Raw genomic sequence first — 121,896 nt, 5'->3', positions numbered from 1 at the left:
CCGGCGGAACCCACGTACATGGCCAGGCGCTTCCTCTCCCGGCCTGGGCGAACGTGCAGCTCAGTACTCGGGCACTCTCCCTGAGCTGCTGACTTCGCACAGAAACCCTTCACAAGGTACGTCAGGCAAAAGTGAGGGATGAAGTGTAAAACCAGCTCCTAAATAGCCTAAAATCTCAAGTGTCAAGCACAGGCAGCTCCCGGTGAGAAAGTTTAACTTTTATGACAAGCCTTAACCAAAAATCCTGACAGTTAATTTTGCAGTAATACAAGGGGCAGGGGTTTTTTTCCCCATTGCTGAAACGAAGGAGCTGTCATTTGGAGAGACTTGGATATACAGGGTTGAGAGAGAGCAGCCGGCGGCTGTCAGAGCCCAGCGCAGAGTCTCTGCACACTGGTTTAGCCAGACTCCAAGATGCAGCTGTAGGTAGATGTCATCTTCTCCCCTCGCTTTCACGTGCATGAGTACTGCAGATGCTACTCCTGCCGTGACTCATTTCACCAGTAAATTCAAAATGCAAGTTAGTCCAAGAGAATAATTTTCACAATGACCCAAACACAAATACAACAATAGAGTGATTTCCATTTCAGTATTTCCATAAGTTATAGTACAACAATGTGATACTGCATGCCTAACCCATTTGTCTGCAATGATAATGCATCTATGCATTCCCTCAGTTTATAGTCAACATTGAAGGCACACACGCCAAGAAGACAACCAAGACCAAATTCTTCCTGGTCTTAAGAGGTATCACAGAAGACACCCAACAGTACCTTCAACTGACAAGGTAGTCAGACTGTTCATAACACACTAACCTCCCCGTAAAAGTAAAGGTCGAAATACCAAAGCTTACTCCAATCCTGGTTTTTGACTGAGGAAAAATTTCTTTTTTTCAGTGACATCTACACCAACAGATGTCTTTTCTACACAGGGGAATTCATATAATTTATTCTCAAGCTGCAGGTGTTTTTATAGCTTACATGTCCAAATATTAACTTTATCTTAACCTAACTTTATAACTGAAGTTGAACAAGACATTTGATGTACTACACTATTTCCGTAACAGAATACCATGTGTGCATCTGTTTGAAAGGTTTATTTCTATCTTCATAAATACATAATTTTCTAAACACTGTGCAAGGCACCAAAAAATTAAGTAAAATCTTTTCTTTTAGAGTATTTTAATCTCTTTTGACTCAATGAAGTAAATAAGAATCTGAAACCACCTATTTGCCAATTACAAGCCAGCAGTTAAGGCAGGTACCATTGATACAGTGCATGAATTTTCTATTGCAGTTATTTAAACAAGCAGCGTTTTACTATAGAAGTGCATATACAAACTGAATTTCAAACACCAGCAACCCAAGATAGGCACCTAGTTATGAAATTTCCTTGTATGTGTAGCAGAATGCCAAAAGTTCTTCCATAAAGTGCAAAGACTATGGACAATAACACTTTCTTTTGAGCATTTTGATACCAGTAACATAATACAACAGCTAAACATTTATAAATGTGGTTTCCATTACAAAAACATGTTCCACATAAAAGCTTCATAATACAATCCAGAAACAGAACTTGTGCGTGTACATATTTAAAAAGTTGAAGCTGTACTGGCATACTTAGGTACCGGGTATATATTTGCTGACCTCTACAGACACGCACTAAGTTTATAACCAATTTACATGTACAGTCAAAATCATTCCGCTTTGAGCACCGTGATATCTACTGAGTTTTTCCATTTGAGTGACGATGTGCAACATCCGCCCTGGTGATCTGCAACTGAGCATTGCCTGTAAGATGATCTGGTTCACAGCTCTCACCCAGCCCTCCCCAATAAACAGAACCTAAAATTAGTGTCTTCCCAACACAAGCGCATGTCAGATGTGGACAAATACATTCATGGTCCCAAACTTAAAACAACTGGTAAGAATTTCACAGTGATCTGGTTAAGGAAGCACAAAGACAAATGATTACATTTAGGATGAAAATTGCCTTAAAACTCAAATGAAGCTAAACTGTTATATGATGAGAAGCTAAAGGAACAAAGTAATAACCAATTAGAAAAGTGGCTCTTTCCCAACTAATAACAAAAGACCTACAGCAATAAACTTAGGGTCCTACTGCTGCAGCAGCCTTTGAGGTAGGTGGCGATGGCTTAAACCGAGGTAGGTAAAGTCCAAACTTGTTTTCAATCCCTGCAAAAGTGGCAACTGCCAATTTATAACCACCTACATGGTCAGGGTTAGGAGCAGGGAGTGTGATCCTAGATTTAGGAACTGGCTCTGATCCAGCTGGTTTTCTGCAAAATAATAAAAATAATAAATTAATTTCCATAGAGTAAAACCAATATTCACAAAAATCCCCTCCATAAAGTAAGCTGAATGAGACACCTGAGTGTACCTCCCAGCGACTAACTAAATTAAATGCTACAATGTAATGAGAAATACCCTGTTTTAAAACCTTCCAGAACAGTCAGGAGCCTTCATGCTGATTGAGTATGGTCAAATCCAGATAAAATTTGTAGTGTATGAATCAAAACTGAAGCATCGGGGAGCCCGGGTTTGTAAGTCTCTGCTACAGTGCATAACCAATCCAGGAACCTAGCAGAGTTTAAGTAATTTTTGTGGTGGCTTTCAAACTACTGTCCCCAAAGCTTCGTAAATGGTCTGCAGCTGCTCCTGGGATCACATTAAACAGCAACATACACACGCAACTGTATCATCAACAAAGACAGAAGGCAGAGCTGAAGCTCCAACAAATAGGTTTTGGACTTGGTGACACCTATAGACTCTTTTGGATGTCAAATGCCCTGCCTGATCAGGGGCACAGCTCCTCCACCAAACTAATGAGGACTAATGCAGAGTGTATCCTGACCTGGCAGGCATCACGTTTCCCCTGCAGTTATATCCCCAGCCCATTATTTAGCCTCTCACTGTCTCTGTTTACATAACACAGGTCCCCAGCTTGAAACAGTGATATAAAATGTGGTAATGTCTTGCTGCGAAACAGGTACTGGAATATCATCCTAACCTCCACCAGTGTGGTGTGGCTTAAGTAATATTTACAAAGCCTTTGCAACGTGTCCTCCATAATAGCAAGACCCTGACTCTGACATATCGAGGAGCACGAAGACCCACACAGAACCAAGTGCAGCTTCAGGGTCCCAGGCAGATTCAGATACCACATACTTACACTCCCCCGAAGTCCACGTAAAACCATCTCTGCAGTAGCTCGTAAGTTACGAGAGTTACACCAAACTGAGGAGAAGATCGAAATACGCGAGCTTGAAAGAAAAGAAAAGAAAAGAGTTCCTAAGTGACAAAAACCACAATTAGAAATCACTCAGTAATCAAAGCTCTTTTACACACCTCCTGCTCCTTTCCACAGAGCCTTCGGACCTTCCTCTCGAAGGATCTTTGCAAAACAGTCTACAACGCCGCTGTAGGTGGTCTGTCCTGCCCGGGCTGCCACCTGTAGCCTTGTTTTGATGACATCCGCAGGGGTCACCAGAGAGGCTGCAGGCATACCTACACAACACAAAATGCATCTGGTGGGTATCACCGACTTGTCACATATGCTACATACCTCATCTTCCCAGGGGTAACTGTGCCTTTTGTCCTTTTAACACGAGAATTCAGACATGTTTAAGTAGAAGCTGGAAAGGAGAACAAGCAACAAGAGGCAGCCGTCGTGGATGTGGCTTCACCCAGAGAGAGCTTCTCCTAGAGGAAGAACCGTACCACGTGCTTCCTGCCAAGCTGGGAGGCACGGGCTGGATTTTTCAGCACTAACCAGAAACTTGCATAGTTAACAAGCACAAAGTTTTTGGAGCTGAGGTCGATCTTTCCCTTTCCTTTTCATGCCTCTCTCTGGTTCCTGGCATTCTGGTTGCATACTGCACTAGAATAATCTGTACACGGCACTCCCCCCCGCAGCAGTGGTACAGAGAACCAGATAATGCCATGCACACTCAGCAAGGCATGAGAGCTAACGTTTAAAAAAAGGGTCATTCTTCTCATTAGGAATGGCAGACTTCTCAGCTGCAAAGCCACAGCTGACATTCTCAGCAGAACACTTGGAGGAAGATTTAAATTTACCCTAGCAGATAATCAGCTGAAAGCAAAAAATACCAAATTACCAATAGGTGGTATTTCTAAAATCATTTCTATCCAAACTGGGGCTGCCCACGTTTAGAATTTTTTTTTTTAAAAAAAAAAAAAAGCCAAAAAAAAAAAAAGCACCGAGACTGTACCCAGAAGACACTGTCTCTTATGGTTTTATTACTTTTCCATTCTGCATCTGTTCCAAACCAACTTGGTCAGATGTAGATGCATAAATCTCCTTTGCTTTTTTTTTTTAGGCTTAATAGTTCTGTAACAACTTTTGTCCAAACCAGCATGGTCTGGCTTCAAGCACCAGAGCACCCTTCCTGCAGACTGCTCTGAGAGATATAAGCGTGTGCGTATCACCAAAATACGAACTCCTCCTCCTCTCTCGGACCCCCCAAAAAAACACACATGCTGAACTTGCACAGTGGTCAGTCTGGCAGGCAAGTACTAAAACCCGGTAAAGATTTCTGAACTCCAGAAATGTTGAAATTCCTCTTTGCTTAGCCTTACCCACACCAGGATATTGGTTGAGTCTTCAATTTAAAGCCGGACATTTGTCCTTCAAAAGCCAACCAGTGTTTTCAAGGAAAACCAAAGGACATACTTAGAAACAATTCGCTTACTACCCATTGACTTCCATCTCCTTATTCCTCATTCCATCTTACTGAGGATATTTTGCAGTTAAAGATGTTTTAGTCCTGTTTTTAGGAGCTATGTGTACAGGACAAAAGACTTCACAGGCAAAAATTTACAGGTCTCTGCTGTGAGGAGCTTACAATCAAAATGAGACAAATGACACAGCAGGAGCTGACAATAAAAAAAGAGGAGTGAGGGGAGGAGAAGGAAGTCAGTGGAGGCAAATAAGCAGATGGAGCAAATTAAGGAGAGATCCTGTAGCTGATATTGGAATCATCTCCTCAGAAAATGCTGTGGCACAACAGGTTGAGGCATCTGGTGAACAGTGAAAACCAGAAGCAGATCAAGCTAGATGACATGCATGTTGCACGTGACCCTAACAACAACGAAATGGAAGAAAATATACCCAGCACAAGCAATGCTCACTGGCAAAGGACGCAGGTGTGCAGCTGAGCACGGCCAGCTTGAACATCCCAGCACCATGGGCTATGGAAAGGCGGAGTCTCCCACATCCAGCTGGAGCTCATGCACATGTCTGAAGTCTGATGCCCAGGCGAGATCCCCAGCCAGAGCAGAGACGCGAGCCCAGAGACCAAGCCGGCGTTTCAGAGGTGGCGGGGGTTTTGTTTTGTCTTCTCCTTGACTTTCTCATGGCAAACCAGAGCAGACACATATGCCCCCACCATGCTTTACTTATACCCAATAAAAGAAATGCCTTGTTTTTGTAAACAGTACGATGAGAGTTGTATCTTTAACACCGTGATTTGCTCATGAGAGTTAACCTAGGATGGGATTCACAGGAAGCACTGGATAAAATTCACATTATAGCTCGTTTGGTAAGCCATATCAGCAACAATAAAGACTGCTTCTGTGCCTGAACTTCAAAGGGACGGTTATCTCAGTCTGCAATCACCTGACAATGGCTAGAAAGAGAAAAATAGGAAAATCTAAGAAATTACTTGGCTTAAAAATGCCAGCTTATGTTTCAAGTCTGTAAATACGATCTAAAGTTCAAAAATTGTTTTGTTCCATTAAAATGGGTGAGAAATAAGCTGGCTGTAAGCTCCTGTTGGGGGGCTTGGAGGCTGGCTCTGGTTTGGGATGGGGGAGGGGAGAGGACAAGGGTGTTTTAAGCACCAGTCATTCGAACACAGCTGGTTTTCCTAGTGCCAGGTCAATGCCTTTGGACTAGAAGCTACTGAATACAGAGCTATGTGCTTCAACAAGACAAACTGCTTGATCTTAGCTATATCCTATACCGAGACACTGGCTATAAAAGATCCTTGCTCCTCAAGAGACACAGCCCCATGTATAATCCTGACCAAGAACAGTTTCCCCAAGGAGAAGGAAGCTTAAAATGAGAAAACATAGCTAAACCACCTATCTGTAATGGATTCATGCCACTCCATCATTTTTCTCACCTAACAGGTCATAGCAGCCTGTCAGGGGCCACACTGGAGGAAGAACTTGGCTGCAGCTCAGAGAAACCAAGCAGCCTCCAACAAACACGATGGAAGTACCTGCTGATGTGAGCCCTCCTGCTTGCTACACACTCCTCCAAAGGTCCTGTTGCACAAATTTCCAAGCCCATTTGTTTCCTGAAGGGAAGTGGATGTAGCAGGACTCTCAAGCTGCCCTCTCCAGGAGGCAGCTACCATAAGGTGGTCCCCTTCAGGCAGAGAAGCTGGGTGCTGTGCCAGGGACCAGCTACGCAGCAGACGCAAGGGCAAGCTGAGGCTACAAAATGTGTCTCTGTCTTTTCCCTTAGGCTCTGGCGCACTCAAGTTAAACACATCTGTGACAAGTTAAGCCTGATTTGGCTCTCCTTTCTGCCATGTTACACACTGAAACAAGCAAGTGCTCAAGATCACAGTCAGCACCTCTGTCGTATCTGGGTACGCTAGGAATCAGCAACCTGTGACACAGCAGAAATGTTTTCAAATTTTTCTGTTTTGTTTAATATAAGAAAACCGATAAGGGTAAAATCCTCATGAAACCAAGTAACTGCAGGGGATACTGTGGGGAGCAAGTAACTCATCATTTTGTCACATTTTATGTCAATGTGTTTGGACAGCTGTACTGCTAGCACGGCTTTTGGACTCCATACCAAAACTCAAGATTCCTTTGATCATAAAGAATTTCATGAATGCCATGATTTTATTGATAAATCATTTCAACAAAACTTTACCAGTCAGACACAGCCAAAACCAGCACAGTAGCTTCACAAGGAATGATGATATATGTTAACAAAACATCAGCACTTAAATCTTCCCCTTTCTTTTGCCTCCTGAAATTATGATTATACCAGGAACTTAAAGTATCTTTATTTTTAACATCAACTCACTCTACAGCATGGTAGCTTTCCGTTATTTGGGCGTAAGATTGTAAAATACACTATAGTTGCATATAGTTCTTCTGAGCTTTTCAAAGTTCTCACTGCTGTAACTACTGTGCTGCAGGTGCAATATAGTACCATGGAAAAAGAAATTTGGGCACTTACCAGCTATTGATCCAGCCAAGAGCAGATTTCCAGGGCTGACCCTCCCATCTTCATTTGCAAATGAAGCTTTCAAGTGAGCATAACAGGGGAAGTAAATGGCAGAGAAGGGGATGTCACGCAAAAAACATGCCTTAGCGCCCTGTGTTGAAAAAGAGAACAAGTTCTGAGAATGAGCAAATTTAACATGATGAACTATGAACATCAGAGAGCAGAGCACCATTTTATTTTTTCATTTTGTTGCAAAGGGCTTATAGAAAAAGCCATTTCTCCTCTCAAAAATTCGAGATACACATGTATTTCACCCTGCTGAGGAGTCTCTGTGTATTGTTTCTTGGTTCAGTAATTTCTGTCATTGTATTTATCTTGTCTACTTGTTGTTCCTCACTCCCTAGTATTGTAGTTATTTGCTGGTAATAGAGAAAATGTGATGTGTTGGAGTAAACTCTGGTAACACCTTTGCAGAATTTTAAAGAGCTGACATTGTAGCCATGCACCTGCAGTGGGAATTTAGGATGTGTCTGCAGAAGATTGAGCCACAGGACAGGTCTGTCCCCTCTCATTCCCACTTACAATAAATACTTCAGGGACAATAGTGCCCAGTCCATACATCTATGCAGACATTGCAACTGATAATCCAACATAAATCAAGGGAAAGCGGGAAAGAAAGAGAGTAGGGCCATAACAGTAGCAGGATGATTTAGTTGTGATTTTTGAAGTAAAGGTGATCTGGGACACAGTTTGTTTCAAGTAAGTTTCAGTTCTTACTGTTAAATTTGCCTTGCTATCAATTTTGTAAGTGGTACAAACAGCCAACGAAGTTATCAGCAATATAGCCAGCTTCAAACCCAAGAGGATGGCAAACAGGCAAGGAAAGTTTTAGGGTAGCAGCAGGCAATCAACTGTTTTTCAAGCAGGGGGAGGAAGCAAAAAAGCCACTAGGGGAGGCAACCAAAATAAAATATCAAATAATAGCCATGTTCCAAAAGCAAAAGGGACTCGCAATCTGCCTTTCCTCAATATGGAGATCCAGAGGACAGCAGAGCCTGAATGCTCCAGGGCTGAGACCAGCAGAAAGGTACAAACCGGAGGTGGCTTTGGAAAATGGGCAAAACCTTCCAAGCTTGAGAAAGAAATGGTTTGCAGATGAGCGTAAGCCTCTTCTTTGAAGCAAGGGTGGAGTTGTGGTGAAACTGCTTGAGGTTCACCCACGAGCCCTCACGGGGTGCCCTTGTTACTGTACTTCTCTTGTGTATAGGGCTACCAGGGCATGGCTCAGTGCCAGACATTTCACAGGGGACATGCTATATCCACAGAATTTAATTAAATCTAATTATACGCCTGGACATATCTGTAAGCTTAGCCTGTACTATAATAGCAGTTAAAATACAGTGCTTATCCAAGTTGGATGCTGGTTATCAAGTGAAGACACAAGAGCTGCAAGGTGTCAGAAAAACTGAAGTCACCTTTCAGCAAGGCAAGGCAAGGCAGGGGTGGGTGAGCAGGATGTGTGACAGAAAAACCACGTCCTGGGAGCCAGTTCACAGATGCTAATAAGTGCAGTCTGCAGTCAGAGAACGCCTCTGAGAAAATGACGATTTATCTAAAAACAGACATCAGATCTTCTAGTCAGACTTTCTGTGTGTCATAGACTCAGTTACCGAGCATGGTGAGCACAGTCACGCTCTGCTCCAACCCCAGCTGCTTTCCACCACACTTTCCCAACTTATTTCTTGACATTTTCAGACTGAGAACTGACTGCTTCCCCTGACCGTCCGTTTGGAGGTTAATGACTCCTGCTGTTAAGACCCTTTGCCTTGCTGCTCAGCTGGATTTGTCTGATTTATGCTGCCAGTTGCTGGTTCTCGTTATGTCTTTCTAGATACACTAAGGAAAATGCCATAAAGGAACTTGAAGCGCTGCTGTTGCAGCCGCTTTGCTGTTCACCCATGCTGAATGGGGTTATCAGCCACAGAACAAAGCGATGCTGGGCTGGATTCTCCTCTCAAAATTACCTGCAAAGCCAACACACTTCACTTTGAGGGCACAGAGAAGGTGAATCTTCTGTATTCACCAGAGACACAAGAATTCTGGTCTGTCATGCACATCAGAAGCCCGTTTTACAGTTCACCTTTAATCTTCACATAAAAAGAAAAGACTTTGGTTTTACCAAATTCTGTATGGAAAATCAACTTTTTAATGATCAAATGTCTGCACTGTATTTACCTCACAGAAAAATTATGAAACTCACTAACAGAACATTCACAGACAGACACGGTTTCTTCAAAGATTTATTTTTAGAGCATGCTTTTCCTCAGAGCAAATCTCCTTGCTGCCTTTGCCCTCAGGGCACATTACTTTTATTTTCTTTGCAATGCTGTCATTAAACACTGTGCACATTTTTTCCTCCACATTTTTTTCATACTCTGAAATATCTTGACATAGTTAAAATAACTTATGGAAATCAATAAACTCTAAATGTGAGCAACTCTTAACTCAACCTGAACTGCTAATATTCCTCTCCCTTCATTAAAAGGCTCTTTTTCATGGGGCAGAAATGGCATATTGTTAATATCATTAATAATACACATTCAGGTACACAGAGAGCGAGGGATGTCCGTCAACTTAGTTGGCTCAGTGTAAACAAAACCTGGATCAAAACTTGGATCCACTTTAATAATAACCCAGCTTGGCTCCAGTCCAGCATCGCTACAGTCTAAAGTTTCCCCCCATCGTTCCGTTTAAAGTCTGGGAAAGTATGTTTAAAAGCAGGCCTCATTTAACTTCAAGTTAATCATCCGCAACCAGCCTAGGCCAATTAGGAAGGCTTAGGGAGATTGGCCACAGTATCTTGAAAAGCAAAAGAAACATTTATTTTACTTCTCGCACCTTTTTGATGTGGACAACGTGCTGAAAGCCAAAGGGAGTTTTAATCAATCCCCAGAAAGCTGTAAGGATCATCCGCCGGAGTTTATTCTGGCAGCCAAGGTGCAGATCTGCCAGGCATGAAATTGTTGGGAGATCCTACACACCATGACATGCGCCTGCCTCACACAACAGCCAGCTGGCTCCCATCTTCAATCTCTTTAATAACCTTAAAGCTCTTAATCTGGGATAGCATCTCACTGAATAAACCAATGGAGGGAAAAAAACCCCTGATTGTCAAAGATTCGGATAAATAAGCCCAAGTCAGCACTGGGGCAGGTTCTTTAGCATGCTAATTCCTGCTTATACCAGCTCTACCTGCAAATAAGGCTCTAAACAAACTATTTCTACTACAAGGGGAGGGTAATTATACTGACAAAGGCACCTCTGTGTCGGGTTGGGCAGAAGGAGCCGGCAGGTCTGGGAGACGCAGGCTTAACCTAGTCTCCTGCAGTGAATGCACATTGTCTAGTGCAGGGGGAAAAATGCCAGACTGGGGGGACCTAGCAGCATTCAAGACAACAGTGGTGCACCTTGTCTGAGAGGGTTATTTAATGCTTCTGGCACCTGTACTTACAGCCACCCCCTCTTTTTCTCCTTACAGGTTTAGAATTTATTTGGCATGTATAATTGTTATTTTGATCCTATAGCTACAAACAATAGGCAGCATGTCATTTCTTGATCATTTTGCATTCTTCTTGGGTTTTACTACAGACTTAACCCTTTGGAATCAGAGCCCTAACACCACCTAGCAGGTTTCCTAACAGTCAGTCAAATATTACTGGCATTTGCTTTCAAGGGCTATAATTTTTTCTACTGTAAAATGACATTGCCTTAAAAGCTGCTATACGTTTTTACTCACATCTATCTATACCAACCAAAATATAAAACTGATTTAGCACATCGGGTTAGAGAAATAAAGCGCTGATTTCAAATGCTGTGCCAGCCATTCAGATTCAGTTTGCAGACAAAAATTATAGCACTTCTTAGTTGGAAGGGCTATTTTTATTTTTTTTGGTTATTTTCAAAGAAAATTTCTGAAGAGCAGGTTCTCACGTATGAGAACACAGTCACAAATAGGCACGGTGGATGCAAATTAAGGTAACTCAAAACTTTTACTACTCTGTTTCCTATGTTTATCATCCTGCTGTAAACTCACAACTTCAAGCAGTGAAATACCTCAGCTGTTATCAAAGCAACCAGGTGGGAGCTTGGTACACATCCTGTCACCTGAGATTACACTTTCCAGGTCAACACACCAGAAGTCCATTTATGAAGTTGTCAAAAAAAAGTGAAGAGACTTTTGAAAGCTTTTCTGACTAGTTTTGGAAATGTAAACTGTGTTGGCGGTATCAGCCAAAGCACAAATCTGAGCAAAATCCCTTCGAGTAATTGTAATCATAAACATTACCACAACCAAAGTACCCTTTCCTTGAAGAATCATTTATTACCATATTATTTGCCATCTTCTTGGGATAACAGAATAACTCTGTTGTGCAAAATTATGGAGTGGCATTGTCTGTTATGCTATAAAACACTATTCAGAATGATTATTTATAAAAAGGGTAATATTTTATTAAACATTTTATGGCAGATATTACATCGATGTAAGTTTCTATGATGTACAAAATAAGTAGGTGTACTTACAATGTGTATTTACATGAACACTTGAAGTCTTTTGAAACCAAGAGAATATAAATTCAACTGACTTTAATGGGACTTTATGCTTATTACTGTATAAGACAGGCAGAAGATGGAAAATGTATTGGCTAATCTTGTATGATTACTTCAATATTCAACTGTGACCAGAAATTAAATAAAATCTATTAAAAATATTGAAAACCAGAAATGTATCCTTTCCCATTTCTGCCAACACAAATGACATATTATGTTAGGTTAAATGGTATTTTTTCTGACTGGGATATGTTGTCTCTGTATTTTTAAGAATAGCTGTCATCTACAGAACATCTGTAGATAAAGAAGAATTTACTAGTCGTAAGCTTCCATGCCCTGGTGCTTTCACAGCAACAATTACTGGCAGAAAGAAGACAAACAGAGGAAACAAATTCATAGAATGACAGAATTGTTCAGGTTGGAAAAGACCTTTAAGATCATCCAACCACTAACCTAGCACTGCCAAGCCCACCACTAAACCATGGCCCCAAGCATCACATCTACAAGACTTTTAAATACCTCCAAGGATGGTGACTCAACCACTTCTCTGGGCAGCCTGTTCCAATGCTTTACAACCCTTTCGGTGAAGAAATTTTTCCTAATATCCAACCTAAACCTCCCCTGGCACAACTTGAGGCCCTTTCTCCTCATCCTATCACTACTTACTTGATAGGAGAGACCAGCACCCACCTCACTACAGCCTCCTTTCAGGTAGTTGTGGAGAGCGATAAGGTCTCCCCTCAGCCTCCTCTTCTCCAGACTAAACAGCCCCAGTTCCCTCAGCCGCTCCTCAGAGGACTTGTGCTCCAGGCCCCTCACCAACCTGGTTCCCCTTCTCTGGACACGCTCCAGCACCTCAATGTCTTTCCTGTAGTGAGGGGCCCAAAACTGAACACAGCACTTGAGGTGCGGCCTCACCAGTGCCGAGTACAGGGGGACAGTCACCTCCCTGCTCCTGTTGGCCACACTATGTCTGATACAAGCCAGGATGCTATTGCAAAAATCCTCCTGCAAAAGTAGTTATGTGCCTCCCCAAAGGAGCAGCTGGGTTTTGAGAAATACAATGTTTTAAAATACTTATTTACACAAGTAGTTCAGAATTTTAGACAAAGGCAGAAAAAAAAAATTTGCTTTCTAGCTTTAAAGAACTACCGGGGTTCAAGCCACCAGTTAGCCTAACAAACCGTATGTATCAAGTCTTTTTATTGCTGGAATTAACATGCATTTTATTTCTAAGCTGCATATCATTACAGATTTGCTAGTATCTGAACACCCAGTGAAGGCGCAGTGAGTCTGGGAGGAATATCTGACTTTAAATTGTTGTACTTACTATGATAGACAATTAGCTGAAGCGAAAAACCCCGTCTGTTTTTCCAGATCTACTGGTCTTTAGTTCTTTGGTGGGGAACAAAGAGGAGAGGAGACCTGAATTATCTGACCTGGACCTCTATGCACTGTGATAGCAATTTTCCCCCAAATAAAAACTTAGAGGTACAAAGGTACACCAGGATAATATTGATCTTCAAGGACAGTCTCCTCAAAGCACTAGGATGGTCCATTCTGCTGTGCAGAAGGTTGAGAAACCATGTCAGAAGGCCAGCATGGATGAACAGGGAACTCCTGACTGAGGTCAAATGCAGAAAGTAAAAAGGAAACAGAGGTGGTTATGGGCTATCCAGGAGAAATACAGAACCACTGCTTGGGCATGCAGCAATTGAGTCAGGAAACCCAAGGGTCAGTTGGAGTTGGATCTAGTAAGGGATGTGAAGGGGGAGTAAAAAGGGCTTCTGTAAGCATAGCAACAGCAAAAGGACAACTAAATAAATTGTGAGTCTGTTGCTCAATGTGGGCTGGAAGTCTAGTGACAAAGTACATGGAACAGGCAGAGAAATTACTTTAGCTTTGCTTTTTACTAATGAAATCTGCCCTCAGGCCTCTCAGCTCCATGAGCTTACCAGAAAAGTCTGCAGGAGGACAGCATTACCTACAGACAGAGCACTTAAGCCATCTGCACATATACAATCAGTGAGACCCAAAGACATACCTCTAACAGTGCCAAGATAGCTGGCTGATGTTGTTGTGAGGCTGTTACTACCTTCAAAAGGTCAAGTCAGTACAGCGGATGCTGATGACTGGAAAAAGACAAACATCACACCCATCTTGAAGAAGAGCAAGAAGGAAGATCTGGGAAACTACAAGCTGTTTGGGCACACTTCTGTCCCTGGGAGGTTTATGGAATAAATGCTCCTGGAAGCCGTTTCCAAGCACATGAAGGGCAAGAGAAAGATTGGGAACAACCAATATGGATTTAACACATCACAGCTGACCAACCTTCTTGCCAGACCTGTGGGTGAGGGGACAGCAATGGATGTTGTACACCTTGACAATGAGCAAGGCTTTTGAGATGGTCTGCCATAGTATGTTCATAGCTAAATCAATGGAACATGAGCTGCACTCTCAGCAGATTAGTGGATGATACTGAATTGGGGGAGTAGCTAGTATGCTACAGGGCAAGGCTGCTATTAAGAGAGACCTTCACAGGATGGTGAAATAGGCTGACAAGAATATCATTAAGTTCAAATCAGCAAATGCAAAGTCCTGCACCTGGACTGGAATAGCCCTATGCAGCAGTACAGGCTGAGGCCAACTGGCCAGAAAGCAGCTTTGGAGAAAAAATCTGGAGGGTACTGGTCACCAAGTTGAGTATGGGTCAGCAATGTCTCTGCAGTGAAGACAGCCAGCCACACTTTGGGCTGTAGTAGCAAGGGTGCAAGGGACGTGATTATTCCCCTCCATTCACTACTGGTGAGAGCACATCTGGAGACCTGTGTCCAGTTCTGGTCTCTCCAGTACAAGACAGACATTGCCACACTGGAGTGAGTCCAGTGCAGGGCCATAAAGCCAGCTGAGTAGCACATGGTAGATGGAGGAGAGGCTGAGGGAACTCAGTGTGCTCAACTCGGAGAAGAGCAGGCTGAGCTCTAAGGGGAAACACTTCCTGCTCTCTTCAACTACCTGGAGGGTGCAGGGAAGACAACTCTTCTCGGAGATGCACAGTAGAAGGATTAGAGGCAATGGACAAGCTGGAACATGGCCAATTCCAATCAGGCATTAGAAAAAGGGTGAGGGTTTTCTGGTTTTGTTTGTTTAAGTAGAGCACCACGTTAACAGGCCAATGAATGACCCAAAAGAATATTAATCTCACTAATATAGATGGGCATCAAAACTACATAACCCAGCTTCTCGGTAATCCTCAAATGGCTATTTATTTGGACTAGAATGCTGGGATAATTATGATCATAATCAATACAAGATTCACTCAGCTGGATGCAAAACGGGTTTACATAGCATTTCCTTTGTTGGTTTTTTGACACGAGACAGAAGATTTATTTGTCTGTGCCTCCGTTTTCTCTGTTAATGCAAGACAGAAACACCGAAATTACCTGTATCAGGGGTGTGGAGGCATTTTATTTTAAAATCCACACAAAGTGCTTCATAGGTAGAAATTAATACAAAATACAAGAATTCAAACAACAAGCAGTAGATCTTGTTAAGACATGCAGGAATTTGCCTCATGAAGCTAAGACTGACATATGTAATTCTTTGCATCTTCTGGCTACAGTTATAATTAATTAAAGTACATTCCTCCTTGCTGACTACTGTATGGGACTCTTACAGATTTTTCGCCCGAATTCAGCATAAAAGATTCACAGGAACTAAGCAGAGCATGCTGGACTGATCTATGGTGGTAAGAACAGCTTTCAAGATGATTTATTTCTGAACTCGGAAAAGAGAATTTTCACTGCAGTCCTTGCAACTCGGTAAATGAAACAGCACCAAAGCAGAGCGAGAGAAACAGAAAAGCCAGTGTGCAGCAGACTGGATGACCAGTCCTGATTTAAGAGGTTTGCAACTTACCAACATAGAAGTAAACTCACATTGATGAGCAATGGAAACACTTCAGCTCTACTATGAGCTTGCAGACTGACTGGTAATGTTCTCATTCATCGCAAAAAAACCCCGCTTAAAAATATCCATACTCCTATTTTGAAAAATTATCATTATGGTAATATTAATTTCAAGTTAACATCACATCTTCTGGGCTCCATCTTCCTATTAAATATGTGATACTGCTCCATTTATTCTATGTCTACAAGACGACTATTTTCTCCGCTGCTGGCAGTACAGACAAAGCATTAATCTTTGCTCTCCATGGATTTTACCAGCCAACTGTTAGGTTGAAGGAATCCCTTTTCTTCCCACCTCAAAGCAAGACCGTTAAGGAAATTCTGTAAGCAACAGAGGACCCTGTCCCTCTGTACAGCTTCTCATACTATCCCACCCTACCTGGCCTCATCTAGACAATGGCCATCTTCACCTTTTCCAGGGACACAGCACTACAAGCACTTGACATCCATTAATCCAGACATCAGAACTTAATTGAGTGGTCAGTGGTGGAAACTGCTGTAGAAGACTGCAGTCAACCCTTCTTAGAGCAGTTTTACAAGAATTTCTAACAAGTCAAGTGGAAAAGGAGGAACATTATAGTCTTGAACCAAAATTGATGGAGTAGTTAATTTTTGTTCATTTTGTTTTCTTTTGGCCACAGAAGAAAAATAAAAAAACCCAGCAGAACATAAATTCAGGCTATATCAAACAGAAAAAAAATAAAACCAAAACATTTTGTTATCAACTATGAAATGAAAAATTACATTTGAAGTTTGGATTGTTATACAATTTTTTTAAAGAAAACTTAGGAATAAAAAAAAGACATCCATTTATTTCAAATGAAAATTCCTGAAATGAAAAGTCTAGAATTTTACTTTCAACACTTGCAAAAGAAATGACTAACTGATTAACTAAATCATGGCTAAGACAGACCAGTGTTTAAACAGCTGGAATACTTACATGAAGGCCCATTAAGCCTACAAACAAAGTCCAAGATTCACAAATAAAACTGTTTTCTAAAACAAGTATCTATTCTTGTTCTTCTGGAGTAGTATGTATGGAGTCTTACTTAGATCTACTAAAATAAGTACATTCAGGGCTTGAGATACAAGCCTTGTGACTTGAGACACAAAAGACAAAACAAAGCTAAAACAAAGAATTAAGATGCAAATGAAAGAGTTGTTCATGTTAGACTGAACAGCATGGAAAGTACTGAGATAGACATAAAATCCTCATTACTGTTTTATAGTTTTAAAGCTAATTTGACTCGTTAAGAGTACAAGTATTCCAAATGTACCAAGACATTTCAATTCTGATTAGTAGAACATTTATTATTATTTGACGTTCGCTTGGTCATTACACTCACCAAATTAATTTACTAGAAGCACGACCAGAGATGGTAGCACCTACCAAATCTAGTCTCATCTGAAATTCATTTTAGACCATTGGTGTCTCTGGGTAGCATTTACTGAGGCTGCTGACTCTGATGAAATGAATTGTTAATCCCTGCCTGGCCTCACCAGCACTGCCAGCTTCAGCTCAAGCATTCAGAAGAGGACTACTTTTGCCCCTAACACTGTTCTACAAGCACCTCAGGGCAGTATAAAACTCCTGATACAGACTGATGGGTTCGCCGTGCCATGAAGCCATTCCTCCCTTCGCCTGGGTACAACCATCCTGAGGAGCTACAAAGTGAGCTGGTCTGGGTTCACAATAAACTAAGCCATAAGGAGGAGGAAGCTTCAGTTTTAATGAGTTTCCTGTTCCAGATCATTATGTGGCTGCACTAACACTCTTGCTGGCATATGGGAGAGGGGGCAGATAGGATTGCCTTTTGTTTCTTGGCTACAGCGCCAAAGTGTTTGGTGGACAACAGCACAAACCTGCCCAATGACAGAGCTAGCTGTGACTAAGGGTGCACTTGGACACAAGCCTTCTGACATGGCCTGCATTCCGCTGGGTCAATGACTGTGATTGCCAGGTTAAATTCTCTAGTTTTGTCAAATCAGTCAAGTTTTTGTAGGCAATGAATCTAAATTGGACATACAAAAGGATATGAACACAAGGAATGTGGTGGAGGGGTGAAGAGCAACAGAAACAGAGACAACAGAAGAGTTAAAACAAAACCCTTCTGTGGAGGTAAATGGACTTAATGAATGAATTAATGAAACTGTGTAGCTTGTGATTAAATAACTGCCTGTTTCAACGCAACATAGTGCTGTAACCAGCTCCTGTTCAGGTGTATTCCTTACAAATATTCACCAAGTATCTACTCTAAAACCCAGAAATACTTCATAACACGACCCAAGACATTAATGCCATTTAATAATGGGAAAAATGCAGCAAATTCTGCTCAGCCACCAAGAGCAGGTATTCAGGGGGAAAAAAAAAAATATCTAAAAAAGCTAACTTCCGTAAACTAGTTCATCACTCTTTCATTTTATTTTTACTAGTTCAAGTAAAAGTCAATAGCTGCTCTCCATTCCTGCACAGCCTCAGGGATGCAGACTGTTTACCATATCCGTGTTTTCAGTTGTAAATGTTGACCTGATCAACACCATAATGACATTTACTAGGAGTTTACACAATAGCATCAGCTTCAGTAAAACACCTAAAAAATTAGCAAGTCAATTTAAAGGGAAAAACAACTCCCCATTAAATCCTATTCAGGTCTGCAACTTCTCTCCAGGCCAAAACATACATACATCTACTCCCGGGCAGGCTTCCTCTTTGTAATGTTAACAGAACAATTTAAAAGTATTGGATGCTTAAAAGTGGAGATGGAATTCAAGTATTGTGGAGGAGGGGGATGGGGCTCATTTGCTGTTTTTTGAAGCATCTTCAATTTACAGTTATGCTGCTGTAAATAAGAAACCGAGGAGTACTGCCTGCTGCACTGGAAATACTGGGACAAATGGGTAGTGTGAAAGTTTTCTTCCAAGAAGTAAGCTGCAGAATCTGAAGAAACACTGCACGGTGCTCTTAAGTATATGGCACTCATTACAGCTTTTGTTTCAATACTGTGTGCAATGACTATCTCAAAGTACTCTGAGACCTTTCATACTCCTCCATATCTAGTCTCCTTCATCTAAAAGTAGGAGGCAGTATATTAATCCTTTTAAATTATTTGCAGTGTACATCCTCTTAGATCTGACACAAGATGTTTCTAATCCTGTGACAGTCTCACATTAAACCTAACTTTATTTCTACATATTTACGTATCCATGTGAAGACAGTAATGTAGAAAGCAGAACTGTAGAGTTTGTAGTATACACTCATAAAAGCAGCTTTTCCTGGTATTATTTGTGGCAATGTTCTTCTAAAGTAGCAAGGGGAAGCTTGCTTTAGGAGTTTATTTTTATGCTGGGTTCCCACTGTCTGTATTTCTTCACTATTATTGTGCTGCAATTAATTACCATCACGAAATTAACAATGACATCTGGGAAAGTTGCTGAATCAAACACAGAAGACCAAAAGCAAAACTCCAAAACTGTAAGCTCTAGATCACGAAGCAGATGATAATGTTTACTTTTACACCAGGCAGAACATCAGGAATCACAAACTAATTCTTGATGAACAATACTTACACCTGCTGAAGCTAGAAAAGAAATCTTAGTAAGATCTACATGATCTACAGGAAGGATTTTTCAAAAAGTACAATTATGTCCACCTATGAAAGTTTGTGAGAACAATGAAATGATCTTTTGATTTGAAATATTAATAATTGGATTTTAATTCATGTATATATATATATATATATAAAAAAAAACCCCATACCTTGTAGAGACCAAAGAAGCCTAAGTCCCGTAATACAGTGAGGGCACTAACTCGTGGACCAGTAGTAATTTCTCCAGCCACCTGTAATCGAATCTTAACAATTTCCAGTGGATTGGTAAAGATCACTTGAGAACCTCCAGCCTGAAATTAAAAGTGGAAGACAATACATTAACCTGCTACATTATTTGCAGCATATGTCCTGTTACATTCAAGAGAAGACATTTTTAATCCTGCTGCAGTTGGTTAATCTATTAGCAGACAAGAGTTTTAGTGTTAGTTAATAAACTGCAGCTCACAAGGTAGGAAATCTGCACCACCACCACCATCCCCCCCAGATGAGTGGTCAGGAAAAACAAGAGGAAACAGGTCAGCCACTGCTGGACACTGCATTACATCAGGCTCAATTCTTGCTGCAAGAATACATTCACCAACACCAAGTTATGCAATACTGACAAGCCAAGAACACTGTAAAGCAAGTAATAAAGTGAAAGAAAGAATTAGTAACTAAGTAAAGAAGCCGAGATGTGCATGCCACTACATAGAAAGTGAAAACATACTGTTGAAGAGTAAAAGTCTGGCAGAAGCTTTTTCAATTTTGGCATGAGTTCATAAAACAAAGAACACATGGATTCCAAAGACCAGAACTACAGATATATTGTGCTCTTTTTAAAACCCCACGAACTACTGCTATTAAATGCTGTTTGATTCAAGAGTCTGAGCTCTACATCGTTATTTGTGCACCAGGTAATAAAGAAGGTCTACAGACTGAAGGATTCTATTAATAAAGAACCGCTAAATGTTTTTAACATGTCAGTCTCCATTTGTTGGGAAGACACCACTCAACTGATTTTGAAAGTTAGATTTAAAGCATAACAGTGGTAAGCATTTCAGATTCCCTGCTAGTTCTTGTAAAGTTCATCTCATTCACAATATGTAACGTAGGGAGGGCATAACCTTTCTGCTACACTGACAGATAATCGAGTTAAAAATTTGAAACAAAAAAAAAGTAACATGAAGGTTACCTAAGTGTATTAAAAAAATACTCACTCAAACTCCATCTGGCCCAAATTCAACAGTGTCATTCTAACTTACGTTAATTTCTTAATTACGTGGCCCAACAGCTATGCCATTCTCTAGGTTCTGAAATCACACAAACTATGCAAAGGGCAACCCTCACCCACCCCACAAAAAAACAACTGGTTTTTTTTCTGGAAGGTTATGACTAAAATGAAATAAGCTGCATTTAAATGTGCTTGCATCTAGCCATGTCTAGTATGTAAACACTATGTGCACATCTTTTTTAAATTATCTAAATGTTAAAAGAATTAATCATAGCTCAGATTAACTATTATTCAAAATAAAAAATATGCACAGTAATATGGTTTAAATAATGTGCTGAAGAAATGGCAAATCGCACGAACAACTATTCTTGTCTACCACTTAGACTGAGCATACACAGTGTGGTTACAAATTAAAGTCTTTACATAACCCCCAAAATATCCCAAATGTTTCCTATTTTGACCAGAAAAAGCACGCTCTTGTGTAACTCAACTGGTTTTGACTTTCAAATTGGCATAATTTAATTTAACTGCTTTTACCAAACCAGAATCCTGGTACATATAAAACTGCTATTCTTGTTGCCATCAGAAATTAGACTGATAAATTATTTGGCACATATGCTGACTTCAGTTTTGCAGTTAAACTGAAACATATTAAGTAAGCAAGCATTCATAACAAAAAACCTGTTTCTTTTACTTGTCTACTCATCTTGCAAAGTCTCAAAATAAAAAAAAAATCCTGGAAAGGTCCTTATGGTAAATTACAGATTCCTACATAATAAACATTTGGGTCTATGTATTACAAATACTAAGCGTTCCCACATGCCATCACACATATTTTCTTCTTAAAATGATAAAATCCCAATTGCAGGTGATAATGTTTATTTGCAAGTGATACTGTTCATTTGTAAGTTTTCTATACCACAGCCCTCCTCTAAAACACACTACTTAAACTCATACCAACTGATCCGTTAGCACAAATAAGCTACTTTCCCTCAGTATGATATTCTTGCAGTTCATTGTGCCATGACTCCATGGGAAGTGTTCCTTTAATTTTCACTACAGGAAAACCATATTAAAATTTAAAAGATGACAACAAAATTAAGTTTATTATTATTAATGCACCAAAACACTGAGCAATTTAGTAAAATGTATAAAAGTGTTTATAAGTGAATGCTGTATTTAAAGAAAGGAAAGAGAAACAGGTATCTGATTTTGAAGGATAATAAAGGCAAATAATTTCTGAATTCAAATAAAAGTGAAATACTTTAGATTCTAGCACATATAAATATTTATGTTTGCATGTCCAACCTGGCTGCGTTGACACTCGCAACATTAGATGTTTGTGGCTGTGAGTAAATCACACAACATTTCCTCTGCTTCGGCTTGCTATTTGAAAAATGGGGATCCTATTATTTACCCACCTCATACAATCAAGCTCACTGCATTCAAATTTCTAAAGCACTGAGATCTGCATGCACCAGGTGCTACTAAAAAGACTACCAGTTCTGCTGCCCACAAAGCAGGTCTGAAGAAAGACATTGGAAATTTCCAGTGAAGTCTTTCCACAAAACTGTCCAGGTACTAGCCCAGAACTCCTTAAACCTTTGTCATCCTCTGAATTTGATCAAAGATACACTCCAAAAATCAAATGGTGAATAACTGAAAGTGATGAGCCAGACAATACCTGACAGAGGGTGTCGGTAGGAGGGTTTCTACCACCTGCCTGCTTTGTGATGGAGAGGAAGGCTAGTTTATCAGCCGGTGCAGAGGCAGTTCTAGCAGTAACAAGTACAGTTGCCTGGTGGGGAGCTTTTATCACTGTTATTTAACCATCTGTGCTGGTAACTGCAGCTCCTTACTCTCCAAATGGGGGGGGGGGGGGGCGCAAACTGGAGATGGCTACTATACTCTCTAATGAAATGATTTCTTGCTTGTCTAGTACTGGTAACTCCTATTGTGTTATTCATCATCATAGTACGCAAGTGTCTCATAAATATTAATGGTATTTCCTCCCAGTGCTCCTGTGAGGAAAGTACAATGACTCCAGTTTTACAAGAAGGGGATTTGAGGTAAAGAGGTTAATTGCATGCCCAGTGTGTGCATCCCCCTAGCTCAAACACGTAAGAGTCTCCAGATATCCTGATCTCCAAATCAGTAGCTTGAATCACAATAGCATGACTCCAGTCTTCTGAGTTTTTGCATAGTGAATGCAATGAAAGAAATCTCATCAACCTATTTTTTTCTAGTCTCTTCAAGGTGCTGGTATAAACTGTTATGGAAAAAACAGACAAAACATCATCAGCACATTGTATCACCCTGCTCATTCATTCTGTTTGGCCAAAAGTTGAAGAACATTGCCTTCTTGTCTGCTAACTTTTGCAGTTGAAAGTGTATCTCATTTTAAAATTTTGAAATACGCTCCCAAAGGTCAGAATTTGAAAACTACTTTTTTGGCCAGAATAAACATAGTTTAAGCTCAGGTCACTCAAGCTTAATGGTTTCTTCACCAAGTGTCACAAAAATCAACTTCTTCAACCATTTAATACAGATACTTCCCAGTAACACCAATTTTTCCATACTGAAGTTACAAACTTGAATACCCTCAACTCTGAATTCCTTATCACCTCTTCCAATCATTTTTTAAAGAAACAAATGATCTGACTGTAAAAGCAAATCTATTACTTTTTAGTTATTATCATGTGATTAAAATAAAAACTGCAATTTTGAGTTATTTATAGGAGTAGATACCTAGAGGTACTGCATGGATAATTATCTGTAAGGGCCCACAAAGGGCCATATTATTCTGAAAGAATTTAACATTTGACCTAATCACAAGCATTTATGGTCTTGTTCGATGTAAAGCAAGAAAATAAAAAGGAAATACCTCTGTCATCCAAGAACTCCTCATACACACATAGCTAGAAATCTGCACCCCTGTAAAACATTCAATGTGCTTTAACACACGGAGAGATAGCTAAGCATCCACACACATGTGAATTTTTAAAAACAAGCTGGGGTTTTTTTCATTTTTGCAGTTCTTCAACTCTGCACTGGTATGATATCACCCAGCACCTCTCGATGGCAGTATAGCCTTGTACAGTAATACAGTACTGTCTATCACATGTGTCCTTCTACTTTCCTACTTTACTGAATGGAAGGGAGAAGTAGAAATAGTTGAGGTATATTTTTTTGTCCATGAGGCAATAAAACCCACTCTGTAGTGAAAAAAAAAATTAGTTTAATAACAATCACTTAACAACACTCCAGTTTAAGAAGTCAGAATGTTTTCTACTTCTTCACATGTTCAAATCTCTTTGTATTAAAATTTACTGGAAAATAAACAGATCCCCACCCCCCCACCCCCCCCAGGCAAGAATTCCTGCTCTTTTTAATGTAACTGCATTTTGTGCCCTTATGAGATTAGATAAGAAATGAGCACACCAGACCCAAATCTCCTAGGGCTTTCACATCTCAATTTGAAAAGCTTCAGTGTAGGTTCTGAAGAGATACAGGTTGCAATTCAGGAAGAAAATTCTGTGTTTTCCATCTCAGAAGAAAGTACTAGATTCTTTTCCTTTCATCTCTACTGTCCATGAACTGTTCTTGTGCCTCTAATTAACCTTATTACCTACTTCAAATCATAGCCTTTTTCCTGTTCTCAGCTAAGAGCAGTCAGGGTCAGCCTAGATCTTTATTCTGCATCCCATGCAACTTGGAACCTATCACCTTTCAAGGTTTCACAGATGAAGAAAGGACTACTACTGCTATTAGAGTGTTAATATTTCCCAACAATATCTACCCAGGGATAGCAATTATGGCAAGTAATGGCAACCATTAAAATATATAAGCAACATATTATATACTTATCCAAAATCAACCTCTGTAAAAGAAATCATCTTCAATGTCTTGGTTACTCGTTCAGTTTACAAAAAGACAAGCAGGTGCAAGTTCCAAAATTTTTAGTCAACTGTCAGTCATACTGAATATTGTACACTGTCCCAGACTTTCTCCTTGCCAGGTGCCAGATGCACCTTGTTATCTTGTGCATTTGCTAACATCCATTAATCCTAATGAAAGCCAAGGTTCCTAAAGTGCTGAGCATTGTACAGACACAAAATAAATATTGTTCCCCATCATAAAAAAAAAAATATATCTAAATTAAAAATGCACTCAAGGGATGCAAGAATGGAAGAACTACCATCATTGTATAATAAAGGGCAACTAAGGCATAGAACTATTCAATGATTTACCACAAAAATCACATACTAACTCTATGACAGAACAAGGCTTAGAAGCCAGATTTATGGAGTGCCACTGCAGTGCTTCAAACTACCTCTAAAAGCCTTGGTGTTTGTATGGCAAAAGATCCCAAGAGCATCTGATGAATTACGTTGGGCTGCTGCAACAGTGATTTCACTATGGACTTGCCTGTTACCAGAAGAGCTACCGAGTAACAGACATCTGTCCAAAGTGACTGTTTTTCTTATAGATTTCAAAGGTGACAACCTTAATTACGTGGCACTGTATGTCAAGGGCAAAGCATACTGGGTTCTCAAAAGCTTGGTTCTATGTTACCTTTTTTTCTGATAAAGCCAGGCTTCAAAAATCCAGACAAGCCATTTCATGCTATTTTGTGTCCTCTCATCTGTGGTCCTATCTATACAGGATTCTGATAATGCTCTTTAGCAACGGGAGTTCATATAGTAAATACCTTTTCTTCAGATCGTGAGGAGATTTCCTGAGCCCTCAATCATCTGCTTTTCACTACCCTGACCAGGCTAGCACAGAAACAGCTTTCATGCTGCTCAGGCAGAACTGTGTTTTTCTCCAGTTAATCCTTCTTGTCTTCAGAGTACAGCTTTCTTTTGGTCTGGCTAAGGTTTTACTTTGGGCAGCTCAAACAGTGAACGCTGCTAGAATCACAGTCTTGTTAACGTCCAAGTGTATATAAAACGTAAAGCAAGCTCCTTCAAACGCTCATGTAAAAGTGCTCATAAATAGAATTGCAATTAGTCTGAACAGAAGTACATTCCTGCTACTGCTTCAGACAGATTTCCAAGACTTGGATACAAGTTGTGACGATTCTCCTACAATTGTATATTAATGACCTGGCTAAACAGAAACAAACAGGAGTATGGTTTGTTTATAAGCACTGACCAAGTCTGCAGTGGGAAAAAAATTAAAATTGTGGATTTGATATTTTCCACGTTATAGGTAATTCAGTTCTCAGAAGCCTAGCCAAAAAAAAAAATATCAAAGTGGAGCCTACTTGATTGGCATTATAAAAGCAATTAAGTTACAGACCTGTCAAATATGTTAACATTTGGCTCTGTCTGCTCTAGTTGTCTATTTTGACTAGTTGTAGAATCATTTAATGATTTACAGACCTTTCAAGTCTTAAAGCATGGTAGCTGTATTAAAACTGTGACCCATTATTTCTTGGTCACATCATAAATTACTGTGACATCATAAATATCTTCCTTTTTCTCATAGAAAGCTAGATTTTAATTCCTGATTTAAGTTTGAGGCTTTGTTTTGGGGGTTTTTTTGGAACCTGCACTCATAAACACTAAAATATTTTACTGCCAGTAGAAAAAGGAGTAATAGGAGAAAGGGATGTGTAATAAAATATAATTGTCAAAACAAATACATGTTTTAAACTGTAATGTATGTTCATATAAAATTTTGCAGTCATTATTTTTAATATAATAGGAAAAAAAAAGAATACATTTCAAATGGAAAGAATATTAAGTATGCTTGTTGGAAAAAAATAGGCTTTTTAAGAGTTCAGAACTGTTCGGTTCTACAATCAGAAACATATCAACCTAAACCTATGCATCCCTTCTTGTTCTACAGTTTGAAAAATTCCCTCTCTCTCGCTCTCTTTCTTTTTTTTAGGGGAGAAGGGAAATGAAAAGGAAGAGGAGAGGGGAAGCAAAATGGAAAAACACCTCTAATTTGTTATGAGAAAATACCTCTGGAAAAAAATTAAAATTACCTTAGCCAATCCAAAAAGAAAATTCAAAACAGAGTGAAATCATGTTCTGCATAACTCCTTACTGCTTTCAGGAAAGGCCAGTTTAAACAGGTATGACTGTGTGAAAATTTGAGCAAACTACTTTTAAAACATCCAAACCTGCAAGGAAATGTGGGGTGAGGTCAAAGATAAGCAGGAACTGGACACCAGGCACTTCCCCACCCTTTGGTACAATCTCTTGGAAGGGCTATCATGTTACTGTATGTTACCTTCCCAAACTTCATTACAAGGCTTAAATCTAAGATTAGATGAAAATTAATCGGAGACAATTAAAACAAAGCAGTGTTCAAATACAACAGGTTTGCAAATGTGAAGTTAAATTGAAGTCCAGATCTAGCTGCATTTTTTTGTACCAGAAGTTTACAATTAGTTTAAATTATTTTCAGTATGCTGAAAATAACTCCAATTACAGTGGTTCAGAGGAGAAAACTACACTTTAAAAATACCTAATTAATTATAGTATATTCTTTTACATTATATTAATTATATTAAATAGACTTTAATTAATTTATTTAAAAACATAAATTTTATGTAAAAAGAAAAGAGCTTTTAATTTAATCAAGGAAAAAAAAATTATCAGGAGCTTCTGAACTTTTCCTTAAACAAGAAATGTGAATGTTGGGCTTTTACACATGCAGGTAGAACTCCCCTTGAAAGTAATGCCTGACTACAAGGAGAACAGACCTTCGAGAACAAATCTATTAAGAGTTCAAGAGATGTATGCCATTTGCTTTCAAAGCTAATATAAGCAATCATCAAGAAGACCATGATTGCTTAACTATCTCAATAAACTATACCAAAACTTTTCTATGTGATAGCAGTTGTTCTTTTTTCAGATATACATGCAGAGATATTTTTTTTTTCCCCCTGGAATACATAATGCTCAGTTTCATTCTACCCATAGCTCAGTCTTCTTTGCCAAACAGAATAGAATTTTATGAGATTTATGTTTCTGAATAATGAAAGCAATAATGACACCTTCAGTCTCCTTTAGCCTACAACTTGCAAAAATTTAGACATTTCTAAGTAAGAGATCTAAGAAGTGTGGGAATTGCAGTCCGTACACCCTCTACCTGCACTGCATTGCCACAGAGAAAATGCAACTCAGATGTGGACTTATCTTTATTACTCTCTGAAACATAAAATAGATGTTGTAAGTAGCTTTATAAAACTATTTGTACTGGATCACTTATTCAGCACAACTCAATTGGAATTTCACATCATATTCCTTTATAAGAATTAATTCTGGACAGGATTTTGCACTTTCTAGATGAACTCCATCTTAACCGTATCTAATTTTTATGTTCCATAGCAGAGCTGAGGTTGTCCAAGCAGGTCCAATATGTTTTAACTTTATTACGATTACTATAAAGTCTCTAGAAATATGCCTAAAATTGTACTGACAACTTAAATAAAAGCAGATCTGTACGGGGTCTGTAATTGTACTGTGCTACATGATTTAAACTGGCTAATAGTGAGCACACACTGAGCAGCTGTGAAGGAAAAGACTGTGTGTGGAAAAGGAAAGAGGAGGGAGAGCAGAAGCAAAGGTTAATAAAGCAAAATGCTTTTTTTCTTGCTGAAAATTAAGCCTCCGATTTACCTATATAATTGTATTACTATATGCAGACAAGGCAACATATATTATACAACTATTTCTTTTTAGTCATGCTATACTTCTGTTTTTCTTAATATTTTTGTGTGTGTTTTATGATTACTCTTTATTTTGCATCTTTGCATCTCCTTCCTGGTTACTTCCAGACACACAACGTAAATTTTTCAATTAAACATGGAACTGCTTTATTTAAGGAACTAAACGAAATAACTGTCTCACCTAAAAGCTTAGTGTTAAAGAAACAACTCAAAACCACCAAAATAATATTTATGCCACTTTTACAAACAACATTTTCAACTGGTTAATATAACTAAAAAAATAAGAATAATAACAGTGCTGTATCAAAAAAAATCAGGTTACTTTTAACAGAAGCTTTTAAGTGAATTAAGTTTAAAAGAAGCAAGCAGCTAAACTCGGTATGACTAGTGATTATTTTTTATTTAAAATATAAAATAAATTGAAAGACCATGAAAAAAACCTTACAGAAACTTCAAGATTATTGCCACTGTAAAAAAAAGATTTCAAGTTGTACTTACAGCTTACCCAAGATCATCCCTTTATTAAAGAATCCCTGAAGGTAAGTTACAGCATTAGCAGAAATCAAACCTAGTATATTTGTGCACTTTTTCCTTCAAGGAGGTTACATCAGATTTGTGGTTTAGATGCTCAGCAGATCCTAGCTCTACAGTATCATTACAATATGTCTTGGAACCAAAGCTTTTTACTAGTCTAATAATGATAAAGGCTATATAGGATTCATATGAGAAATGAGAGTCCTAAATGAACAGCAGAGACCAGAGTTCATGGTGGGTGTCAGGCATTGTGCAAATCTGGAAGTTACATATATGTAATTTTTATGGATAACAAACACCATAGTCAGTAGGAAAATTTCTTACAAACAAAGGAGATGGAAATTTTGAGTTAGTAATTTACATAACAACCTTCCTTAAGATTCTGTATAAAAATATAGAGGTTATACTTTTAATTATGTTCTTGGGGGTCTCAACAAAAAAAAATAATCTCAACCAACCTATCACTTTCATCTTCACATAATAAAAATCTATGAAACAGGCTGTTAACTGAACTAAGTGCCAGGAGGTCATGAAGTAAAAGATCTTTCTATTTTCTTCTTCTCTTCTTTTTTTTTTTTTTTCCAGGAGAGAAAACAGTTTACAAAACAGAAAAAGACTTGTTCAATGAAACAATCAGCTTTAGTTACAAGTGCAAAAGTCAGCCATGTGTACTAATTCTCAGTAATTATGATGCAAAGTGAACTCCTTGGGGACTTAAAAGTCAACGCCTGGCAATGGTTGGGCAAACAGCGGAGTGGAGCTACTCAGGTGATACTGACCCCTTCAAAGCCCTTTGTGTTACTGAACAACCCAAACCATCCAAGTTATCTGCTCAGTCCTCCAGTTCTAAGGTATTAATGCTATACTGTACTCACAGGGCTGGTATTTAAAACATTAAAATGTATTATGCATCCCAGCACACAGCCCTTCCATAAGCAATGGATACACTCCAAGGAAACAGAACCACTGAAGAAGGAAAATTTAACATCTGTGTTTGTAACACAATCACAGCTGAGAATTAGATACTCAGAGCAGAAAGGTGATAGGGCAGGTGTCTTTTATGAAATTCATCTTAGTTGGCTGCCCCTTTTTAGACTCTTAACACATCATGCGCTCCTGTCTTCTTGCCTCCCACATAAGCGATTGCTACATTGTGAAATGAGGTAAAAATCCAAGACTGAAAATTTTCAAAAGCATTCAACAGTATCCTTCCTTTTTCCACAGTGAAATCGCAGCTTTCACATTGGCTTAAACAGGGACAGAAAGTTAGGCCAATACAACACTGAAATCTATAGGAAAAAGCCTGTCTTTGGCATATTGTATTTTATGCATGTGTTTATACCATGACAGAAAAATTCACCCCTAAAAACTAGGCACCACTTGTAACGATAGTCTCTGTTGCTAGTCTGAATTGGGTTTAAAATTACAAAAAAACCCCCCAAAGACCACCTGCAGAAAAGACAAGTTGCAACCCATCTACCTGGCACCAGACTATGCCCTTAAGTGGAGCACTCCAGTTAAAAGAAAACTCAAAGCATTCTGCCACCACATGTCTACTGCTACAACTTTATGCAGCATCTCATTGTTAATATATATTTCAAATACCAAATAGGACAAGCCAACATTTACAGCACGTTTAAAATACATCTCAAACCACCTATCTCTTAAAGCAGATCCTTAGTTTACAATGAACTACTGGCAAAAAGCTTGCTGCAGCATTCTCATGAATGACAGCTCTCTGTAAAGAGTGCTTTTTGTACTGCATTAAAAAATTCACAGCAGTCTGTAAAAATAAAAACCCTAGATCAAATGACATTTTAAATGAAAATTTTGCTGAATTCTCTATGGGTGCTATGTTCATAAGACGTTTTATTAGTGTAAGGGGCAAATACTTTTTACTCTGCAAGCACTTTATTGCATTTTTCCTTCATTTACAGCATGCTTTTTATTTAGAGCTTTAGAGACCCACATTCTTCTCTCCCTCCCCTTCTTTTTTTCTCCCCCGAATGCTCCTAAAGTTACAGAACAAGGGGATCCTACCTGGCAGTCTACAACAGGTCAGTGATCAAACAGAAGGAGCAGTCAGACACCAGCCAAATCCTGCCCCATCTCCTGAGAATTATAGAAAGCCAGGGCTTCTCAGTCTGCAATACAACCTAGCCATTGCACCCTGAGGCTCAGATAATCATAGTACGCTCTCTACAAGCACATACAGCACAAATCTCTGCACCTACTGAGGTTAAGACACAAGCATTTGTTTTTAAGTTGCTGCTCACTGTAGTTTTTGACACAGGTAGAAGCAGCTTGAAAATGTGACCTCATCTGTCTTATGACAGCAGAAACAAAGATAGATTGAAAATATACCAACATTGCTCTGCCCCAGTGATCAAAGCCGGTTTAAATAAACAGTGTTCTTTATCTGTAAAGTGCGCTGGTCTTTGAACAACTATTCATTTTACCTAAAGTATTTACATTTGCTTGAACAAAATCAATACACCAGATAAAGTAAGCTGTGATATGAACAGACAGAACTAGATCAAACCATGAAGTATTATCATTTACCCAGTAATATGCCAGTTGTTCATTAAGATACTACTTTGTGCAAGCAAAACACTCTTAAAAATTTAGTGGGTTTTAAATACAGCCTACATTCAGGAATGCATTATGTACTGAGTTAACATTACACAGCCTACGTCTGCTATGAACTCAAAGAAGCATGAGTAGTTTTTGCCATTTCAAAAAGCCAGTATCACTGTAAAAAGTGAAAATTAGTGGGTGCAATAACACATCGGAAAGAAGTGACGTGGCAGAGTGGGTGCCACAAAGTAGTAACTCATTATTACGTTCTGGAAAGGTTAGCATGAATCCTCTTTAGGCTATAAGCTACAGCCAACATGAATAAAGACAGATTCTTTATTAAGGAAACAAACTCTAAGCTGTGAGAATTATACAGCGCAGTTAAAAGACACGATGCACAGAAACATTTACCCTTTCATCAAGAACGGCTGGCCTATCTAGGAAAGAATTGAGATGCTCTAGTAGAGTCTGCTCTTGAACTGGATCTGTGGTTAAACAGAAGTCTTAGTCCACATAGTTAATCTTACACACCGCACTTTCATGAATCTCATATGAAGGAAATTAAAGATACTTACACAGCCACCAGCAAGAATTTCTGCAGCCAGTGGGACAGAGCCATCTTTAGTCATAAACTTATCTCTCACAAAATCATTAACCTTAAAAAACAAACATTTATGAAAGCTGATAAATTAAAAAAGGTTGGAGAAAACATCAGCTGCAAATTCTGTGCAACTGAAAATGCAAATATATCTGTGAAGCTACCAAACTAACAGATATCAAACAAATCTTAGATTTTATATGAAATATTGTAAAGCTATGTTCTTCTTTCTAAGATTTGCAGCACAATTCAAATATTTATTACTGAAAAAGATAACAATCACTAATGAAGTCATTCCCTCAAAATTAATGATAAAATCACTTAAGATTTTAGAAATGCTCACTACATTTAAAAATTTAAATATAATTTCAAATTAATATCAGAATATTCAATAATAAGTTTTAACACAATAGTAACGCAATTAATAGCATTAAGTACTTTTTATAAAATGCATACTACAAGCTTTGGTGAATACTAGCTTACCATTGAATAACCAATACATTACGATTGGGTTATAGTAAGAAATTCTTCAGTGCCTTAAAATCATTCAAGAAATAACAAAATTACAGAATCAAAACACTTAGGAAAAAAACTTCATGCAAACAAGTTCCTTTCTTACCAACACTACACTGCATGCTCATATTATCTCCTGTTGCACTGGAATTAAACATATAGGAACCACAAAAACAAAAGCCCTCCAAATCCAATAAACAATTAACCATTTTTGCTAAGAAGTGAAACCAAAAGCCTGTGCTACTTACAAACAAGCAGATGAGCTGAACAAGTTGAATAAGCTTGTTACATTTTGGAGCGAGTCCAAAAACAAGTTTTCAGTAAGATTCTTAAATGTACATATATGTACCTGCAGGTGACTTGCATGCCATTTGTAATGTTCACAAGTCAGATATAAACAGCTGCTTTGTGCTTTTTGTAATTAAGTTTGTGTCAAGCAAAAATCATAGAATGATAGAATTGTTCAGGTTGGAAAAGACCTTTAAGATCATCCAGTCCAACCACTAACCTAGCACTGCCAAGCCCACCACTAAACCATGGCCCCAAGCATCACATCTACAAGACTTTTAAATACCTCCAAGGATGGTGACTCAACCACTTCTCTGGGCAGCCTGTTCCAATGCTTTACAACCCTTTCGGTGAAGAAATTTTTCCTAATATCCAACCTAAACCTCCCCTGGCACAACTTGAGGCCCTTTCTCCTCATCCTATCACTACTTACTTGATAGGAGAGACCAGCACCCACCTCACTACAGCCTCCTTTCAGGTAGTTGTGGAGAGCGATAAGGTCTCCCCTCAGCCTCCTCTTCTCCAGACTAAACAGCCCCAGTTCCCTCAGCCGCTCCTCAGAGGACTTGTGCTCCAGGCCCCTCACCAACCTGGTTCCCCTTCTCTGGACACGCTCCAGCACCTCAATGTCTTTCCTGTAGTGAGGGGCCCAAAACTGAACACAGCACTTGAGGTGCGGCCTCACCAGTGCCGAGTACAGGGGGACAATCACCTCCCTGCTCCTGCTGGCCACACTATTTCTGATACAGGCCAGGATGCCACTGGCCTTCTTGGCCACCTGGGCACACTGCTGGCTCGTATTCAGCCGGCTGTCGACCAGCACCCCCAGGTCTTTCTCTGCCAGGCAGCTTTCCAGCCACTCTTCCCCAAGCCTGTAGCGCTGCATGGGGTTGTTGTGACCCAGGTGCAGGACCCGGCACTTGGCCTTGTTGAACCTCATACAATTGGCCTTGTCCCATCGATCCAGCCTGTCCAGATCCCTCTGTAGAAACTTCCTACCCTTGAGCAGATCCACCCTCCCTCCCAACTTGGTGTCATCCGCAAACTTACTGAGGGTGCACTTGATTCCCTCGTCCAGATCATTGATAAAGATATTAAACAGAACTGGGCCCAATACTGAGCCCTGGGGAACACTCTGCATTGCTGCTGACACATTAAGGATAAAAATCCTTACTGCCCTAATTGTAATTAGATGGACTTTACAACGTGGAGAAATGTGAAAACAATCCATTTGCAAACTTACAGTAAGTTTTATGGCCTTCTCTGGTGCTACTCCTAATAGCTGTGGTAACAGACCTGTAACATGGAAATAGAGAATTCATTGCATCAAGTAACTTGGTATTAACTAAACAAATCAACCAATAGATATAGAGATCACGATCTAGAAATGGGCAATTTTTACAGCAATTTTGTGTTCTTGTATTTAATGAGAATACTTAAACATTTCATTTTGAGAACAAACTGTGCTACCACTTCAAGTGCTATGACTGTCTATACCTATTTGTTTCTTTAGCTTTTTTAAATGTGATATTAGCTCACTTTTAACACTAATCTAGATTTGCCAACTACGTTTCAGTACTCCTAAACTAACATTTTCTGCATCTTCACACAAAAATTAAGACTATCTAATTAATTTTGTGAGATACACGATGCATCCACTTCAAAAATCATGAGAGCAGTACCTTTTTCTGGCAAAACCAATGGCATTAGATAGCAGGACCCAAGAGGATAGGAATCAAAATAATGCAAAATATTCAAACATGCATGATTACATTCTTGAGCTCTTTGTGCAGCCAACTCACCAGTTCTTAAAGCAAAGGAAGTTATGCTGCTTTCTTCCCAGGTATGGAATTTCCTAATTTATTTTGCTAGATGTGATACACTAGAGAACTGGAAGTGGGAATCTCTGACTGCTGGCTTCACTTGCCTGAAGTGAATGGTCGATATTTTGTGAACTTCTGGATGACACAACCTAAAAATATGCCAAGCTTACCAACTAAGCCTGGGGCTAGAATGGTGTTGCCAGCATTCATCAGCATAACAAAATTAGGACACCATTCAGAAATGTGAGAAAAATCACCCTGGCTACAGTTTCTGGTGCATACCCCCTTTGTTTCAGTAGCTCAGGCAGAAACTTTGGATACTTTCTACAAAGCCTGACATTTTCACCTCTCCATGATTTTCTGGGGAAAAAGACAACAATTAAGGTTCCACATCTAAGAGCTAACTTGCCAAAAAGCATTTCCTAAAGAGCTGAACATCAGAATAACAAATAGAAAGATGTATGTGCACTGGATTAGTGTATTCTTCCATCCTGCTGCTATCCATCAGCTTTACTGGTTACTACTGATGCTCTTATAAGGAAATGACATTGGAGAATAGCGCCACTTGGGTTGTGGTAGCAGGAGGGCCAGCCATATTTATATATTAATGCCTTTAAAATTTTGCACCTGTATTAGCATTTTTGTTTTTCAAGTGTCAAAAAAAATAATTGCATATATAGTTGACGTACATACACACCTAACATTTACACAGAACAATTATGTTGAATTATGATCATATGGCTGAATATTCAAACAAAGAATACGATAACGCTAAGTTCATATGCAGTTGCTCAAAAGAAGAGATTCTGCAGAGTAAGTTAAATTTCAAAATTTGAATTTCTTAAACAGTTTTAGTTGCACAGGTGACTTGAATCCAGACTTCAATGAAAAACCATTAAGATAGTCAGAATTGTGTAATTAAATACTACAAATTCTACAGCACTATGAAGAAAACACAAGGATATACAATGAATAGGATTTTTTTCAGTTTTAGCCTTATACAGACAAAATTATCTTTATAACTGCTATGATATTCACATCTTGCTATAGGACGTGTGTGGCCTTGTATAGACATTATGGCTAATGAACTTTCTATCTTCGGAGATTAAAAAACATTCCATTTACTTTACAAGCACAGTACCTGATCCTAAATCTAATCCAGTAGAATTAGAGCAGGTCTGTAAGCAGATATGTAATTCCAAAAGAACCTGGAGATCATTAATTTTAAAATCACATATACATATATTACTGCACCTAAGCTAAATATAACATGACTTTGAAGTTATAGCATATCAAATGAATTACAGAAAAAGACATTCTAAAATATCAAGTTATAAAATTATAATATTAGTCCAGTTGGGAGATGTGTATGAACCTCCAGTTTTAGAAGCAACATGAGCAGGACAAATCAAATTGATTTTCACTAGACTGATCTGAAGACCGCCTTTCTACCATTTTTCAGCTCCTAAGACTTTGCACTTGTAAAGGTACTTGTGAAAATGGAGAAAAACATGTTTATTTTGGCACAAGTGGTTTTTTTCCCCATCTGGTCCATTCCTTTTGCACTCAAATCTGAATGGGACTGTTACAACTCAAAACTTTCCATAAAACGTCAATATAGAAGAGAAAGATTAAAAAGAACAGGTAGAAGTTACCAAAAAAAAAAAAAAAATCCCAGCAACAAAAAAAACCCCAAAACCTACCTGAACCGCCAAAAACCCAGGGCATTATTTTCTTTTTGTCTCTCTACTTCACACACAATTTTAGAGTATGAAAGTGCTTTTTAAGTTTAATTACAGATAATGCCATGCATGTTTACTGCAAGATAGCATACAGTATTCTAAAAAAGGCAGCATTAATTTTAATACTATATTTTATAGCCTTGCCAGATACCACCTCGGCCTTAGGAAGGTAGAGGGACTCTTCATTTGCTCTCATACCTATGTAATAAAGCTATCTGTAAGTAGTACCTATGCATTCTATATGTTATGACCATCAAAACTAAATTCTCTTTTCTTTACTGTTTTGATGAGAGCCCTGAAACACGGTTGAAAGATTTCTGAACATGATAAAGATGGTAAGTTTTAGAAGAAAGCAAGCACATCAAGGGACACATATGAAGATGTCATTTTTCTGTTGGGGTTATCCTGACACGCTGGGAATTTTTCAGTGTTACTATGCATTAGCAGATCAGCAGTATGACACATACACAGATGTAGGACAGTCTTAGAAATGTCTGACAATGTCTTAAAAATGTATGCCTCTTATAACATCAGAGAATAACTTTTTGCACATAGGCAGCCTACTAGTATAGTATGTAGCAAATGTTACTCAACACATTTTTATATATCCAAGGCTTTTTAGTAGCAATTACCATGTACCACTTCATATTTGACACACTGTCGTAGTAGGACTCTATGGGCAGGCGAGGGTATATGCAAGAGAAAGCACCAAGAGCTACAGTCAGTTTGCAACATCATACAAGTTACTTTCTGAAAGCTGTCTAAATACATCGTGAATATACATGCAATAGCTCGTCCAGCCCAGCTGCAGTGACGGCATCCAGTAAAAGAAAAAAAAAAAAAAAAAAAAATCTTACTTGGCCGAAGTATTTTTTCAGACATCTAAAAGTGAAACTTCAGTTTCACACTATGTAATGGATGTGACTTTCCCTTCATAGTAGAAAAAAACACTGGCTGAAGGAGTTGTTGCTTGGCCTAGGTAAAATATTTGAAACCATTTGGACATCTGACAGAAAGGCAGTACAGAATACTGCCAATTTTTTCTATTACAGGATTCACACAATAAATTGGACAATTAATCACCAGTTGCCATTCAAGCACAGCTCCCTCAGACTAGAAGTGGGGTGTTTCTTGAAGATTTTGTGCTTCGACAGAACTTTGGGTAAGAATAGGTTTGTACTTCCATTCTAAAAAAATTGTGCTTCATTGCATACTTCTGGAGGAAAGCTTCTGCCATGGTCTTGTATCATTAGCATGGGAGTCCAACAGTAATAAGGAAGCTGGATCATGAATGAATGATTAAAATCTAAGATTAGAGGGCATCTGGAGTCACTGCAGTGCTAGAAGCACCATCAGAAGAAATAAAACTAACAAGTTCCTTAACAGTTAATGATCACTGATGACAGTCTTCTGCAGCATTTCCTGTCTTTTTCATCCTCTAGGAGAAGTAGCATTAACAGCATGGCTACTGAACATTTTCATGAGCTACATATTATCTCTGGTACTTAAATTTCCCATAAAACTTCCATCAAGTATAGTAGAAATAACCTCTACTAAATGCACTGCTTAAGACTGTGAAACATTCTGTGACTCATCAGGTGGACTTCTGATTAAAATAATATTAAGAAATATATGTGACCTTATCTGTTGGAAGAGATGTTGACAAATTGCAGCTTCCAAAATTTTCTTATATTTGCAAATACATAAATACCTGTGAGTTTCTAAATATGTATTTCAGGGATAAATGTAGTCACAACAGTAAATTATAGGTACATGAGATGAGTATTCTTTTCAGCCATGCTGAGAAAGCGACAGATGAAAAATGTATCTCAGACGTACAGTCTTAAAAAGCCCGAATCTAACAACACAGCATTCAAATAATGCATATTATTAAGATTCTACAGAGGTTTGTATCATGTTTGGAGGGTTTTTTTGAATCAAAGTATCTTCTCAGCGAAAATACTGATTATCCTTAGAATCTAATTGACATTAAACAAAATTTAGTGCTCTCTTTATATCCACAAGATGGTGTAATTTATCCTTATCTGAGATGGTGGTTTAGAATACGGTGGTTTTGCCCTTTTCAAATTTGGAATAAAATAATGACAAAAAAAAGAAAAATCAGTTCACTTTATTGGATGGAAATATGTGCCTTGTATTAAAAATACCATCTGAAATGGCTGAGTTCGGAGTAGGGTTTATAATTCCTGTTTGCTTTCTTGCAGTGCGTCATGACAAAGAGACCACTGCTCCAAATGCTTCTATTATAATTTTTTTAAAAGGTTTTGCATCACTATTCAGCTAAGCAGGAGAAGTCTACCAATGACTACTCCCTCCTCCTCTGGGGAAAACCCCCTGCATTTACTGAACTCTGAATGCACCACAGTGTAAGAAAGAATTCCACTTACTGATGAACAGCAAAAAGTAATGTACTCTAGTTTGTCTTACCCAGTGTAGTATTTAAGACCAGAACAAGATGATTCTTGTTATAAGTTTACTGCATTAAATTGGGTCAATATACTAAACTATAAAATGTTAATTTCAAATTTTCTTGTCCTCTCAAGCTTACCCGGAAACCTTCATTCTGCACTCAGTTGCTCAACTTTCTCCATCATCATCTCCTTAGACAGCAAGCAACAGTCCAAATTTACAGAACTGCACAGAGGAAGCTCCACATTTGCAAGGAGTATTCTCTATTTGACTCTTTAAAAAGAGAAGTTAAATCAGGGTGCCCTTTAAGTAGAGGATCTGTAGAAATGCAGGTCTCAATTTGCCTCTGAAATGATGGTGTTCTTTGCCATCACACGATTTCTACTATATAATCCAGAATCAAGATTATTGCCCTGGGTTTAGAAGTTCAGCTCCACCAAACTGTCTGAGATTTCACTATTCAGTACTCCTTGGAGGACTGAAAACTAGTGAAGGGGATGGAGAACAGAAGGACAAACTATACTGATGAAGGTTCCTGAAGTTCCCCAATTTGGCAATGAAAAAATCACTCCAAAACCACGACAAGCAAATAGAGTTAATATGCATTTATGACATTACTGAGGGGTTTTTTTCCCCAGATGAAAAAATCACTGTGCTTCAGAGTTTCATTAAGACAGAAGCAGATAATACTGGAATTCCGCATATTTATTCTTTCAGGATCCTGGAAGGAACAGACATACATTTGCAGGGAATACATTTTGTTCTTTAGCCAATAACTGGGACTTCTTACGATTCTGATTACTATACTTATGAAATAGAAACCATGTCAATACTCTTTATTAAATTATTAGGCCTACTCAAAAAATTGCCTCAAACAGTCAATAATAACAGTCTCTTCCCATCTCCAATTGTGCTGAAATAATTACAAAGTCTGTATATTGCAGAGCAGCTACTTAGCCAACATCCAGTAACTCAGGTCATATGTTAAAGAGTGCACATTATCACACCACTTAGTTTTAATGTAGTTTCACACATCGTCTTATAAACGGTTACTTTTTTTTTCAGGTGCATATAGCTTTCCCGGATCATAACAGTAATTTACTGAAATCCTCCATTCTTCATTCCTGATTCTTATTTTCAAAAGTTAAAAAAAGTTTTTAAGCAACTCAGCTAAAGATGAAATAAGTAATGCAAGTTTCAAATCCTCCCCAATGACTACGGCAGAGGGGGATAACAGATCTCAATAATTGGGATACCAGAAATATAATTTGCTTTATCTCTATGACAGAGAAGAACTGCAGTCTCATGCAGTAGTTTATGATTCTTTGACTACTTCTGTGTTACCTGAACTTACACCATTGATGCCAGAACTGGGACAAGGACAAAATAAAAAAGCGCCACCATCTAACTGCAGGCACTTACCTAAAATACCCAAAGTGAGGATGATTTACATCCTGAACAGAGCAAATGAGCTTTTGGAGCTTTCTCCATTGACTACAAAGGGAGCTTGGAACAGCTAACTTCATAACTTGTGTGTGTTGATTACATATATAAAGCTAAGTGGCTTGAAGCCCAGCTAACCTCTCTGGCTGACTCAACAATCACAAACTAAGGAGAGGCATACATAAAACCTGATAAAGATGACTATTCCCAATGATTAGTGAAGCACATGCAACTGGTTCAGAGAGACCTTTTTGTCATGAAAGACATCACTAAAAGAGACCTGGTTAATAACAAGGTACCACATTTCTCTATGTTTTTATATTTTTAAACAGAAAGAAAACAGATAAGAAGGAACACAAACAAAAAAAACAAAACCAGATGATCTAACTTCTTATCAAACAGGACAAAGCATTCTTGGTATTAAGGACTGCTAAGGAAATAAAAACTTGACTAACAGTATACTTTTGCTGTAGGAAATTGCTATTGTTGCCCTATTGCAGGTGAGGAAGGAAGGGACAGAGAGTTCCTAGAATGTTCTCATTACAGTGAAGTTTTAATTATCAAGAAGTTTGCAAACACTTCATCTGTAACAGAGTAGAAGCAAAAGCACAAACCAGGCAAAAATTGAAGTCTCAACAAAAAAAGCTTAAAAATCCAGAGGCCCACTGAACTTTTATTAGTATCTTATCATTAGTATATACCACCTTTTAAACTTACCTCTATAAAGCCCAAAGAAACCTTCATAACGTAGCACTTTCTTGAAGCAATCAAAGCTGTTTTTATACATAAGTTCTCCCACAAAAGAGCCTGTAGAGCGCTGGTTTTGCATTCGAGTTTTTACCAAATCAATTGGGTAGACTGCAGTGGCTCCAACAGCTGCAAATAAAAATCAAGCTATAAGAAAACATGATTTTGCATTTGCCGTGTTTGACTGCCACAGTCATCTTCCACATTTACATCTCAAGTATCACTTGTATCTTTTTTCCTCCACTATATATTCTGGATACATTAAACTACCTCCTAGTTTTAACCAAAAGCACTTCCTGGCCCTACATCACTATTAATCTGATTCTTCTGAAACTGGTTTGGTCACAAATGAAATAGCAACACCATCTGCAAACTCCAATAGCTCGTAAATTCCAAAACTCTTGTAGACCAGATGACCCCTTCCCCTTCAATCTTATAGTCAACCCATCCCTTAGACACAGCTCCAAGGGAAAAAATGAGAAGCCTTCCACACTTAAATGAAAGGCAGAAAGGGAAGAAGGGCAGGAGAAGAAAAAACCGAAACAGTGAAGATGAATATTCTTTTGCTCAGCCATGACTAACCTCCAGCAACCGAACCAAGGGCAAATCTGTATGCCGATTCTGCAATCTGGATGAGAATAGGTCGAGACACATCACCTGAAGCTTTCTGTCAAGACAGGATTTAAAAGGAAAGACAAGAAAAAAAATCAGAACATTGTATTTCATGAGAGAACATCTCATGATCAGACAGAGATAAATATACAGATACCTGGAAAAAAATCCCACCATAAACTGGAGATTTTGTTTTCAACTACTATTTCTTTTCCACTGATTTCTAAGTGCTGTATAATGTAGCCTCTTCAGACTGGAATAGCAAAAACAGACTGATACTACAACAAAATTATAAAACTCCAAAATCAATGGTCTAAATGTGCATATGAGGGCACACATATTGCATCACAAGTCATTAATTTTCTACAGCTAAAAGCAACTCCAGTTTGGAATTTCATTCTACTGTTGCCAAAACCAGGTATACCTGTTACTTCTCAGGCCATCAACTATGCAAGCATTGTTCATACATATTAGCCAAAGGAAAATAAGGTTTCATAAAGCAAAACTTAATTTTGCTCACAGTCTATGAGTGCTAGATTCAACCCAATGAAAAATAAATTGCAGAAGTGCTCCAGATTTAAAATTTCTATCTAATGAAAGAAAAGAATTAGGAAAACAGAAGTTCTGCAGGGGCATTAAGCCTTCCATACGTACTATCACTTTTTGTAATACTTTTTTTTTAGGATACTACAAGTAAAAGGACAAAATAAAAATACGGATATATTTTTTCCTGAAAACGTGTTCAAGTTTTAGCTAATGTTCCAGTGTGCATGGAGTTGGCCAGAAAATAAATTGAAGGTATCAGTGTAGCTGAAAATCTTTTCAGTCTTAGCATCAAGCAGCTGACATTAAAGAGGAATTGGACGGAAAAATGAAAAGGTAGGACACATATGCAGAAGAAATTGTAGATTTAAGCAGGTTCATATATCCTAGCCTCTTAAAACAGCATAAATCATACTAGCAAAGACAGTGGCCCCAAAGCAAAAATTGAAGAAGCTGCTACTTTCAGCACCTCATTTTTGGCTACATTTTACTGCCACCTATTGTAACTTACGTTACTTGATATTCAGTCCAATGCAGATGCTTTTAACTCCTTTAGAAGTCTTCTAGGAATAGACGGTGAGCTTTTGGGAGCCAACTCATTTGAATTCATCCCAGCATAGTCAACATTTAGTCACTGCTCAAACAAACATAAAACCGCCACCCTAGATACTGTCTTGGAGTGGTGGTGGGGGTGTTCACATGTAGGGGAGGGAGGAGAAGAAGAAAGAGAAGCAAGAGATGCATGTGTACACACACACACACACACACACCCAGAGGCCTGGCTTATGGTCTGGTAGTCCTAAAAATGTAGCCTGCATCAACTCATTGTGGTCAAACTGGCGTCTCCGCACAGACCCAGAGCAGGAAAAAAAAAAAAAACCAGCAAAAAACCCCTTAGTCTCACAAGACACAAAGTTAAGACTGCCTCAAAATAGAGACAGAGAAAGAGAGAAACAGAAACAGAGGGTTAGTTTTAAATCTATCTGTACAGAAACTTGTGTCAATGAAAATATAAGATATGATAAAATAATATGAAAACTAAAAGGTCAACAGGTTTGACCTTTGAACAACATTCCTTTTCTTTTTTTCTTTTTTTTTTTTTGCCTCAAAGACAACAGAAGTTCATTTGCTGTTATACCATCGAAAGCCTTTAGTTTTTGGAAATGCAGAGAATATTAATGCTTTTACTGAAACTGTAATGGTAGACTAAACATAATCTCTCCTATTTTGATATTCAGCAGAGCTTAAGGCAAAGTAGAGAACACTCTGAAGCCAGGAACTTGCGTGTGTGTTCAGAACAAGGGCTGCCATTTAATAGGCTAGATGCTGAATTTGCTATCCATATTCGAAGCAGGAAGTCTTCTTTCCTCATTAAAAAGAACAGAGAGCAACAGAATCACAAAACATAAACACCTTAATTAGGTATACACCTAATATTTACTGAATGGCTGGGTGACACTCATATACATTTTATCTTTCCAAATTAAATTGCATTTAACCTGTCCAAATGCAGCCCAAGAGAAAGGGGCACAGAGAAGAGATGGAGAGTACGTGACACAGCTTAAAAATAAATTTTAACAAGAAGGTATTCCTCACAGATATTACAGAACACAAGAGAAAAGCAACGTAGCTGACAACACAGAAGGAGGTTGGCTATCTATTTACCTGGCACTGGAAACAGATAATAGCATCATACGCTTCTGTTCTTACCTGCCTCTGAGCCTCAGCCAGGTTGTAAGGCAATGTCCCTTCCTCCAGAGGAGCAATTCTTTCAATATCAGCTAACGTCATGCGCCTGAGGAAATTAATTCAGCTTAGCATTTGCTTAGAGATGGGTTTTCAAATCACAAAAAGTTACCTGCATGTGGCCACTACTACACAATCCTGTTCCCCAATACCACCTCCCACTCCTTCCAAGGAGAGAGGAGGAAAGGAAAGAGAGGAGGACAGATAATTCTCCACTTACCCCCGTGGCTCATATAGATCTGCTAACTGAAACAAGATGTCAACTTCCATGGGTGTAACCTGACCAAATTTCTGAGCTGCCAGAACAAACTCCTCTGCAGCAGAATAAAAATACAGAAAAGAAAAACTAATCAAACTAGAACAAATAATCCAGAGCACCCCAGAGCTGCTTTACATTTTAGTATTAAGTAGAAGATGCTGGTGGGGGAGGGAGAAGGGGAACAAAAGTGACCCACCACAAAAGTGTTTCTGCCACTATGTAAATGTATGTTTTAAATAGTCTATCCTTCATGCAAGTAAGTACAACTCTCTGGTCTTAAAGCTTAGCACTATCAGCAGGATTTAGGATATCTGACATACGGTATCAATCAGTTGCCAGTCAGAGGGAAAAAAAATAAAATAAAAAGCAAACAGAAAAAAACCTCAGGAGTCAAGAGATGTGGAACTTTTCATGCATAGTCCCAGTAGGCCACATTAATGAAACTTTGGCATTGCACAGGGAATTCTCTATAAAAGTGGTTAGATATAGCAGATAACATCTTGTTCCAAGCTTGTAGATCAGCTTACTGTGTCGCCAATACAAGTTTATGGAATTCTTCAACTACCCTTGAAGGTCACTTTAATAGGCTGCCAATTTGGCAGGAGTCCTAGGAAGTTTTTTAAACTTTTAAATATCTTTACATACTTTCCTCACCCTGCCCCCACCACCAGTTTACTAGGACCTTTTTCTGATTGAAACAAAATGAAAAACCTGGAGGGTGGACTCCAACAGGAGTGTACAAAACTGAGTGGCATACCAAGGAATGCTAATGAGGCAGGCTTTCTCCCCCTCCCATTGATTTAAAAGCATACAGATGAGGTCTTTCCCTCCACCCGCCCCAACCAAACACCCAAGGAAACTTCCAGACTGCAAACATTTCTACCAACCCTTAGTGACTTCCACATCTTTTCTATTTCCAGCCAGAGTACTGTAGATCTTTCTAATGAGCTCCATGTTGTTAAGGAGAGAATTAAATCCATTAAAATAAGAAAAGCTGACCTGATGGGAAGTGGTACCTCCAGCAGCCTAGAGTAGAGACAGTAAAAGAAGAAAAGAGTAAAGACACTGTTACAAGACTAAGAAAAATCTTGAAATGAAGGTTTTCAAACAATGTTATTTTACAAGAGCGACAGTAGCGCAGGCTTGCTTTTAAAAAAAACCTGCAAAATAAAGAAAACTATGAAAGATTCTTATGTTACTGAAACTAATCATGACCAGAATGTAAAACTCTCCCCACCCTACAAACCTAAACAAATACATATGCAGGATTATAGCAACATAACCAGTAGTAATTTACAAAGTTCAAGTTTCAGTACTGCTTCACTTGGAAATGTTTCATAAGTTGGCTTATTTCTAGTAATGAGGAAATCTACTTCTACATGTAAAGTATATTACTATACAGAAAATTTCAACAAAATCAAAACATATTCTGAAAAAGGTCAACTGAAACATTTAAATTCACAGGCATTTCAAGTCATGGAAAACCAGCAGTAAGCTCTCAGGCTTGTATCAGGCAGTCAAACAAAATGGGAACAATAAGGTTCAAACAGTTATTCATTCTCAAATGAGAACTGAGCCTAAAACTTTATTTTAAACTGGTGTTGGGTCTGCACACAGCAAAATTATTGAATCAATTCCCTATTTAAAGTATAAGATTGGTGATCAAGCAAATTTCTGAAAACAATGCATATGCTTGCCAAAATTTAATTGATTTTGAGGAAGAATCAAAAATCTTATGTTTTATGAAAGAGTATATGACCCAAGAAAGCTGGTAACAAGACTGAGGAGAGAATCAAGGGAGAAAGTATCAGATCTCATTGTCAGTCCCTAAGTCTTCTGGCTATGCTTTTTGCTGTATGCTTCTTCCAATATTCTGTCCAGAGTTTGCAGTTCTCATCACTTCACACCCCCCCTGGAATTCTCCCTTGCAAGTCAAAGCAGAACAGATTTCTTTAAACATGGATATGGCCAGACTTTGGATTACTTGGAAGGTGCTGTTACAAGTTCCCAAGATTAGAAACTGTGGTCAAAATCAAATGTTTGGGGTTTTTTTTCTTCAGTGAAATTGCAGAATTGTAATATTTAATTTGGTTTATGCACTTCACACTGAAAAAAGTGTACACTCAAGTGTAACAACTATCAGTTAATATATATTGAACATCCTTGGGTGATTCCAGTTCATTCCCATTCACTGTCCCAGGTACTTGGAAATTACACTCAGGAGCTTAGACCTAACATTACAAAACAAGTCCTTTGAGGATGACTTCCTAAGTGGGATGCAATGGTATTTAACATATTTGACACAGTCTACTGTGATGGAATGACTGGAAATAGTCAGGCAAGCTCTACATTTGTAGGCCACTACTAAGGTCCATATACCTGCTTTGTCTTTTGTCTCAGGAGACCAGGAACATTGAGGATACATATTCTGCAATGAGGGTTAACTTTCATATGCGTAGATAATAACTGCTAGACTTAAAAACATGCATCCATAAGCTGAACTACGTGCCACATACAGTGGTTGAGGTACATAAAAAAGGAATCCCACATCTATATCCCAGGTCTTTGCCAGTCGGGATACCAGAACTACTCACAGCTACTAGACATTCTTCTACAAATGGTGTCAGCATGTGTGGCCGGATAGTGACCATAATGTCCCTGAAGTCCATAGCTGTGACTCTTCCAGCCTGAGCGTTGTCTCTCTGCACAAAGGCTTGTTTTGCATGTTCTAACTGTATCTCCTGAAAACACATTAAAAAAAAAAAGAAGTTAGGTTCAAAATCATCACCTTAGTAGTTAGATTTTATATAATGCAATCCTACAAGATATCTCGTATTTAACAAAACACGACAACATGCAATCTAATTTTCCCTGGATATTGGATGTGTAACTTTCAGGCTTTTCTATCAGTGACAAATATGGTCTCTATCACTGAGCTCAATATCTAGGACAACCATCATGACTTCTCTGCTGTCTGGACATTAGGTCATGCAATTCATTTAACTGAGAAATGGAGGACACGTATCAACACACCAGTGCAGGTAATCTCCCACTCATGGAGATTAAAGTGTTCCATGATGTGTATTATCCAGTTTATTGCATGTGTCACAGCAGGTCAAAATACTTTCTGTAAAAGCGTTTGCTACTCATTGAACAAGGATAATGCAATCATCAGAGATCTCCACGTAGACATCCACTAATCTTGAAAGCATTCGCTCAAAAAGCATCCTCATTAAAACAAAGTTATTTGTCTACAAAAGACACCAGCAGTTTAGTTAGAATTCTTTGTATCACAACTGATTAAAGATCAATTCTCAGTATTTCAGCAGTAGTAACAGGCAGAGATCAATCACAAGCATTATCTGATGCAACCACCTGATAATCTCATTTTGTGATTCAAATGTACCCCTGAGAGAAGAGGGGAGAAAAAAGGCATTTACTTTCTCAAAACTGTATCCTTTTCCTACTGTGACCTTCACCCTTTCTTCATGAATTACTGTTAGACTACTTTTTAATTTTTTTACTTTTCATTTAAAAGGAACGATCTTGCACAGATAGTAACTTGATAATACATATGAACTTCTTGTTCAGTTCTACAGGTTTGCCAAAACCAGAAAGACCTTTTGGTGATGTAGTTAAGACTTCCCACTCTGTATTTCTTTGCTGAACGGAGGAAAATATCATTGCCATGTCCTCCCTTTAAATAAGGCTTATAAAAACTTATTCCCTAAAAATACAGTGCTTAGTCTGAATACATATTCATAATCACTTATTCAGAAAATGGAATCAGAGCAAAAGTATGTCAGCAATACTAAGCAAGTCTTGCAGTGGACCTTGACACTATCTCATTATTTCCATTATATTTGCAAATATATGCCTTAAAAGTCATACTAAGCCAAGACTCAGGCTAGTCAAGAATCACCAGCACGATGTATTCACAGTGAATATGATCTCCTGAAAGTTGATATTTATCTCACAGCAGTGTTCAAGGGAATAGAGAATGAAGGGCAAAAGGCAAATTCAATCGGTGTAGCATCAGACCTGCCAGAGGCCTGCAGCTGCCACCCCTACTTCAGCTCATTCAGCTCACACCACAACCACCGGTGCATGCTGCCTCTCAAACCATGCTTGTCCTTTCATTTCAGCCTCCAGACATCTCCAATTTCAGTCCTAATTTCTAATTAAAACACTGCATCCTGACCTGAAAGGTATGATGAAAATCTCCTAATATTAGGCAGAAAGAGGAAAAGGGTGGGGAGGAAAGGACTGATCAATGTTTCAACACTGTTTCACTCTCAGAATTATTCAGAAATTTCTGCTTTTGATGAGAAACACTTGTGGGGGTTATAATTTGAAGTGTTACAATTTCAGTTCTGTCACGTTTCCTTTACATTATAGCCCCCTATGTGGAGGTGTTACAATTCAGCAATAATATTCACTCTGGCTGGATGCAGCCATGTAAGCTCTTGCTTCACTACAATTGTAACTATAATTTCAACAGGAATTTGGAAGCAAGCAATTTCGGGAGATTTACAGTGGGAGGAGCACAAGAACACAAAAAAATTTCGTCAGCTTGAGGCGGGCAGCTACTCGGGAAGCAGGGAGCTCTGAAGAGAGGTTAGGTATAATAACTCTTCTATCCCTAAATACACCTGGCAGGTAGAAATGTATGAACGAATGAACAAAAATGTTTGTCATTAAGTGGCAGCATCACCAAAGAAAAAATAAATTGAATTTTGCAGCAGGATTACATGGGAAACTGTGAATGTTGCTTTCTTCTTCCCCTCTTATTCAATTTGTTTTAACCACTGAAATTGCTGGCAGTGTTGTGCTGGCAGAATCCAGCACTATAATGCAGTAAAAAACCTGGACACCACTTACAGAAGTCCAATCTCTTACCATCTGTGTACACCTATCAGCAAATTTGGAGGTACGTATACCACTGGTGGGACCTTGGCTGACAGTGACGTCTCAGCCACAGAAGCAAAGCAGGACTCATGTTCCAGAGAGGTACGTTAAGTGCATGTTTCTTGTCATAACCCAGCTAAGTGCAAAAGGGCTGTTAGTACTACAGTTGAGTACAAGCCAAATCACCCCATCCTATCCTTGCTAACGTGATTCCTTTCAGTCTTCTTGGTACCTGTGGAACCCACTAGACAAAAGAATTATCCCACCTGGTTAAACACATGGTCAAGGACTCAGTGCTGCCATTTCCCCATGTTCTCGGCAGCTACAAAAGAGCCACTTAGCTGTAGACAGACAGCAAGACAAAACTCTGAATAGGATGATGTCAGTCTCCCGGAGCTCCCTATTTGCACCTCCTCTTTCGTTCACAAATGAAATGGTTTAAGCATACTGCAAATAGATGGAGAAGATTCATCCCACCTTCTCAGAATGGTAGGGTCTTTTTAGGCTACGGTTATTTTCAGCTGTGCTATGCATTTTCCAGTTGCACTGAGCAGAAGAAAAGCACAGGGACCTTCAGCCACATGACATTCCCAAACCATGACCATGGCAGTGACACGGCATACAAGAACATGCAGACCATTACATGGTAACACACTTAGTCTCAAAACTAAATTCCACCTATAAAGTTTGGCACAAAAAAAACCCAGACAGATATCACTTCTTTAATCACTGTACATTGCATAACAACGTAATAAACTCCTTAAAGTGTTTAATGCAAAAGAAAGGCTATCTACTCCCTCGGTCTCCAAGCCTGAAAGTTGAGACATCTCACAGCATGACTAACTACGTTTCAAAATGAGGCTCAGTAGCTACCAGCAATTTATCAGGGAAATCTTTATGAGACATTTGTAACATTGCTTATGCTGTGTATATGCAGCTAAGATAAAAAATACCACCTTAAAGATAAACTGAAAAACAATAAAACAAAGTTGTAGTGTTTAGAGATGCTATCTGACTTGCAATAATTTTTATTGTTTCACCTATTTCAGTCCAATATTGTTTACCTAGACAAATGAAGGTTGGAAGAAATACAATCCTCATTGCTTTGCAATACAAATTATACATTCTAAAGAATCTTCTCTGACTAGACTTTCTGTAAACTTAGATACTTAGAAAACAAGCTTCTCCCTTGATGCTGGAAGTCCAGAATTCCCCCAGGTAGTATAGGACTTTGTGAAAAATTAATTTGCACATCATGGCAGGCATGCTGGCACCAGAATTTTCATGAAATTATTTCCTATCTAGAGATGTAAAAACCTCAGCTTTCACTTACAGCTCATTAAAAGCTTCTTTACTTTCCACTTAAGAGATTTATGTTTGGGTTCCATCCCAATGGATCTACAAGTCATCAGATACAGCACAATCATTTCCACTGGAGTAGATCCCAGGGTTCAATTATAAAGAGTACTACTTCACCAGCTAATATGCTGGGCACAAATAAATTCCCAGACAATGTGGAAATGGATTTACCAGGCCCACATGTAAGCCTATGTTAAAATTCATCCTGCGGAATAGATTTTACATGCTGAGAAAGGGGCCAGTGTTGCTCTTCATGAAGCAGACTTGCCACTTACGTGATGATGGAACATGACCGTATCCAAACATATAGATGTGATGGATATATAGTGGAGATATATAAGCTAATTTTAAGCTAGCAAAATGAGAAGCAGGGTAATACAACACACCTTGAGCTCTGGGCTGATGCAAATAGACTGTTAACTGTATTAGAGTCAAACAGTTTGGAGGCTATACGTTTGGGAATCTCTGTTACTGTAGACAAAAAAAGTGGTGGCAGGATGTAAATATTCAGAATCCCACATAAACTCTTCTTACTTAAAAGTCAGAGAGATCCATCTTGTGTGTGGATCAAATATAATAATGCTATTTTCCACATATCTTCAGCTTTGCCAGAAGTGATGATTACCCCAAATGCTGCGACAGATAATGAATATGTAAAAATTTTATGTGGCATAATAGGACCCAGCGTGAATGAATTTGAATCTAGCTGGATTATTTCATTAAAAGTTGCAAATTGCATTGTACTTACAAAGCAGTACCTGAAGCGCCTTACAGAACCATCTGGTCCATGTTAAGTGCAATGTAAAGAGCATTCACACATCAGGAATGCAGAAAGGTAATTTGGTATCCACTGTGGTCTCCTGCTGTCTAAGGTCCAAGGTCTAGACATCAGACCAAGGAGACTGACTCATGCACAGGCAGAATGTCAGAAGGAAAGGCTGACTACCACAGGTTACAGAGCTTAAAGGAAGATTTCTATGCCTGTGAACATTAACTCTCCAATTTGTGCTGAGAGTTGTGTGTCCAAACTTCAGTATCTATAATACAATGCTGCAAAGCAAGAATCACCTGGGAAACCTAGGCGTTTCAAAGATTTACAGTTCTAGAAAGTGGGTAGGCAGATGTACCCAATTACTGTGACTGACTGAGCATCCTAACAAACTGTACTGATAGCAGACAGCTTCGGCAGAATCTTAGGACAATTAATTTATTTGAAAGTCCTTGCTGCCTGCAACAATGCTGAGAGCATCTTTATTAGCAGCCTTAGAACTTTTCCTGAATGCATCTCAACTCTCTAGAGGACACCCAGAATCATCATCCTTTGTCTCCAGGTTTATGCTTTTCCTCCCTCTTTTTGTCCTATATGGATCATCACCAAAAGGGCTGCCTGGCTCATGAGGACCACTGATGCGTTCTAAAACAACCTTTTACTCTGCACTCCAACTAGCCAAGATCCACTTTGCAGTGGAGCTGGTTTAAAAAAAAAAAGGCAGGGGCAAGGCATACCAAAACCAAATACAATTCTCCCCAGAATATGATCACATCCAAGGAAAGTCCTTTCAGACAAGGAAAGAGGAACACCCCTCCACAGGATGAGAAAGCCTTGTAGTTAGGACTCATCTCCAAAGTTAGAAAACTGCTGCCTCAGCTCTTGCTTTTCCTAATTCAAAGAAAAAACATGAAAGAACCCAAAGACACAAAGAAAGAACTCAGCTCTTCCAAATACCCAGCCATGAGGTTACAGGCTCTTTTAGGTCTGTGGCTCTAACCTCTCTCACCGCTACTCCCCTTTTTTGGAGGAAAAAAGTATCCTTTTTCTCATTCTGGGTTTTCTTCAGGTTGTTCTCAGATATCTAAACAAACAGACGCATGAGGCAAACAGGACCGGTACTCTGTTAAGACTGTGATTTTAATCCACCAAAATCAGGGTACATATCCAGGTCTTATTCTGTAGTTGGAAGGAGGTAGTAGAACACCAGAGCATGTAGCCAGGGGTGGTTTTTCCTAATCAAGTAACACATTTGCTTTTTTATCTAAAAGAGGTTCTAGTTCACTATTCCATCACAAAACTGGTCTACGCCTTAGCTACTTAGGAGTTACAATAGTCAATACAAAACCTAAGGGAATACAATTTAATCATGTCATACCTGACGTCCTCTTCATACAAAGTTAATTAGGCTCTGTTCTACAAAGTCAATTTGAAACATTTGTCTCAATAGCATTATCTTAATTATTCCTCATCAAAATGATACCACCTCCTACTGTGAACTAACATACTTGTGTAAACAAGAAAAAAAGAAACCTTGCAGTCTTGAAGCAGGTTCCCATTTTAAAACTCTCTAGTGTAAATACTAATACAGGCATTAAGTATTCAGAAGGAATACAAATAAGAAACTCACGTGTTTCACCACTTCAAGGATCACTTTTCCTACTGAAGACTATTTTTAACAGTACTGCTGAAATACAGATAATCTGTTTACATTTTATTAGCACAATATTTTACTTTCTGTAACAAAGTACCCCGAAGTATGAATAGCCAAGAATTCCTTGCAAAAGAAAGGTAGTATTTTATTCTCTATATACCACAAGCAAAGCTAAATAGCCTTTCCCTATCTGAGATACTCTTAATTCAAAAAAGGTCAAAAGTAAAGAAGTGTGTGGAAAGGGCTTGCAGCAAAACATCTTTATTGGATATCAGCACTGAATTAAATACACGTTTGGTAAACATGCTGTTTACAGACAGAAGTACTTCTCAACACCAGTCTGGCAACTGGGTCCAAAATGTTCAATACTGTTATTTAACATTCTTTGACTCATGGATTTAAATATACAGGAGATTTTCAGACTTAAGAGGTCTAGGTTTTTAATTTCATGTCTCTGTCTACACAACAGCGTAGGAAAAAAATCAGCTTCTGCACACAGGTGCCAAAAACAAAAGAAAAAAAAAAACCAGCTAGCCTGAATCAGCAATTTTACCATAAGTATATACTATATATCAACACACTATTAAAGTCCAGCACTCTGACTGTAAAAGCCTATACTTGGTCTATCTTTCAACTTTCCTACCAGCACGGTATTTGGCAAGTTTGCAAATACTTTGATTTTTGTATCCTTCTTATTAGTCTTGACAAACTGTATTGTATTAGACCCACCAGTAAAAACTGGGTGAACTCCGCGTATGTTAGGTGTCTTTTTCTATCCTTTCCAAAATGCAGCTGTACAAACTCTGAATTCCAGTTAAAAGGAATGTGCTGATGAATCGTGGTCTGGCCAAAAACTTGCTTAGCATCCTCTGGGAAGAAAAGAAAAATGTTCATTTAATAATAAAATAAAATAACAATAGAGACAAGCATGTAAACAAATATGATATTTTCTAACAGGAAAGCAATACTGTTCATATAAATTAGTAACATATTGTAAAGCAAACCTAATTTTTCCATTTACTAAAATTATCATAAAGTTTTGAACACCCTCACAAACAGTTTCTGAACAATCTTGCTATTTGTGAAGTTTTATACTCACCGCATTTGATTAGAAGAGACCCAACTAGATATTCAAGTTTCAAAGTCAAGCAAGAAAAGATTAAAATTAAAAGACAATTTATAAAAAGATGACTAGAACTAACCAATTTTCAGCATAATCTTTTCAAGCTGCTAACAATGAAAGTTTTGTGTCACTATAATTCAGGCTTCTGTATTATTCCCAGAGTTCTCCACATTCAAACAAATCAACTACAAAAAATACCAGTACTTCAAGATCCCCTTTTCTGTAGTTACCTTACAGAAGCAGTGACATCCAGGACAGGGGATGGGGGGTACATGGCAGGCAGGTACACAAACTTCTCACCACCTCCAGCACTAAGCAGACTTTAACCCTAGACCTCTGCTACCAGGATGGGGGCAGCATGACAAATTTGTTTGATCAAACCTAAATGCAAGCTTCGTAGTTTAGTTCAGTTTAGGAGTCGTAACCAGGCAACAGTTTATACAGGCTTGGCAGACTTTTTGGTAATACATGGCATTTCTGGTGAAGAAACAACTATTTGAAATACAGCAAGTTGTACCATCAGTAAGATGGACCATACATTGCTGGAACTGGACTGTACATATTTTAACTAATGGCAAGAGCAACAAGATCTGAGGAAGTACTTGTCTCACATGACGGTGCCCACCTCAGTGTGACAAGTCTGTTTCAGCCAAAAATATAGGGCAAAGATATCTTCCGACAAACAAGCTCAAGACCAGAGGTTCCCAACTGCTACACACCTTTCTAATTGCCGTACAACTCCTCCAGCAACGTCAGCAAAGAGACAGCTCTTGTCTCCTGCTAGCTTCTGCAGGCACAGAGAGCTGGTTCCCAGGAGACACTCCCTACCCACAGGCAGGGCCAGGAGCTAGTCTCCTGCTCCCTTCACGCTTTGTAGAAGAAAGAGCAGGAGCCCAAACCCTGAGCTCCTGTCTGTCTCTGTGAGCAGCAGAGCTGGGAGCCAGTTCTCAAGCGTGGCTGGTGCCTGGGGTCAAGGAAATCAGCACAGCTTTGTGCCTGCTTGTGTGCAGAACAAGCTGGGAGCCACCTCACCTGGGAGCCGCCTTCCAGTTCATCCCAGCGCCACAAGCAAAGGTGGGAGCCGGCTCCCTGGGGCCACGAGGTCCAGTCTCCTGCGCAAGTTGAGGTCTGGCTTCTGGTTCAGCCCATGCCAGCCAGGCACAGTGGCTCTGCTGACCCAGGGAAACCCAGCCAGGGTGGAATTCCCACTTTTAGGCAAGGAAGCAGGAGAAAGTGAGAGCAGGGTGGCATGGCTGAGAGCCAGGAACATGTCAGGAAGCAACCAAGTGAATGAAGGATAAAGACATAGGAAAAAATGGTCCCAAGGATGTAAAAGGGGCAGGTGTCCTGCTGCACAGACCCGAAAGCACTGCAGTTGGTGTTACCCAGAAGGCAGCTTGTTCTAAAGCAAGGGGGCTTCACAGAGAGCAGAGATAATACTGCAGACCTCTTCCCATCCCTCAACACGGTCAGTAGTTTCATCTTTAAAAAACACACCACCCACTGATCCCAGGGAATCCGTGGTGAAAGAGCGAGTTGGGTTTAACTTATAAACAGAAAGACTGACCTCAGTTAATCTCAAATTCTTAAAATTCAGAACTTCAAGTCCTAATGTACTATGAGAATTTTCTCCAAGTAATGTCAGTGCCCCCAGGACGTCATTGTTCATTCATGTCTTCAAGCTCCACCACAGCCAGCTTGGATCTTGTCTGCCAGCATTCTCCAGGAGCAAAATTCTGCTCTCAAGGCAACGGGAGGGAAAGCCAATTGGCTCAGGGTGAGGTCCTGTCTCTCTATTGAAAGTCTTTTATTTAGGATGCTTCCTACTGACACAGCTCGAGGCACCTTGCCACATGTTATTGGAGATCACCTTTCTGAAGTTCCCGCTTTCTGCCAGACTTCCTTCAAAGAAGGCAACCAGCATGAAGAAGACGGCCTGTATTGCCTGCAAACAAGAGGAAATGAAGGCTGTCTCTTCCTGGTAGCGACCACTCTGCTCTTCCAGAGGAATGAAGATATTCACAGAACAGCTCCAGTATGTGTCTCTTGCACAGAAATCAGGTGCTCATCTGCTTCCTCCTTCCCTCTCACCCCACCTCCTGAATTTCCCCAGAGCAAAACACTGATACTATTTGGAAGAGATTAGGAACAAGTCACCATTTACCAAAAGCTATGCTTGGTTGCACTCCAGATTTGTCTTTGTCAGAGAAAAAAGGTGCTTTCTTACTTGATTTGAGGTAAGAAATAGGAAAAAACTTAGCTAGTATAAAAGCAGTCTCAAATTCCTTTTGATGGGGCCAGGCTCCTCGCAATCTTTACTTCAGCTTGTTAACATACGAAAATTACAGAGTGTCCTCTGATTATGCCACTAATTTTATTTTAATTCATTATCATACATTAACCATCTTGAAGTAACAATGCATTTTGCTTCCCCAACTCTGTGCCCTGTAAACCCTCCTTAGTTGGGGCCCAAAAGAAAAATTACAGCTGAAGAAAATCAAACATCAAGAAGTGAAAAGGAATTTCAGACTAAATACAATGTTTAATTATTGGCATTATAAATGGCAAAGGAACCCACAGCAATGGAACTTAAAACCTTATCAAGCCATCTAGCAATACAGCAAGGTCTATATCCAGGGCATTTGCATTCCCTTGTCTATTTTAGAGATTAAAGGCTACACGCATGCCTCAGAAGTTCATGTAAGTACAAATATCCCTCTGCACAGTCCAAGCAGGAGATCCACACTTAATTTTTGCTATGACTTGGAAAACACAGACTGCTGCATTAGTGTAGGTACTTAGTACAATAGTAAAAGAACTCCCTACACTCCTTGATCTTTTCAAAGTCATACACCGCATATTGACTTGGCAACTAATACCAAATGCTTTTTTGACAGAGTGCATGTTGGATTATATAGTGCAGGGCAGCTGACTGCAAGATTGCCTACTGTGCTTCTACTGATTCTTTGATCAGTATCCTGTTTAACACTGCCTTTTTACACATACCCTGTATTTCCTTTTTGCAACTATTTATGGTTCACAAACTCCTACATATGCTCAGTGGACAGTGTTTTTCCTCTTTCCTCACTCGGTCTCATCACACCATTCATCTACAATGTCACTGACTCAAGTCTCATCTGTAGTCAGATTGCCTGATTCAGACATTAAAGACCGTTCATACTCCATGAACAAATCTTACGTGTTTTAGCCTGTGATTTAACCATCAAAATGTATCCAGTTATGTGCTAGAACTCACTCCAAGTTATTGTTCAGTTCTAACAGTATCATCTCCTAATCATCTAAGTCCAGTATTAAAATAAAAAATGGACAATTTTAAAATGTAGTTTTGCTTAAACCTGCAGCTGAAGTTCCACGGCTACCCACAAGCTGCTGAACTAAACACAGTAAAACATAGAGGAGCAGCAATGTCCTTCAGTATCCAGGAGTTATTTTGGTTGTTTAGTCCTTTTTTTAAAGGAACCTGTTTCACAGAGTTACAGAATAATTTGTGATGGAAAGGACATCTGGATGTCATCTGGTCTAACCTCCTGCCAAAGAAAGTCCAACCAGGTCAGGCTGCTCAGGGCCATGGCCAGCTGAGGTTTGAGTATCTCCAATGATGGAGATTCCACAACCTCTCTGGGCAACTGTGGTTTGATCCTAAACCAATATTTAATCAAAATATCTGATAAACAGAAGCTTTTAAATCCATACTAAAACACTATTTAATTGTTTTAGTTTTTAAAAAAGCTAAACGTTCATTCTCCAGTGTCTGGAGCCGTTAGAGCACAAGATCTAAAGCTAACAAAAGATACAACCATTTCTGTGTTTGCATTGTTTGAACCAGGAGCTGTTGGAAAGCCAAACGAACAACAGGTTGAAGATTTTAACATTCACTTTTAGAAATCCATGCTGTTGTGTCAATCTTTAAAAAAATTAAACTTCAAAACTCAATTTTAAAATAAATTGCAAAATTCTAAAACAAATAATTGTTTGTCCCTAAGCTTCCTCCAACTAAAAAATAGGTACCTTGTCATTGGTTTCTGATCACTGTTCGAAAAAGTTGTTCTATTTTCCCTCCAGGTGAACTGCCTGCTGGTTTACAGTGGGGTCTTTGGTCCTCTGAGTCCTGGGGACTTTCTTCTCTCCAGTGTACTGATGTCTATGCTTAAATGTTACTGTACAAACAAGTATACTTCATTCACATTTCCATGCTGTGATTAAGAATTATAATAGAAATAAAGCATGCTTTGGAATAACTACAGGCACTCTTGACACAACAAAGACTACCAATATTCCCCAAGTGAAAACTATATATTTGGAAATTTGAAATTTTAAAAGGAAAAAAACTGAAAGTCATTCTCCCACTATATTTTACATTTAAGAAAAGTCACCTGACAGAACAAGCTACTATAATCTTTACAGGGTACAGTCCATAAATATCTAATGTGCTAAATCTGAAATTCTTTCAAACTATTTATTTGTGCAAGTACATAAATTTTTCATGCAGTGTCATCCAGTGCAATAAAGTTAATACTATCTCAATGTATAGCTAGAAAAAGATTTTATGATCATCTACAAAAAATCCACTGCCCTTACAAAATAGCTGCAACATTTTTGCAGAAAAGCTGTCATCATTGGCTCTATTTTATACAAGTTATATGTTCTATAGATTTTATATATGTTATACCTTTACATAATCAAGCAATTTGTGCATGGTATAGAAAACCTGTACCAAAACCCTAGGCCTTGAGAAGAAATGAGATTACCCTCATGATATTGGTAATAGCAACCTCTGTAAAGAACACAGGCTACCTTCTGCAAAGAGGAAAACAAAAGACAAATTTGAAAAGACATAAAATATCATAAGTTAACAAGAGTTCCACATGCACCAATAACCTTTTCAAACCCTTCTGGCAGTAACTGCTTCTATATTCATCACACTTAAGGCCCTGAAGAGGAACATACGAGCATTATAGCTATGACTTGGATTAAACAAAGTAAAATTAATGCAAAGACTGTGGAATAGATATTTTACTATAAAGAGATAAGTTTTTTTTAAACCTGAATATGCAAATCCCCATCATTCTGCTCAGACAAAAGGTGATACCTTTATAAAATCATGTTTTGTTAATGGTTAAGCACTACTATTCACGCATTTGGAAACAGTTTCCTTTAAATGGCTGTAATAAAAAAGTGCTTTTTTTCTCCCAAGGTAATTTAAAATAAATCCTACACAGAAGAAAAGGCAAAGAAGGAAGTCCAGTTGGTCAAATTAAACTTTTGATGAGAGTAGCTGTTTCAACATCGTGACTAGGAAACCCCAGCACATTGCCAACTGCCAAGCAAGACCTGACCTAAAGCTCAGTGGAGATGAGAACAGAACAATTTCCACAGGCTTTAGTCCTCATTGATCATTTGAAACAACTCCACACCTTCCATAAGTTTCATGACCCTGAGTGTACCACCAGGTTCTGCAACCTCTTCCCCATGACCCACCCACGAGCATGAGGAATTACGGTCCAGGCAAAGTGCTGCAGGAGGAGGAGCTGGGAGAAGCCTCCTCTCACATCCTTGATCCTCCCTGGTGAGCCATACTGTAGGGACACCTGCACCTTGGTAACCCCAATCCCCTGACCTGACTTCCCAGCCTTCCCTTGGACCTGCCTCATCCCTGTGGACTTGTCTCATCCCTGTGGACTTGTCTGGCTGACCCTGGTCACTGTCACCAGACCTGCTCTTCTATCCTTGCTCAGGTAGCATGGGACTGCACCCCTCGTCAGTGAGATCTGTGCCCATGCCCTGGCCCCTTGGTACCCTTGCTCGGCTGTAGACTCACCTGTCTGGTAGAGCAGCTGCCCCTTGCTGCTCCTGGCTACAGAAGAAGTACAATAAACTTGTGCAAAAGCATACGTGTACAGAGACATGTGCATACATACATGTCAAAAATACTCAAGTAATAATATTTTGTATTATCCTGGTTTACTGGAATTGTTGGGGTTTATCCAAGGTTTGGGTTGGCTTTTTTCCTTTGGGTTTTTTGTTTGTTGTTTTTTTTTATTTACGGTTGTGAGCTTCAAATACACAGCTAGTTAAAAGTTTATTTCCATCCTTCTACGGTCTGGCACTAAATGTCCTGTAATGATGACTTTTTATTTTGGAAAACATATGCCAACATCACATCTACTCAGCTAAGATGTGGAATGATGGGCAGTCCAAGCACTTGGCTGGGTTGTCCATTTATCCCCATTCACCCAGAAGAGGTACAACACTCTGGAAGTACAAGCGCTACAATCATAATCTTCATCTCGCTGCTGCTTTGTCAAGGAAATGAGTTGAAACAGTTTTATAGTGGCCATGCTGTAAATTAAGTAACACATTGGAATAGCTTGATTACTAAGGATTGCAAAGGAAAGGTACTCATCCCTCCAACTTCCCTCAGCAAAGCAGTAAGAAAAGGAAGGGCTGTTACAGCCACCTTCTTCCTCAGGTTAGAAGCCCTGAAATAATACACTAATGCTGTACTTTCACTGCCTCTTAATTCCTCACAAAACATGGACCACAGTCTATTCTGCAATTCTGAATTAATAAAAAATTAAATTAGGTTCTTTCCTTCTTAAAATATCACAATATTACAAGGAAGGTATCTGGTAGAACACTCAAACTGAAGCTGGCAGAGTAGAAACAGAGCACATAATCTGAAGATAATGGGATTGCATTACACGACTCAAGAAGGGGGGCGGGGGGGTGATTTGAAAAAAGATAGTAGCTCAGGTCAGTGCAATTTATCTGTGCTCTATCATGTGGTACTGCTACTGTTTTAAAACAGATTCATTCAAAAGAGTGCAAAACTCTCCATTAGTGCACCCAATCTATTTAGACTAAGATCAGTTTCATCTGCACCTGAAAAATAAAGCTGCACATATACACTTGCATATAAACACCTAAAAAGCACAAAATTTACTTCTTCTGATAATTTTCTGTGTGTGCATGCACATGTAAGTGGTAGCTTATTTTTTTTTCAGACCTAGTTACTCCAAATTCAGAGAAAATCCCCAAAGACAAAATTAAACTCAAATAATAAAAATGGTCATTTTAACCAATTTAACTATGTTGAGCTAGTCCAGCTGTGGACTAGTGCTGAATTGTAATGCACAAGCAGGGGTTTCTGCTACTTAACATAAGCCAGTGTTGGTTGCGTGTAACCAAAGCTGTCATATCAAATTCAATGCCCTTGTTTCCATGTGGGTAAGTGAAATCATCATCTGGACTCATTTCTGTTACCCCTATCATGGAGATGTTAAAAACACAGGACTTTGAGAATCCAGACTGACTCAACACCCTTTTTTACACTGGCAGGGGCTGATTTCACTGTAATTGTCCAGGAATACAAATTTACCTCAGAATTCACATGATTGTTTCCCACAGCAGTTTAATATACCAACAAAAGTGATAAAAGCAAACTCCTGGCTCGAAGAAATTATCCTAAACTTTACACTTTACTCTCCAGCACAGACTTGAGAGCTCTATTTCTTTAACAGCTATTTTGCTTAGATAGATGGTATTAAAAAAAAAAAAAAAAAAAAAATCACTTTCTTGCAAAGCATTAACATACATTTTCCCCCACTTAAATACTTCAATTTCAAATGCACCACAAAATGTACTCCCACAACAGTACTGTATTAGTATAAAACTATTTTAGTTCAATTAAAATGTCTAACTATCTACCCCCAAACCTACCTAAACTGTAATTTTCACTTTGAGCACTTCCAACATGTTCTCAGTTTTGTTTTCTTTTATCAGCTTATCAAATCAGGTCCTGCATTCCAAATGTTGGAAAAAAATAGTCATTAACTGCTAGGTAACAGCAGATTTTCCAATTTAGAAAACTAAATTACACACACTGCAAAAGTATGTGTATTTTGCTATCTGAAATTTCATATTAAAATTTGTAATAACAAAACACTTTCCTAGCTCTTAGGGCCTGCTGAAGTTTTTACCTTCTAATCTGTAATTCCAGGACAATTTGAAAAAGGGATGGGGAAAAAAAATAAAAATCAAGCTTAAAGTGGTACACTGCTGCTGCCACAGTTTAAATATATTCTGGTGTGGAAGCTTCTGGTTCCTCCCCAAATGCTGCCTAGTAATCATGTTGGGCTTTTTTTTCGCAACAGGATATACAGCTGTATGAAAGATGGCTAGCCCTCAGCTTACTGTTAACCAAAGAGTGACCTCATATAGTTGAAATTTACTCTCAAATTGGCTTTTTCCCCACCTTTTCCACAACTATTTCTTTCTTTTTAACTAGCATGAAGTAGCAGCAGAAAGCACAATATTTTAGCCATCTGAGCATGTAGTATCCTTGAATTATCCCACCAACTGGAAGTGCTTTCTGTTACCTCTATCTTTTAAAATTGGAGCCATTATAGTCAATCATGCAAATCTACAGTTAGCCTTCAATAAAAAGTGGATTTTTGACCCACTGAACTGGGACTTCTAAGCAGTTCTTCCGATCTCTGACAAGATACCATACAACACATGCATGCCAATCTGATATTGGTGTGCATCTATGTTCAGTTGTTCAGAAAACACTGCTCATAAGTCATTAAAACAGGTCCAAAAATCAGGGTGGGTCTTTTTGTAGTGCAAACTGATCATTTAAAGAAGTGCAATAAAGCTCCACATATAGCAAAAAATGGATGCATTCACAACGTTTTTTCACCTCCAGGTAACATACTAACATCTGGAGCACATCAATGGAAAGCAAAAGCTTATAATATTTGTTGGGCTGCCCTCATAAAATGAGTTGGTTGACTTGGCACATCTCCAGGCAGAAAAGAGACTGTACTGTGACAGCCCCAACGGAGTGCCAGCACCCTCAGAAGCAGTCACAGCAGGGCAAAGAAGCAGAAGGCTGGAGTCTCTCACTAAAAGTGTCTGCTTCCATTCAGATGTGAACCACATCCATTTTGTGGTTGGAAGAAGCAACAAAGATCATATAGCACCTGTTGTACCCAGAGGTGAGATTAAGACCAGCATTGCTAACAAAATGTCTTTCAGATGTTGTAAGTAGGCTTTTAAAGATGACAACGACCAAAAAATCCCCCAAAAGCCCCCAGCAAACCATAAAGTCCAGTACGAACCCTAACAAAAAAGTTCAGCATGCATTCCCTTTTAGGAGAGAGGCACTAGCTACTGAACAAAATTCATTCGGTTGTAACTTAATTGCCCTATCCAAACTTTTCAACAGGGAAAGAGCAGTCTTATGGGTTTATTTTACATTAATGAAAACATTATCACAGCAAACATGCTTGTGCCTTTATGATTTTTCCCAATCAAGAGATCCATGATAAGCTTCAAGTTTCACCCCTCTGCTGAAAATGTTCTCACTTTTTTATGCTCTTACCTTCCCCTGCTCTGGTGGTTCATGCTCTTGTCACTTCTAAAAACTATGAATTCACTTCCTCATGACATATCCATACACTGACCAATTCAGCTTGGCCCTGATTTTTGACCGAGATACCTAAGCACTTCTATTACCTCTGCTAAACATTGCAAATACCCAAATAAAAGCAAGCTCTTTCCAAGAGTACCATCAGTCTCAGCAGTTAAGACTCTGGGTCCAAGCTTGTCTGCTGCTTCTGTCCTCCTTGGATGTAAGGGAAAATAACGTGAATTTATACATGAAATATTACATAATTGACTTACAGAAAAGGTTTTCAACATTTTTTCAAGATGCAATCCCTTAAAAATATTTCTACTTGAGCTGTGAATATCCATAATTTCAGCTTACTGGCAACAGCCTTACATTTCTTTATTACCTTTCCTGGCCTCATTAGAAATGAGCAACAAACTGCCAGAGCCCAAAGACCACAGGTTTGGAAAGCACTAGGCCCCATGAGAGCATAAAGACTAAATTTACCCCTTTTGCCCTGAAGAATAAAAAAAACCAGATCCATTCCACCAAGGCAAACAGCATAACCTGGCTAACTAAAATAAAATGGCACTTCTATTTTCTCCATAGAAGATAGTCAGGGGTTGATGCACGTGACATGCGTGGAAAGGCTGATGCTATGGGGTTTGGTCGGCCTGGAGAAAGGTGGGCTAAAGGAGGACCTCACTGATGTCTGCAACTACCCAATGGGAGGGTGAAGGGAAGATAGAGAGACACAGTGGAAATACAGGAGGCAAGCTGGAACATGGGCAATCCCAACTAGGCATCAGGAAATTATTTTTCACTGTAACAGTGGTCAAACACTGGAAGATGCTTGCTCACAGAGGGTGCAGTCTCCATTCTCAGAGATATTTAAAACCTTGACAGATGTTGCCCCCAGAGTAACCTGGTCTTGATGGCCCTGCAAGGGTTTGAACCAGATGGCTGCCATAGTCCCTTCCAACCTAAACTGTTCGATAATTCTGTGATCATTCCTTAGGTTTTGGTAATGAACAAAAGATATGCTCAGCCATCAGCCTGATGTTTGTCAATAGGCAACTTTGATTTAAAAAAAAAAAAAAAGACAAAACGAAACCAACAACACAGAACAAACTGAAACAAATTTCAGTTCTGGATGATTTAGAAAACTCAATTGTATTTTCCAGACCAAATGAAACACAACTGTGTAAAAGAATGGAGTTTCTCCTAATATTTAAAATGACAGATTCACTTTGTGACTAAATAGCCTTTGTTTTACTTAAGATGCCTTCATGTAAGTCTGCCTGGTTACCTAACATTTTAGTTAAAAAACAAAACAAGAAAATCCTGCCAAGTCAACATATGTCTAGAAACAAAATTCTCCAAAAACAGTATCAAGAAGATTTCAAAAATTGTTTTGAAGAAAATATCCTCTTTTTACATCCTCTTTTAATTAAAACTGGCCATTATTTGTGCAAAATCCAGTCCAAACAACAAAAAAAAAAAATCAGAGACTAAACAAATTTTGCATTTGTAATGTTGCCGTTGGGATCATCATAGCTAGGCAACTGTCATTTATAAACCAACAAATGTTTCACTGTGTAGGTGTAAGCAAACACATCACTAGCTACAAATGGTTTCTAACCAGTTTGAACCAGCAATGGAAATTTCACTGAGAAATACTGAATATTGCAATTTATCAATTGATCAAAGCTGATAGCCTCAGCAATTAATTTTAGTAGTTCAGATTTAGCTTTTCCTTGCTTTACATGGTATTGAGTGTATCAGGCTGGGCATCACTAAGCTAGGTGTTGTGCAAGAAAAATAAAAGAATTACAGATCCTGTAAGAAGAGCCAAGTCATACCAAGCAATTACAGGGCAAAGAATAAAATAAATAATCCTCTGTAACAAAAGCAAGAGCTAGCTCACACAGTCTGAACCTAATCCTTCGGTCAGGAAAGCAATTGTGAGACTCCTGTAATAATTCTTTGCATATTGAAAAAGTATCAGAACGTTATCATAGAGGAAAAATTCTGAAGCTTATCACAATAGCTATATAGCTATTTAAACCTCTGTTAAGAGCTGTGTTTTTAGAAAGTTTACAAACAAGTATTCAGGCAATTCAAGTATCAGATAAGCAAATAGGAGTGCTTAGTAAGATGTATCCTTAATTAATGTGTTTACCTAAGGACTGTACTGATATAATGTACTGAATTAATAACAGAAGCAGAGACCCACAATAGCTGCTGTCTACATGTAAATAAAGTTTTGTCTTGAAACAAAAGCAGATTACATTCCTCGATTCTGCAGCTGTTATGCTAAACAAACAACCATTTGGGGTTTAGGATCCCCATTCCCCTTGTGTTTTTGCTGGGTTTTGGGGGGGGTTGGTTTGCTTTCTATTATTATTTTTTTTTAAATTAAAGGACTGACTTGTTTTACAGCATACTCGTATTTCTCAAAGCAGCACAACACGGCATCCATTTTGAAACAGCTTCAGGTTGAATTAGAAGACCTTTAAAAAATACCCCCAAAACCAGAAAAACACACACTATACCACAGTGACATTTCATTAAGTACAAGAGCCAGAATTTCTGTCTGGTGGGAAATTCTACTTTAAAACAAATCAGAACGAAAATCTTCAAAGCCAGGTTCAACATCAGTTGGCAACACAGACTTGGGCAATCTCATGTCTTTTTGTGCCTTTCCTTTCTCTGTCAGTAAAACCAACATGGACAACACTTATTTTGCCCTTCACTAGGGCTGTGAGAACCAGTATAAGAAAAGGAAAATTCTAGTCCCTGGATATCACAGCTGTGTTATTTATTCACAGCTCAGAACTGTTAGCTCCCATCATTTCATTTATCCATCTGAAATTAGAGATGAAGGTTAAGATGACTTAGTTTTTAAACACTGACATTTTTACCCAACCATCTTGCCTTTTTTTAAATGCCATCTAGTAAAGAATTTCAAAGGGCTCTGCTTCTTTAATGAGGCATTAAAATACAGTCATACGACAAAAAAGCAACTCTACTAAGTCTCTTAAACCCCTGGACTTACATTATCAGCTTTTATGTGCCTGTCAACACTCAACAGTAAGAAGCAATGGTTTGCTCTTTGCCTCGAATTTAAAAGCCAGCTAAACTTCCTCCCACTTTCCTGCTGAGAGCTTTAACTCCTTGCAAACTGTCAAAGCTTTGACACTTCAGCAGCGGATAAATCTACGACATGATGCAACAGCCAGGTGTAGCCTCAATCAGCCACTGGCCACTAATTTACTAGTGGCCATTTCATTCAGCTCACAAAGCAATAAACTAGAAATACTTCCCACCCACCCCCACGTACCCACACCGTTTGCGGATCAGCCCTTTTAAAGACATGCTAGCTCTGTCAAAGAACCAGGTACAGTTAACTTGTAACTTGAAGGAACATTTTAAATTGTAGAGATGTCAATACATGGCTAAAATGCAAAGGCATTTCCAACCCAGAAGCTGAAGTAAGAGTGCAGCATTTTTCAAGAAATGTAAGTGCAAAGTATTAAATACTGGAACTCCTTTACCCAGAACATTTCTCTAAATATCCACAGCCTAGATGTAGCATTCAGTGTAAAAGCTCATTGACACAAAGCCCATTATTAATTTGTTTTACAATGATGCCAAGCTAAGTGCACCTGTGGAAGAATAAGATTTGGATGAATTGCTTAGTAGAAAATGTGAAGTTCACAGCTGGGAAGCCTTATATTCTGTTCAGTATAAGCTAAAATATTTATACCATTATCTCAGTATACAGAAAAACAATGACTGCACAGATAAGCCATGCTGTTTCTTTGCAACAATAAACTGAGATACAGACTTATAATGGCATCCTTGAGATACTACACTTAACAGCAGTATAGTGAAAAACGATCCTTTCCCTTTTCTTCTGTTCCTTTCACACTGTAATTCCACAGTATACAAACCCTCTATTTAAGTCTCCTAACCTTGATAAGGACTTGATCCCACTCTCATTCAAGTCAATGGAAAAAGATCTTATAATTAACCTCAAAGACTCATGACTGAGGCACTGAGTGGCAAAGTTACAGGATAGTATTGTAATAATTTATTCGTGAAAATATTAGGGGGGTTCATGGGGGGGGGGGGGGGGGCGCTTTTTTTCTTATGATAGAAAATAGAAACTAGCTTTGTCTAAAGGTAACCATTTCTGCTGAGAATGCACAACACAGACAGCTCTTACATCCTCCCCGCTCCCAGGCATTTGCTGGGGTAGTAGCCACAAGGTACTATACAAAAGTTACAAATGCATTTATACTTTCAAAGGGGGAGAGGAAGGAATTAAAAAAAAAAAAAAAAAAGCTATCTGAGGTTCTGCCAATGTTGGCATGCCTCCTCTTTCAAATACCTTAAATACAGCCTGGCATAGGAGTTTCTCTCATCACTAGAAGGATTTCAATGGCCTTCAAATGCCAAACAAATCCCTTAACTCACTGTGTCAAACCCCAAGGGAAGCATTTGCCAGTAGGAAAAATACAAACAAGAATGCCAAGAGTTAAAAAGTTAAGTCGGACTGATTCAGCATTCAGATCAAACGACTACAGTTCTTCCTAGATTATTAACGAGCGCTCCAAGCAACCAGAGGCTGTGATGCAGACAAGAACCTGCACATCACAGGCATTCCAAGAACCCTGGTTTGTCTGCGCTGGAACAAAACCTCTGCAAAATATGCGTGCCCTCCTGATTTAAAAGCATGCCATCTCTCATTACCTCTCTATCCATACACATGCACAAGACTGTTAGGCATAAAATACTTCCTTCATCAAGGTTATGATCAACAGAACTTCTTCCTGAAATTCTTTCAAATCTTTTAGCATCTGTAGTAATTTTTTAAAAGCTGTTCTAACAAGTAATATAGCACACAAAAAGCACATCTTTCACAACCTCAACAGACAACCAAAATAATGAAAAACCAAAATAGACAAAAGAAGAGACAGCAAGTCTTCTCACCAGCCACAACTTCAAATACAGATTTTTGGAAATGGGAGAAGGAATACTATGATGCTTCAAGCAATGGTAACAGGATCTTGTCAGTTCAAATGGAAAGGGAAGGGATTTTTTAACTGAGCATAAAACATGTGTGGGGAACACTAGCAAAAGAAAAAGGACATGTGAACCATACATTTCAGAAAGACAAAAAAGCCAATGTCATCCAACTTTCCTTTTACTTAAAACGGTTTAACAGCCAATTAATAAAACTTGAGACATATGGATAACCATGTCCAAATGTAGCAGATTAGAAATAGCAATTTTATTCAGTGTAGGTATTTAGGGCAAAAAAATTGCCCATGCTTTTTGAAGTGCAACCTCAATGTTCAAAGTTATTAAAACCTGCAAATTTCTGAATCCTTCTTCCAAACAGAATGGCCCTTATCATTAGGCAGGTGGCAGATAATCCTGCAGATATCAAAAGCTGTCTCTATAGTATCTAGAAATAAACAGTCCCCATAATCAAGTTTTAAACTGGCCTATTTCTCATGTTGTCAGTGCAAACACCACACTTCCAATGCACAGCTGAATTTTTTTTGGGGGGTGGGGGGCGGTTGAGGGGGTAGGGTAATAATGGATTTATTGCTGTAAAATCTCACAGAAGAAAGTTTAAAGGAAGCCAGCTTGAAATATAGCCAATTTAAACAAAAAATAATTCAGGGTAATTTCAGACTCAACATTCACCCAAGTCTTCTGGCAACTTTCTTGCGGTTTTACAATCATTTCCTATAGTCACCTTTCACTGCTGTTCTTAAGACCTGCACAAGCATCTTGGGGAAGAGAAAAAGAGAAGTGACAAGTTCTCCAGAGAAAACCATGAAGATGACCATGACCTCAACTTCATATTGTGCACATGTAAACGATTAAAAAAACTCAGCCAGGAAGTTGCTTGGCACTAGTGTAGTTCCACTACCAATCACTGTGTTTCCTACAGTAACAGATGGTGAAATAGTTTGGCATAAGTAGGAATTTTTAAATTAAGAGTGTACATTTAATAACGGTCTTACCAAAAGTAACTTCTCCTTTGCCAGTCTTGTCAAACAGCTGAAAGGCTACTATGAACAATGCATCTGGAGCACACAGGACTGATTCAAATGCCACAAACTCTTGAAAGGATATCAACCTAAGGGATGAAGGAAAAAGCAAGAGCTATGAAACCACTTGCTTGCAGGAAACTGAAATACAATATAAGATAGATTATACAGAAGAAGTAAGATCACAACCAAAATGTGTACAAAATGTTACCAATAGGGATTAAAATTTATCCTAAAATGCCCTATCACCAATACCATCAGGAGGCCTTTATAACGCTAGATGGAAATGACTTTGTTGAACGAGGAACTATTCCTCTCAGCAAGTCACAACAGAACATAAAATAAGCAAAGTGCTCAGCACAGCTACTCACCTCAGCTTTAATGTCTAACTGAACTGCCCTCTGGGGGAGCCTACCTCCCTCCACTGGCAAGACAGAGAGCCAATAATGATAGGAGTAACTTCCCTCAAGACTCAGTACTTAAGGCTTTTGGAGACCTACATGCTGCCATTCACTTCAGAAGGAACCAGTTGGAATGTATGATCTGTTTGCTAGCAACTTATTAGTCATCCATTGCAGCTCTCCAGTCCTGCATGTTGAGTCACAAATTTCAAGCAGTAGTCTACACGTCACTCCTCAGCCCAAGAGCAGTTTATTCAAATTCATCATTACAGACAGGTTCCCAATACATGAGCGCAGTAGCAGAGCACAGATAAAAGCAGAAGTGCCCTTCCTTAAGTTAGTTAATAAGCAGAAATACATAATTAGACAACTTGGCATTGTTTCCAGCAGTAGACTGGCTACAGCAAAGACCTTGAGCAGTTCTAATTTCTCTGGGTCACACCCAAGAGTTCAAATGGAGATCAAACTCCTATTCTTAAAAAGGCAAAGGCCAACCATTCTTCTGTTCTGCTACTTCTTTAATGTCTAGGTTGTACAGTTTAAAATGATCTTCAAATATGTGGCTGTAGGGCCTGCTGGCAGTCTGGGAGGTTTAAGATTGCCCTCTCTCGAGGCTGCTTTATGTCAGCGTAGCAAGCGCATAGCTTTAATGGGTTCACGTGGCAGTAGCTGGGGAACAAAGACTTATTTCTGAGAAGCACAAAACTCGGTGTAACAAATGTCAAGAAACACATACAATATTTTTTTTTATTAGAAACTAACTATATCCTTAGGACTTTGACTCAAAATGACACTGCAGACAGTTCAATGAAAACTTCCACTCAGTATGCAATAACAGTGAAGAGCAAAGTATTTGAATAGGTTGGAAAAGACATTCTATCAAGTTATGACGACCCATGACTGTACAGCAATTTCCAGCCACCCCGTCTTAAGGGAATTAATTTCAAGTCACACAGAAGTGTGCTTGCTGCATGTCAGCAGTCAAACATCCATAGGGTAACAGAAGTTGATTTCTGTGAAGAACATGAAACAAGAAGATGAACAAAAGAGGACGTTAAAAAAAATCACCATGGCACAGAGAAGGCCAAAAAGCTGTTCTACTTTACCTCCCTCAATACCTCCCTCAATATATATGCACTAAATAAAAGAAAGCATATGTAGAGTCAGAAATAGTCTAACAAATAGTTCAAGGAACTTGCCACCATAGGTTATTATGTAGTGTGAGAAATAAATAAAGAGAAACCTCCTCAGGTATTCTTAATATTAAACTCACAATTGCGGATGCCAGTAAACATATAAGCATGCCTTAAGCTTTGCTGGCAAAGAAGCCAATGACTCGCTACATATGCACACGTTAGCACATGGGCAGGCCATCAAGTTGTTTATTTTAAATTCCTTGGGAGCCCTCAGTATTCCCAACTGTTAAGACACAGAATACACAGATACTCAGTCTTTATATGGAAGAAAACTTCCATCTCTCCTAAGCCAAAAGAAATTTAAAAAAATGCAACATTTCCTGGAATTTTAAACCAATATATCACAACCTACTTAGTTTTGCATTTATGCGTATTTATTGTTACTATGTGACTTACAGGTTATAAAAGCTCATTATTATCCATTACTATTGGCTACATACCTGACAACTTCCACAACAGCAGATACAAAGCACTGAACTCTTCTGTCCCAAAGATTATAAAGCCCACACAGAGAAAGAACAAAATAGACAGCGGGCAACAAGACTCTAGAATAGGATTGTTTAGAATTAAACATCTAAAATATCTGCCAACAGCATTTTGATGAAGATGCTTTTTGTGTGAAACAACAACCAGCTTATGTCCTTACCAACAGATCCCAACACAGTGATGACAGCACAGAAAAGAAATACAGCACCTATCCTCACAGAATCCCAGCACCACGCTAAGAACATACTCCATGTTACCAGGCCTGGATTTGATTAAAACTCCATGTATTAACACTGCTACAAGATTTTATACTGGTAGAAGCATTCTTTGTCAGTACTTGCAAGTAATAAACCCCCCTAATAAGTCAGAGAGAGATGCTTAAAATAACCCCATATCCATTTTTAAAAACAATTATTCATAGTACTAGGAAGATTAAAAGTGTACAAATTGTGTGGTTCTAGCCAGACTGTTAAAGAAGAGACATTAATATCTGCTGTGCCAGCTGAATTCAAATTAACCCAATTTTTACATGTTAATTAAACCAGCTATTTTCTTCTTATTGTATTTTTGCTCCCTAAGTAGACTAGCCTGCTAGTGATTCCCAACAGATCTATTCTAGCAACAATGACGTATTCATTTACTTCTATTATGACCATACAATACAGTAACTGAGCAGTAATTTTTCACAGTCAATTACACGTGTGATTCTTAATGCTTAAAGATGCTGAAATAATGTGTACTGCATAGCCATATGCTCACTTCTCTGTACCGCACAAGGGTAGTTGCCTGGGTAACACATTTTCTCTCTGGTTTAGCATCACCCTTTTGGGTTTAGCACAACCCTTCACTGAATATCATTAGGTGTCATTAAACAGCACATATTAACATGGACTTCAATATACTACTTAAGAGTTATTTTATCTACCTAAACAAGTGCTCATTTATGTTACAAAAGCAGAGAAAAGCCTAGTGATTTTAACAGCACAAAGAGAGGAAGCTGAGATGTTTACAAAATTTTACTTCAATCCTGAAGATATCCTGCCCAACTGGTCAAAGTCTTCCTTCACCTTCACATCCTCATTCTCAGTCCCAATATTGGCATGATTTATTGAGGAAGGCTAAAATCTTGATATTTTAAAAACATCCATACACAAGAGCTACAGTCCAAACATAACAACTGGGTATGATGCAGCAACCCCACTATTTACTACTCTCTCCTTTCTTCCATGCTGCTTCTTTTGGTGCTCACACCCATGGAATCTGGGCACCACATAGACATAATGCATTCCCACCAAAGAAAGTCCATATGTAGCTATGCAAAATAAAAAAGCCATCACCCACTGTAATAATACATACAAATGCAATGATGAAGAGGTTTCTTCAGAAATCAATGCATATGTTTTTACTGTATCAGCAATTTAAACTTGATAGCATAATGGGACACAAATTGAAGCTACATCTATTATTTTATGCTGCAACCTAGGTAAACTAAGTATAGTATAAATTGATGCATTAGAGTATAAATTTATATCCAATAGTAATGGAAAATGCTGGCATTTCCAGGTGTTATTTTTGAATAGTTTGTCCTTTCTAAAAATAAAGCATACAGTATTTCTCAGTAAAGTGTTGGTTACTACAGTCCAAACAGAGATGTGCAGTTAAAACTTATTTTGTTAGACAGATGTTTAAAAGTACAACAAAAGACTGAAAAACAGTATGTTATAGTAGGCAGGATGGAAAATGCCTGGCCTGTTGCTGATAGGTCTTGAGAAAGCCAGTGTATTTTGGCGAAGTTTCTGATCCAGCTGAAACTAAATGAAGCATTGTTTTGGTACTAAAATTAGGAATGAGAAGCTTAAGGCCAGAAACCCATCAAAGCCCTTAAGTCCGTTTCGTACAAACTACAGCCATGCAATATAAGACTTAAAAAAATCTGTATTATTACTGATCTACTAATTTGATAGGCTTCTCTGGCCATCGGCAAGAAAAGCATTTCCTTTTCTTAAAGGAAATCTTAAAAACCTGCTTCCGTAAGAGGTCAGAAGGAAAGTCTACCTCCAAATAACCCTATGCCCTGACTTAAAATGGAGGTAAAACTTGCTTCCAAGGCAACAGATATTCACTGAATGACAAAGTCTGCCTTAAGAGGTCTCGTACCTTTGTCACACTAACAGCAGCTCCTGTAGATAGCCTCAAATCTTTAATCTCTGGCAATGCAGGAATTGTGCTAGAGCTACATGAGAGATTTTGTCCACAGCAACCACAGTAAGATTGTACATAAGAGCTACTGTTCTTTACACTCCACACTCAGGAATTCTTCAGCCCTGGGGTAAGCAACTCTTTGCCTATTTATTTGCTCGCTCATGTGTCAGAAGCTCTTGTGCTGTCTGCCTTTGACCCAAGTGACTTACTCATTTTAGTATTCCTCACTGATTACACTCGGTACCTAACTTCTCATCAAAATCAGAAGGAATTAAAAAGCATTTTTAAAAGTGCTAGGAGCAATCCTGGTAGTTCTGGGCTGAGAGAGTGGTCACGCTCATCAGTCATGAAGAAGAGATGCTTCTTCAGAGCAAAACAGGGATCCAAGACAGTGGGTAAATGCTTCTAGAAATATCCTAGCAGTATTTTCAGAACCGCAGTACTTTAAGCCACTAACACTATAATAAAATTAACTTTGTCGTCGCTCTTGCAAGCTACCTTCTACTTTATACTAGGAATAAAGCTAAATTATTGAACAGACTCTCATGACCTTAAACACGTGTAAGTCCCTAAACACTGACCAGCCTGTTAAAAATGGACACTAACAAAAGCAGTTTTGTACTTCACTTTAAAACCTAGAGCTCTGGACTGCCAAGCTGGAAAGAATTCAATAGGAGAAGACCAGTAGGTCCTATTGCTGTCCCTAGATTTCATTCCAGGAACCAAAAAGCAACTGACCCTTGCTTCAGACGATCACTCTGCAAATTACTTTATACACCACTAGAACAAGGCAGAAATGCCTGGCCACATGGTAAAAAAATGCTACAATGCCAGGTTAGAGAGAGATGGATGCTAATCACTTTCTTAACGTTCTCCACTCTTTCACATATTAGTACAGCAGCTAAACAAGAAGACAGCCTGAATACCAGAAAAGACTCTCCAAAGACATGTTAGGAACATGCAGTCCCTTGTCACTGCACAGTCTGGACTGCAGAAACAGTCCTTACCCATGGCAGAAAGCAGCAATTAGAAGCCTCAATACTACACCGCAAAACTCCTACAAGTTCAAGCGAAGTTATGAAATCCCAACTTGTCAACAACTTCACATAGGCTACAGTTTTACGTTTTGCTCTTCTGACACCAGCTTCTGCTTGTGAGGAAGATCCAAATCACAAGGTATGGATTATACTCTCAATCTTCTTATTACAAAATGGATTTGAAGCCATGTAATTTGGCAAAGACCGTTTCTGCAGGCATCAAACCAAGGGAAGAAATCTGAGAAATGTTTAATGTTTTCAGTCAAACGCTACCTGAAGCCACCATTTTCTTGCTGCCATCATGCCAATGTTACGAATATAACTTTTTACAGAATTCTTTTACCAAGGGTAACAATCATCACATTAACTCATCTGCAAGGTTTAAGGTACCCAGCTGCCAAATACATGAGGCTGGCTGAGCAGAAGAAAGCACAGAAATTGTTGCAAAAGTTCTCAGTTATACATGCATCTGTTCCCTAGGAAGCCTGCATTCTCTAGTCATGCTTTATTTATCTCCCATTTTATTCTCTGCAACCACTGATATGAGTCATGCCTGAAGTTTTCTGGTTTCTAAAAATGCCACAACTACAAACTTTAAGCCCATAGCTAATTATTCTGAAGTTTCTCTAAAGATACTTTAAAGGCAGGGTTAAAAAAATGCATTCATATGGGTGAAGAGACACCTTGCCCGGGCAAGTACCAAAAGCAAATCTAGGATTTCATTAAAGAAGGGGGAAGATGGAGCAGTAGCTAATCTTGCCTATTGGCAAAGCCAGCCTTTCAAATGCAAACCATGTGCAACCGACTTCCCTGCTGTCTTCCCAAGACTACGAAGTGGCTCCCTAAATACCTTGGTTGCTCCTACTCCCTCTTAGGGGAAAAAAAAAAGTGGCAAAAACCTTTAACAGTGCTATGGCAAAACAAAGCCGGGGCAGTTTTTAATACGATCTCTTCCTACACCATCTAAACTTATTTTGGACTGCTATTTGAATGTGTTTGTGACAGATACATACAGTAAACAGAGACAGAAAGACTCATGGAAGGAAAGGAAAGCAGGAGTTAGGGGAGCCAGTCAACAAACATGAAAGGTGCAATGAGTTAAAAATACATAATAGATAGAAAATGGTTTGCTCAGCTATATGGTACATGCAGCCCAAAACATAGTTTCTACTCTTCCCACTTAAAAGATACTGTATTCCTTTATGTATCTGCAAGCAGAAAAAAGCAAAAAAAACCCCAAACCAAACCAAAACCAAACCCCACCACCCGTCAGACATCAAGACTGTTTTGGAAGAATGATTTTGTATTTTTTAAATTAACAACAGAAAAAAACCCACTTACCCGTCTTTTGTCTGATCCACCACACCTGCAAGGAGCTGTACAGTGCTTGCATTAGGCAAACCATCTCCAATTATCTTCAGGTACCGTGTGACAAAGTCATTAGGAGACATGAAGAATTCACCATTCTTCTCCACACTTGCATACTGTTAAATGAATACAATATTTAGTGCCTCAAATACATCCCTCTCCAGGCATTTATTACCACCACCCATAGTTTCCAATCAGGCAGAGGCTTACATTATAGCAGATGACAGTTCTACTCTGAAGAACCTACAGCCTACACCCAAACAGGAAAGAGTAAGTGGGGAGTACTCAAGCAGCTGAAGGCTTAGCTTCCCAGCCAGAAGAGTGGCAGATATATTTTTTGTTTATCATGTCAACAGTTTCTCCACAGTAGTCTAGAAATGCTCCAGTACTGAATGTTTTTTTGAAGTAGAACACGAAGCACACGCATATTTGCTAACATCTATGTGGCATCTCAGGCCCACTGAACTGCCAGCAACAGGATACTCCAGCGTATCTTATTTATCTGAAATTACTCCTTTGTGTAGCCGTTCCACTTCGGGTTAAGAAGGCAGGTTTACACCCACGAAATGGCACTGCAGAGCTAGTGAAGTAAACAATCCCACACCTGGGGTGTCCACCTGGGGGTGCTGTTTTGGAGGAATGCTACCGCATCACCTTCAACCATGGCTGGTCCCTAAGTAAAGGTGAACCTACAGACACTCCTCCTTGATTGAACTGCTGAAAGGAAGCCAGAGAATAGCACTTGCAGGAAAACGTAACAGAAAACAAGACCTTCTAACAGTTCAGCACACTGCAGAAACAAGAAGAGAGGTCCAACGCCTTACCAAACACCGCCAGCATATGTTATCCCACTTTATACCATAGTTACTGGCATACGAGTCCAGAAAACAGCTATCGACAGAACTAGGCATATTTGCTCCCAAGGGAAGCCTCCAGTAACATGTCACGTACCAAGGAAAAGGAATATTAAAATATTCTGAAGATAATACATAAATAAATAAAATTGCCTTTGCTACCATCTTTACCCTGATTCCTCAGTCACCCCTCAAAGTTTAAAGCCCTCATTTTCTGTAGAAGGGTAAATTTGAAATCAACCCTAAAAATGTTTTCTAAGGAAAGAAAAAGGATAAGGACAATAATTAAAAGGAAAAGAAAACCCAGGCAACATTTGGAGAACCATGTATTAGCTTTAAGGGAAAAAGGTCTGTCTTGGGATAACAAATGTGCACTGAGAACAGGAAAACAACTGTCAATTTCTTTTTTTTTTTTTTTTTTTAAGGCAAGGTAGGATGATAAACCATTGTTGCAGCTCCCCACAGAGCATTATCCACACCAAAGTAATAAATAAATTAGATGCCTATTGCTATGTTGTAGCATACTTCAAAAACACATTTTGTTTTACACTGCTATGGCTCTGCTAAGGAAAGGAAAGGAAACCGCCAGTTTTCATTTCGTAGAGTCACACTGGTGCCTGCAGAGTACCGTTATACCTGCTGCAGGCATATAACTCTCAGAGGGATGCCAAAGTGTAACAGTAAGTAGATTATTTTCTTCTAGTGTTATATAAATACAGTCTTCAGGTACAGCAATATCTTCAAGAAACAAGGCTTCAGAGAACCAAGCCCAAACAAAACATAACTTGCTTTGGCATCTATATATTGGTTAACATTTAAGGATTCCTGTTTCAATAGACACTGTAACACAAGCTTTCTATTTGATACACTGCAAGGAATTTTGAATTGTATACTTTTATAAGGACTAGCAGATCAATTGATTTCAATGTAATCATTTGCAGGGAGACAGAATCTTTCAGAATCCCAGCCTCAGAAACTTTTAACACAGCTGCTATTGAGAAACGAACCAAATAAGTCAGACAGCCTATGCTTCTATATTTCATTTTTTTCATCCAGGCTAACCCCCTGCTAGGGCACTCAATAACAGAAAACAGCATAAGGTTTCAGTGTCCCCCTGTTTCTTGTCATTGTGATTTACTCGAGTGTATTTGAAATCCACTCACGTACTCCACACTACATATAGAAAATGACCTTGGAAAATGTCAGCTTGATCACTTTGACTAAAATCTAATCTCTTAGGGGTTATGGTAGAAGACTTAGAAAAAGTAGAGTTACTCTTCAAAATTATCATAACAAAAAGAGAAAAACATCAATTCTATTGGTTTTGGAGGAGAGGCGTTAAAAAAAAGGGTTCTTTACAACTGTGTTTTTCCCCACTTTGGCAATTATACCCACTGAGAATTTGATATTATACAATAGTACTTAATGGCTTTTTGGTAACTTATTTACATACATTTTAGATAGTCAAGTATTAACCAGTTCAACCCCATTTTAAATAAGATTTGCAAACATTTTATTGAGGGTTTGATGTATTAAATACACTAAAAGTTGACTGTAATCAACTGTATTTAAACTTCTAGCTTTGTATTTATTTCTAGTATTCCTACTTGGCAATCATATTTTTTAATACTTAATTGAAGTAGAAAGAATGGCTGTTATGTTATTTTACAAGTGAAGATTCCACAATCCGCAGAAGCAACTGTATTGGCCTCACCATGTAGAAGCAGCTTAATTAACACTCTGGCCATAGCTCATCTGTAGAGCACAAAACAACATACCACATTCACTCATCCTTCTTCCCTCTTAGTAGGAACCAGCAGGACAATTCCTGTATTACACTGAACAAAATGTTTACCTCATATTTCATTACTTTACTTTACTGAGACCCCTTCTTTTCAGTGGAAGGGGAAGCGGAAAAGGATGAAAAGGAGCTGGAGGTGGTATTTAGTGTGCTCAACCACAACCCATTCAATCCACCAAAACTGAAAGCTGAGGGAGCTACAATCTTTAGAAACACCAGAGAAGTGAATACCTACAGGCAGGTGGGAAACAATTTTCACACTATTCTCAGCAAACCAACCAACCAACCCACCCCACCACAACTGAGTGCTGCCTTGTATTGCAGAAGGGACCAGGATTCTCTCTACTGTGTTTACTCTCTTCCTCAATGCTGCCACCTTCTCAGGTCAGCAGTCTACTCCCTGTCCGCCTTTTCTGCTGCCTTGCTCCTACTCTTCAAGCATTTACCTTTAAAATCACATTATCCCATCCTTTTTCAAGTCTTTTTGCTCTCCTGACAAACACAAGTTCCGGGACTTCATAAGTTAAATCCTGCCCTCCTCAACTGAAAATCTGATTTCAGAGCTATAAATACTGACAGTATATGACAAAGCTATAAATACTGGCAGTATACATAGTGACACCCACACATATTGGTAATAATAGCTCACAAGGGACAATGGAAAACATGCTAAGAAGTGCATGGAGAGTGGGGCATGATGCTGGAAAAAGGGAAGGTGGAGGGAGGCACTTGGAAAGATATGAGCTCTGTGAGGCAATCATCACCTTCATAATAATAATTCAGATACAACAGCTCCCTGTAGCACTGTGGCACCTACCTCAAATATCTTCTCTGCGCCCACCAATTCCTGTTCTCTTTTTTCATACCAGACTACCAAACTAATACAGACACTGTACTAATAAATCTTCAGAAGGTTAGGAATAGTTATTTAGATTTAGGAAATGGGTCAAAGAAAGCCAATTTCCAGCAAAACATTAAAGCACACTTCTCCCAAGTATACAAGCAAGTACACAAGTCATTTCTTTACTTGCACACTTCTATAGCAGGCCAACACAGAAGGAATTCATCGTGGTTTAACCCCAGCCAGTAACTAAGGACCACACAGCTGCTCGCTCACCCCTCCACACCCAGTGGGATGAGGAGAGAATCAGGAAAAAAAAAGGTAAAACTCGTGGATTGAGGTAAGAACAGTTTAATAGGACAGAAAGGAAGAGAATAATGATGTTGATGATAATAATAATAATAAAATTACAATAATAATACTAAAAGGATTAGAATATACAAAACAAGTGATGCACAATGCAATTGCTCACCACTCGCCAACTGATGCCCAGTTAGTTCCCTAGCAGCAATTCCCCCCAGGCCAACTCCCCCCAGTTCATATACTGGGTATGATGCCCCATGGTATGGAATACCCCTTTGGCCAGTTTGGGTCAGCTGCCCTGGCTGTGTCCCTTCCCAACTTCTTGTGCCCCTCCAGCCTTCTTGCTGGTTGGGCATGAGAAGCTGAAAAATCCTTCACTTAGTCTAAATGCTACTTAGCAACAACTGAAAACATCAGTGTGTATCAGCATTTTTCTCATACTGAATCCAAAACATAACACTATACCAGCTACTAGAAAGAAAATTAACTCTATCCCAGCTGAAACCAGGAGAGAATTTTATTTAAATAATAAATATGGCCACCACTTCACAAGGTGATCTTCCCAACACTTCTACAAATTACAAAAGCAGAGATAACCCTGAAGGAAGGAAGGAAGCAAGGATGCGAGAAGAAAGTTTACAAAATGGTCTAACAGCAAGGTGTCTACACGAACATTTTACTATGTGTAGGAACAATATAGAAACTCCCACCACATTCTCCGAACAAAGCGGTTTTTTTCTAAGATAGTAATACTTCTTCTGAGTCAATACAATAATCACTCAGGAATATATCTGACTTCTTGGTGAGCATTGTTCAATTCTGATAATGGTATTTAAGTCTAACATGGTAATAATACAGTGAATGATTAACGGTTGGAAAAACTATCAAGAGTTGTATGCTGCAATAAAGTAGCAAAAGATATAAAAAATTTAAGCAAAAAGAGTAAAATATTTACTTTATACATACCTTCAAAAATATTGTTTTCAACTCAGCTGGATCAGCTCTCTTGGTTAGAGCCACCTACAAGTAAATAAGATTACATTAATATGCATAATCTATAAAAAAGATGTTAAAGTGCCATTTAAAAGGAAGAATTCGAACAACAGAATAAGTGATGAAAATAAATGTTCACCTTAGATAAATTAGGTACTACTTTAGCTGGCCATGCTTATTTTACTCATTTCACATTTACACTAAGTTATTCAACATTTTTGTTGTAACTGCTTCCCTTATGCAACCCTGCAATCCTTAAACAAGCGCACATTAACAAGCCATAAAGATATTCAAGTATCAAATCTTTTCAACATACCTCTCTGCTGGGATTCGGCATTATACCATCTTTACCATATAGATTTTTATACTTCCAGCATCTTTCACCTAAGGATTTCAGAGTACCATACGCAGCCCCCAGCTGATAGATGGCAAGAATAAAATACTCAGACTTACAAACTTGTCCAAGAAAACAACTCCCTAAAAGACTGAATTCCAATGTAATTATTTGGTTTATTGGTACTTCTACTTCCTACTTCTACCATTTTAAACTATTTAAATTTACAGTGTAGACCTTTTTGATGAGATGAATTCAGGAAGCACAGTATCTACACTTTTCTGCAGATCAGACAACTAGCCAGTTTCCAACTAAAACCTAAGTTATACATATATATATAAAATATATATAAATATCTAAAAGATATATATATATCTCACCACAAACCCAAAGAAATAGGATTTTTTTTCCCCAAAACACTCAATTACAAAACTTTCTATATCAACTATGGAGAGTAAGCCCATCACTGTTTTCCTTGTTGACATACCAGGCCATCCATTTGCTGCTTTTGGCAGTAAGAGGATTCATCCCCTCAGTCTGTGCCTGCTCTAGAGTTTCCCTTTCTTCCTTCAGGATACTTTGATAAAATCTTGCTTGCCAACATAATAACCATCATCTGGTAAGTCAATTCAGCACATAAATCTATTTCTAATTAAAAAAAAATTACTCTGCAAGCAAACCTGGATTTTCAAAACACTTGTGAAAACATCTCTGTAATGGTGAATAAACAGCCAAGGGGCAAGACGCAAAAATCTTACCCTCACCTAAGAATTAAACGTCAGAAATGTTATGAATGAAACGTGACCAATTACTTTCTTGACTCTCCAGAGTAATGGTAGACTGTAAAAGCGAATGCGACTGCAAGTGCATTTCTAGTAGCACACTAGACTACTGCAGAAAATGGTAGGAATCTGTATAAGTCTGTACAACAGCATTATATCCTCACACGTATATTTAATGAAGAATCTTTAATAAGTTTTCCCTCACCCTAAATGGGTCATTTAAAAATTAAAAAAGACACAACTAAAAACAAAAAAAAAAAAGACAACAAAAAAAAATCCCCACAAAAAAAACCCAGAGTATTTTAAGAAAAGTGTATGAATAAGGTTTCTTATAAAATTCTAGAAGGTTTTTTTAAAAGGGAAAAACCACACCTGAAGTTATGCTAGGACTCAAATGACCAAGTCCACAGCTGGAGTCCCAATTCTGTGTTTGCACAGAAATCCGTGTGGAGGCAGTTGCAAAAAATCAAAGTGTAATTGTGAAGCTTGGAATCTAAAAATGTGTATTTTCTAAAGTACCAGCTGTCCTAAATGTAATCACTGTGTAGTAAGCAAAGATTTAATTTAAGCCCATTTGTAAAAATCTGGTACTCTAGAGTAATTGGGAACTGTGGAAAGAAAAAAACCCACCATTTCTATACTGCTGCAATCCAGAATCTTGCCACTATATAGGCAAACAAAAGACACTTCAAACACCTACAGGCATTAAAAATAAATCAATATCACAGTTCATCTGCCTTAAAGTTTAAATTTTATACTGTCCCAGAAATCTAAACCAGGGATGAAAAGAACAAAGGAAAGGGGTACATGCTGATAGCTGAACTTACACTCATTTTCCTTTGGTTTTACTGACATTAATATTTTGAGAAACTCAGGAGACAAAATATGCTCACAGCCCAGCTGCCATTTTTCAGCCCCCTTCTGATTATGGGTTGGTGGTTTTTTTACAGCAAGTTTCTTTCAAACCATATACTGAAAGACAGGCTGAAGCTCGTCAGGTCAATGAATCATAGAGGCACTGCAGAATAGCAGCCCAAGCAGTGGCTGTGGACCACAGCTTCCCTCCATTTCCCACAGTCTACTTCCACATTCTTCCATTTCCCAGGAAATAGGATAGGAAAGGGATGGTTAGCACCACATTAATTGTTTTGTCCATGTGTCATCCACCAATGTCCATTCTGAAAGGTCTATTTGACCCTAATTAAGCAAAAGAGCCTCTATTACATTATGTTACAGCTTCAGGAGGGCTGATGCTAATGCAGCCATACCAATCCTAAAAGGAGAAGTATTTAATTTAGCCTTTCATCCATCCCCAGCTGTGGGCAAAGCTGAAGCTGCACACACAGACACAAGAACTGATCCCGATGACAGGCATTACTAGCAGATTCCCCTTCTGGAAAAGGTCAAAATATCACTTTCAATACCATTCCAAAAATTGTTCCCAGTTATGTTAGCAGTTGAAGGTGGGCTAAGTAACCTGATGCCAACAAGACTGCAAGCCAACAGGTAGTGTGCCTGATGAAAAGTGACCCACAGACACAGGCCGCTTCTCCTTCAGTCAACTCAGATGATATTTACTGACTTTCATATAACTGGGCTTAGGTGATGTGTTTTGTTACTGGAAAGCCTTCTCCATTTTACTTTATCTTCTATCCATAAGAAGCCTGAGAGAAAACCAGCTATGAGCTGGTAGGCATGACATCTCTCTAGTTGCCTGAGAAGGCATTTGATAAAACAGATCCGAGGGAAATGCTTATTACTGCTCTTCACAAAGAGATGCTTTGTAACAGACACTAACGCTTAAAAAACCCCCACTAACTTTGAATAAGTAAGGTTCAGTGAAGAAATCTCTCCAACAAACATTTATTTGTAAAAAAACAGGAGACAACAGGGAGTACAGTAACTACAGTGCAGGATTATAACAAAGTCAGGAAATGCTGCAGAAGAGACTGGGATAACGTACAGAAAATGTCAGCAGGGATTTTCATTCCTAAGGTAGATACTTGGAAGTTTTAGCCAACATACTATGTGTATATGTGCATTATAATGTATGCGAAGAACCAGCCAGCACAGGCAATATAAGAACTGAATTTAAAAATGCTGAAACCCTCCCATTAGCAATGACGTTCAGCAAAGGGAGACAGAGGGTGCACAGAGAAAGGGAAAGCTCTGTACGTGAGGGACAGTAACACACGGGTTGATTTGCATGCTGGAGCTGTTCATATCCTTAGACTCCCTTGCACCTTCATCTTAATTTCAGCCCATTTTCTCCAGCAGAGCTCTTTTCTCCTTGCTGACTTATGCTCAATTTAGTGACATGCATTTTCAGTCTCACTTCCACCCTCAATAACAAATGCAAACTGAGCCTTCCCAGAAAAATAACTGTACAACGCAAGAAAGTAGAATCCATTGGGAATCAAAGAATTTTATATTACATTTCCAATCAACTCTACTAATATATTTGTCATACACATGGCAGAAGGAACAGGTTGTCAGATGGTATACGGTATCAAGAGATACAAAAGGACTAATGAAGTAGTGAGTGTGCTCCACCCAGTAAAGAACAACAACATAGGTGGGCAAGAGAAAGGGCAGTAGGAACATCAAAGTTAATGCCAATACAGCATTAACCTAATGGCAAACATAAGATGTCTGACCTTCTCACCTTTATGGTAAAGATCACTTTAGTAGCCATCATTTGGATAGAGTAGAAAGGTGATGGGGATCCAGGAACACTTGGGAATTGCTACAACATTCCAGAAAGTTTACTGGGACAACAGCAAGTCCTAACCAAAGATAAAGAGATAAACATCTCTCATGTTGTTTCTTCCTCACAGTTTGACCTTCAAGCGTGAAGGAGAAAGTTGATGGAGGTAAAGATGTCCCCCTCTACCCTGATGATCTTTAAAAACTCCTGACACCAAGCAGGTAAGATGCTGGAGAGCAGCCATTCTCCAAGCAGACAACCGGAGCTGTGGCAGGGCTGCCTCGCTGCTGGACACTAGTGAGCTCAGTCTGTTTAATTCTAGAGAACACCACCTACAGGCACATACAGAGAGAAGATGTTTGATGAAAGGCCTAACAAGTGATCACAAGCTCTAGTAGCTTCATGTTGAAATGTAGACTATTTTTTAAAAGTTCTTCCATTCTTAAACACGACTAAAGAATGCAATGTATTTGGCACCACTAAAAGACCTCAAATCAGATTGAAACCTCATGTATTCTAGAGGTATTCTTTAGTTTCATCACAAGTTATTGAGTCCACCTGTAAGACTCAAACACATGTGGCCCAGTTTATTTAAGAGGTCAGATAAGATCACCATAATGTTTCCTTCTGGCTAAGAGTATACATACACACTCAAAATGTGCCACTCCAAAGGAGATCAAACCAGGGTTTGACCTTACATTCCTGTTTAAATGAGTGACTGGAATATTGGAAACCAGTTAAAGCGCAGTTACTGGCCAAGATTGAATTCAGACCAGAAATCTATTAATACTGTGTAAGTATTATGCTAAAACAATGCTCCAGTTTGTATATTAATAAAACTAACTTGCTTACTTAGATGAGAATCACCCTTCTTCCATATTTAAACTAGTACTACCACAAACATACACAATCATTCTTCTAACCTAGCAACTCCCCTTGGTCACCTTCCATCATCACACACAGCATAAGTTACAGCAGTGTTCTGCATCAACATCTGTCCAAGGCACTGTCTCCTGTTTCAGCTGCCCCAATAACTGTTTTTCATTAGCCCAACAAGCTTCAGCATATTCTCACCTCAGCAAAAGCACTGCCATTCCTTCTGATCAACAGAATCCAAGTAAAAGAACTTGACTGTGGTCTGCAATAGAAAGTGAACTACACAGAACTCAGCATCACGGGAAAGCTTGCAAGCAAGATGTGGACCAGCTCACCAAGCAGGGAAGCAGATAACTGCAAGGAGAGCTGGCACAGAATGCAGATCAAAAAGATGTTCTTGCCAGACCTCCCTAATGGTAAGCTGAGTATTTCTCCTAGGAAAATATAATCAGATGGTATTTGGCATACCTACTCAAAGGCTTAGGGTAAGAAGCACTGTAAGAGAAGCTGGTAACTACTAAGCAGGTACATTCAGCCTGATCAGTTTGAGCACAGTCACCTTGAGACAAAAACATTTATTTTCTAAAAACAGTTCTCATCCTCAGAGTCGAACATTACAATTATGTTTTGCAAAAGTGTAACCCTACACTAAGTAGCAATTACTGCATTCCTTTATCCAATAACACCTAGCTAAGCTAAGAAAAAGAAATGTTATTAACACTAATCAACGAAGTCTTTTTAGAGCCTACAGGCTGATTCAGTATGCAGAGCTACCGAATAAACATTAATGAAACTAGACAGTTGCACAGAGACTGCTCCATACAATGGTGAAGCAGAACAAAATTTGCTAGCTAACAGACAGCAAGTCTCAGGCAAAACTATTTGCATCTATCTTCACTCTGTCACAATTATAAATCCTGGGCAATTCCCAGTTCAGCTTCTGCACCATGGTAAGTGGAAGTCTCACTTCCCCCAAATGCATCAAAGCTAACAGACTACTTTATTGGGCAATCAGCTGCTAGCTTTGATTCTACTTTCAAAGTCCCAAAGCAAATACAGCTGGCTTGTTCACAAGATGGTTCTTGCACAAGTAGATTCCCAATAAATCATAGTATTTTTGCACACAACCTGACTCAGGACCAACACACAGTTATCACTAACATATACACAGGAAAATGCTTGTCCACTTTGTCCAATGCTTCCAAGTAGGTACAGAAACAAATGTGGGAGTAGTGTATATCTTAAGGAAAACTGCTACAAGAATTTCCAATAATAGCTAATTAATGCTAGGTAAGAAGACATTTAGGCTGTGTACTTATACAATTTTCCTACTTAAAGACCTGGAAAACAAATAAGACTAGCTCGATACTAAGGTAAAAAATAGGCATTGTCAATGCTCAGCAAAATTGATTAATTAAAGCAAAAAGCATCATATTGTGACCAATACTATTGACTCCAAACTCTAAGCATGTATCAGAAGATGCAGTTAGGAACAAACCAGACTATTAGTTTGTAGTCAGCCTCTGGACTAGGACAAGGATGCAACTGCTGTCATTCCTACAACAAAACATGATGCACTACACAACAGTGAGAAGCTGAACCTGAAACCAACTCTTTGTGAAAAACAGAAATTTCTCCTTCACTTGTCATGTTGGTATCAGAAAAAGCTCAGCTCTCCAATCACTTTCTCTACCTACCTATCATAAACTGCTACAGTATTCTGACTGCATCAGCCCATCTTCTTCCTCAAAGTAATATTTCCTATTGTCTCATATCTCCTCTGTAACATGTTTTCACTCAGATGATCTTCAGGACTGTGATGCAAAGACACACAAGCAAGCTAATTTGCTATGGCCATTATGTAATATTTACATATCCCAATGTATCTCAGCAAACTAGAGCTCACCACTCACTTGAAGAAATGCAATAATTATACATGTCCTGGTTTCAGCTGGGATAGAGTTAATTTTCTTTCTAGTAGCTGGTATAGTGTTATGTTTTGGATTCAGTACGAGAAGAATGTTGATAACACACTGATGTTTTCAGTTGTTGCCAAGTAGTGTTTATATTAAGTCAAGGATTTTTCAGCTTCTCATGCCCAGCCAGCAAGAAGGCTGGAGGGGCACAAGAAGTTGGGAAGGGACACAGCCAGGACAGCTGACCCAAACTGGCCAAAGGGATATTCCATACCATGGGATGTTATGTCCAGTATGTAAACTGGGGGGACTTGGCCTGGGGGTGCAGATTGCTGCTCGGGAACTAACTCGGCATCAGTCAGCGAGTGGTGAGCAATTGCATTGTGCATCACTTGTTTTGTTCCAATCCTTTTAGTATTATTATTGTAATTTTATTATTATTATCATCATCATCATTATTCTCTTCCTTTCTGTCCTATTAAACTGTTCTTACCTCAACCCACGAGTTTTACTCTTTTTTTTCTGATTCTCTCCCCCATCCCACTGGGTGGGGGGGGGAAGTGAGTGAGCAGCTGCATAGTGCTTAGTTGCTGGCTGGGGTTAAACCAGAACAATACATATTAAGGGCTCTTCAGTAAAAAAGTTTATTTCAAATAAGCTATTAATGAGAATGGTCAAATGATGGTTCCATCAACTCATGGGTATCTTTCAAAAATACCTCCCTCCTGCTCACCATAGATGGATGGGATGATAGAAGCTAACATTGTTACTTTGCTCTCCCTTTTGCTTCCTTACACCTTTCAGAAATGGAGGCATATCTACACATAATGAATGTCAACCTGCTAAAACATATTTGCTGGCTATCTCAGCCCAGTTTAAACTTTCCTTTTTGATTCTCCCAGGGCTTATTCTGTTACAATGCACCATACAACCAGTGCATTGACCATAAGCTCAAGACATCAACTGCCTCACGTTCATCTTCCAAAAGCAGTCCTCCCAGTGCCAGCAATTCATCTTCTAGAGCTAAACTTCAGGCTTACATCTTGCAGGAAAATAGTCATCTCATCCAAAGAAGCAAAGGATAGAAAAATTCTCCAGTGTAACAGCAAGAACAAAAGTAGTTCCTGGAGGAAGCAGATTAGATAGCTGTTATCACTCAAAAATTGTCAGGGAGAAGTAGCAGACTATTAGGGCAGCATAAAGTTTATCTGGCACCCAATGTTATTAGCATAAAATATGTATTTGGACCAGGATTAAGCAACGGGTAAGCGGCAATTAAGACACAAGGCCATTTAACACTATGGTTCTCACAAGGTGACACCTTCAGGAAGCATCGTCTCACAGCTATGCAGAGCACCAGTGACCTCTGGGAAAGCCATCACTGAATGCAACATATAAGCTACTAACGAGCCTCTCCAAGGTCCTGGTGCTCACGGCACTCAAGGATCCCAGCAGCTCACAGCTCAACAGAGACAATCACTCCTGGTTTCACCTGGCTTTTAGCTCCAGCCTCCAACACCCAAATGCTTAGTCCCCCCAGCATGGTACAAAGCAGCTTTTACAGCCTAAATGATCAGGTTCTTCTACCATGACAAGTCACAAATCAAAAGATTCAAAACAATAGATATAATGCTTCACCACCAGGGAACTTCTTGAGAGTGCTGCACCGCACCTGACGCCATGGAGTGCTGACAGCAACCTAAAAAGATGCGTCCCATATTTTATGTGACACCTTCAAAAATTACAGAACCAAGACAGCAAACAATGGCAGAAATAGACACCCTGAACAGTGTTACAGAAGGTTTCTCTGTGATTTTCTCTACCAGATGTCAATGCAATGGAAGTTATACTGTGACACAAGGTCCCAGTGAGTGAGCAGGATCATTTGCAGCAATAAACAAAAAAACTGCTGCCCTTTGAAGAAAGCAAGCCTGGAGCAGCGCCATACAGGGGTATAGTAACAGGATGATCTGCTCTGAGGTAAGAGATACTACTACTTCTGTAATAAGGAAAAAAAATATTATATGGATGTGCAATCAGTGTCTAAAAACTTATGGAAGGGTCTGTCTCAAGTTGTTGCTAGAGTAACTGTTGTTATTTGTGACTTCATGCTTGTGAATGAGCAAGTAAAAGAAATGTGCTGGAGAAAAGTTCCTATACATTACACGTCTTGACTAATAATTGCATGACAGGAATTATGTAGGAATAACTGACAGGTAAATGTATTTTGTTTCAGTGTTGTGTTTTCTTCTTTGAACACAGAAGTTCACTTTTCAAGATCCTATTTATAATCAAATCCATCTATTCAACTCTATTGAAAATGCTACAGCTCAGCAGCTCAGAGAACTGGGGAGGGTGTGGGAGTGGGCATGAATCCCTATGTGTGCATGGATCCAATTCTACAACCTTAAAAAGAACAAAAGACAACTGCACAATGGAAACAGCACCACACACACAAAGCTAACTTATTAAAGGCTATAAATGATGAGACTCAAAGAAAATCTTAAGTCCTGTGGTCAGGAACCCTTCCTCATAGCTAACAAAAATCACAGCAGCATTCCGTCACATACTTAGGCAAATAATAACACTGTGCTACTTGAAACAATAAGGTAAAAAAAAAAGGTTCTTTTTTCTTTTCTTTTTTTGTCTGTTCAGCACTCAGCATAGTGGAGTATTGGGTCATGGGGAGCATGCCCATGCTCTGTAAAAGCTGGAAGAGTCACAATAACTATCCACCTTCCAGATAAACATGCTAGTCAACCTCTGACTATGGAAAACCCAGACTTTCAAATAACAAAGTCTCTCTCTCTCCCTTAAAGACTTTTGCCTGTCATCTCAAAATACATGCCAAAATACAAGTTTGCAAACACGGTCTCTTTTCCCTGCAAGCAACGGTATCACCGTTTGTCCAACTCCCATCAGACAGGTTTCAGTTTAAAATTATGAAATCAACTCCCTAAAGACAGGGCAATTATGAAGTAAAGGCAGTTTAACATTTTCTTTTACAATTCTTATCTTCAGTATTAACAATAAACAAATGCTTGGTGCTTAAATATTAGCAGATTACACAGTTACCACAGGCCACTGTGGCCACGTAACCTTCATTCTTGCTAAGAGCTTGAACAGAAAGTTGAAGCTATCAAAGAACGTATTTGGAAATAATTTGCAGTTTCATGTGGGAATATTAAATAATCCAATGAAGACCTAAATCGTTTATGTAAGGCAGTAACTGTAATACTAAAGGTTTATCTGCCAGTGACTTGCCGCAACTCAGTCAAAATTGTTAAAGAGTTCACAATAACTCTCTGTAATTTGCAAAAGTTGTAAGATACCTGACAACAATAATTAAAAACTTCTCATCTCCTTAACAAACTGCAGAAACATTTCCAGCATTTTAATACATTTTAATTAGAAACTATTCTGATTTTAGCTTGAATGATTTTGGCTTCTCACCTGTGAGTCTATTTTATTACATATATTTGCATAAAGCAATAACTGTTTCATTAAAGCATTAAATTTACTTCTGCTGCACTGCCCTCAGAATATTTTTGTGAGATCATTTGGTTGCAGTGGAAATTATGATGATGTCAAACTGAGCATTTTGATTTAAAGACAGGAATTAAAAAAAAAAAAAATCCTAAAATTACTTTCAGGCAGATATCTTTAGCAGTGTGGAAAACAGAATTAAATCTCCCCCCCCCTCCAAGAAAGAGATTTCCATTTTCTTAGGGGGCACTGCAGTTAAACTAAAATCTAAAAATACCAGATTAACCAAACACAGAGCAGAGTTTAAGATATTAGAGAAATTCTAGCACTATTCATTCAATTTCTCATTAACCAGGAGTTCTTCCATTTCATTCCTTGGACACTTGGGTTGATATCAGCACCCTGACATCACCAAATGAATTCAGAGCAGTACATCAGCTGTCCCGCAGTATGCTACTGGTATCAGCTGACAATCTAGTTCACTTTTTGTCATCAACTGTCAAAAACGTAGTAAAATTCCAAAAACTTCTGACCAGTTGATCCAGCCCTTTGAAATGCAAAAAATTAATGCTTTGCCTCATAAAAACGCTGGGTGATCAAGCAGTGATTACTCCTGACAGCTTTTGCAATCTGTGCCAGCCCAGGAAGTCTTCAAACAGTGAACAGAAAAGCCAGGAGACCTCACACTAGTTTTCATTATATATCCCTTTGTTTAATCAAACTGTAGGTCACACACAACACAAAGTACCTCCAGGTTTTCAAAGCCACAAAAGAATTGTAGACACATATTCTGTATAAAACTTTCTAAAAACATGGAAGGAAAATAAGTGTTTGACAGTCTTTTTGTGCATATTTTGCTAAGCTCCTTACAACATTTTCAAAAGTTCAGTTCCCTCTTTCCCTCCTTCCCTCCCCACTCATCCAGAGAAAAAAAGGGAAAAAGCTGGTTCACTATCCTTAACTCGTCAATAGCACACAGAATAAGGAACTATTAAGTGCTATTTTAATTATACAGTATTTGGGTTGAATGTTTACACACTTGAGAATTAAGTATTCTGGTTTGGGCTATTCTGATATCGGAGATACTGAATCTGTAAGTTACGTGTAATGGAACACGAAAAGCAAATTGCAGTAAGTTTACAGTCACTATCATTTTCTACTGTGATAAGACAAGAGAAACCCAAAACTTTTGTAGTACAATGTTCACAATGCAGAAGAGACTGAACCCACTGCTTCACACCAGTCTTCAAAGTAAAGATGCAGACCAAGTAACTGATTTGGGTGTATGAACAGAGTAAAAGCAATTGTAGAAAGTTTGTTGTTGCCATGTTTTCCTTTTTGAACAGCATCAACACGGGACTAATTCATGATCTTTTACAAAGTAGTTTCCAGTTAGACTGACACACAATGGCAAGCAGCGTTAGACAGGTGAAGTGACAGGAAGGAGGAAGGCTGACTTGATGTCAGTGACAAAAACTATTTTAATGGAAATGTGAAATTATTCAAAAATTTCTTCCCCTAAACACGTGAAGATTTCTCTAGTCAGATTCAGACTGCACAATGGGCTGAGAGCAGGAATCAGCCAGACACAGTATTTTTACATACCATGTTTTTTCTAATGGCTTTTCATACTTGGTGCCTCACTTAAAGGTTTCTTCTGCCAAAGATCTGTTAAATCAGTGATGTTCCATCAAACAGTAGTTGTCAAACATGATAAAGACCTACAATAATAAAATACGTGACCAAGAGGTTTTAGTAGCCAAGGATCCAGGGAAGAGTGGAAACAGGCCATATTTCCAAGGCACAGAAAGATGACAATAATAACGAGCAGCCTGCTGTTTGTTCAGTAATACTAATTTTCAGACCTCTTTTCTTCTATCCTAAAATCAGACCTATGTATCAGGTCACGCAATGGATGGATGTGACAGGAAAGTCACATAACAAAGGACAGACGATAATGCTTGACTGCTACTGCAGAACATACCTTTCAATTTAAGTCCTTTAAGCAAGGAGCCTCCCACCCTGCTACTGATGCAGGACAACATCCTACTCTATCTCCCTCACCGTACCACCACACACCAGACCAGGGACTCGACTAAGAAGCTGTAGTGTGCACCTGGCATAAAAGAACTGCAGAAAAAATGCAAAACACTACCACAAACACGCAGAAGTAGGAAGAAGCATTAAGGCAGCGTAGGAAACCATGTGTGCACACCTCCAAACCAGAGTTGTGTGCACAGACATGGAATCTTTGTGTCATGATCCTGCTGATGGCCTTTTATGCTTTGGAGATGTTACTTGCATTTTGAGTAACACCTATCAGTCTTTGATGAAGGATGTAGCCAGATGCCACTCAAACTACTCAAACACTGAATAATTCACTCTAATTTACTCCTTAAAAACTATTATAATTTACTGCTTTACTTAGATGAAGGGGGCACATTTGCTAACTTCCCAGAATTAAATATCTATTAACTGAGGCAAAAACCCCAAACCCCAAATAAGTGATGGTTCTATTGGCTGAGACAGTTCAGGGAAGCTGGGATAAGAAACAGCAACTTAAATATGAAGACAATTAGAATTTATTCTTCCTAGTGGCTCGATGATTGGCATTTGGCTCAGGATCATCCTTGTGAAAGCATTCTCCCCTGTTGACTAAGTGCACTTTTAGACAGCATGCAAACACTATCAGGAAGAAAGTAGAAAAAAATGTGTGCCCTGCTATGACTCCATATTCTGAAATCTACATACATTTTTCCCAGTATACAATGTCAGAAAGAAAAACAAAGAACAGAGAGTGCTAGTTGTTGTTCTCTCCTCATCTTGTAAAGCCAGCCCTAAGAAAAAACTCCAACCTGCCAAGGAACCTTCTTTGAACCTTCCATTTCCTGATAAGTTTAAACTTATCTTCTCCAATAGAAACGAAGCTCGGCTCCAGGTAAGAACATTTTTAAATATTCAGTGAATAAATACCAGGTAGTATTCACCTACAGAAACTGAAATACATGAAAAGATAAATACAAAATTGTGCATGAAGCTGGAAAAATCTGTGGTCAATAGCATTTTACACAACAATCTGAATTCCAGTAAATCAATTTCAATTATGAAGGAAGTACCAACAAGATTAGTGTCACAAATGGAGAGAGAGAAAGAATAAATGCTATTGGGGAAATAACAAATGAAATTCACATACATAAGATCACTGTTCTCGTCCTTTTCCTAAAGTTTTCAGTTTAAGAAAAATTTGTTCAACTATACCAGAAATATACAGACTTTCATCTCCTATGCTTCCCCCTCTGTGCAGTTCCACAACTACTCAAAAATATTATTTTTAATTTTCTCAACACCTGTTTAGCTCAAGGGCCAAGGTTTTAATACTCCAGAACACTAATTAGGTAAAGGCATCTGAAGGAGGAGGGGAAAAAAATCTGCTTCTACCTATTTATAAGGTTGGCTAATAACTATGGTCATCTAGCTACACAACACCTTCTTCCGTATTCCAGCTTTGGAATTAAGGTTGCTCTTTGCAATTCTTCAATTGCCCTAATCATCAAGGACATAAAAATCATGGTTGTAAAAAGCACATGTATTACCCTTCTGATAGGTCCCCATAATTGCAAAAATAGCCTTTAAAAGCCTTGAAATTTTTATACTGATGAGAAATTTTTTAAAAACTAGACTTTAAGAGTTTGAGGGTATATTACCTTCACATAGGATTGATTTATAGTGGGACCTGAAGATTGGAAAAAAATTAAAGACTACATGCTAATACCCTTCAAGCAAAACTATCTTCTTAATATTTCTCTTTTGAACAGAAGACATAATCAAGTTCCAGCTATATAATTTGTGGCTAATCTCAATATAACCTTAAGACAGTTCTACAGATAACTGCAACTCTAGGATTGTCATTGTGGGCTTACCAAAACTTGGACCTTAGCAGGTGAATTTAATTCTGTATTCTGGCAGCTTTTAGAAAATAAGACATGCTGGTCAAAAAGCATTTGATGTGCTTTAAAAAGGTCAGTTTCTGAAAGACCCTTCTTCAATTTACAACTTATCATTAACCATTTGCCTCCCTGATCAGTCTGTTTTGCTGTCAGACAGACATTCCTGTCCCAGATACCTGAGAGAGGTGCTGGAGCAGTACATTCTTTATCTGCTTTCTGTGAAGCACTGCACTTCACAAGAAAGGTGATCCTACATGCCTGAGTAAAGACACATGTCTGTGTGTTTCTCTCCACATTACATCAAATTTAATTAACCTAGCAGTATGCAAGAAGATCCAGTGTTAACATCTTTTTTTCACTATTTGCACCTGCATTTAATCAAAGAGTAGTAATAATTCAAACAGCACTATATGGCTGGGAAGTCTTCACTTGTCTTAAGGACAGTTTGTGGAGCAAGAATTAACAGTTTCAAGAGCAGTTATCTGTCCTATTCATTGCAATTACAGCCACCTAAAATATTAACAGTAAGAATGCTAAAAAATGTGGAAAGACTAGTAGACAAGACAGACTGATATGAAAATCTGCAACTTCTACTGAAAACAAGAGGCTATTCGGACACTAGTTGACCGAGAGCTTGGCGAAAACCAAAATTGTCACCTCTCAGCTTCCACAGCAAACAGCGTGGTGTAACTATGCCCTGCCTAAAACCAAATGAAGCTCTAACTGATGGCAAGCCTCAGGTCTTCCAAAAAGCCTACATGTAAATTCAGTAAACTCCAGCAATGGTGCTTGAGAAGGAACACAAACTGTCAGGCATAAGAAAGGCTGCTACAGGGACAAAAACACTCTCTATCCCACAGATGGATGTGGATAGTAAAGAAAATCTGTCACTTGAGAATGGAAATGTATTTTAGAATAACTAAAGCAATCACAAGTTGCAGTAGTACTATTTATTACAATAAACTCAGATTGGATAAGTTTTCCAAATACGATATCTGGGTTAAGAAAAACAATACAATGACGAGTCCCATAAAAGGTCCCAGGTGCCTGTTCCCAGAAGGATATAAGCCTCCCTCCAGCTTTGGCCCAAAGCCTTTGAGAGCGGGTCTCCTGCTGAAGGGATGAACAAAGCACCAACATTATTTATGCTAACATGAACTGGCTGGCAGGAAGCAAGACTGAGGTGATGTGGAGGTCATAGTCATAAAGGCAACAGTAACCTAAAACAAATGCATGAAACCTCTTTGTAGCTAGGTTTTTCATTTTGACCTCTATACATTTAAATATGGTTATTTTATAAAATGCCATCGTGCTTAAAAATTCACATATGTATCAATAATTAAAAACCTACCAATCTAAGAAACAAAACATAAAGTTTATTGCAGCGCATGCAAGCTTCCATCATCTTCACCACAAAGGTCACTCCCCTCTACTCTCCCACATTTCTAAAGGGAGAAGAAAGCCTCAGAGAGTTAGGATTTCACCAGCTGCCTGACTCCTATGGGCTAAGGTCATCCTCTGTGCCTGATGTTGAGCTAGAACTGATCAGCACTGTTAGAAAAACCTGTAGGGACCAGCTAGCCTACCTAATCAAGGCAAATACCACCATAAACTTGCCTAAAAACAAGTTACTCCTCCTACAGAAAAGTCAGTTCACATTTGAATACATAAGCAAGCCAATCAGAGACACACCTTTTAAAAAACAATACAACACTAAACCATTTGCAAGGGCAGTCTGATTTTTTATTTCTGCTTTCATGGAAAATTCACATCAAACTTTTCCTTTTAAAAGTGCTCGTATCAGTCCAGTTACTGAGCTATATAGAGAAAATGGGAAAAAAAGACTTTTGAAGAGTTTAGTATAAATATTTAAGAGGAAAATGGTGACTGAGTTTTATTGGTGTTTCAGTTCCATTTTTTACTTTCCCTCTTCTGAACATTTAAACTGATTGTCACCCACTGGCATTTAAATAACTAGTGGGTACATCAGTTGACCAATTAGTTCTATGACAACCTCACAATTTTGCCTATGCAAAACTTACAGTTACATCCCCCTGGCTACGTTCTTGTACCATGCCTCTTATGTTTAGGGAAAAAGCCCTAGCACCTCTATGGTTATCCTGTTATGAGCCAAGCATGAAGGGTTGTCAACGAACAAACTGCCTGATCCACAGAAAACAGCATAGACCTAATTTTGGTAAAAAACAATTCCTTCTCATTTCTCTGCTAAGCAGTGGAAAAATGCAAAAAAAATCTGTAAATGCCAGACAGTAAATAGTCCACATAACTCTTTATGCTGCTTTGCACCATATTAAGGAACTGATCTGATTTAAAGCAAACAAAAGCAAGCTATATATATAAAAAAAGAAGCTGTGCTACTTTTTGCTAAGTCAGTTACCGACTCTAATTACCCCGGCACCATTACCTTACTCTAGTATTGCTAGTGCATGTTTAGTATTATCCAAGTTGAATCACAGCTTCATGGCTACCACTGGCTTTCAAAAAATGCAGTGACCTCACAGTTCAGAAAGCAAACAGGTACCTCTCCATTCTAACCCAACTAACAGAACAGCTACAGTGAGTTCAGCCCTAGCGCCAGTGCAGAGAGACTATCAGCTCAGTCTCAGGAAGGGAAAACAGGCAAAGAACCAGTCCCAGAGGCCTGATCCAGTCTAGCCTACAACTCCAAAAAAGAACCAGTAACCTCCCAAAACTATGGAAGTAGTGATGACACTAAGAAGATTTAAAAATCATTGTTAAAAGGTTTGGCTGTCTGGGCACAAGTCTGCCAATCTCAGTGCACTCTTTACAAACAAAATGTGTGTTTATGTATTTGCAAACTCCACTTTGCTTGGCCTCTGAGGGTCAGATCCATTAGCACACTCCACTACCTCAGTCACAGCCTGATGCAAGAACCAATCCACCTACGAGCAGAAAGGCACACACGACTTACGATTTTCAGGATTCCAGTTCCACCAAGGTGCACATCCAGAAGCACCACAGTCCTGGCTGAGCACGTACAGACATTTCAAACAAGCTGAACAGGCGTCTCCACTCCAGCCCAGCAACCACGCATGCAACACATTTAAGGTGCATTGGCAGAACTGTAGTAAGCATCAAGCACAGCAACCCTCCAAAACTGGCAGGTGGAGGTATCATTCATGCAAAATGCGTAAACACCGCTGGCAACAGAGAATCCAAATCTCCCCCCTCCCAGCTGGCTGCCTTAATTGCTCGCAACTGAATTCGGTTCTGGCCCACTCCTCTGCCCCCCAGTCCTTGTACTGCTAACTACACAGCATCCCTGACTGAAATAAGAGATGCAAGCCTTGCCATTTGAAAATCCTCCTGGGACATCCCTATCTTTTCACTTCCCACTGGCTGACTTAGATGCTCCCTAGTCAGCATCCTGGCTGTTGTGGTTCCTGTTCCTGGACACCTCAGATAGGTTTCCTAATTCTACTTCCAAAGCCAAGTGGATAAAATTTAGGCATGGAGATGTTGATCTAGAGAACACCAAAGAGTCTTCTTAGCCTAAACTCCAGGCTCTGGTTTTCACATGGCCAGGAGTAAGCCAGGGAGTAAGGCAGACCTTCAAGGATACCCAAAGAGTGACCTTACTGGTCAGCATAGAAACAGTTCTTGCAGGCTGCCTCAGCATGCAAGACACCAGAAGCATACGAATCCAGCAGCTGAGGTTAGGGACCTCACAAGTATCCAACAAGAGGAATTTGATCAGGCTTGTGACAAACTCTATTTCTTCTGTTTCTTCTCCAAAGGTATATAGTTTGGTATACATGCACTCAATTCTCCACTCTCTCTCAAATGTTACTTTTTCCCCCTCTTCAGAGAAAAAAAAATACCAACAACCCACTCCTTATGAGCAATTTCATCCTTTAACACACTGGATTTTGTGCAGGCCAAGTAACATTTTTGGTAAAGAACATAATTGCAATTGCACGTTTCGAAGGTATTGTAAATAGCATGAAATTATTTTAAAATGTTATGAAAATGCATTTGCAGTGTTCCTTTAAGTGTTTTAACAAAGCTTGAGTTGAAATTGCTTTATTCCAAAGCAATCGAAGACGAGTATTTTTACAAGGACCTCTTTATCTCCCTTCAAATGACTGAGATACAGATACTTTCCAGAAAGAGAATGCACCAAAAAATATGCAACCTTATGTTTTACTATCCATAGTTATCTAGCACCATAAAACATCAGCTACTCTGCTTCTAAAGATTGTGTTGTAGCTGGAGCAAAACAGCATGATTAGCATTCACAGTAGCACCCAGAGGCCTTACGCAAGTTTAGGTTTGGCGCCATACAAACATACAGGCTCTATTCAGTACAGCAAAGCCATTCTATAGCCAAAGCAGCAGCATTTCCACAGATCAAAAGCAAAAATGAAGCTAAAATTAAGCAGCACAATCATGCCATCTTCCAGGAAATACAGTATCACATACCTCCTTGTCATACTCCTTGGACAACATAGATAAATAAAATAGATATTGGCCTAAACAAGCTGGTCAGAAGACACATTGTTATCATTCAGGGCTGTAAGCTTGTCTACATTACAGGAACAGGAGAAGTGTCTTTAACATATTGTTTGATGTACACGCAGAACAGCTTCTCTAACCTCCTGGGACACAAAGCTGCATAGAACAAGGAATTCATTTCCTGATGTGGTAAGATCCAGATAACTTTACATACTTTTCAGCGGACATCACAACAGACAAGATGCACGTAAGGATGTACACATAACTGTTGGGTCCAGTAAGATTCTCCTAGAGCTATACATGAAGCAAGGTCACCCTGCAACTCCTCTTACAGGGATACCACAATGGAGAAGAGCAAGTTTCAAAAACTTGTTAAAACCACTGGCAGTTGCAACATGCGATCCCATCAGTACCTCTCTAACATATTAAAGACATAAATTGACCTCTTTCACCACCTCCTCTTGCTCCCACCTTGCTCTGATAAGGAAAAGGGGGGTAGGGGGTGGGAATAGTCGTACAAAGAAACACATAAACTCAATTCAGACAAAAGCCCCAGTGTAATAAAACTCCTTTTCAGGGTAACTCGGCATTCACTGTAGAAGAGAGCTGTATGGACTTTTTCCACAAGATAGTCGCTCCGCGAATGCCTTCCCTGGAATTATTCTTGCCAGTGGGCCCCATAAATCGCCGTGCACCTTGTGGGATTAGGACTCAAGCAGTCCTCCTAAGGGTAAATGGCATAAGCAAAGACTTGTGCAGTAAAAGAAACCAAATGAAACTAAACACATAAACAATGGCAGGGTCGACAGGGAAGGGAAGGGAAGTAAATGATTTGCTTTCTCCTCTGTTTCAGTCATAGTCATCGTGCATGATACTTTGTACTTAGAAAAGGTTTGAAGTTATCAGCACTCACACAAATTCAGTGTCCCTTTATCAGGCAAATTCTGGTCTCTTAAGAAGTCAAGATGCAGTAATAAGTCATAAGCAGCATAAATACACGTTTTTTTCTGAGGGGGAAGTGGAAAGAAGAGTCTCGTGATACATAAGGTGTTTTAAGAATTTACGTACTTATGCGCAGTTCCAAAATGTAACTACACATCAGCGAGCACCACTGGACCTGTACAGACTGGCAATAGGATTTTCCATGTGGATCTTACATGGTGCTATCACATCCAAAAAAATTACCACGGTGCCATTAAACATCATGACACTATTAACTCTACAGTACACAAACTCAGTGATGCTTCAGGGACACACAGCTTGCTCTCTCCTTACTCACCAACCACTTTCACCCCACAATTTTCATCTCACTGAGTGGCTGGAGCCTGTCCGTAAGGGACTCCACTCCTTTCATGGACACAGTAGCCCATCATGATGCTAGGGTCCCTCACCTGTTCCTTTCTGAGGGCCCAACGAATCCACATGTAATGCAATGCAATTCTTCTCTTCCATTTTGCTGGAGGAAGGGAAGAAAGGCATCATCGAGGGCAAGAAGAGTGAATTCAGTCTATTCCCAGGCACACCCCACCCTACTGCTAGCACAGGGGAGAGGAGCACAGGAGAAGGAGCTGAACAAAGAGGCACGATGGAGCACAAAGGGACACGCTGGGTGTGCATGACAGCAAAATAATCAACGTGGCATGGCTGCACCAGCATCTAATAGTTTCAGCATTGTTTGGAATCACGTTCATTTAGAAATGCATTGCCATGGTGTTTGTATTTCAACCATTGCTTATCCAGACCTCATTAATTCCCATCACCCAGTGCCAGCATTGGATTACTGCTACACACAAAAAGACCCATAGAGGCAGGGCCAGCGGCATCAACCCTTCACAGAACTCCAATTAATTCAGTCACGGTGATGCATCTTGCAGGACTGGGGTATTCAGTGAGAAATGTCTGACTGTATCAACACCAAGACATACAAAGAGACTGTGATGGGGACCAACTATTTTTGATATGACAATGTTTTAGAATTTTAAAGGTAAATACAGCAGTAACCAGAAAGAATATGTAACTCCACTGATACAGCTTCCATAGTACACACAAGCGGAAAGAGAATTAAAAAATTGTTAAATATTCAAAAACTGCATAACAAATTTTCTTTACCTTGCATTAGAAACATCCCAAATATTGTCACGTAAGTAAAGTCAACAACAAAATCTCTTTGTGTTATGTTTTTATTTCTGACAGTCAGGCACTTGTTCTTCAAAAGACTTACACATGCACTTAAAATTAAGCATGCAAGTAGGCCCACCAGGTACTGATGTAAAGTTCATGCCTTCACTTGAACAGTCATTTTACAACTAGCTTTTAAGCACATGATATTTGTGTTCACTTTGTTCATAAGACAGTAATTTTAAAATACTTTATATATTCTGGGTAATAGAGGCAACCAGTATGTGCACAATATAAGTTCACACATGCACCAAGAAAAATTACATTAGAAACAAGAGAGATATTCCACAGTATTTAAAAATCAACTCCTGTATCAGTACTATGCAGTTCAGTACAAGAATCGAAAATCATTCACGTGCTATCCATAGCAGAGATGAAATTTAATGGTGTACAAGTGCTTCCATGCTAAGCCCACTGTTTTTACTGTTTCTAATCTTTATTTTATCTACGAAAATTATTCAAGTTTGGAGTTTTCATTAATCAAATTTTTAACTGTTCTGATTGTAGCTTAGTGGTTATGAAATACAAAGTTTGAAAATATTATATATACTAGCTCCCATTATAAGTGACAGTTTCTGACCTTAAGTTGAACAGACAAATTAGGACAGTGGCAAAGGCAAAATCGGATGCAGAAACAGGTCTCATTGAGAAGTATCTTAGAACTTCCCACTGAAAATAAGTTTATATTTCACCAAGCAGTAGGACTTTAAAAAGATAGCAAGTCACACTTTGCACATGCATGAGACAACAGCTATGCCCAGAACTGTGTAGCAGGATATGGACCAAGGGTAGTTTACATTCACTCAAGCAGAGTTAATTTTGCTGTAAAATACACACCAGGTGAATGACAAGGGGCATTAGCTAGACTATGTAACTTCACTTTAGAAGTATGTGTCTAAAGGGCTGGAAAAACATTGTGATTGCATTGTTAAACACTCAAAATGAAGAAATAAAGCATGACACACTATATAAAATGTCATTATTGCTCTGTACATGCATTACATAAAGACTTTCCACATAGCCTGTTTTCTGTGCAATTCAGAAAAAGAAGCCAGTACCTATGATGGTAATTTAGTTATCAACGGGGTAGAAATCTACTGGAACATCTCACTTGCAATTTTTACTGGCAATTTGTGCAAATAAAATTTGCAGAGCAGTTTTCACAAAACACTTTCAGAAAACGTTTTCAAAGATTAAGAAAGACACTGATGTGCAATATATGTTGTTTAAAATGTATAAATTGTAAGACACTGAGTAACATACAACAAAGATAATTAAATGGCACTGTAATGGACATGAAAGATTCCATGCATAAAAGCTTTGCCCATTTCTTGACACCTGAGTGTTTAACTATGCAGACTTAACAGTATCCCGTTTGGGTTTTCCTTTTGACAGACTGAATTCCTAAAGTCTGCTTAAAACGTCAACATTTGAAATCTTGCAAGCAAAGAACAATTACATTCAATCCTAAAGACTCATATGCCTAAAAGGGTATAATTAAAAAATTAAAGGAAGCAGTCATGCAGGATATTGGCAAGGAAAAGGTACTGAAGGGATTTTAGAAAAATCATTCGACTCACCAGTCCATTGTTTGGCTGAGGTGAAAAAGGCAAACATTACTGAGATGCATCAGTGAGGAAGTTAGAACACAAATCAAGGCCCATGCCTGCAAGCATAGGTGAATAACTTCAGGCCCAGAAGCTCTTAACGTGGCAAAGTTATTCATATGTATGCTTGCAGAACCTGAGCTCAGACATTACCATTAGAGTAAGAAACGCTACTTACATTTTGCCACTGACTTCAATAAAAATAGAAATTCACTTGTGCTTAACAGCAACTGTTTCACCTCAAGAAGATAAAAAACCCCTTGAAGTCTCACAAGGTAACTTAATAATTAATCCATTCTAGCTGCTCCCAGTTCTACTTTTTTTTTAGAAAACATAAGTCTCTCAGAACACATTCAAGCCTGCAACCAGAAGCCTTCCTCAGAAGCTACATGAGGGCTGTAAACCCTGCAGTACAAAGTGCTGTATCTCTGTCTCGCAATGCACCAAGGATGCTTATGACACTAGTGACAAGTCATTATTCTTTTTATCAGGTATCTCTCTGCTGAGCCTGACATAATCAGAAACATATGATATTCAATTCAGTTTCTCCTTAAGTGTTGAGTCTTTCCAGCATAGGCCTGTATAGATTTTGGTGATCTGAACTGTATAATAAACCAGGCTAAAATAAAACGGACACCATGCAAATGTGTAGCATGGAGCACATCTACCTGATTTAGACAAACACTAACTGCACATGTCTACCTGATTTAGACAAACACTAACTAAACATACAACATTTTTTAAGTATAACTGACTAGTATGGATTCAAACAGACTGCAGATTAAGAACTGCTGCTTGAAGAGGAAAAGATAAGTAAATGGTTCATAAACTCAGTGCATGGAAGACTTTTAACTCTTTTAACAGCAATAGTTTAGCAAGATGTAACTGATAAGCTGTGTATATGGACCAGTGGGAGGAAAAAAAAAAAAAAAGCTAGACTGGACAGCTAAGATTTATAAATAGCAAACACAAGCTTTGGGGACAACCGTTCCGTGTAACCTAGCAAAGAGGAATCACATACTGGCCAAGCCATTAAAACAGCATGCATTTCAGACAACCTGAGTTCTTAGCGAGGAAGGTACTGATAGGAGCAGCACTGTCACGGACTCACTGAAACAAACAAGCGTACAACTCCAGGCAGAGTGAGCACATGTGCTGCTTTGCGTTGTTCGGGGAAGTTTTGTTTTCTGATGTTTTCTTGATTTAAGTTTCATCACTGACTTCAACAAAAGCAGGATGTGGGCCAACTTATTTTTTTTAAAGTCTCAGTATTCAAAAAAGAAACCTAATGAAAGCCTAGTAGTAAGTTTCGAAACACCAACGCTACATATACTGTTATCTGCCATTAGAAGCGGAATACCCACATTTTATATGGTCTTGATCCAGCTAATGGCTAATTCTTATTTTTTTCTGGGATAGAACTGTGTTATTAAACAACTGATAAAAAGCATTTCAATTAATTTATCCCTCTAAAACAGCAGAAAAGACTAACTAACAGGTATCAATCTGACAGGGGAGCACCGAGAAATGAAACCGGCTGGCAACTACAACGAAAAGGGAAAACAGAAGGTAAAAACAAGTATATGGAGAAAATGGGAGGAAAAACAAAAAGGGACCGTCACGCTAAGGCCTGCAAGCGGGGCAGGGCCATCATCAATGCCCGCTCTGGGCACGGCGAGCCCTGCAAGGTCCTGACCTGCCAGCCGCGGCCCCAAGGACCCGCTGCACTCCCTCGTCCAAAAATAAGCGTATATACAAAGGCGTCCGTCTGTGCGTTCTCATGCACCTGCACTTTGTGTAAGGACGTCTACGCCGGGGGGGCTTACTGAGGCACAGCTGGGCCTAAGAGCGCTCGCCGGAGCCGGGGCGCGAGTGCCGGCCGGGGCAGGGCGCCGGCCGCGGCGGTGAGGGCCGCGCCGAGCCGCGGCGGCGCCGGCACCAGCCGCCCCTCACCTCCCCGGCGGCGGGAGGCGGCCGCGCGGTGTCACGCGGGTGGTGCGTTACCAGCGGAGAGCAGGCCCGCTCCCCGGGGCCGGCAGGCGGGGATCCCCGCCGGCGCCGTCTCCGTACCCGCCGGCACCCAACGCCGCCGGCCGGGGGAGGGCCGCCCCCGCCGCCGGCGCTCGGCGGCCCCGCAACCCACCCCCCTCCTCCCCCGGGGCCGGCGGCGAGGGGCCGCGGAGCCGCGAGGAGGAGGAGGAGGAGGAGGAGGCGGCGCCACCCGCCGAGTTTCGCCAAGGACAGGCCCGAGGTCAAACGCGGCAGCCGCCCGCCTCCCGCCGCGGCCCCTTCCCCGCCGCCAACGGCCGCGCTGGCGCGCGCCGGCATCCCGCCGCCCGCGCCGCCGCCGCCGCCGCCGCCACCGCCCGCGCCGCCTCCCCGCCCGCCGCCGGCGGTGACTTACCTTGGCAGCCATGCTGTGCCCGGCGCGGCCACCCCCTTCCCGTCCCTTCCCTTCCCTTCCTCCCCTCTCCTCTCCTCCCCTCCCCTCCCTTCCGACCGCGGCAGGCAGCTTCCCCGCCTGCGCACCAGCCCGCCAGCGCCGGCCGTCACCGCTCTCCCAGGCATGGACGGGGCCGCTCGGCGCCGCCAGCCCATTGGCTGCACCCCGCCGGGCCCGGCCCGGCCCGGCCCGGCCCGGCCCCGCGGGGGGCTGCCGGGTCCGCGCTGTGCGCTGAGCCAGGCCCGGCCAGGCCGGGCGGCGGGAGATGCGGCCTCGGGCACCGGCGGGCCGCGGGCCTTTCGGGGGCGGGCGCCGCCTCACCCCTGCGAGGGGGACCCGGTTTACCTCAGGTTCTCTCCTCAGTTTAGGGCTGGTGGCCTTGCAGCCTCCGAGTCGCCTCAGAGGGACTCTGAGGGGCCCTGAGGCCCCTCCCGCCGCTGGGGAGAGCCCTGAGTGACCACCATGTCGCCAATGAGTGGCTCGTGCTGTTAACCCGAGGAAATGCCTCCGGGCTGTTCAGGCCACGCCGGCCGGGGCAAGCGGCGGAAGGATGCCAAACGCCTTCACAGCAGCCATGCTGGTGTTGCGCCTCTCGGCAAACCCTGCCCTCCTGCCCGGAGCTGTTTCTTCCCCGCGAGCCGGACTGCTGCTTGAGGGATGTTTCATCCAGTTGCTCTAGCCTGAGGCTTCATTCTGGGGCGTCCCGAGAACGAGCCGTGCTTTCAATCAAATTTTGTTAATGCCATTTTAGTTCCTAAGTCGGCGTGAACGTGACACGTAAGCAGCCCCACTGGAGTCCACGGCTGTACCCAGGATGACCACAAGTATGGCACGCTCAGCCTCACAGACAGTTTGCAGACTGTCTACAGACAGCCTGTCTGGGCATGTTTGGCAGCATACCATTTGGCATGCAGGCCCGCGGCTGTGACCAGGGCAGTCGCCAGCCCTGCCGATGCCCACTCTGGCTGGCCTCGGGGCTTCTGGCTCCTGGGGGGACTTCAGGCTGGCCTGAGGCTGGTAGTGCAGACAGGGAACTTGTCACATGTGTGTAACTAAAGGTCGCTTGTACAAGCAGCTCTGGGGCGAGGTTTTGTGTTTATAATGGGATATTAAGTTAGTCATAGCTTTGAGGTGGATCTTCCAGCACTTCCCTTAAAATGAGTTCCGTAACGATACCAAAAAGGCAAAGGATCTCAAAGACAGCTATTACAATATAAACCAGAACAATTAACTCTTTAATTGTTTTTAATTGTCTTAGAGGGAGACAGCAGGGAAGTGATAAGGATTCACAAACACATCTGCACCTGCCCACTATAAATCTTTGCAAGATGGCTCTTTTTATGTTTGTTTTCAGTCCAATGAATTAATGACTTTCTGTTTTTCAGCAAATTATACAGTCTCCTCTGTGTCCCTCCGAAGTTTCTTCCATTGCCTGTGAGGCCTGGGAACGTACTTACCTCCTTTGCTTCTCAGCAGTCTTCCAGTCTCCACTTCTTGTAAGACCCTCCCACTTGCTGGATTCTCTTCCTTTTCTACCTGCCCCGCATCCGTGTGCCCGCTGCATGTGCTCAGCTGTTCTGTGAGACAGCACAGCCTTCCTCTTCTTGCTGCATCTCCCTGACCTAGAACAAACAGTTAGAGCAAAGCAGACTTGAAGCCTTCCTCCAACCACACCTTTTCAAATGAACACAAAAAACATCATGTAGTGCCTCTCTGCAAACTAGGTAACTGTCACCTTGTCATAAATGAATAGATAATAGCAGTCCATTTATAAAAAACAAAAAACAATCTCAGATTATTTTACTAATACCACTAAGAAGAGAAAAATTACAGAGAGAAAATGGCATAACAATTGTCTTAGAATACAAATACAACATTCTACGAATATACAGAAGCCAGGATATATAGATGTGAGTCTGAAAGTCTGTCCTATTGAGCTTTATTTTTGTGAAAACAGGCTTCAATGGGATTTTTTTTTTTCCATATTAAGACCACTAAGAAAATTACTACAGTTCTTACATTATACTGCCACATGGTCTTGAGTCAATCGCCAAGGAAAAAAACAAGCATGAAACCTGCCTATGTTTCAGGTAGGCTGGTGGTGAAATTCAGAGAGGCAAATAAAAAAGGATGACCCTGGGAAGCCTCATTCAACCTTTCCCTAAATGCAACAGCATCTGAGCTCTTCTAACACTTAGTTATAGAATTCTAGAATAGTTTGAGTTGGAAGGGACCTTTATAGGTCATCTAGTCCGACCCCCCTGCAATAAGCAGGGACATCTTCAACTAGATCAGGTTGCTCAGAGCCCTGTGCAACCTGACCTTGAATGTTGCCAGGGATGGTGCATCTACCACCTCTCTGGACAACTTGTGCCAGTGTTTCACTACCCTCATTGTATCTAGTCCGAATGTACCCATCAGATTGGATGGGGGGCTGAGCAACCTTACCTAGCTGAAGATGTCCCTGCTTATTGCAGGGGAGGTAGACTAGATGACCTTTAGAGGTCCCTTCCTATACCTAGTCTGGATCTACTTCATTTCCCAGCCTTCAAGATCTCCAGGTGCCTCAAGTCCTGGGCATTCCTCCAGCAGTGCCTTGGTCCTGACAAGGCTGGAAGGTCATCACCTAGCTTACATGAAAACCTGAGCATAAAGGGTTTGGCCTGGCAGGTCCCTGACCATGCCCAACGTGCACGTGCAGGCCCAAGTTCCTTATCTTCGTAGCAAAAGCAGTGAAGGCTAATGTTCACTTTTAAAATGGCGTGCAATATGACTGTAGTAGATTACAGCACTGTCTTTGGCTACATAAGCAACTTATTTTCAAAGTCCACTGTTGACTGAGGTTAGATTCGGCCCCATGTGTCATACTCCTTTCAGTATATTTTAACCACAAAGCCATAGACTACTCTGGGGAATAGAGGAGGAACATTTTTCATTCTTTCTAGTGAAGCTGTGTCATTGTGCAGAGGAGAATCCAAGATCAGCTGGACTGGAGAGAATTGTGACTCTTTTGTCTGGTAAAATCCAATGGGATGAGGGTAAAGTTGTGAGTCAGTTTTCATTACAAAACATATAAGCATTTCTTGGAGAAGTTAGGAGATTCTGTCTCCTCAGCTGACAGCTTTTTCTGTGTCTTTCATGTAACACTCAAAAAACAGAGCACACAATCATTTCAGGGCTCCCCTCTGCAATGTGAAACCACCTACAGTTAGCTCCTTCTTGTGCCCTCTTCGGACACAGGGCATCTTGAGCTTGTTTGTTCATATGGGGATGGGTTTTGCACGAAGAGCTGTAGCTTGTTTCCAAAATAAGCCACAACCTAGTATCTGGACATTGTCCTTGAGGTGAAGAATTAGGCTTTAACTTTTCATGTAGAAGAGAGAATGAGAGCTGATTCACTACTTGGCGTTTTAACTGTTAGGGTATTGTATAGCAGGACAACCGTAATTCAGTAGGCACATATGATCTTTGCTGAGTTTATTGAAGATTACCTTGGGGTAACTGACAGCCTGGACCTCGTGACTTTTTAGTCTTGATAAAGGACTGATAAAATGATCATCATTTTCCTATTGACTAGTGTAAGGCAGAGCTCAGTGTGCTAGCTATTTTGGATCTTATTCTGACATTCATTACTCTTTCTATGACTTCTCTTACAATTTTCTAGATTTTGCACTGGCAGACAGCTGCCTAAAATGTAGGCATTGCATTATGTAGCTTAAAGGCAAGAAAATATCTTCCTGGATCTGGAAAGATCTGAGTGCATCTGGAGAGATCTGGAAAGGACTGGATCTGGAAAGATGTGGATGCACTGAGTGCCTTGGTGAAAGGCTGAGGTAAAGCAAAGACTGACCCAAGGCCCTCAAGACTTAGGATACTATCCAAATTATTGAGCTGTTTTCCTCAGTATACCTTCTGTCTGCCCCACAACATAGTAATTGTCTTCCATGAGGCTTCTTTTGTGTTATATTATACATACAGCAGCATGGATAGTGTGCTGTATTTTAACTTACCACAAAACTTGCACCAAGTATGTCTTCCTGTAAGTATAGCTTATAGTAGAAATAAACAAGTGGCCTCATTCCTAATGGGAAAGAGCTGAATGTTCAAAAGAAATGAGCACACGGTTTTCCTGAGCAGATTTTGTTTAAATAGTTCTTCAAACTCTTTATTGACTCCCTCAGTGAAGCCTCAAGGAAAGGCATGAAGCAGTATCCCCTTCCTTAGGTCAAGGGCTTGGTTGGTTTTTTTTGTTGTTGTTTCTGTGGGTTTGTGTTTCGGTTTTGTCTTTTTTAATAAAGGATGTCTGGCTGATGTGAGTTAGCACATCAGTTTTAGTGAATCTTAGCCAAGAATTTGTGCTCATACAGTGGGCCTAACCCTGAGAATTTCTCTAATAAAATAAAGTATGACTCAATCTAAATGAATCATTCACAATTCTTCTTTCTCTGAATAATATTTCACAGCAGATCATGATTTCCTCAAATATATTTGCTGGTTTTTTGGTTATTTTATAATGTCATCTGACGATTGTCAATGTTTGCTTTTTTTGCTGTTGTTTTTTTACCATATCACACATATTTGTAATTTAAACCCTGTTGTTTACCTGTGATTGCTGAGGAGGTCAGCCAAACATGATCTTGTTTCCTGTTCCTTAGAACATAAGATTTTAGAATACTTTCACCTGTGTGCCTAAAATTCATTGTCTATCAGTGTTTCTGCCAGTGAAAAACCAAACTAGTCATTTAAATAGTTTAAGGAAAAGTGAGCATAAAAGCAGCATGCAGAAGTATGAGTTTGTTTAAAAAATCTATACAAATGGTTGTCTATTTTCATGGCTTTCCCACCTCAAAATACGACACTATCCCCCACTGTGTGTATTGCATCTACCAGGAGAGAATGGAATTCACAAAGTTGGAAGGAGACAGCTATGATTCTGTCTTAAGGCTGATGATGGCATTTACACAGACATTATTGTTAAAATGGAACAGTTGAAAATGCTTTACCAGGGCTATGTTTTAGAAATGCATCTGAAATAATTCAGGAAACATTGATGCTGATTATGAATAGAGGGTTAATTCTTCTATTGGTGTAAATCAGCATAGATGGTAGATTTGTGCTGATTTACGTTGTTAAAGCCCAGAAAATAGAGGGGATATATGACAAACAAAGGATGCTATATTTATTTCATAAGTGAAAAATACTTCATAACTCAGGCACACCATTGGCATGAATAAGTTATGAAAAATCTTCACAGCCAAAAGAACATAATCATCCTTCATGTATAACAGATTTGTTTATTCTGTAAAGATTCATTTCAGTTGATTAATTATCAGTATCTGCTGATGGTGGAGGTAACAAGCCATCTCTGATGAGAGAATCATTTTAGGACATGCTCAGAATATTTTATCACCTAGCAGAAGTTGTGTATGCTTAGAATATTTATCACACTGTGTACTAATAGTATCACATTTTTTAAGCTATGTACTGAATGTAAATTTTACGCATATAGGAGTTATCTATATTTTTCTTGTTGGTTTTTTTTTAATAAGGGGATATAAAAAAATAAAACAGAATAACAGTTGTGTTTGCATGTCAAGTGCTGAACTGTGGTGCTGGATCAAATCATTGTTATTCTGAATCAGTAAAAAATTTGCATAAGTGCAAATGCCACCTTCTAACAATACCATCAGAATTGTTTTTGCTTACACCAAATCCTTTCTGTACCAGCCACATTGCACGCTCACTGGCCATTATTCAGAGATGGAAGTTAACAAGATAGAGGTTTATGAAGGGGCAAATTACCTTCTTTTTCTTGCAGTTTTATTTATTAAGTAAACAAAATTGCAACACCAAGTTAAAATGGCAAAAGAGGGATTAGATCTTCTCAATTCTGAAGCATTTATGAAGAGGAAAAAATTGTAATAAATCTGTCAATCACTGCAAAATAAAGAGCAAAAGTTGATCAGATTTTCAACACAGTATATTAATTTGCTATTAATAAAGTTAAGCTAGTCACCAAAATACCTAGAATGTAAAGCATTATCCATAACAACAGACTGAAATCTGTTAATAAATACATTTGCCGAAATGTTGGTCATATTTGGATAGACACATTACTTTAACCAGACTTTATTCACAGAAAAGACTAGGCATCATTTAATAGAACATGTATATGTCTATAAAATGTATGCGTGAATGTCTGCACACACTGAACATACATCGTGTGCAAGAGGACAGCTGGATTTTAGTCAAGACTTTGCAGAAAGTCATAGAACCTCTGCAAAGTTTTGTGCAAAGCACTAAGTTTCTCTTAACTTCAACAAACTTATGCGTTTGAAAATATAAACATTTGGTCATCTTGAAACTCAGTGTTTTCTTTCATTCTCCAGCCAAAACCCATCATTTTTTATTTTCCATGGAGATACAACATTTATTAATTATTAGTACACATTTCCAGAGGACCCACTATGAGCTAGTCTTTTTCCATAGCTGAAGAAAGATGGTCAAGCTCAAAGTCCATTAAAGCCCGCTGGAGCTTTTCCATTAGTTTCAGTGCTTTGCTTAGACTCTAAGAATATCACCCACCTAGGTATTTACAGCTCTCCATTATCAGTGTATGCCAGCTTTTGGTATTTGTGTTGTAAAAACAAACTGAATAAAGACAAAAGTTCAAAAGTTTTTTAATGACTTAGAAGACTGGAAGCATTGATAGCAAGTATGTTTACCTAGGGAAGATGATAACTTCTAATTATTTGGAGCACTTGTTTTTAATTCCATTACCAAGAAAAGCAGGTCACATTGGTTCTGTATGTATCTGGTCAAAAGTCAGCTGTTAGCAAGCTTCAACCAGGCCTGAGAGAAAAGTGGTGGTCTCAGAGGTATGACATTGCTCCAGGTTTTGTAAAAAATAGCAGCCTGATAAAGAATAAAGACTTCTTATTGCTCCCACTGAAGACTAGATTACACTGTAAGTTCATCTCTTAATAGACTCCAAAGAATCCATATCCAAAGAGAGAGGAAAGCCTAACCACAGGGGAAGATGTCAGCCCAGCTACTGATCTCTTTAAACTCCAGAAGAATCCACAGGAAATTTGACTTTCTGGGTTGCTCTGCTCACATAGCTGCTTGTTTGGTGGATTGTTTCTCTCCTCTTTTCTCTTTTTGTTTTGTTTGTTGTTGTTTTCAGTGTGGTTGGAACAAGCCTTAGGGAGGTGGGAAGAAACGATCTGGATCTATGGTTTCATGCTTCAGAAGCAGGCATGATACTTCAGAATGAGTTGTATGACCGGCAGTGACTCAGTAAAAATGTGTCATGCGCTTTTGTGTTCAGTGTTTCAGAGCTTTCACAGCCAGATGTCCACACTCTATGTATCAAAAGGAGGGTTTAGGGGCTTTCGGCTAAGTTCCTGAAAGCTGAACTGCAACAGATGTTTTGATTTTTTAGCCCGCTATTTCTGCGGCTAACGAAATTTAAAAAATAAATACAGAAAATCCATTGCTATGCTTACTGAAATCAATAGGAAAATTCCCATCTGAGAATATGATTTATCCTCTATTAGATTTTGTGGGTGGATAGTGATGTATGAGGCAGAAAAGAATCCAGTTCTTTTCTCCTTCTCCACTGCTTCTACTACAGTAACAGGGTGTCGTGGTTTAATCCCAGCTGGCAATTAAGCACCACACAGCCGCTCGCTCACTCCCCCCACCACAGTGGGATGGGGGAGAGAATCAGGTTGAAAAAAGTAAAACTCGTGGGTTGAGATAAAGACAGTTTAATAGGACAGAAAAGGAAGGGAAAATAATACTAATACTACTAACAATAAGAGAATATACAAAACAAGTGATGCGCAATACAACTGCTCACAACCCGCCAACTGATGCCCAGCCAATCGCCAAGCTGTGGTGCCCCCTGGCCAACTCCCCCCAGTTTATATACTGGGCACGATGTCATATGGTATGGAATACCCCTCTGGCTTATTTGGGTCAGCTGTCCTTGCTGTGTCCCCTCCCAGTTTCTTGTGCACCCCCAGCCTCTGCTGGGGCAATATGAAAAGCTGAAAAGTCCTTGACTTAGTATAAACACTGCTTAGCAACAACTAAAACTTCAGTGTGTTATCAACATTCTTCTCATACTGAACCCAAAACACAGCGCTATACCATCTACTAAGAAGAAAATTAACTTAATTCCAGCCAAAACCAGGACACAGGGCTAATCAGATGTGAGTCAGCAAAGTGTCCTTTTCCAGGGAGAGAGAGGAAAACTTGCAAAAGGGAAAAAAATTTTCGCCTCTGCCGGGGTGAAGAGAACAACTTTGTCATGTACCGCTTTGCTTGTTTATATTAATACAGAGTGACCTAAAGTGGATATCATTGAAATGTTCACCTCCTGGTGAGGGAATCCATTAACTTAGACTTCTGTAGGAGCATCAGAGAAGTAGTCATAAAATGCACTCGAGTCCTGTGTACTTTCCTCTTCTTCTGGTATTTCCCTGTCAGTGCAGAGTATGTACAATCACCATGAGGCTCATTACTAGATTCAGCCAGATAACTCAAATAGGTAGGCTATATTGATTGGGAGAACACGTGCAACTTTTGCTACTGAGATTTGAAAGCAATACCCTTCTTGAATCCTCAGCCACAACTCAGGTGCTAAGATGATAACCAGCACTGAAGAGCTACAGGTTGGTTGTTCTTCCATAAGGGACCGGCATTTTCTCCGAGAGTGGATCTGCTCACTTTCATTTTACCTCTGAGACTAGGCTTGATGAGGTCCACAGAGAAGCTGAAGCTGAAGAACATTTGGAACTTCAGAACAGTGTCACTGTCTACTTAATAGGATGGCTTGTTGGGGGAATTGTATCTTTACAAGCCTCCTGAAGCAGCCTGCTAGGATTGTTATATTGTTCAGAAACCCATGTAGAATAGCATTTAGCAGCTGGAACTCTTATCGGGAATGAGACACGTCTGTCAGACTTCTTGGCTCTGGGCAGTTGCAAGACGCCACACTTTTCTCCCACCCTGCCAGGCTTGTGTTGGTTCCCAAAATGTTCCTAGGTACCTCGTGGAGGTTCTGGTCTTGGTTTATTCGCCCTTAAAAACTAAGCAAAGTAACAGCCTTTTCTCTATTCCCTTGTTGTACTTGATATCAAGTAGGAGACCCATATCCTGCAAAGGTCAGGCATAAGCAGAAACAACCTTCAGCTACAGAACATGGTCTCCTTTTTCTTCTGAAAGGCCTGAGTTTGCTGACAGGCAGTGCCTGTTGCAGAGCCTGTTGTTCAGTGCTTTTTGGACAAGAACCAAGGAGATGAATTGTGAGATTGTCTATCTCACTTTGCTTTGGCACATTTTAAGTGAAGCTTAACTAATCAGATCTTTTGAGAGTCTTATTAGTCCAAGTCAGAGCACTATCTCTGGAGGAAAGAAAATATTCCATAAGCAATTATGTAGAAGCAAGCTGAGCCCAGGCATTTAACATACCACTCTATATTTAACAGAGGAACTTCAGCTACTTAGGTGAAGTATCACAATAACTGAGCTTTCAGTTTCCCTTCAGGCAGATCTTCTATATTCTTGCTGCTAAATGAAAGATACTCACTTCCGTGCCACTGAGTTTGAAATGTTTATGTAAATCATTAACATGAACCATTTATTCTGACCACAGCTACATGGTCTAAAGTTGCTATTTGGAATCTGTTAATCATTAGTCGTCAGCTACTTGCTGCGTATCAGAAAGTGATTCCAAGTGATTCCTGCCAGCTTTTCAGAGGTCAGTACCTCTGGCCCTTTTTGCATAACTAACCTGCATCCAGCTTCTCTTAGAAGGTCTGAAATGCCTGGTCAGATTTTTTTCATAACCCGTCTAGTGCTATGTGAAGAGATGTACTAAATTCTCTGGGTCAGATCTGTCAAAGGATGCTGAAACGGTTGGGAATCTCAAAGCTGTGATTTTTCTTGAATAGAGTCTGTCGTCACTGGAGCCCCACAGAAGCCTCCCTGTATGGCTCTGTAGGCGCCCAAGGCGATGTCTCCACTCGGGTCTTTATCTGGCCCATTCCTGTTAGAGCTGAGCAGCTTAGTTCATAGCTCAGCCAAGGTTTTAAGGGCCAGAAACTGGCATTCCTTTGCCTCAGGGGGCTTGATCCAGCAGGGACTTCAGACGCTGAACAGATTCTCACACAGCCTGGCTTGCAGTGGGTACATGACAGCCAGTGAAAGCTTCAGAAATACCTGAAGAAATGCAGTGCCCCCAGTTGCTTTGGTGGCTACTGATTTTTATTATTCCTATCACATTTTTCTCTGGTGCAGAAGATAATTCAGGATCATTAGACACATGAAAATATTCCAGTTCTTGAAGGGACTGTAGTCCAGTGCTTGTATTTTTAGATTGGTTGTTTTTCCCCCCAGTCATACACAGGTCGGTATTGGCCTTTCATCTACTACCCTCCTGATAACGTATTGTCCCTGTCTCCCTCCTTTTCATATCTTGGTCTCTTCCCCACAGCTGTTGTATGTCCTTGGCTACTCCTCATGAAATTCCTTATCTAACTAATCACCTTTCCGTCCTTGGGCCTCATTTCATTCTTTCTGTCACTGAGCAGCCTTCCCCACTCTGACTAATTTCTAATCCCGGTATTTGCAACCTCATCCCTCTTCAGTTGATCTGGTTTCCTTCGTAGCTCAGTGCTTGAAGCCCTTTGCCAACTCCTTTTACATTTTTTTCAATAGCTGCTCTTCCTCAGCCTCTGCTGCTGTTTCCCAACATACCAGCTCTGAATTGTTTCTCTAATTGTGCTCTAATTGAGCCATTTTCCCCTCTTGTGTGCACTGGAAGCGGAAAAGAAATTCCCTAATTTTAGTTTGGCTCTTCAGTGCTGCGTTAGCCAACAATAGCAAAAAGTAGTCATGGAAATGCAGAGAACCTACATCCTTCAGCTGCTGGCTCAATGTAGAGCAAATATTTGAGGAATTTAGGTACCAGCCTTGAGCAAACCATTACTGAGAATCTGCGGATTTCAAATTTTCCAACCTTTTCATCTTGTCCAAATGAAATCATTTTACTGGCATGAGGTAATAAAAAGCACATCCCTAATACAAGCATTAGCTGTCTATTAGTTTTCATCCATCTGTTCCAAAGTATGGTGGATGCCACAGCTCACTTTCTGAAAACTTTTCTAGTATTGAAGAAAACACTCTTTTCATCTTGTTCTTCAGTATGACTGCACCAGTTTTGCTAAAACTTAAAAAAAAGGTAACTGTGAGCCAGCCAGCTACCATGGAATATTCTGGCCCGAAGTGATGGGTTAACATGTAAACAAATGAAAATAAGATCTTATAATGGAAAAAGATGAAAAAAACTTTATATTTTATTTCCAAGTGTATGATGAATAAATTATTTGTATAATCCAGTTTTTTTCCTTTGTTGCATTCTTTTCTTTTTTGAGACATAGAATGTAAGTAGGTACAATTAGAAACAATACAACAGCAGAAAAGTTAAGTGTGATTGCTTGTTGTATCGAAATGCTAGATGAGAGATTCCACTTGCTTTGAAGAAAAGGACAGGTTACAAAAAATAGCTCAGAGAAAAAGCAATATTTTTTTGTCAGAATTAAAATACTTTGTGTGTTCAGTCTTCTAGAAAGGTAAATGACTGCACAAAATGGGCTGTATAGAGAGTCTTGACATCCCTTGAAACAGTCATTGATCAGACACTGTAAAGCCTCAGACAGAGGTACATTGGTCCTTAGAGAATGACAGAAAATTAGAACAGATTAAGAATATTTACTTTAGCAAGACAGAACTGAAGTTTCTAAGGCAAAATGTTTTTTTGACACAGTTGTAGAAGTAATAGTCTAACAGTAGAAAGCATTCAAACTAGAAATGGGATTTGTACAAATTACTGATTTCTTTGTTGCCTTTTGCTTCAGCTGGTATCCAATTTTATTGCTGTAACTATTCTTTAATTTAGAACTAATTGTAGATGTAGAGTGCAAATGGATTACAAATTTATGTTTGCATATGCAAAAGAAATATCAATTCTACACTACTGGGAAAAATAAAAATATTTACTTGAATACAACTTTTGATGTAAAAGTTCTGATCCCGGATTTAGAAACAAAATCTTGTAGATTACAGATATTTATTTCAACATCTGTGGTTTAGCAGTGTTCTGTAGAGATACACTGTTTCTTAACAGTTTTTGCAGGGAATTCATTCCTCATGATGAGCAGTACCTTAAAGCATAATTAGTGGTGCCACTCCTGAATTTATAAGTTAGGGTTAATAAGGATCAAGACCCCCACCTTTAGGTTTGTGCAGTCCTTTTGCTGAAGAAGTCAAGGAAAACAGGTTGCATTGACAATATGCACCTCATTTTTAGTGGGAACTGAAGTTGTGACATGTTGCAGTGTATTCTTACAGCTCTCCAGAGTGGAAGTCACATATATATATATATATATATATATATATATGACACTTTTCAGCTGATGCCTGGAGGAAATTCTGAGTTCAGGCTGCAGTAGTCATGCTGGATTAGCTGGAAGTTGGGGGAAAAGATTTTTAAGAGATGCACAGAAAAAACCCGGTTGAAGGCTCCTGCTGCTGAAGAACATATTTAGCCAAGAATAAACCAAAGGCTGAACTGAAAGATTTAATTGGTTAATTATAGATTAATTAATTATAAATTGTATAATGTTCACTACTCCTCAAGAAACAAAACAAAACAATGGTCTAATTTTAGCCTGAAGTCTTTGCCATTAACAGTGAATCCTAGTTCTCATTAATGCAAAGCAAATACAAATAGTATTCTTCCATTACAGGGATGTATTGGTAGTTCTGAGAAATTCAGTTTGTCTTCAGTGTATCCTATTTTGTAAAGGACCACTTTTTAAGCTGAAGGACATTCCTGAAAACTTGTCTTTTTCTTCTGAATGTTTTCTGCAATCCTTTCTGCACTGCTGTGCCATTTTTAAGCTGCAGATCTCCAGCGTTGTTTTCCAAGGGAAGCTATTTCCATGGCCTGAGCAAGTGAACTGTGCAAAACAGGCCACAGAGCAGGAAAAGGAGAACGAGCATCCGAAGGAAAACAACCACAACTATGAACAACAATTGCAATGAATGAACCGGGGGAGTCTGAGGTTTTGCGACTCTCTCAAACTAGCCTTTAGAAAGCAAAAGTAGATTCAGGTCACAAACATGTTTACTCGCTGGGACAGTTTTATGATGCGTATTTTCCTTAAGGTCCCAGGCGGGCAATTTCTGCCAAGGGGTGTATGACAGCATAAGCAATGGCTTAGAATTCAGATTACAATTAAGGATACCCACAGGAAGATTTTGTTAAGGAAACTAGTCACATTCTCCAGGAGCAGATCTAGTGGCCTTGATTCATGCGAGTTAAAATCCTTCTGAAGTCAACATGATTATTTGCTGGAGTGGAGAAGTCTAAAGGAAAATGAGCCATTGATTCAAACTCTATATACAGTCTACAGCTTTAGGTAAAGCTGGTTATTTGCCCACACTGTATGTTCTGGCATTTATAGTAGTTGACCTCTGGCTATGAGAATGAAGTCACAGGAGTATCCTCTTCTTCTTCACTCATGTCTCTCCTTCTTCACTCATGTCATACCATAGTCACAACTGATTCAGGGACCAACATACAGTAGTGTGTCTCTTCAGCCAAATAACCATGAGCTCCAGCATCTCTCTGATGATTTGCTCTGAGCTTTGCAGAGGCAGCTCCACATTCATATATAGGATCATGTCTGCTTGTTTGAAAACTGACTGTTGTAAATCCTAGAGAGCGGAGATAAGAAGAGTATTTAAACCATTTTTATCCCAAGAATAACACCATCCTATTCAATTTCTTAATGGTTTGTCTAGTCCAGCTGGGCTGGATTCAGGTGATACAGATGTCAACATTTTCCTTGGAGACTGGTAAGAAATTCTGCTATTAGGAGAATACTCAAAATATTACACCTAAATTTTATTTTGTTTATGTGTGCATTTCTTTTACCTGTTTCCAACTAGGGCTAGCTGAAATTTGGCATCTGTAGGGATTCCTTTTTGAGGTAGGACAAGGGGGAAGAGGAAATATGCATGGAGGGAATGGTGAGGAAATCCCCTCAGAAATTTATGAACTTAACTCCTTAGGGTCTACAGGAAAAAGGAGTGATGGTGAGCTGGAGGAATATATTTTAAGTGCTGGTCTGTCTACTTCCTCTGCCTCCATACAGGCTGGTGTATAACATGTTGTGAGATTAAAAGAAAAGCAGAAAATTGTTGTGAAAGGGTACCTGTTCCTTTTAGCCCATTCCATCTCACATAGAGTCAGACTGCTTTCAGCATCCTACTGTAAACATCAAAGTCTACCAGAAAGTTGGAGCAAACTACATGGTAGGTTATTAAGAATGAAAGCAGCTTATAATATAACTGGAATTATAGCAGTAAACAATTATGACATTTCTGATACAGTTGCATTTGTGGATATCTGACTGTGGATATCATATTTGATTTCCATCATGTTAATCTTAAAACACTGATCAAGCAAAAGCAAGCAAAAGTCAAGGTGTTAGAGGACAGAAAAGAGTCTGAGGGGACACTGAAAACAACTGAAGGTGTTTGCTTCACAAAGGAGATGGTAGTTATATTGTAAGAAAAGGATTGTTCCAGAAAAAAAGTGAGCTTGGTAGTCTCTGGTCTCTGAAAAATGCAAGAGCAGACTGACATTCAAAGAAATAAGGCAATAAACCTAAAACTACAAGAAGAGGTGCCCTTTTCGACTGTGCATAATTACATTTTAGAACACACCACTGCAAAATGCTGCTGCGTTAAGGTACTCAGTAAAAGTCCAAAAGGATTATTATTTTTTGTTATGAATACTAAGAATCCCATCCTGTTACATTTACTAGAATAAAACTGTGTTGAGCCCACAATTTGTGTCTGCATTTTAGAAAATGCTGCTGAAGCCAAGAGAAGATAACTTCTCTCCAGTGATTTTTTTCTGTCTGGGCTGCTTTTTTTTTTACCTAAAACTGTGTTCTGTGGGTAATTTTTATTATGACTTGAAAGAATGGCTACTTTTGAGTAATAAGAATGCTGTATTGCCTGAAATGGAAAGACTCTATTGCTGTGCATACATTCTGAAATAAGAAGTTCTCTTTTTATATTGCTTCATAATTTTTTCCCCTCTTCTGGACATTTTGTTCATGAGACAGATAGTTACTTCTTTAGATTTGGGTTTGATTACAAACATTTGCATTACTTCAGAAGAGCTTTTAACTTTTTGATCCCTTTAGTTCCACCTTTTCCTAAAGCCCATGGGTTTCTAGCATTTAAATACTCCAGTCTAGGTCTTCAGCTGCTCTTTGTTACTGGTGTTATCATTCACTCATTTTATATTAGTAGCAGTGACTCCAGCAGAGATCAGGCCTTCACTGTGTTAAGTGTGATATAATCAATCGGTAGGATTTAAAAAATGTATGCATTTATTTATATAGAAGGCAAAACTACAAATTTAATTTATAAATTATAACTTTGCCTTCCCTAAAAAATATTAGAGATCTGCTTGTGGTTTTCTCTGTCTTTGAAAATCACTCTGAAATAATTTCTGTGGAGTGTTTGGCCCTTTGGTCACAGTTTTTGTTCCATGCAGGTTGGGTTTGAGCCATGCTGATGAGACAGGCATCTTGTACCGCTAGCATCAGCGTTGGAAAATATGGTTGTACCGCTTCTGATGCCTGAGTTGGCTTTTTTGGAACAAGCAGGGATCTCTCTGCCTGGTAGTACATTACGCTGTGCAAGAGTAACCTTTATACTGATATAAAAGGGATTGCATTCTATGGAATTATCGATAGGGAATTATTAGCCATGCTCAGTAATGAGGAGCTGTTGCGATATGCCCATTTTAGGCACACATTAGCCCTTCTGTCATCACATCGCGTGGGATGCTTGTAGCCGTGTGGCTGTGCAGCCCTGGTCTGGCTCGTTGCCTCGCTGGCCTCAAGAAGCCTCAGCTTCTGCTATTCTCTATTTACGAGGTGCACTCAGTTTTCAGAGGTGCCCGGCTCCATGAAATGTCAGACTGGTTTCAGAGCAGAGTCCAGCTAGCCTTTCCCACATAAGATCTTGAAGGCAACAACAACACGGTCTCCAGCGTGGCCAGAAGAACCCACA

At 39.4% G+C, this 121,896-nt stretch overlaps 1 protein-coding gene across 6 annotated transcripts; it reads right to left on the bottom strand.

Moving 5' to 3' along the window:
• Window positions 1-1,081: 1,081 nt before the first annotated feature.
• On the bottom strand, window positions 1,082-106,201 carry SLC25A13 (solute carrier family 25 member 13). Of its 6 annotated transcripts, none has more exons than XM_049798832.1 (19): window positions 106,072-106,201; window positions 103,257-103,271; window positions 80,927-80,980; window positions 76,135-76,277; window positions 69,445-69,560; window positions 53,592-53,731; window positions 46,767-46,913; window positions 45,060-45,198; window positions 44,134-44,227; window positions 43,878-43,962; window positions 41,595-41,679; window positions 40,983-41,141; window positions 34,071-34,123; window positions 32,004-32,084; window positions 19,567-19,707; window positions 7,246-7,384; window positions 3,369-3,527; window positions 3,193-3,283; window positions 1,082-2,299 (listed from the first exon to the last, which is right to left on the bottom strand). In XM_049798832.1, exons 4-19 carry the CDS (start codon window positions 76,242-76,244, stop codon window positions 2,110-2,112), a joined length of 1,929 nt encoding a protein of 642 aa, XP_049654789.1. In that variant the 5' UTR covers window positions 76,245-76,277; window positions 80,927-80,980; window positions 103,257-103,271; window positions 106,072-106,201; the 3' UTR covers window positions 1,082-2,109. The 6 variants fall into 6 exon arrangements, with proteins under 6 accessions (XP_049654789.1, XP_049654787.1, XP_049654790.1 ...); XM_049798830.1 differs by lacking the exon at window positions 106,072-106,201 and adding an exon at window positions 105,688-105,739; XM_049798833.1 differs by lacking the exon at window positions 103,257-103,271.
• Window positions 106,202-121,896: the final 15,695 nt, after the last annotated feature.

Source organism: Accipiter gentilis, chromosome 4 (genome assembly GCF_929443795.1).
Source record: "Accipiter gentilis chromosome 4, bAccGen1.1, whole genome shotgun sequence".
NCBI classification, from domain to species: Eukaryota; Metazoa; Chordata; class Aves; order Accipitriformes; family Accipitridae; genus Astur; species Astur gentilis.
This window is presented reverse-complemented; position numbering and strand designations above follow the sequence as displayed.

What these genes read in the sequence shown, in the direction of transcription:
- SLC25A13 (XM_049798829.1), bottom strand. Translation starts at nt 105,851, where the DNA reads ATGCCTGGGAGAGCGGTGACGGCCGGCGCTGGCGGGCTG. An exon ending in CGGCCGGCGCTGGCGGGCTG is followed by an intron (nt 80,981 to 105,812) that starts GTGCGCAGGCGG and finishes ATTTACTTGTAG; the next exon opens with GTGGCTCTAACCAAGAGAGC. An exon ending in AGATGTGGAAGTCACTAAGG is followed by an intron (nt 44,228 to 45,059) that starts GTTGGTAGAAAT and finishes ATTCTGCTGCAG; the next exon opens with AGGAGTTTGTTCTGGCAGCT.